The sequence below is a fragment of the Pelmatolapia mariae genome, linkage group LG22 (assembly GCF_036321145.2).
Source record: "Pelmatolapia mariae isolate MD_Pm_ZW linkage group LG22, Pm_UMD_F_2, whole genome shotgun sequence".
Taxonomy (NCBI): Eukaryota; Metazoa; Chordata; class Actinopteri; order Cichliformes; family Cichlidae; genus Pelmatolapia; species Pelmatolapia mariae.
The window spans coordinates 34147273-34266777 of NC_086245.2; the positions used below are offsets into that span (position 1 = coordinate 34147273).

Below are 119505 nucleotides of genomic sequence, written 5' to 3' on the forward strand. Positions count from 1 at the left end.
AATGGGACCAAAACTGAACTCTTTGGATGCCGTAATGCACACCATGTTTGAAAGGTGCTGCATATCACCCCAAACACACTGTACCAACAGTGAAGCCTGGAGGCGGGAGCATCATGATGTGGGGCTGTTCTTCAGCTCACTGCACTGAAATGCCTGATAGAACTGAAGGAAGGATGAATGGAAAACTTCACAGAGACAAAATAAAAATTGCTGCCATCTATCAGGATGATGAAGATAAAACTGACGTCTCAAAACGCTCAGCTGGTTTCACAGAAAGAAAATAAAGCATGGCCCAGCCAATCAGCTGACCCGAAAGAACAAACCCAACAGTCATCACCAACAAAGGCTTTTGTATAATGTATTAAATACATTTCAGTGACCATGTTCAATACGTTTTCCCTGTGTCATTTCTCATTATTACACATAATTTATGGACATCTATGGTTTGATTGGATGGGTTGTTACTGACATCTGGTGTGAATTTTATGTCATAGCACCTTTAGAAACATACTGGTGATGTGTTCAGTACTTATTTTACCCACCGTGTGTGTGTGTACACACACATACATATGTTTTGCATAGATTTCACTTCCTACAAGTTTAATTGTAATGAGTGAGACGTGTGACCAGACCTGCATGTTAATTCTTCCCAGTTCACCTTCATCTTTGCAAAGGACACAGAAGACTCGGTAAAACTAGAAATAAGTTTATGTCAACTGTTACAAAAAGGAAGTACAAACAAAACCAACATTACTATTTATAAAAAAAAGAAAAAGAAATCAGGGACACACGAGGGGACCAGTGACTGTCGTACGAACTCCTCTGCTGCTGGTCTTTCAGAGTATACGGTGGTCGGGCTGAAGGGACGATAAATTACCCACGTTCACTGTGGAAGAAAACAGAGCGAGGTCGTGTTTGTCAAAATGAACACACAGCGATGAACATTTTAGCCATATGATGAGGGAGACTCAGCTATTTAAGATAAATGCAACTGAGCATTCATCCTTTGCAATGCAGTGGATGTTGGTGATGCTCGAACCTCTTCGTTACTCCTGTGTCTCCATGCTCTCATCTTCTCCGTCCCCTCCTTCCTCCAAAGCTTCATCTTCCTCCTCCTTCCTCTCCGGAGGTTTCTCGTAGGCTTTCTCTGAGGGAGTCACGATCACGCCATCCCATGTTGACATCTCTGTTGCTAGGTCTGCAGAAACACAATATTATTTTATGTTATTTTACAGCAGGTACAATTTATCAATCGCACCTCAACATGAGATGCTGCTGTTCAGCCCGAGTAGATCCTGAGTGATTTTCTGAAAACTTGACCTCTGACCCTGACCTTACGGTTGAGGTCACTGAAATTCAAACATACCAAGAGTTTTAGTGGATGTTCCTACGGTGGAAATTTTAAAGTCCTAGGCTGCCTTGTCCTCGAGTCATCATATTGTTGTCCACAGCGCCCAGCCTTCCCAATACCTGATCAGCCTTTTAAGTGTGGATGTGTAAGAAAAACAAACTTTACACTCTTTGAGTCCCGTGTCAGTGTGTGTCAGTGTGTGTCAGTGTGTGTCAGTGTGTGTCAGTGTGTGTCAGTGACTGCACCCAATCACGAGGGTAAAAATGCTCATTCTAAACTGGGATTGTCCCAGAAGACTTCTTTTTGCCTGGCTCCTTCACCTTTCATGCTGAAATTGAGACAAGTCTGTTCCTGCTCATTCACAACTGACTGCACACTTATTACAATAAACCTGCGCTCGTTTTAAATTAGATTCAATAAACTACCAGGCCAGGCACAGCGGTCACTGTTTCATTGTGTGTTTCTGGGCTTTCGATGGTCTGTGTTACATTCTGTCAGGCTCTGTAGCAAACACGTGTTTCATCGCAGGACCTGCAAAGCTCAACAGTGGCTTTGTAGGAAAGATGCACAGTTATGGTTAGATTACATACATTTATCATGGACGTGGATATTGTTGTTCTTCTTTCAGACAAGAGCCATTTATGAGCAACTGCAAAGTCCAAGATCAATTCAAACAATTGTATATAAGATGAGGTTATTCAGACTCAGTGTCAAACTGTTACCTGACAGGAAATAATCCAGAAACCACCGAGGCTCAGATTTTGAGAACTAACATTACAGTTTAGCATCTTTTTCAAGTGAAAATTATTGGCTCAAAGTTCAGCTTTGTCAATATCTGTTTAATCCAATAAGATATTCTAGTTTGTATAAAGTACACAGTCACTAAAACCTGCCATAAATGTTACCATAACACAGAGTCAGGTATCAGACTATGATTAAAAAGGGGCAAGCTGACAATTACATGCAGTCTTTTTCTGATAAGATAAATTAACTGTGATAATCCTTCATGATGTATTGTCTACATCACCAGAACCAACACGTTTAAATCAGCCCTGCCAGTTACCCCAACTATCCAGACAGAATGATGCTAGCAGCTTGGTGACGGCTACCAAAAGGATCTGGTCATGTTTGACCAAATATTAGTGGAGGCATGTGTACATCTGTGAGCCTGTGTTTATAATTTTGACCCTTTATGGGCTTTCCAAAATAATCCAAACGGAAAATCCCAAATAAATTCAAAGTTGTGTAACTAAAGATGAATGCTGTGTCCAGCCTAGAAAAAGGGTTAGGGTCTTTAAAAGCCCAAAATTACAGTGACGTTCATTATGAGTACATTTCTGTCCATAACTGAATATTACATAAACATGCAGTTATAAATATGGACACTGACAAACGTTATTTAGAATGTTTATCAAATATGAATATGGTTTATTTACACTTGTACTGGAGGAGGTGTTCACAGATCTTAGATGATGTTAAAAAAGAACCAAAGGTGTTTTCAGTGGACAGGTGTGGGTCACTCCTTCATTACCTGACACGCGATGTGTGCATTTGCAGTGTGTTCTAGAGATAGTTCAGCTGTAACGTGTGCAATTTAAACTGAGAAATCAGGTGTTTGTTCATTTAGCCCATACACTATAGACTCCATGTTAAGGTACAGAGAACAGAGAATAATGATGTTATCTTACAGCTGGCATCTCCCTCCAGACCGAGGATCTTCCTGTAGCCTCCATGAGACAGCACCCTCACCAGAGTCTGAGCGGTGAAACACACCATGTCCTGCACAAACACACTTCCAGTTAATCACATCATCGCTCAGAGCTTCAGTGCTGAATATTCTGTATTGTGTTAAGTGCGACATAAACATGTTTCCAGTTCCACACAGACAGGATTAAGCTTGGCACAAATAAGAAACGGTGACCTGCAGGAATAAAAAGCATTGAGCAGATCTACCTGCTGTTCTAGAGTCATGACTGTGTGCACTCTGAAGTTTCCACTTTCACAGGGGTCAGTGATGCCCACAGAGCCAGGCAGAAAGAGACCAGCAGCCAGCATCTGCAGGCAGCGCCTTCAAGAACAACAACAATAGAAACATTTCTTCCACAGCGACTAGAAAAAAAGAGTGCAATCTGAGCAGAGTGACAACTGACCTGTAGGCCACGTTCAGAGACAGAGGCTGCCTGGAGGGGTTGTTCATCACTGCAGAGTGGCCCTAGAGAGGGAATACACTCACTGCTTTATGAAACAAACCAACGTTTAATGTCCTTCCAATAAATAAGGACTTCAGCGTTGTGGACATGGATTATTTATTCACTGAGGACATCATTTATGGAACTTACCAGCAGATCTAGGATCCAGGGCGTCAGGGGTTCAAATCCAGGGAAACGCAGCCTCAAGTCTTTCAGCAGGCGGATCAATACTTTGACTCTAAAGATTAGACATGTGAAACAAACCAAGCTCAAGTGAGCTTATTTGTATTTTTACTGTGAAAGCAGACCAGGTAAAATACGACTTTTCCTCACGTTGACTGAGAGGCGTTCTCCTCAAACCAGCGAGCGTGACGGATGGCGGCGAGGGCACTCTGCAGCACCTTGATGTCCACTGAGGAGACAAGAAACAAAAGACATTCATTTTTTTTAAACGACCACAGTGCTACACGCGGTGCATTTGTACCAAGACTGGCCAACTGTGCAAATTTGTGTCTCCAGACCCAGTAAAAAGTCTCACAGTGCAGCTCGGGGTCCAGTTTGCGCAGGTTAGGAGGGACAGTGGTGATGAGGATCTTCACTGTAGCATCAGCTGAACTGATCTCGAAGCCAGTCTCATTGGTCAACATGGACAGCACTGAGAGGAGTTAAGCACTGTGTTAGGCACGTTTTACAGCTGCAAGCCTGATAAGCACTTGGTTATAAGCTTTGGTTAGTGTGACAGCCAACAAGTCAAATGACTGTATTAAACCAAATATTTTTATCCTGAAAAAGAAACAACATTTACTAAATCAATCAAATTTGAATGAAAACTCTGAATATTTAGTACATGAAATGGTCGGAGTAGGACTCGCCCACACAAAAGCAGCTATTCAGACACCACAAGTCTGTTTACCTTCAGTAGGATCTTGTGTGCGAAGGGTCTCCACTACTTTGTTACCGAGGGCAGCCACAGCCTCCACTGTAAAGAACAATGACCCTCAGAGCGCAACACAAAGGGGACAAGAACAACCCACACAACAACAAACAGTGCTAATAGGGTTTTATATGAAATAGCAATCGATACAAAGGACAATCAAAGGTTTTAGAAGCACCTCCTTTCAGGTTGTCTCTATAAGCAACATCACACTGATGGTTGAAACTCAGAAAATAACACCTGCTCAAACTGAGAACTGTCACATACAAGCAGAACCCATCTGGTTACAGCCCAAACTACATGTGGCTCGAAAACCAAGATTGAAGCCCTGATGTCATTGGTGCATTTGTTTTTATGGATTTAAAATAAACAGATTCTACTTTGAGACTTTATCACCATAGATTCTTTAATAACTGCAAACAAGTTGCCAAATTATCCAAGTGACAAGAAGCAGCGCAACGTGCAGCATTAAAAAGGCTTAGGAATGATGTCTGTGAAGGTTCTCAGTCATCCAGCTCATCGTAGTTTAAGGAGCTTGGAAAGAAAAGCGTCTGGACTTCTTTAGGTTCTGAAGCTTCTTCAGTTCTAAGAGAAATTGGTGGAGAGTCCCAGATTTGAAACCTTACTGGGAGCGTCATGAAAAATCTGGGACTTTCCACCAATTTCTCTTAGAACTGAAGAAGCTTCTCAGATGAAATGTCTTCAAGAAACCCAAAGAATTCCAGATGCTCTTCTTTCCGAGCTCCCAGGCTGATGTGTGCCTGAGCAGCAACTTCTCTTTGGACAGTGTAATTGTGCCATAAATTACTCACATGTAGGGAGAATCTTGAGGATTACAACCAGGTCAGCAACATTATGTCCTGTTGTCATGGTGCCCTTCTTGTAGGAACCCACCTGACGCACCTCTTCAATTTGCTACAAGTCGACATGTACAAGATCACTGACATGAAAGCCATTATTATTAATTAGCTTATAATATAAATATGAAATCTGTCCAATGAAAATGAAGCTGTATAGTCCACAGATTACTGTTACTGGATACTCCTAACTGCATTCAAGTGATTCAGTGTTGTTTCTAAACAGTCTTGATGTTTCAGTTCAGCTCTGAGAGAACAGCTGACACACACACCAGTGACACAAGCAGCGAGTGGACTTCACTGAAGCCATTACGACTCATTCACTCATGTTGGACTCACCACTTCAAAATTGCCAGGTGCAACAATCAGGTTGTCGATCACATTGTTGATCTTTGTGACCAGGGACAGGATGGAAGACTGACGGACAACGAACAAGGTTTGTGTAAGTGAACTTAAACAGCACACTACATTAGCAAAACAGCAGGTGAGTTGCACGGCTACTGGGTGAGTGCAGGCTCACGGACTGACCTGCTCTGCAGGGGTGGGGCTCAGGTCCTGGTTCCTTTTCAGCAGACACTCACTGAAAGCCGTCTCATCAGGTGCAGGCTTCACTCTGGGGAAGGCCATCTCACACTTGTGACAAACAACAGTCTGCTTGAGTACTTGCATTGCTCCTTTAGAACCACTCTATACTATTATTATACACTGACTGCTGACGTCTTGCTGCTTTGTAATTTGCTGAAAAGTTTCTAATTCCCACCACCACACATACTTACCACATAAAAATCGAATGGAATGTGTGGGACAAATGGCCGGTACCTAAACAAAAATAACGTTTTGTCAGATTTGGTTAAACAACATTGCAGTTCCAGGGTCTGTATTTCAGTGGCTACACAGCAGTGTTAGCGGTTTTCATTCCAGTTACCGGGGTTGGCAGTGTTAAAGCACAACATTCAAGCCAAGATTTCACAGTTGTTCTGTTGTCTGAGAACAGGAACAGAAAAATGAAGCGTAGTGATGTTAGCATTTACATTCTGACACATTGAGGGGTGCTTCTGTGTAGTGGAATAAGCAGAGGGGCAGGAGCACAGTACAGCGTGTGTGTGACTGGTGCTGTTGGAGCAACAGTATGCGGGACTGCAGAGAACTCACCCCTGGACCAGTCCTCCGCGGGCCCCGAAGCGGCCGCCTCGGCCTCTGCCGCGGTCTCCTCTGGACACAAACACAACACAGCTGACGTTAGCGCGTGCACAAACCACGTTTGGCGACTGAGCCAACATGTAACGATGTTGTGATGTAACGACTCAATGTAGAGAAACTAATGCACCACATCAGCGCTGCTTCACTGAGCCACAGCACATTTGTTTCATTGAGCGTCCCAGCAGGGTAGCTATTAGCCAACGGGATGGATGCTAACATATGTGTACTACTGTAGCCTTCACTACACCGAGGAAGCTCCTGCTACACACTCCTCGGACTTTTGGATTCATTGAAGGAAAAAAAGGAAAGCAGCGAGCTTTCAGACAATACACGCCACTGGCTTTAAATTACGAAGGCACTAACTGGCTCTATCAGGCACTCAGAGCTAGCTTGTAGCACAGGTACGAGGTAAGAATTCAAAGACTTGATAGTACTCGACTTAAAACACATTGGCCAACGAGCTACACTCGGATACCTCATTGCGTACGACGTTTTGATTATTGTACGTGGAAAATCTCAGAGAATTGTTGAACGTCCCTCTGTGGACCGGCTCCTCGGTGCTGCCTGTTAGTCGTCGGCTTCTTCTGTTACAATGGGCGGCACACTAAGCTCAATACTGCCCTCCACAGGACATTTTTAGAATCACACTGCGGCTGGGGTTCTAACAATGTAGACTTAATATTATGTAAATCCAAGCATAACTGCCAAATTAAGTTTAAACTTCATGACCTCACTTTGGCCCTAAAACGGTCAAAAAGGACTCATAAAAAAGTGATTGGTGTTTAGGAGAGGTTTGACTCCTTATAAAGGAGCGTCAGATATGCCCCCACCAGCTTTTTCCTGTCTGTGCTTACAGCCTCTACACCCTGAGGTTCGCTTTGCTTGCTTTGTGATCTGTTGTCTTGCTGTTCTGTGTAATGTCATGTACTGTTTTGCTGTTCATATGACTCTGTTTAATAAACTGTTTCCAGAATTCTAATCTTTTCTAGAGGATATTTTTGATTTTAATGGGATATACAAAGCAGGATCTGCACATCATTGGCTGGATAAGGCTTTCATGTTGGCTTCAAAATTTGCAACCCGACAAGTGCAACATCACTGCCGGGGAATCTTATGCTTTCCTCCAGCGCACAACAGAACAAAGCCACCAGTTCATTGACTGGATGAGGTCCCTAGCCCAACAGTATGTGGAAGGCAAGAAAGTCTGGGTCCTCTAAGGACAGTCCTCTCAAATGCATGTCAAAGAAACTGGACCCACATTACTTGGGACCGCTTTTTATTGAAGAAATCATTAACTCTGTGGCTGTGTGCCTCAAATTGCCGACCTCCATGATAGTACATTCAATGTAGATCAGTTGAAGCCAGTATCTTCCAGCCAGTTGTGACTCCAGTCTACATGTCAAATATCCTTGGGCAAAATACTAACCCCAAGTTCATCTCTGACACATCCACTGGAGTATGAATGTGTGTGAATGTTATATAAACAGCACTTACGTATCCATATAGAAAAATGTACATGTATGAATGTGTGTGAATGAGGCAAATTAAAAGCACTTTGAGAGCTCAGAGTTGAAAGTGCAATAATAACCAGTCCATTTACCATTTAATGTTCCTTAGTGAGCTGTGCAGTTGTCATGGAACTGAAGATGTTCAAATATTCATTCATTTAGCCTTTGAAAATCTCTGTTGCGACTTAGTCATATGATTTTTTATTAATAATTTATGTCTTTCTGTAATTTATGCAGAAATTGCTCATGTTTGCAGCTTTGTAAAGTGACATATCAAATATTACTTTCATATGTAAAGTTATTACAAGAAAAGGTGAGATGGAGTATGAATTACAAACTGTGTGTAAGCAGTAATCTAATCATCAGAGGTGCAAATATTACAGTGGATGCTATCGTGCCAAAGTAACTCAACACAGAAAAATGCCTAAATGTGTTTTGTATTTTATAGCATCTCACCCCTTTGAAAATATGCTGCAGTAGACAACAAACACCAAAAAACCATGAATGGATATTACCTGTGCAAAGACTGGTGCTGCTCAAGTGAAACGTCTCTGCTCTGAGGCATTGTGGGAAATGGAGTTATTCAGTTAATGAGATTTAATTGCGCTGGATTTAAGTTTTGGAAGCGAGACAGCAAAGGTAAGACAGAATTCATGCTAATGTTTTCTAAGCATGAACAGTGGCGGAGCCAGGAAGGTGTCAGTGAGGGGGCCAGGATGGATCTGTAATCATTTCGGGTTGGCAGACATGTTTCAAATAAAATACACGGCTATTTAAGCACCTAAACTACAGACCTGTACAATATTTGGAATGCAGGTAGTGGTGGAGAAGACAAAATAATATTTGGTATAGCAAACTTTCTTTTCCATATTTGTGTGGATAAAGTAACAAAGAAGCTTACGCTGTACTAATGTGGCCCAGTTTACAGATTATTCTGTGTAATACTGCTAAATTATTACTGAATGCACCTTGAATCTTTACTGAAGCGCTGAGTTAAATGTCACTTTTTAATTAATTTTCTAATTTTTAATTATATTCCACATATTAATGCAATAAATTTAATGTTGGCCATATTATTGTTACATTATGTCACAAGAGTATGATGGACACTAGTCTCATAAACTACATTAGCTAATTTGAACTTTATTCACTGTCTAGCTTGTTTTTTACCATAAGCGACATTCAGCTCTCCACACAAACATGAATTTAATTACACATAATCACACAAAGATAAAACAAAGCTTGACTTTATTTAGCAGAATTGTGGCCTTATGTGTGCATGCTAAGGAAGATTTACAATGATCTCAAAATTATATAGAAAAAAAAGACAAGGCTGTGGTTAATATTCCATTAATATACAATCTGTAGACTCGACAGAACAACCCCGCTTTGGATTCAGCAGATTTGTGCTAAAAAAAAAAATATTAGTAACAATTCAACATTTCAAGCTAATCTTTAGTGACTGGTGAGAGCGATTTATCTGTGCAGCAGTAATTTTATTTTCAGTGAGATTAAAATTTTCATACATTCATTTACAGTTAATTCTATATTATAGTGGTTTGAACAAAGAGTGACAACAGGACTAAGAAGCCATACATGAAAGCAGTGTCAGATAGATTTGATCTGCTAAGCTAACTGTGGAGATACACATATCTGTTCTGTGGATTTAACGAGTTCCAACTGCTCGGATTTTATGAAAACCTCATCTTATTCCCTAATTTGCCAAAAACAATAAACAATGATGAGACCGTTATATTTTTAGAGATATTTCTCTCTTTGAGTTCTCATTGGAGAACATTTCAGTGCACAAGTAAGTAAGAGGCTTACACGTCAGCAGCTGATGAGAGAAACCCTGAGTTACAAGCAGGATGAGAGTGCTGGGGCAGTCTAACACAGTGTTACAGACAGTGGGCTAAAATCGCTGCTTTTATAATATCGACCAATTCTGTTCTTTATATTTCACAACTTTACTGATTTACTAAGTTGTGTAAAGTTTTGATATTGATAGAAGTATAAATGGCATACTACGGAGCAGTAATGCTGTGTAAATGATGAATTAATCACTTGTTAATACCTTAATAAGGCTTAATAGTGTGATATTATTATAAAGTGCTACCATGTCAACATTCGTAATAAAACTGTTCCATTTCACAACTACATCATAGTATACTGTAGGGACAGCAGCACTAACACTGATGCTGTGATCACAACATGCCAGAAACTTGTTAAACATTCACATTTATTTTCCAAATGCATAACATACGGAATATGGCTTCCCTGTTGACACTCAGATGTAAGCCGTCTCTTGTGACTGACATGACACCACTGTGAGCTCTGTGCGCTGAGCTCAGGGTTCTGTGGTTTCTATTGGCTCCACCTGGGGTTCAGTGGGTGGGGTGGAGATGTCCTCTACCTGCTCTGAATCAGGTTCTGTCACAACTACAGCCACCTGCTGACACAAAGAGAGCAGTCCGATGTCAGTGTATGTATCAGCATACTGTAGGTAATAAATAAGAAGGTTAAAGGGCACGAGGTGAAAACCCTTGGGGTTCAAATCTGATGTGACGATCATAAATCAGATTCTTATTCCAGATCAGTAAAGGCACCAACAGCAGGCTGAGCACTCAAAGTGTGTTTCGCTACAAGCCTCATTCACATCTGTAAGTATATATATGCACATGCAAGTTCATACAGCACCTTTAACCTATGCACAGATTACATTCATGCATACAATCACACAGCGATTATGCATCGAAATCTGGAAGTCATTCTTAATGCTGTCACCAAAAGCAGGCTCATTCAGTTATAGGTGCCACCTTGTATTACACGCAGGTGTTATGTTACCTGAGTTGGCTCAGCAGCAGCTCGAGCAGACTGAACGGCCTGAACAGTCTCCGTAGCTGGGACAGGTGGGGGGCGAGTTTGTGGATAGACGGGTCTCTCACTGGGAGCCTGTACGACACATTCACACATTTACATAGATATGACATGTTGCTCTTTGAAAAGGCCAACTTTAAACAGCTCCGTGGAATCTGATGTTTCATCTTGTATCTTAAGTCAACCAGATATTACCACAAAGATTTCTCTGTTGTTTCACCTGCTGCAGCACAGGCATACATTTCTGTTGTGATGTTGTGGCATTTACGATTCTTCATTTCATCAGAGTCAAACCACAACAATGACATGATGCTAAATTGATTCACAGATTTAAGGAGAAAACCAGGTAAGTTTTTGAACTAAGGGCAAATGCTCTAACATGAATGCATATTTATCAGCTCTTAAAAACTAGTGGGTGCATTCTTGTTCAGTTAGGTTTTAATGCAGGGGTGGCGACCTCCAGGCCTCGGGGGCCGGTGTCCTGCAGGTTTAGATCTCACCCTGGGTCAAAACACCTGAATTAAATGATTAGTTCATTACCAGGCCTCTGGAGAACTTCAGGACATGTTGAGGAGGTCATTTAGCCGTTTAAATCAGCTGTGATGGATTGAGGACACATCTAAAACCTTGAAGCCTGGAGGTCCCCACTCCTGCTTTAAGGTATCAAGGCTTACCTGGCTGCCACCAGCAGCTAGGACGCTGAGTCCAAACAGCATGGCAGTGATGCAGATTAGCAGCTCAAGCACCAGGAATATAACCAGTGTTCCCAGAATACCATCAATCAATAGCTAGAGATATATGAGAGAAACGTGTGTGAACATATATGATCAGAAAACCATGTTTATTTCAGTGACAGTGATTGTTCAAAACAACAAAAACAACAAATGACATCTTTTGTCTGACCCAAATATATGTCTATCTTCTACATGCACACTTCAAAGACACGACTTTTAACCAGTCCAAAATATTAGTTATAACAACAGTCTGTCACTTACTTTACACTTTTGCTCGATCAGCCCGGTGCATTTCCTGAAACAATGTTGCTGCAGTGGACAGTAAAGACAAAGAAACATAGTCTCCTTTTTAAAAATCTGCAGGGTCAACTATCAATTTATGTGATTCTATTAAAGGAAAACTACATTTATACCCTGCCGACAGCTCTGCGTATGCTACATTACATGCATCATCCATGTACGTGGCCATGTGACAGTTTTATGTGGTCAAAAATCTTCCGTGTAAAAAAGTTGCGATCCCTATTTTCTACAACACATTCAAAACATTGGAACCACATTCACAGACTATATCTTTTAACTTAGAGACCCTCTTTGCCATTCGCAACTCAGCAACATCGTGGTGCAACTGATTTTGTGACGTGACTCTGCAAATGTGTGATGTTTTTGTACTGTCTTGTAGTTGAAGACAGTCTGTTTCTCAGAAAGAGACCCAGTAATGCTGTTTACAAGACGTGAGAGTCCAGTTCTTGTTAATCAACAACTTAACATGAGCCGCATTTCCCTGTTGTTTTGTATTTTCGATACCACCAGCACCACCCCAACATCCTGTTTTCATCAAAAAGCCACTGTTGATATTTAACAACGAGGTGCAGTATCAGCTTTAAGATCCACAGCACAGAAACAGGCAGGGAAGATCAGATGTAGAGGCTGTGATCACCTGATAGTCACTACTTTTTGTGCATTTACTCCACTGAATTCAACAAGATATAAGCAGATGTTTCATGAGCTGTGTGGCTGATTTTCCGGACACTATAAAGTTAGTAGAAAAGGTCGAATTCAGTGAGTGAATCTAATTAGTATCAACCTTAAATATAAATTGATGTCTGCTACGGTCGTGTACCGGCCCATTAGTGTAAACTTCACCACAATACTTTAAACTAAGCAGTTTATCCTGCAGTAAACTTGACCAAACTGCCCAGTGGTGCTGCCATGTTTCCATGCAAAGTTAGTGGCATGTTGCATAGTACGCTTTGAGTAAAGTGCTGTATAAGAAGCAGTTCCTTTACTGTGAACACGTGACAGGGAGGTGAAGAACAAAAGGATGTGTTGGAAGCGAGCCGTGCAATTTCTTTATTTTATTATTACTGAGCTGTCACCAAATACTAAGTCCTTTGACAGTGATATATATTATTCATATTCACATGCATTTATTGAGGTTTTGCACTAACCACGTGACATTAACTCGTGCCATTTTGGATGGCAATTATGGTGACGATGTAGGATCAAATGTGGCAAGTGGTTGCTAGAGGTCGATGGCAGTCGCTGGGAAAATAGTTGCTAATAGTATGATGAAAAAATTCCCCTTACCATAGGTACACCAAGCAAAAAATGCTTTTAATATTGTCTAAGGTCTCTAACACATGTACTGAAAGAGTACATGTAGCACTTTAAACACAAAATACAATGGGCAGAAATTTCACGTACAGGAATGTGTGATGAGCTGCTGCTGTAGTTTAACATAGGACATATTAAACTTAACAACATAAGAAAATCAGTCACTGTCATGATTCACTTTTTTGAACATTAACATCCACCAGCACCCACCTCCTGCTTCATTATTTTTACAGGAATGTACATTGAATTTGGTGACTGTGGATAAAGAATTCAAAATTGTTTTAACCCTTTCACGCACAGTGGTCACTACAGTTACAGCTGTATTTGTGTCAGTGTTGATGGTATACTTGCACATAAACCACTACATTGGACACTGATGTGTCACTCCACACCCTGCCACCCGCTGCTCGTTTAATGTTACTATAGATGTGTGACGTGTTTCATTGTAATTATTGTTATTTAACCCTGTCATGCATGAATTATGACAACCTCAGTCAGGATTTTTCTGAAGTATTCTTATTCATCTTTTCATGCCTAAAGATGAATAAGAATACTTAAAAGAAGGGAAGGGATTAAAGTTAATCAAATTAATCAAATTACCATCAGCCAATCAAGCTCTGTCACTAGCTTAAATCTACTACAGCCTACTTGACAGCTGAATCTAATTCAAGTGAAGTTTGAATTTTTGACCATTTCTACTGAAGCAGATTTGTGAGGTCTGGCCTGGCTTGCAGTCTCCGCTCTTACATCACTGCATCGCATGCTTTGCGTTGCTCTTTGGGTTTTAAGGTGGGATGCGGCTGCTTGGTCATGGAAACCTATTCCATGAAGCTCTCTACGCTCTCTTCGTGAGCTAATCTGAAACTACATGAAGTTTGGAGGTCTGCAGCAGTTGACTCTCCAAAAAGTCGCTGTCATTCCCAATCACTTCCACTTTGTTATAATACAATAAATAGTTGACAATGAGGAAATTTCATGAGTGGACGTCTTACACAGGTGGCATCCTATCACAAATGTCTGTAGAAGCTGTCTGCATGCATAGGTGTTTAATTTTCTACACCTGTGGAACATCTGAATTCAGTTCATTACTGGTCAGTACTGGTCAGTAATACTGGTCAGTTCAGACTGGTCAGTGACCCCCTGGCAACCACCGGATATCCCAACAAAAGCAGTTGCTCTAGCAGGCCGTTCTCGATCAATGCTCAAAGACATCACATGAAAAACCTCAACACTTAAAATGCCAAAAAGAGGAACTGCCATGATAATGGCTGCTGAGATGACTGTAAACGTACTTACTGTATCTTTTTTTCTAGTTGGACTTTCTTTGATAAATATCTTTACAGCATGTCCTGCAAACATTGTTTCAGTCTTGCACCAGGCAAGACAAATTTATCCCAAAGACAGCAAAAACGTCAAATCCCAGCATCTTAGCCCCAAGCCTTTGCTGGCAGCAACACTGTGATGTTTTTGCAAGACAGTTTGTATTTGAGAAACTGCAAGTACATCTTAATGATATTATGTTATGATGTCCTGCAGATGCTGGTCCTAACCAAAGTGTAACATTGTGTGCTGCAGAGCCAGAGAGTGTCACACATTTTTACAGCAGACAAGTGTCATCAAAGACATAGTTAATATTCAGCCTTAAAATAGGAACACTCATTAAATAAATGTTTATGTGTTACTAGCTTCTCTCTGTTGTTATTTAAAGACAATACCACAGCATGTAGCTCCAGTTTACGGCAGTGTTCACAGTGGTAAGAGTCCTGGCGGTAGGGGAGGTGCTTGGACATTAGACCCAGGGCAGCGGTGGCAAACGCAGCACTGATGAGATGAAGCACCAGGACACATTTCACCTGCAAGCAACAATCGTATTATTCATACACAAACCAAGCACAACCTGTAAGGCTAATGTTTTACTATGCTACGTCAAGTTGAATCACTTCTGAATGTGACTGTCCAAATGGGAAGTACACTCCACCTTTAAAGTATCCTCCTTAACAACACTGATAACATGTTCATGCACGTTTTCATGTATTAGAGCCCTGATTTCAGTTTGACGTGAGGAGTTTTATCCAGATGCCGGTCGCTTTGTTCTCCTTCATTCGTCATTCCGTTGTTTTCATTCAAATTCCATTGTTTGTATTCAAAATCCAATGTTTTCATTCAAATTCTGTTGTTTTCATTCAAATTCCGCTGTTTTCATTCAAATTCTGTTGTTTTCATTCAAATTCCGTTGTTTGCTTTCAAATTCTGTTGTTTTCATTCAAATTCCACTGTTTTCATTCAAATTCTGTTGTTTTCATTCAAATTCTGTTGTTTTCATTCAAATTCAGTTGTTTTCATTCAAATTCTGTTGTTTTCATTCAAATTCCGTTGTTTTCATTCAAATTCCGTTGTTTGCTTTCAAATTCTGTTGTTTTCTTTCAAATTCTGTTGTTTTCATTCAAATTCCACTGTTTTCATTCAAATTCTGTTGTTTTCATTCAAATTCTGTTGTTTTCATTCAAATTCTGTTGTTTTCTTTTAAATTCAGTTGTTTTCTTTCAAATTCAGTTGTTGTTATTTTTGGCAAACCTGATGTTTTTCAAGGTGCTGAATCCAAAAATGACCTCCATTTCCCTCCACCACGTACAGTTTTTTTTGCAAAACGTGAGGAGTTTACATTAAAAAAGCACAACAGTGATGAAAAAAATCAATATTTTATTACAATTAACTATAAATAATTTTTCTTACAATTGAACAAAGAAAAAAAACCTATTCCTTCATGATATATTTAACACTACATATTTACTCTTTTTGTCTGTGAAACCTTCTTCTTCTCTTTGATGCTCTGAACACACTTTTGCTTTCCATCCTCTGGTTCCCTCCTCGCATTTTCCATTTGCATTTCTCTTGAGTCTCGCTCTTAGAAATATGAAATTAATATAAGAAATAATTTTTGGATATGTGTTTTTTAATCAGTTTAAAAAGGGAAATTGTTAATTAAACTAAAAACATGAGTTTTGCAAGAAAACCTGATGAGATGGAATTTTTAAATTATTTTTCCCGGTTTCAATCTACATGAAACAGTCAGAAAATCCTGTGCAGTTTTTTGGTTGTAGACCTGTGTTATTGTAATTCTTAAACACCCGACATAAAACTCCCTGAATTAAAGCTGAAAGTCTACACTGCTGTGAGCTGGTAATTGGTTAAAATGATTATTTTCATTATGGATGCATCTTGTCCTCATCCATAGAAAACCTCTGTCCTAAATACAAACAGAACCACTCCCTTTTTTTCTGCTGGTTCACAAACAAACCCAAGAGAAGTGGTTTGTTTGTAAAGTACTACATATCTAAAGTTCCCCCAAAACTAACTAAGAGATCCTAAATCAGCATGTAAATAAATGGCAAAAATACACCGATTAGAAATGGATTTTAGGATAATAAATCAAGTAGAAATTTAAAAAGCAGATCATTTTTAGGACAACTAAATTATTACAAAACAAGATCAGACTGCACAGGGTACAAGAGACTGAAGAAAAGAATTTATGCAATGCAAATATAGTTACATACTGCTACAGAAATGCTAAAAATATAACTTGCCAAGGAACCCTGAACAGCTGTTTTTGCTGACTTTGAATGCAGAAAGGCATTTTCATGCATGGCACAGACTGCGAGACACAGACTCACCCAGAAAAGAGTAGGTCTCCTCCCACTGTGGACCAGCACTGACCCAGACACAGTCACCTGGTGCATTACAGTGAAGTCAGACGCAGCTGATGAGTATAACATGAAAAGATGACGTGACCTGACCAAATCTAAAAGTAGCTGCTGGAGCTTTCGCCACACTGACCTGTATGACAACGATGAGGAAGAGAGCCACATCTCCGGTAAAGTGGACTTCGTGAACCTGGAGCACAGACGCGCTCAGACAAAGGATCAAAATCCCGATAACAATCTGGATTGCCTGAGAAGAGTGGCCAGAAAAAGTCATCAGCACATCATGCAATACATTTGAAACTTCTTCATGAGGAAAAATGCACTGAATATGTCCCCAAATATTGCTTTAAAAATACCCATGTGTTCTGTATAAACAGACATCTGTTCCTATGTACACGTCACAGACTTTGAATGGTTTTCTTTACCCCTAGAGTCTTGGGCTCCATCTTAAAGAGGGACTGTTGCTGTCCCTCAGAGAGCGTCCCTGCTGGAGGCAGCGGATTCTTTTCTTCATGAGCCATCCTGCTGCTGACGGGGAACAACAGCTTTCAATATACAGCACAGAACAGCAGGTAGAAAAGACTGAGTCAAAGTAAAAAGACTCAAAAGAAAAAATGATCACATTTAAACAGCAGGTCTGTGTCCATTAAGCACGTGGTGTTACTTTTTAAACTGCTGCTACAGCTGCAGGTGCGTGCTGTCCCGTGTTACGATCAGTGCACTTGGACGGGCTGCTGCACTGAGATGTTCTGGCCTCTGTCAGTGTGGACTCCATGTTCTTTTTGTTTGCCTTCTATCCTGACCTCATGTCTGCTAGTTGGAGGTGTTGTGCAGCCACCTACTGGCTGCTCAGGGACTGTAGACACAATCAGGTCCTGCAAAGTACTGCAAAGCTGAAACTCTCCGATTACTGTATTAGTAAATTTAGGGTACATCAAGAAATCATCAAGTCTTTACTGTTTCCACTAAAAGATCAGTGAACCTGTCCCCTGTATAAAACTAAAAATGTCTCCAGACTGTCTCTGTCAAGGTCACAGGGTCGACTTTGAGCAGTAATAACACTGATGGATCAGCAAAGGAGCGAAGCAGCTACCGGCAGACTGCAAATCTGCGATTATCGCTGCGTAAAGATTCATGCGCTGACTCATTTTCCAGATCGAGCCTTTAAATTATTGACTGCGCAGCGAAAAGCACAAGGATGTATGAATGTATGTGTAGCCTACAGAGACACTGATGATGATGTTTCGGTGTTTCTGCAGTTAAAAATAAACCCAGAGCTGGGCTGCGCTGGACCGCAGTCAGATCTGGCACCGCTCCAGAAGAGGCTGCACCACAACATGAGAATAACATCACACTGCCTAGTTTTTTGGACATTCCCACACATCACAGTATTTAACTTACACTGATATGCATATATCTATATATTTATAAAGACGAAGAAAAAAAGAAAAGGGAAGCACAAACAAACAAAATGAGAAAAATAAAAAACCCGCAGTGTCCATAACCAAACACCTCCGATGACTGCAGTGAACGTTCTTACCTGAGCTGTGTCGCCTTTTTTCCAGAATATACTGAGTAGCTTTAGGAGACCACCAAGCCTGCCGTGAGTGCGGATGCTCTGCAGACTGCAGCGGGGTGTATTCGGGTGTATTCTGCCCCTGCAGGAGACTGATGCTGCGACTTTTTCAAAGCCAGGAGTGCTGTGTCATGCGTTTCACATGCACGAATGCAGGCAGAAGAACCGTTAGCAGGCTGTCCCGTTACCACACCTTTAATCTGAACACCAGCGAACCTTCAAGAACCGTCTTTCCGTCGTTCTTGACGTCTGCGCTCGGTCGTAAAAACACTTCCAAATTTGAAGTTGTGCTGAAGTGTTAAAGACTTAATGTCGCCATCTATGAGATCGCCAGAGTAACGTCAGTGGCAGATGTAAGATATTAAAGTTAGTAATAAAAGTAACAGTAGATATGAGCGGTTATTATTTTGTTTTGGATGTTATTACTGAAGCAAGAACCGGAAAGAACACAAAGGCTCATCTGAGATTTACCAAAAAACATCCCTAACAATTCTGAGAAAAATATTTTGTGTATTGCAGTGATGGGATTTCCAGCTCTTTTTAGAGAACATACTCTTTTGGTTCGACTCACTAAAAAGAACCGGCTCTTTCGTCTCCCAAGCGGCACTTCAGGTTGTTTTGTTGCTTTAATTAATTTATTATCAACAGCAATATAAAATAGGATTCAGTGCATGAATAAACTTCCTGAAAACTTTATCATCCACAACTGAAAATGGCTGGAAATTAAGTGCAGTCATTTTTGCCAGTTCTTCATCAATTGAGTTCTGTCTTGCTGGGCTGACAGACTTCTGCAAAAACCGTCTCATAGAGCTCTGGGTTGTTTAGGTGCTTGTGGTGGTGTACTGCATGATGCTGTAGATGAAGCAGCAGCAGTTGCAGTAGACACACTGGCACCTTCATTAATATCACACTCAACTGACTGTGTTTTATCTTCCCATTGCACTGACGGGTGGACAGTTCTCAGGTTTCTGTGCAGGCTGTATGTGGAGCCGGCTCTGTATGATATCCTTTTCTTGCAGACTCTACACTCTGCCTTTGTATTGTCAATATAATTGAAACGGTTAAAGATTTTACTTCTTTTCTTGGTGTCACCCATTTTCTTTACTATACCTTTCTAAAGTGTCGATGCGGTCTCTTGTTGTTGCCCCTGGCTCGTTCCCTCCCTCCTGCTCTGTTCCTGTGCTGCTGTGAGTGCCAACAGTGGCTTAACCAGTTATTAAGTTCAAGGGTCAATCACTTTTTTATACCAAGGCACGTGCAGCTTTTCCCATTAATAAATGAAATAAATGAAATTTTAAAACGGCCTTTTGTACTTACCTGGGTTATCTGTCTGATAGTAAAATTTGTTTGCTGATTTAAAACTTGACAAAAAAAATCTACCTAGTGATTTCTTTGTTTCTTGTTTTTTTCCAGGGTGGAGAGATTGTACAGCATACATTATTAATGACATTAAAAACAAGAATTGGGTGCACAAGTTTGAATTCATTTTAGACTTTCTTTAATTCGAACAGGGTCCAAATTATACATAAAAACTCAAACATATATATACACTCACTTTTTTTAAAGGGTCGTGCTGAAGGGTCTACAGTGTCTTTTAACTTTACAAGGCCATTAAGTTCTCGTTAATGATCAGAATTGATTATAAGTGGTACTTTCTCTTTGCCAACATAAGAATTACTCGTGTGACAGCACTCTGTCTGACTCTCCAGTACTCAGAACAATGGGGAAGTTCAAGGAACTGGAGAAGTGGAGGTCAGCCAATCAGAAGGCAGAAGACCAAGAGGTCCACCATGCTGGACTGACAACCACAGGGAGCCATGGTAAGTTTCCTTCAAAGAGTCTTCCTCAGTACTTTCATATTTTTTTCTGTAACTGTAAATTTAAAACACAAGTGTGTAAAAACGACACATTCTCAAGTTTTATTCTACAAGTTCTCACATTTTACAACAAAGTCCAGCAACTGGGCTCTTCAGTTTCCAGATGTTTATAAGCTGCTGAAGAAGAGAAGGTGACACACGTTACAATGCAATACAACTTTATTTATATAGCACATTTCCAACCGAAGGTACACCAAAGTGCTTACATTGGTAAACATGGCTCTGTCTGGCATATTCCTGCCATTAAATTCAAAATAACTTTTCCACTCCTTAAGACATTTTAATCAAATCTCAGTACGTACTGAAATTCCCTGATCACATTATCTCAGTGGACAAACACATCAAGTTCACCAGGGAGGATAGCCTGTGAAATTCCCATCAGTAATGGGGGACATTTAAAGTCGACGTGTACCGTAAACCAATGCATACGGATCAGGCCATCCCCACAGACACAGCAGCCAGGGAGGCAGAAGAACATCACATCAAGAAGGCCCTGAGTAAATGTGGTTATCCCAGCTGGACTTTTATCAAAGCTGGGAAGGCGCGTAAGAAAGCTCCAGCTGATCCAGGAGAGAAGGACAACCACTGCCTAAGAGAAAACCTGTAGTGATCCCATATGTGTCAGGAGTATCGGAGCAGCTGAGACGCATTTTCTCTGTGGCTTTCAAACCCCAAAATTGGTCCACCCCAAGCACGGGGTCCCCGGCACACTCAGAGAAATATAGTATACACTGTTTAGTGCCAGGACTATCGCCATGTTTTATGCAGCAAGGGGAACACAAGAGAAAGATTAACAGCCTTAGTGACCTCGTCCCTACAGATGAGCAAGTTGTTCTCCTCATTCTCAGACTGTTTCTCCTCTACAGAAGACGTGTTAGTGGTGTTGAAGAGGTCCTCAAAATACTTCTTCCTCTGCCCAACAATGTCCCCAGTTGATGTCAGCAGTACCCCACCCCCACTATACCCCATGTGAGTAAAACGCCAGTTTTTCCTTCGGGAATTGCTAACTTATTTAGGTAGAAGGGTTTGTGTGCCCCGTGATCTCAGAGGCTATGTTGACGAGGGTATCCCAAGGCAAATTGGTCCTGGGTGAGGGGGCAGACAATGAGTGATTCAATGGACTCCCATGAGTAACAAAACTTCATGAGCTTTTCTGTCTTCAGGTCGGTGTATGTAAATACACTTTACTTACTTACCTGTGTCCCTGCTTGGGAAAGGGTTACCGGGGTCCTCCCTGGAGCCAGGCCTGGGGAGGGAGTGCAACGGAGAGTGCCTGGCCCTCTGGCTTTAGCCCATGGGGCCTGGCCAGGTGCAGCCTGCAGAAGCTGCATGGGCACTGTAGGTCCACCACCAGCAGGAGGCGGTGTTAGGGTTGGGTGCATCGTGTGTCTGATTGCGGTTAAAGGAAGAGCACTGATGGACCAATCCCTGCTATTGAGGCTGGCTATTGGGGCATACAACATCACCTCTTTGGTAAGGAAGGTGTTCCCAGCACACCTAAACATAGGGTGTGCTGGGAACCCCCTGGCAGAGGGGTAGCCTCTCAGAAGCAGCTGACACGTATCAGCAGGCCAAGCGAAATGCGGCCCAGGTGGTGGTTGAAACAAGAATTCCGGCATGTGAGTTTGGAGAGGCCGTCGAAAAGACTTCCTATCTGCTTCAGAGCAATTCTGACAAACCATTGGGCATCGAGAGAAAAGCGGTGCTACAAAACTAATCTTAAATTGGTAATAAAGTGTTAATAAAAATAAACCAATTCCTTCTGCTGTGAGGTTCAATAGCAGCTTTATGAACGTGGAAATGAAACATGTCAGTCAGTTGGCTCAGACACAGCAGGATGGAAACAGTCGGGAGAGAAACTCAAAGTTTGTTGAAGAAAACGTGACAGGCAAAACCAAGAATATGCCAGCACAGCTTAGGTTTGAAAAGTTGGATCTAAACAAACCATTTTACTTCCTGTTTGTCCAAAGAACTAAGTGGAGATGTTTATCCTTAATGTACAGCATCACGTGTGGTGAGAACCAAACAGCATTTCAGCACAAACATCTCTTATCAAGTGTCACGCATGATGGTGGAGGGGTGCCAAAGGACCTGGGCACCTTCTCTATATACTAAAGCATTCTAAAACCAAATGTGAGTCCATCTTTCTGACAGCGAAAGCTTTGCCTAAATTGGATCATGCAGCAGGACAATGATCCCAAGCACAACAGTAAATATACAAGCAAACCAGTCTGAATGACATGCTGTGGCAGGACCTTAAAGACACTATGGATGCAGTGGGACAAAATTCCTCCACAACAACGTGAAAGACTGATAAAGTCAAACAGAAAACAATTTATTCAAGTTAATGCTGCGAAAGGTGGTTTTATTAGTGAATTGTGTAGTTTACTTAGGTTTTAACAGAAGTTCATTGAGTGCTGTAAAAAAGCGTCCTAGGATGACTGAGATGACTTGAATGATGGCAGAGCAGGTGGATTTCCAAGTCATTAAAAAACTGAGAAGACATAAAAAGAAATGTGATGGTTTTTTATATATTTTGTAACATTTCAGAAACCCGTTTATTGAAGTGAATATCAATATGTTGAGTCTTTATTGCAGTTGTGGATGATTTTTTATTGACGTGTCCAAATGGTGAGAAGTACAAACAGCTCCACAGGATTGTCACATAACATGTAGCAAAGGCACATTCACGTTTGTTTTGTCACACAAGAAAAGAAACTTGGCTGACTCACCCTGACCATATGCTACAAAGTTATGTGAACGCACACGCGCGCACGCACGCACGCACACGCGCGCACACACACACACACACACACACACACACACACACACACACACACACACACACACACGCACACACGTCTTTGCATACATTTTCTGATCATTACACATTTTGATCATATGGAAATGAATGATTTTTTGTTCTAAAAAGGTGCAAACAACTGGCCAACTGTGGCAGTTACTGGTGTTGCATTTGACTAATCTATAAAAATATTGAAAGAAGCAGCTGCATTGGACAGAACTGTACCTTTTACCAAATGAAACTATCAAGAGAGAACACAGAATAGTCAGAACATAACCAGCTATAACATGACGACCAACCAGAACATAAAAAACAACCAGAATATTCAGGACCAATACGTTAAAGCTAATCAACAGTTATGCTTTTCACTGGATCAGTGTTCAGTTCAGAGAGATTTTAACCAGGTTTTTGTCATCACTACTTACAAATACCTAAATGTTACAGTTTGGAAACGAAGACATTTAGGAGAATACAATTACTGACCACCAAAACTAAGGCTACCAGAAACAGCTGCTAAATCAGTCTTTTTAGAATCGTGTGCAAACTTTATTCCAGTTATTTCCACACAAAAGCGTGTCAGCTTCAGGCAATCAGTAGTGAAAGTGTTACAGACAAGTCAGTTATCAGAACTGGGACCTCAGCGGGTCCAGTACCAAGTGTGACAAATGTTTGATCTCCATCAATACACCAGTTCAAGCTGTGAAAAAGACTGGGCAGTTACAACACACACGGTTATACAGCAATTGTGCCTGTTCCAAATGTAGCTATGCAGAACAGGCACATCTGTGTAATTTTACAATCATGCTGTTTCTTGTTCCGTCTTGTTGTCCGGCTGTTTGAGATCACAGCACTGACACTGTGGAAGACATTTTTCACAACCCTTCAAAGGCCTGTTTGAGGGTTCGAGTAAGGGTCTGGCACTTAGGTGTAACAGTTGAAGCTTTATATTTGTGAGACATTCATTTTCCCACGCCCCTTATTCCACCACAACAATACTCATAAATGCTGCCAGTAAATGGCTGTTGAGAAAAGTGATCCCACGCACAGTTCTTTGATTTATTAGTAAGATCACATCCAGATCTTACCGATTAGGATGGCCATCCTCAGTATTTAAACCTCGTCATTAACTGTTACCACGGTAATATCGCCGATCTCATAACAGCCCTTCAAGAAGAACTCAGCAGCCACTTTCAGTTGCATATGGGCACTTATTTGTGACCTAAACTGAGCTGTAATTTCAATGTACACCAGGACATTAAAACTGCATGTATAGAATAATAAGTCAAATCCCATGAAAACCACTTTAAAATGGTTTGGGTTACTTCTTCGCCCTTCAAATAAAGTTTTAAAAAACTTTTTCCTCCTGTTGCCAAAGACTTCCCATAGATCAGGAGTCTTTGAGTGCCATGTGTCTTTTTTCATCTGTAACACTGTAACTGTTTAGATGGGGGTGTTAGGCAAATGTCCATTAGAACCTGAAAGTGCAGCGTTACAAACTAACTCGCTGCCATGTCCACTTTGCTGTCCTTGTTCATTCCTTTTGCTCAGAAACGCATTTGCCCTTCGGGCCTCCTGCTCTACAGGGGTCCTTCTGTCAGAGTCAGTGGTTACGGTTGCTGCTTGTGGGGCTGTTCTGTTGTTGCAGCGCTGTGTGATGACAAACAGAAATATGGTGATTAACAAACTGAGGGACAGCACTAGCAAAAGTGACACAATTACCAGCTCCTTTAAATAGCATGGGGCTTGGGCGGCCAGCAGCGCTTCCCCATCCCGGAGCTCTAATTCTCTCTGTCGAGGCTCCTTTGTCCATAAGGTCAGGTTTTTGCCCAGCTGTCTGGTGGTGACTTGAGTGTTCCTGTTGGATGGCGTTGTCTTAGACTCTCCTTGGTGCGTTTCTGTTCTTTCAGGCCAAGTTCCTACAGATATGTGGAGTCCAGATCCCGGCTTGACCATAGATTGTGTTGTGGGTATCGCATTTGTCCGAGGCTGGGTGTAGCTGGTTGGAGTTTGAGACAGAGGGCTGGTCTTCTGCTTGACATGATAGATGGCCATAGTCTGTTGGTAGCCATTTTCAGTGGACAGGCAGAGGTAGTGGCCCAGAGTGGCAGGGGTGGCCACAAAGCTCAGACTCCCATCCTCCAAGTTCAGATACAAGTCTGAGGACAGCCGACTGTTGGGACGCTCCCAGAGCTGCTGAGACAGTCTTGATGCTGCAGGACACTGCAGCCGCACTACTTCGTTCAGAGACACAGACACCAGCTCGCCTGGAGGACATGAGGCTGACATACACATTATAGTTTGCATCATAAACAGGTGTTTGGATATCACAGAAGCTAAGAACAATACTCTGACCATGCTTCTAAACAAGAATCTACTGGAAAAATGCAAAAATCTGAATTTCACACAATCATGTCTAAATTAGAAAAGTAAAAGTTAAATAAAGCAAATTCATGTTTTATATGCTTGACTCACAGCCCACACAAAACCTCAGACATGGGACTTTTCATGATTTATTTAATTCCTTTTAGACTTTTCTCCTCCATTTAATCTTCAGACTAAAATAGATATTAAAAAGATATTATACTCACCTGCAGGCAGTTTGTTTGGACCAAATCTGCTCTTATGATTTAATGAAACACTGCTGCATGCTTCTTCAGCGTTTCCTCTTTCTATGTCCTGGCCTCTGAGGAGGGAAACCATTAACAGAGAAGGTGGGTACTAAGTTTCACAGATTCACCACTGATGACCAATCCTCAAACCAGAAGTAAAAACATGAAATTCACAAAGCAGTCATCTATTAATTGGAAGGTTGGTGGTTTGATCCCTGGCTTCTTCAATCTGCCAAATATCCTTGAGCAAGGTACAAACCCAAGTATAATGTGTGCGAATCTTACAACGCACTTTCACAGAGGAAAAAGTGAGGCGAGTTGTATGGAGCGCTTTGAGTGCTCAGGTAGAATAGAAAGGTGCCAAGTAGATAAGAACAAGTCCATTTAACACTGACCGAGAGGGAGGAAATTCCTAAATGGATGTTCTATAATCCCACTAAGAGTACTCCAGATGTGTGGTCGGGCCTGTAAATTATTAATTTGAACAAAGCTGTGATACCTGCTCAAAAGCTACAATGTCAAGAATAAAAGCTGACTAGCTTTGCACAGCTGGGTATTAACGACTCCTTCCTCAGCTGATTTAGTTTCATTGTGCAACCTTGTGTTTCATAATAAAAATATGTGAGCAGACTGGTAAATCGTTTGTGCTGAACGTATTAATCATAATAAAAATTTAGTGTTACTCACAGGTTAGTGTTTGTTGTAGAGACCATCACACAGACCCTACTGGCAGTATCCCAACCACAGAAGGGATCTCGGGCCAGAACACACTGAGCACAGGTCCAGTAAAAAGAACAGTTAGCTGTCGGGACCTTCACGACGCCCTCCGATGTGCCGATATAAATCATTCCCTGCAGTGGGACAGAAGAAGCGTTCAGACATTTCTGTATAGTACTCTGTCGTAATGACATCATTCTGCTTCACTGTGATGGAGAAACTTTATCTAGTTAGCAAAACTGAGTTCAAACTGTTTACCTGCAGAACATCTGGAACAACACAGATACAGATCAATTCTACTTTGTACCCAGACTTGCAAATTGATCAGTTAAGAACTCCAGCCTGTTCATAAAAAATAATAGATAACTGAACCTGAACCGAGTGCAAGGTAAACCTCTGGGACATTATGTCACGTCCCATTCGATGCTGCCAGTTTGCACCTCAGACTGTCCCTGAGCTCAGAGAGGTGATTCCCCACGACACTATCTGCTGGCTCACTGGGAGATTCCCCTGACGCTGTCAGACATGCATAGAAGGCACATGGGGAACATACAAAGGACTGAGCACTACTTTGAGTTGCTGCAATGGAATCTGGGCAAAATGGACTAGTCTGCCATATCATTAGTTTCATTTTGATTTTTCAGTGTGTCTTTGAATTCATTTGCATCCAACAATGTGGCATCCTTTTGTTCCTGACGTGTCGTTCGGTCCATATCAGTATGAATGTCCAGCATGACTTTGAGATCTGATGTGTTTCCTACGTGTTCCTTTATTTTATTTAGCAGTGTAGCTTGGAGCTAAATAATAATACATAAATAATTAACACTCAAAGCAGCACACAGGAACTCTCTATGGTTATTGCCACTTCTTTGTCTCCATTGCCTCCAATAGTAAATCTGGCCTCTAGTCTAAAAACCTAAATGGAACTGAACCACCAATTAAAGGTCAGCGGCAGTGTGCACCTTGGGTATGGAGAGCTTCAGGCTCTTGACAGGCTGAGGCTGCTCAAAGACCTGAATCTCCTCAATGATATGGGCCCCTCTGAGTAGCAGCACTGCTTTATGCAAGTAACCAGACTCTGAAACATCAGAAAAGAAATCGTTAATAACATAAAACTATTCAAGAAGAAATGCTGAGAGGATATAAACCTGTTACTGCTCTGCCTCCAGTCCTACCTGTAAGGAGAAACAGGACAGTGTAGTGTTTGCCGTTGGCTGCCTGGACCCTCTGGACAGTCAGGTGGCTGTAGGTGTTTTCAGCAGACACCATGGTAAGGTTTCTTCCAACTGGTCGCACACTGTCATCTGCCAGGAAGTTCTCTTTGACAAAGCGCAGGGCATTGTCTGAAGCGTTGTGCAGGCCACACTAACACAAAAGTTGACACAAACGAATTCTTTTTGTATTCATTTCCATTTGTGCGGCACTTTTTTCTTGCACATTATCAACAGCAGAGAGCGTGCCATCACCAATACAAAACTGCTCAAAAACTCACTCAACGCTCGAACGTATTTACTATCAGGTTATACGTCAGCCTGTTGTTTTCTTCATTAGCAGCTGCAAAGTGTCCACTTCACCCTGCCGACTGTTATGTTACATGTTTCAAATCTGAAGAGCATTTTGAAATGTGAACTACAGCATTTAAATAATTTTTAAGAATACATTTATAATAAAGACTACAGTGTCGATGTTAATAGGTTTACAATATTTTGAACACATTAGTGGGTGTGTTGAAATATGAAAGTATGGAAAAGAAAACATGTTAAAATCTGGGTCTTGATATCTTTGCATTTAGAAAAAATATCATTTACTTTGGTAAACTGAATTTCCCAGGTGTTACTAAACAGAGAAAGGAGTTTTTGACACAACTTTCCAAATAACTTCATCCAAACTTTTTTTTTTTTTCCAAAAAACCCAATAAATACTGAGGTTAACATTATTAGCTCCACGATGCTATTCTTCACTTTTTGCTGTATATCAGGCTGCAGTTGTTTGTTTTAGCTCCTCCAGGTTTGATGGCATGGACTCTTCTCTTCAGTTCACCCACAGATTTTCAGTGGGATCCAAGTCGGAGCTTTGTGCAGGTCAGTCGATAACGTTCACCAGGAGAGACGTATGTTTCGGGTTGTTGTCATGTTGGAAGACAAACAATGACCCAGTTTCTGCTGCTGAGTGCTTGAGGTTTAAAATGGTCACATATCCTTCTTCTTCATACGTTCCATCTTGTGAGATTCTGAACCGCATTTCACTGTGGAGACGTTGAATCGTTTTTCTTTCTCCAAACATAAGAAGCATCTCCATCTCAAAGAGCTCTAGTTTAATGTCATCTGACCAAAGCACGCACTTCCCCTAATCCTTCTCCAGGCTGAGTCTGGTTTGAGGTCGTAAGTGGAGTTCCTGCGCAGGAGTCAAGTGATCATCTTCTTTGAGACTCCAATTCCCAACTTGGCCAAGTCATTCACTCATGTTGTGGCAGTTTAGCATTTTCTTAAAATCTTTCACTTCCCACCTCTGCAACAGTTGTTCTGTCCTGTTTGGCTCTCATTACATTTCTCAGTGATACATCTCAGTAGAACAACTCGGAAACGCTGTGATAACTTTGTGTATCCAATGACGTGGAAAAAGACAACGACAAATAATCGTGAAACTTTTACATCTGAGAATTAAACTTTCTCACAGCTGTGAATATGGAATTATTTTTTGCACATGAAGGCAGCGTGTGTGCATGTACACCCCGCTGATTCATGGAGACTTTAAATAAGTTTTCATAAGTAACTATTTACCTCGCCTGGATTTGCGACCTTCTCTTGAACCCGTGCACTCCACTGTAATGTGTCCCGGTTCAGGACTTTGTAGTTACCAGAAAAGACCGATTTGATGTCAGTGAGGCGGAAGGAACACACTGCTGACCGCCCAGAGTTGACAGACCTGGTTAATCAGAAACAAACATTAAGAATACAGTCACGAAGAATTAGAAACATGAAACTACGGAAAGCAACTTGTTTCATTCTTAAATGTGCATCCTTTAAATAGTATTCCTTCTCTGTTTTATTCTATAAACAGGGGTGCACATAAGTGGTCCGCAGGTGCGCATGCGCTGTCAAAATAAAAGACGCGCACCAGATAAGAAGTTGCAACGTGCGTTCGCGTACATATAAATGGCACTGTTTTTGTCCACTAGAGTGGGATTTTCACGGCATATTCTGCACCACATCTCTGTGTGTTCATCATTTGTTTGAAGCCAGCTCACCTCCTGCAACCACTTTTCCTAGAATACGCGCTTCTTTTGCGGTTCAGACTCCTTCTGACATTTCTTTGGAGGTGGAGGAACACCAAAGTAATTGCTTAAAGGAGCTTGCTTCTTCGACAGCTTTAAGAGTTCTAAACAAATGTCTGTCCTCCTCCACAAAATCTTACGCGCGTTGCAACTTCTTATCTGGTGCGTGTCTTTTATTTTGACAGCGCATGCGCACCACTTATGTGCAGCCCTGTCTATATCAACCCTCAATTCGCCCCTGAAGGCCACAGAAAGACTGCCTGGAGGACTCGTGAGCATCACGAGAGCCTTCCTTGACTGGTACAGTCAAGCACATCCCTCAGATTTGAATGCTTCCTCGGTCAGATGGCATGGATACATCGCTGCAGTTTTCTAAATGACCAAAAGATCAAATCTACACATGCTTCACCTACACAGTAGGTCAAAGATCTGAAAACTGTGCTTCTCAATCTCTACAGCAAGTTTGTATTAATGGAAACATGGTGATTTTTTTCAGGAGACATCATCACTAACCACTGAGAGGTGAATATGCCATAAAAGAGTATGTCATCCACAGGAGCGCCCTCTGCAGGCAGGAGGGTGTCTATGTCCTGGAGCACATTATAGGGCAGCTCATGGTCAGCTTGGCAAAGCAGCTGAGCTTTTGCAAACGTGGTCCAGCGTCGCTGCAGGGTCCGCTGACCTCCCACATCACTCTGACAAATGAGAGAACACTGTGATGTTATCATGTACATAATATTACAGAAAGGTCAGTGTTACAGCCCTTTGACAGAATTATGACATAAGAGGAATAACAATCCTGACAGGTAGAAATCTTGGAGATGTCATCCAGTCATGTGGGTGAAGTCACAAATTCAGCTTCATCTTGCTGACTAAGTTCCCCTGTACTGTCAGACGCACTAAGAAGTTACCTTACAGGAGGATTTCTTAAATTATGACATCACTCCAGTTCATGTTGAGAAGATCAAAAGAGACAAAGTTGTTATTACAGCCTGTAATGGTTACATTTAGCCTTACTGACCACTAAAAGGGCTTTGCAGGGCACATTCACCCATTGTATTTCATAAACACATAACATTCAGTGCATTTTAAGGTTTGTTATGCTATAACTGCATCTGTAGCCTTGGAGACACATATGACTGGCTGTCTGTTTCCTGTCTAAATGAGGATATTAGTGTTTGTGTGATGGGTTTGGTCTGCTTGTGAAGTTTGTTTTTTCCTGGGAGAAAATTCCAAATATCAGAGCACTGCTGAATCTTTGCAGAATCTTTTTGGACGGTTTGTAGACGAGCACCGTCGTTCCCACTTACCATGCAGATCTGAGAGACGCGGGAAACGATAAACTTGTCGATGAAGTCATACTCTCTGCCCACTTCAGTGAAGAAGAAATAAATTTTCTCTTCATCTGGAATAAATGTGGAACTGATGAAAGTTGGATCTATGGCAAACAGAAGGTAACATAAGCAGAAATGTAAGTTACTGGAAACAATGTGTAAAATGGTAAAGCTGGAAATCCAAGTACATTTTTAAGAATAAAACAGAAATAAGAAACACTTATTACAATGTTTGTGATTCACACCACATAACAGGTAACAGACAAGACACTCGTTTTCTTTAGATGTGCCAGCAAACAAATGGATTGATACTGATCTAAGACGCCATAAACTTCAACTACTTCAAATATCTGAGGTTGGGGATGAACTCGCTGCACTCACCCTCCAACCATCCCAATGTATCATCCAGCTTCAGGTCGACACGCTTGCCCTCGCTGAGGTGCCTTGAGATGACTGGCCGATTCCCCCTGTAGTCTGCCACAGTGCCAGTATAAAGCTCTCCATCTGAGACACATGACAACATTTAACATCATACTGACGGGCAACACCGACACAACAAAAATATATTAGACCATCTTTGTGGCTGTTGGCAGCATGTTTGCGTGCATACACACTGTCTGTAAACATGATGAAAGTTCTCAATGGACTCAACGTGATTCCACTTTACACAGTAGAAAGTGGAATTTCAACGGAAATTTTCTTTCAATTTCAGTTCTTTTCATTCAAATTCCATTGTTTTCATTCAAAATCAGTTGTTTTCATTCAAATTCAGTTGTTTTCATTCAAATTCAGTTGTTGTCATTCAAATTCAGTTGTTTTCATTCAAATTCAGTTGTTTTCATTCAAATTCAGTTGTTTTCATTCAAATTCAGTTGTTTTCATTCAAATTCAGTTGTTTTCATTCAAATTCTGTGGTTTTCATTCAAATTCAGTTGTTTTCATTCAAATTCTGTGGTTTTCATTCAAATTCTGTGGTTGTCTCACAAATTCCATTGTTTTCATTCAAATTCCATTGTTTTCATTCAAATTCCGTTGTTTTCATTCAAATTCTGTTGTTTTCATTCAAATTCTGTTGTTTTCATTCAAATTCTGTTGTTTTCATTCAAATTCAGTTGTTTTCATTCAAATTCAGTTGTTGTCATTCAAATTCAGTTGTTTTCATTCAAAATCTGTTGTTTTCATTCAAATTCAGTTGTTTTCATTCAAATTCAGTTGTTTTCATTCAAATTCAGTTGTTTTCATTCAAATTCAGTGGTTTTCATTCAAATTCAGTGGTTTTCATTCAAATTCCGTTGTTTTCATTCAAATTCCGTTGTTTTCATTCAAATTCCGTTGTTTTCATTCAAATTCCGTTGTTTTCATTCAAATTCTGTGGTTTTCATTCAAATTCCGTTGTTTTCATTCAAATTCAGTTGTTTTCATTCAAATTCCATTGTTTTCATTCAAATTCTGTGGTTTTCATTCAAATTCCGTTGTTTTCATTCAAATTCCATTGTTTTCATTCAAATTCTGTGGTTTTCATTCAAATTCAGTTGTTTTCATTCAAATTCAGTTGTTTTCATTCAAATTCTGTGGTTTTCATTCAAATTCCATTGTTTTCATTCAAATTCAGTTGTTGTCATTCAAATTCCATTGTTTTCATTCAAATTCCATTGTTTTCATTCAAATTCCATTGTTTTCATTCAAATTCCATTGTTTTCATTCAAATTCTGTTGTTTTCATTCAAATTCTGTTGTTTTCATTCAAATTCTGTGGTTTTCATTCAAATTCCATTGTTTTCATTCAAATTCAGTTGTTGTCATTCAAATTCCATTGTTTTCATTCAAATTCCATTGTTTTCATTCAAATTCCATTGTTTTCATTCAAATTCCATTGTTTTCATTCAAATTCTGTTGTTTTCATTCAAATTCCGTTGTTTTCATTCAAATTCCGTTGTTTTCATTCAAATTCTGTGGTTTTCATTCAAATTCCGTTGTTTTCATTCAAATTCAGTTGTTGTCATTCAAATTCCATTGTTTTCATTCAAATTCTGTGGTTTTCATTCAAATTCCGTTGTTTTCATTCAAATTCCATTGTTTTCATTCAAATTCTGTGGTTTTCATTCAAATTCAGTTGTTTTCATTCAAATTCAGTTGTTTTCATTCAAATTCTGTGGTTTTCATTAAAATTCCATTGTTTTCATTCAAATTCTGTGGTTTTCATTCAAATTCCATTGTTTTCATTCAAATTCAGTTGTTGTCATTCAAATTCCATTGTTTTCATTCAAATTCCGTTGTTTGTATTCAAATTCCATTGTTTTCATTCAAATTCCGTTGTTTTCATTCAAATTCCGTTGTTTTCATTCAAATTCAGTTGTTGTCATTCAAATTCCATTGTTTTCATTCAAATTCTGTTGTTTGTATTCAAATTCCATTGTTTTCATTCAAATTCCATTGTTTTCATTCAAATTCCATTGTTTTCATTCAAATTCTGTTGTTTGTATTCAAATTCCATTGTTTTCATTCAAATTCCGTTGTTTTCATTCAAATTCCATTGTTTTCATTCAAATTCAGTTGTTTTCATTCAAATTCAGTTGTCGTCATTCAAATTCCATTGTTTTCATTCAAATTCAGTTGTTTTCATTCAAATTCCATTGTTTTCATTCAAATTCAGTTGTTGTCATTCAAATTCCATTGTTTTCATTCAAATTCAGTTGTTGTCATTCAAATTCCATTGTTTTCATTCAAATTCAGTTGTTTGTTGTCAAATTCACCAAGCTGATTTATTGGTCGCGCTGTAACTTGCATGTGTGGTGTGCGCGATCAACATGCAGAAAGTATTTGATAAAGATTTAAAATGTCATGTCACATTTGACCCCTGACCTCTTCAAGGTCAATAGACTGATATGCAGGTTAAAGTGATAATGATGATATATGAAGCCATTTAAAGCCATGTTTCTCACTGCCATTGTTTGTATTGACAAAAAAGAGGCATGCAGATTCTAAATATCACCTTACTTTGGACCTCCGACCTTCTTCAAGGCAAAAGATAAAATAAGGCCTTTTAACTTTAAAACAATGATCAAAAATCTACTAACGGAAAGATTCTGATTGGCAATGGCTTCATGTTCAGCAACACAAACATCCCAAACCGGCTGATAATGCAGTAAAACCACACCCATCATCATGGATTAGCCTTTACTAATCGAAAAAAAAAAAGAAGGCATTTAAAGGTTGTGGTAACATTCAAATAAGAGGTTTGAAATGTCCTTCAAGAACATGGACAACTATTCCTGAGAGCGATTAAAGAAATAACAAGAAAAGTTGTAACAAAGTTCATACTGTGTTGAACCGAGTTCAGACTCTGATGAAGGATAAAGGTGGTCACAGCAAACACTGCACAGCTGTAGCCTGAAGGTAATAAGCTCTGCAAGAACCATTACTACCCAGGTTAACTTCAAAACAGCTCGTGTTTGAATTCATCACAAGTGCTTCATGCTGTGAATTCCCCAATAAATCCTGCAGCTGTGCAATCCTGCATTTTCCACCAGCCAGAGACAGGACAGGGATGATTGGGACAGGGATGATTGGGACAGGGATAACTGGGACAGGGATCACTGGGAGACACCAAAATAGAGAGAGTTGTAATAATCCAGTCATGCTGTGACATCATTTCCTCACCTACAACAATAGCCGTATTGCGTTGATAAGGGTCATAGGGGCATCGACCTCTCCCTTCATCAGGCTTGAGGCTCATTGTTAATGTGTCAGTGTTCTGGGAAGACAAGGAGAAAAAGTCAAGCTGCTACTGAAGTGAATGCTAAATGGAAGAACCATTTCTACTCCAACCCACACTTTTCAAAAAACAAACATACAAAAAGGGAAATTCAGGCTTTTTTGTATCAAGTTTATGCTACAATCACTAAACAGTGAGTAATACTGTAACACTGTCACAGTGTTAAACTAACAACTTAAATGCCTTACGATGTAGGTGCAGCGTGGACTGAAGGCGAACGTTCCACAGGCATAGATGTGGGTGGTGTTCAGGAACTGCAGTACACGTATGAAATTGGGACAGTCAGCCTGGAAACACAAAGAAGAAAGAAAAAAGTTTAACATTTCAACAAAACCAGCTCATGTAAAACTGTTAACTGTTTGTCTAAATTAGGACCTGTTGGTTCAACTTCAAACATTCTCATGGTTCACCAACAAATACATCAAAAGGGTCTGTAACTGCCAGCTGGTAAATTATTGGCACCTTTGTCTCGTTTGGTTTGTATATTTGTAATTTAACAGGTTCAAAGTATTTGTTCATAGATTCAAACAGAACACTTACCATTTTCTTTCCCTTCATGGAGCACTGCTCAAGGTCTTCATGTGAAGGACTCCAGTCCAGCTGAGAGAAGAGGAGAGGGTCAAGTTCATCAAGTTCTTCACATTAACCACAGCCGAAGGTTTGTGTACAGGGAGGCCGTGATGTAAAAGATCACAGCATGGGCCAGAACACATTTGTTTTTGAGACTGCATGTTTTTAAATACACCAAAAGCAGGCACTACTGCTACAAGTTTTACAGTCACAAAGGATTTAACCCAATTTGTGTTTGTCTGAATGTTTAGAAGGACCTTTAGAAATTCATTTAGCAATTTTAAAAAGCTACCTGCTTCTACATAAAATACTGTTTTCTGCATCATGGTCTCCTGACTTAAATAGTACATCAAACAGGAACAGTTAAAAATGCTTGCACTTTTCTACTGTGTGATTATTGCAAACTGTGACACTGAATGTGTGAGGTACATACGAGTACACAAATGTCAAACTAGTCATACTGGACATACTCCCCAGTCCACAGACTGGTTTATTGGATTGTGCCAAGATGTGGCAAGCATAGCTAACATAGAAGTACATGAGAAAGGAGACATGGAAAAAGTCCTGATCTAATTCTCAAACTACTGTCTGAACGTCAAGTGTGAAAAAAAATTGAATGAAAATAGAAGCAGTCTGTGGTGTGCAGGCTACAAGGATGAAGCGCCAGATTACTCGGCTATCTTTGAGCTTTTTTGCTCTTCAGCCAGTATTTCATGTTTTAAACACAATAAATATTTCAATATATTTTAACTTGGCAACAGAGATTCTGCCTGCAATGTTTTGCAAAAATACTTTAGAATAGTTTAATAAAAAATTTGCTGTTTTTCTTTTGAGTTCTTTAAATTTAAGTTTAAAAAAAGTACAGGTGATGGTGAAGCAGTAATTGTACTGTGTCGCAGACACAGAAAGCTGAAGACTTGACAGCCAAGTAGTCCTTCCTGTTAAGCTTCTTTGAAGTCCAACACCAGGGCACAGACATTGTTGTTTCACTGTCTCTGCAGTCAGGCCGTCATAAAACATTGGTAGTCACATGGACATCTGTTTAGAGCCTCACAGTCTAATTCCTAACAGACACAATCTGATCTGCATTTGCATAATCTCAAGTGACTTTATTTCAATATGCATAAGTGTGCATCTGTCAACAGTCGGCCCCTACCTTGTTCCTCAGTATGATGCTGTCCTTGTGGCTAACGTTCAGTGCTAACACAGAGTCCCGGGCTCCAACATATAATATGTCCCCATCTTCACTGAGCAGCAGCGTGGTGGTATTGCTGACATAGTGGCTGTTGAAGCGGATGAGACGTCTCCCAGGACTATCTGTTATCAAACAGCAGTTTGTATCAGGACAAAGCATTTTAGGATTAAATATTCACAGATAACTAAAAGGATCCAGATATAACTGGCTACAGAGTGTTAACTGTTTAGATGTCGAAGAACTGGGTGTCTGGGAAATGTCTCTTCCAAGTTTATTATGTCACAGAAGATATTGTGACCACGCTATCTAGTCAGTTATTCAACACTAAACACACAACTCACAGTGCACACAGAAAGAATCCACATTTCATTATAACCAGATTCATTTTTACCTCAAAGCTTAAACACAATAGTCCATAATGACAAAGTGAAACAAGTTTGAAATGTAAAAAAATATAACGTGCACGTAAGTGTTCACAGCCTTTGCTACGACACTCAAACTTGAGGTCAGCTGAATTCTGTTTCCACTGATAATCTGTGAAGTGTCACATGACTGGTGATAAATCCAGCTGATTGGATGCCACACCTGTCTAAGGCCCCATAACTGACAGTGCATGTCAGAGCACAAACCAAGCCATGAAGTCCAACCAACTGTGTGCCGACCTCTGAGACAGGATTAAACCAAGGCACAGATCTGGGGGGAGGAAACATTTCTGCAGCATTGAAGGTCCCAATAAGCACAGTGGCCTCAGGAAGAAGTTTGGAACCAGTGCTTGGAGTCAAAGGGCTGTTGTAAGGCAGATGATCAAGAAGCTCAAAGTCGCACACAGAACTCCACTGTTGGTTTGTGGAGAAAAGAGAAACTTCCAGAATGACCATCTCTGCACCACTCCACCAATCAGGCCTGTACGGCCAGGTGGAAAAGTCACCTGAAGGACTTTCAGACCATGAAAAACAAAATTCTCTGATCTGATGAGACAAAGATCTAACTCTATGGCCTGGATACCAAGCACCATATCTGGAGGATACTCTGGAGGTACTGCTTAGCACCTGGCCACTACCATCCCTACAGTGAAGCACGATGGGGGATGCATCATGCACCATCAGGAACTAGAGGACTAGTCAGGGTCAGCGGAAAGTTGAATGCAGCGATCTACAGAGACATCCTTGATGATAAGCTGCTCCAGAGGTAATGATCTGAAACACACAGCCAAGATAACAAAGGAGCGGCTTCACTGTGTCGATGTTCTTGGGTAGCCCAACCAGAACCTCACCGAACATCTCTGAAGAGATCTGAAAGTGGCTGTGCACGGATACTATTGTTGTTATTTTTTATACATCTTCCAGAATTTCAACCTCTTTTTTACTTACATGTGAAACAAGCAAAGAGCTGTGAACACTTTCGCAGTGCACTGTACACGCATTATAATCAGACATTGAAGTGTACAATTTCACAGTACTCCATCTAACATGATAACTGTCAACTACATGTGTGTTTGGAATCCCAGTTAATTTGATTAACATGATTTTGCCCTTTTTTTAAATTCATGAGGTTTCAGCACAATATTTGTACACAAGAATCCATTTCGTATATGAAAGCCGTGAGAGAACAAAAACATCGCTGTGCTTTGTTCTACCACTAATATATTTAAATGAACCAACATGATAAAGAGGGTAAAAATACACGTGATGTTTCAAAGGCTTCACTCACCCATGGGGAAGGAGACTCTGGGAGTCAGTCTTGTCACACATGGGCACAGAAAACCCAGCAAGGCCAGGGCGAGCGGCAGCAGGATGGGGTTCTCCATCACAGCAGGAATAATGGAGTCTGGCCTCGTTTACATTGAAGTTCACATACTCTGCTGTCTACCATCACTCCATCTGAGACACATGCACACACGTTACCGTACAGTCCTCTAATCAAATGCATTGGCTCGTGTTGTTTCAACGGTGAGTTTGTGTAACTCCGTTAATGTTTATATGACTAAGCATCAAAGCTACAGGTTTAAGTGTTCCATTCACAGCTGGAACAGAGAAATCAGAGATATCACCTACACGGAGGAACATGAGGAGGAACATGAGGAGGAACATGAGGAGGAACATGGGTCCGTCGCTGCGTTTTGTTTGTTCAGCTGTGTCTTTGTTTCTTGCTGTGATGAAGAGTCACAGCTCAGGCAGCGGCTTGATTGAGCCTCGACTTATCCACAGTGTGGAGACGTCGCTGATTTAAAAAACATGAACCTGAAGATGAGCTCAACCCTGTAACACGACACATACACTCCAACGGCTCCGCCAGCACAGCCCGCAGAGTTTCACAGATTACTGCTGGGGCGTTTTACGTTGAGTAACGATGCAATGACGATAGTTTCTTGTGTGCTAAATAACTCTATTTTGGAAAAACTTACAGAGCGACAACACAAAAGACAGAAAAGTCAGCTTACGTTTCCTTTCCTCTCCGTTTTCCTTACATCGCTCCAAAAACACCAATATTCTGTCTAACACTCACGGATCACTCACCAATAAACGACAAACGCGAGGAGAAAACGCTGACCGTGGTTCAGCCTTTACTATAACAACAATGCCCCACAGCCTCCTCCCATTCGGAGATCCAGGAAGCCCCGGCCTCCACCTGCAGGGCAGCCGTACACATTACAACGTACGAGCAACAGGCCCTCCTCAGGCCTCAGGTTCAAGCTGTGTGTACCAGGGGTCTCAAACTAAATGAGCTGTGGGCCACTGCTGTCATCTCATTGGAGGGCCACGTTAGTGTTCAAGTAGTACAAACAAACCAACCAACAAACAAACAAACATTTCTGAAAATGTAGTTTTGTTTTGTTTTTTCTAATATCAAATATTGCATAATAAGATAAAACTGCATTTTTCCTCCCTCTTAACTAACTGAAGCCTTTCATTGAACTACCAAATAAACACATTGGTCCTCTCTGCCTGTGCACACACGTGGCAGCACTTCTGCTGTCATTGTGTTCATATTTAACAAAACCAAAGTGCAGACATAAGTGTGCACATTAGTTTGTGAGTCTGTCAGTGAACTAACACAGACAATCCCTCTCATGTTTGTGTCTCTGCTCATGTTGCCTTCATATTCAATCATTTGAAGAACTTATTTTAACAACTCAACAACAAACAAAAAAGTCACTTTAAGGGCCAAACTGCATTATATCTCTTCACATCAATGTGAGTAGGGGTGACGTGGCCGCAGGTGGCCCTGGGCTGTGACTTTAAGACCCCTGGTGTATACAGTATGGCCTCCTATTTAACAAGGCCTTTAGGAATAATAGGTGGACAACTTGGTGTGGGTTTGACTACTTGACTAATGACCAACAGGTTACCATCTCATATCGTTTAGATGAGTGATATTTTTTATCTTTCCAGAAAGAAATAAGTAAACACACAAAACAAACAAAAAAGCAAAAATCCTGACAGAAAACTGGTATGTAGGACAGGTGTGATGTTTAGTCCAGCTGCAGGATGGTCAGAGTCAACTTTTTTTACACAAGTAAAAGTGAAAAAGTACATGCTCTGAAAAGTACTCAAAGTAAGAAGGCAAAAATATTATTCTATTAATAAAATAATGTCAGTACACGGGGAATACCAACATTATTATTGCATAAGTCTAATAAGTGGACTTAGCTTGTAGAACATGAGCAGAGAAAAAGAAGGAAAATAAAATAAATAATGGCTGTTTCCTGTTGTAGAGAGCGACTTTGCCTCTAAACAGGGAAATGAGTCAGATGAGCCGGACTCACAATAATTTCTATCGAGATTTTTTTAGTGTGCAGGCTGTGATCAGCTGATGTGTGCTGCTCTGAGTGGATTTACACCACTGCATTCATCAGCCATTTGTCCTGGCTGATTTCTATGCTCTACAGTAGAAAGTTGGTGGAATTCAGTGACTGAATCTAGATGTAACTCTGACCATGAGCACCAGTCACATGCTGTTCTGTACTTTAACTTCACAGTACCGTAAGCTAATATAGTTAACCTGCACTAATCTGATGACTGTTTTTAAATAACACAAAGTTACCTTTGTTCTGCAGCATGTTTCACAACATGAAAAGACACTGTCACATGTACAGACACAGTATCTGATTTAAAAACACGAGGACTTACATGTAAACTTTAAATTTCCAGTTTATCAAACAGCACTGAGCATCCTTACCTTTGAATATAACTGCTCTTCTTCCTCTCCTGGTCTGTTGTTCTTATCTTTCTCCATCTCTGAGTGAAGTTCACATGCAGGATATCTCAGGCTATGGTACACGGAGAAGTGAAGAGAAAGCAATTCCTGCCCTTGCTTTGTACATGTCAGCAGTATATACATGACATCCAACAAAATAAGCCTTTATTGTGAGTTCGATTAAGTCTTCAACCAACTGATGTTCCTTTTTTGTTACTTGTTGCAGTATGTTAGCTGAACAACATGTCTCTAGTTGAATTTTTTACATTAGCTCATATGAACTGATATCACACAACATGTAAAGTGTTTTTATAAACACATATCTGGCATGAGGTCAGCATGTGTCATGTGTGGACATACCTTTTGTTAGGAATCTTGCTGTTTTTCTTGATTTCTATCTTGATGCTTTGCTGGGGAATCTTGATCTGACGTCCAGCTCAAAAATCTCCCTTCGGGTTATTTCACCTGCAGACTCCGTTATACACAAACCAGGTGTAGCTGCAGAATTAGTCAAACCATACTGATGTGACCATCAAAATGCAGTTGTTTGCTCTTTGAGACGATGCATTTATTAGCTTCATTTCAAAGTTCTTTGCTGATCTAAATATCCATTTAGCTGTCATGTCCCAGTATTACATACAGTGGAAGCATATATTACTATTTACCAGTATTCCCAGCACTAACATGAGGTCCAAGCCACAGCATGTGAAATTAGTGTTCTTCAGAATAAGTCACAGGCTTCACTGTGAGCGCAGCAGCGGGTAAGATGGCTAATGAGGAGAAAAGAAGATTGGGGAGGATTATCAGTGACCTGGAAACAGCCATGTGGTAACAGACTGAATGCCTCTCAGTATCAAACATGAAGGTGTTAAGACAAGTATAGCAAAAGTTTGTGAATCCTTTGAGATTTTCCATATTTTTGCAGAAAAATAACATACAAAATAATGAATTTATAAGTCAGAAGGAGAACCTAATCAATGAATGATATGTGGTACAAAAAGAAGATTTCTTGTTGCTTTGCACACTGGAAAAGGTTACAAAGCCACCTCTGAAGAGTTCAGATACAAAGTCCACGTTCAAAATTGTCAAGAGCAACAGTTACTCTTATAGGAGTGATCGACCACCAAAGGTCATTACAAGAGTAAAACATTTAATATTCACAAAAGAATCCATGTTAACCTTTAAACAGCATCAGGTTCTCTCTCTGCCAAGCATGGTGGTAACATTCTGGCAGCTGGGGTGCCAGAAAAAAATGCATAAAATAAGAGAAATTTACCATCAAGTTTTTCATAATTAAAATAAAGAAAATGTCCATATTTTTACAGGATAATAAAAAAAGTTGTTTTATGTGAAAAATCTGGTACATTTGTTCCATAATTAATACCATCATTTACCAGCTATTTTAAAAAAGTGCAAAAAAAAGTTATTGTAATTACAGTATACTGTTAATTACAGTTCTTACCAACTACACACTGATGGATGTGAATACTGAAAGACCTGAGCTTAATAAAACACTGGCTTTACTTCATGTAATAACATGATAATGCTGCCATAAAAACATTAGTACTGTTCACTTTGCTATATTTGTTCTTAAAAACATTTTAAAGTAATAAAAATCTTCTGCTGCTGTATGTCATTATGTAAATTTTCACTTAAAACTACAAAAAAGAAAAAAAAAAGATGAGATTTTGTCGTACAATGATAACTCACTTCCTGTGCCTGAACATTTAATTCTGCTAACAAACAGACCAAAACAGAAAACTTCAACAATTTGTTTTGAAAAACAAATAACTGTGTTCAAATGGTTTTTATTGAGCTATAAAAAACAAGCAGAATTAAAATGAAAAACATCTGGCAACTAAACCAAGAGTCACGCTGAACGTTTCCCTGGTGCTGCAGAAACTCTGTGCAGACGGCAGAGTTATGTTTCAGTCTAGGTGCAGCTGACGTTCGCTGTGAAAGGCTGTGGTAGAGATACCAGGGGAAGCAGGACAGGACTGTAGAAAGGTAACCACTGTGCCTCAGGACCGCTGTCTTTGTGCAATGAGGAACAGAACAAACGCTGCCAGTCCTTTAGTAGTGGGACGCGCTCACATTCCAGCACCAGCCAAATCGTCTGATGTTCCCCAAAGAATACTGGAACTGGCTGGTCTGCCACTGGCATCCCATTCTCTTCACAAATGAGAGCACATAATTTCAGGGAAGATGACGGTCAGCCACCTGCTCAGTTTTCTTCTTCCCTTTATCATCTTTTGCTAAGATATCTGGAAAAGGCATCTGTGAGGTAAATTGAAAAAAAGGGCAAACAATTAGTAATCAGTGACTAAACACTTCACATTGGGCTGATACTAAGGATTTGCTTCACAGGGAAACTACACACAAACTGAACACACAGTGTGAGGGAAGATAAGATGATGATGACGGAGAAAGAGACGATATATACAAAAGAGGGAATCAGGCAGACAGGGGAAGCAAAACTGAAGACACACACGAGATGAGGGACTGTCAGAATAAAACAGCAAGTATCACATATGCACACAGACTCAGATAAAGACACGTTAGTTTGACACAGAGACAGAACACATAGATATTAGACAGACACACAACACAACTGGGAAGAGCACAACAGGAAACTAACAACCAAGGCAGAGAACTAGAAACATGACGGGGTATAGATACTTCAGAAGGAAAACTATAAAAATGGAACAAAAGTGCTAACCACTGAACCACAATGCTGCCCAGTGCTTCAGACATTTTCAGGTTTGAACAGGCTCCAGTGTTTGCTTTTTAACTGTCTCTGTTCATTGGAGCAAAAACCAGGGCTGGACTGGTAATCTGGCATACCTTTGAACAGTACCAGCAACAACTAGTTACAACTAGTAACAGCTTGTAACAGCTACAAGCAGCTAGTAACCAGACCTGCTGCTAGCATCAGCTGTGGAGAAGTAAGGAAGAGATGGAGGAAGGTGAAATTAAATGGTAAGAAAACAGATGGAGGGACGTAATCAGGAAGGGAGAAATTCAAGGATTCGGGTAAAATGAATGGTTGCTTTGATCACGAGTCACTGCCAATAGCTCAAGTGTGACTTTTAATTATTGTCACATGTTGCAGGCAACTAAGAACTAACCCAACAACAACTGTGCCTGATTAAAACCTTTTTCAATAATAATAATCATACAAAATGAAATATATACACATATACATTTTTGTCCCAGTCCAGCCCTGGCAAAAACTGTCAATAACTGAAAACGTGCAGCAGGGGGAACTTGTGCACATCCAGTACTAATCCAGTTAGGGGTAAACTGCTGAAAACAGCTCCCCAAATTGTCTCAGACTGAACAAGATACTCTACGGTTCCATTCATCCATTTGTTTAAGCAGCTAAAGTCATATTTTAAGCAAGAGTGGGCACGCCTGTTGTTGGGGCAGTCACCAGCAGTCAACAAGGAGTTTGGCAGGTGGATTTTCTTATGTCTTTATCCTGTCTTCCTTCTCTCACCCCAACCAATCACAGCAGATGGCCCCGCCCCTCCCTGAGCCTGGTTCTGTCGGAGGTTTCTTCCTGTTAAAAGGGAGTTTTTCCTTCCCACTGTTGCCAAAGTGCTTGCTCATAGGGGGTCATATGATTGTTGGGTTTTTCTCTGTATGTATTATTGTAGGGTCTACCTTACAATATAAAGAACCTTGAGGCGACTGTTGTTGTGACTTGGCGCTATATAAATCTTACAATAGATTCTCTCTTGAAATATAAAGATTCTAATATTTAATCTTGACTAATTTTAATGAGGTGGGAGTCTTTTTTTCATCTCTCACATGATTTTCTTAACAGCAGTGCACCTTGTAAATAATTTACTTGCCGTTTTAAAAGTGACTGCTGGGACATCTCAGTGGGATCTACGCTTACAACATTTGCATGTGTCAATTAGGAAATTGAGTCAGTTATGAATGGTAGTAATTCACTGTCAGAGCAGAAAGAATATGTTGGTGCACACACTTTAAACAGTGAAGTAACTGTTTGACTGCATGGGCATAGATGCAGGTTTGTCATTTACATTTCTATCTAACCAAATGTGGGCAGAGATATAACCTGATGCTCGTCTATCTGCTGAATCCACAGTGAACTTCATTTCAGTTGCACTTCACAGAGCGTCACAGCTATGTTGAAACTCAGTGGATTTTGGCTTATTGTTCAGCTGTCTTTGGCAGCAGGAATAAACTCTGGTAAGATCATTATATGTTTTTTTTAATGTAAACATATCTGGATGTCTTTTTTTGAAATAGCACTTCTTTTATCATAGAATTGTTAAAGAGGGAATATATATCAGTAACATGATATCTTAAAGTCTACAGCACCATTTTCTTTGTCCATCATTCACTAAATGAGAGCAAAGTTAGTGGTATTTACAGTGATAATGTATTTCTGTACATATGTAAAACAAAGCTACATAATTTTGATCTGCAATAATAAAAAAAATGCATCAGTGGAAAAAAATGTCCGAAATAACTTAAATTCAGCCACCAAATGAATACCATTCCTCAGTAAGAGGATAGTTTGAGCACGTTGGGAGAAGCATGTGTCAAACTCGGGCCAGGCTAGCTTGTTCCTGTTTTTTGGTCCTTTGTTTATTTAGTGGGTGACTAATATTAGGACTCAGTAGGCAGATGGCCCTCCAAGTCCCTCATCTGCATACTCTAAACTACCCTTCGCAGTGGGGATAGTGGGTGCTGACCAGTGAGTGTAGAAAACACTACAGTCAATTGGTGCTCACCTTGGTCATACTCCAGAATGTTGTTGTGGCAGCCCCAGATCTGTTTTCCCTGCCCTGTGGTGGGGTGTGGGGAACTGGGGAGCTGGCCCTCTCCTTCCATGGGTAGTCCTTATTGTACGTTTCTTAGGCTGGAGTGAGGAGGGAAATTTGTGCGGGTTTGTTGACTGTGCCTTGTGGCCTTGTGGCCATCTGCCCCTTACACTGTCATTATGGCTTATGACATATCACTGTGCACATAGGACCTTCCCTGATAATAATAATAATAATAATAATAATAATAATAAATAAAACATATGTAAAAAATAATATTAAAAAACAAACAAATAAATCAATAAAGTAAACAAGAGGAGCCCATAGAGAGTTTATAGTGTTCCTCTTGACAAAGCAAATGTTTTTAGTGTAACGGTACATTTACATCTGAAAGAAAGAAAAAAATGAAGGAGGAGTATGATCAGCAGTTACCTTAAAAGCAATACAACAGTACATTCAGACAGATTTATTGTTTGATTCTCTGTCATTGCAGACTGGAATGTTCAAAGGAATCAATCCACCTTCATTCCAGGACACTGGTAAGCCACCACATGATGTAACAGACCGATGTTTTTAACACTAGCCTGGCAGGGAACAAACACTGCATATCTGTAGGTTCAATGTTACATAGAAAAACAATGTCCCTTGACACTGACAGGGAATGCTCCTAATGAGACAACAGATCGTGTCCTGGGGCATCTCCTTCCAGATCTGGACCAGGGTATCACTGAGCTCCTGGACAGTCTGAACCTGGCAGTTATGGATGGACTTTCATATACAGTAATGTCCTGGAGGTGTTTTGTTGGATTTACGTCTGTGTAAGGGCAAGTCAGTCATATCAATTTCTTGATCCTTCAATGCTCTGATCAGAGGATGAAGGAATACTCGGGCACTGTTGTGCACCAGGAGGAACCAAGACCGTCTACACTAGTGTCTGATGATGGGAAGATGGATTTCATCCCAATACCTAATGGTAGTCATGGTGTTGTTGCCTAGCCTGTAGAGGTCTGCTTCCCCAGACCATCACTGACCCACCACCAAACCAGTCGTGCTGAATGATAATATAAGCACCAAAACATTCTTCGTGGCTTCACCAGGTGAACCTGCTGTCTGTGCTGTGCTGTGGAAATCAGTGGTTTCCAGTCGTAGACCTACCAATTCTGGTATTTTATGGCATATGCCAGTGAGGCTCCACAGTGTGGGACAGTGAGCACAGGGCCCAGTGTTGATGTCAATTCTTCAGGCCACCCAGACCACACAATCCATTTCTGATTGTTTGGTCAGAGACATTCGCACCAGTGGCCTGGTGGAGGTAATTTGGTTGGGCTCTGGCAGTGCTTATCCCGTTTCTCCTTTAACAAATGAGCAGATACCCATCCTGTTGATGTTTAAGGACTTCTCTGGCCCCGTTTAGCTCTCCTACAGGAACCGCCTCTGTCCTGGAATCTCCTCCATGATTATGAGACTCTGCTGGAAGACACAGCAAATCTTCTGACTATCTGTGCAACCTCTCTAGGGCCAAGGTATCGCCTCATTCAACCGTTAGGAAAATGACCCTAGTAATATGCAAAACTATTGAAAAATTGGTCAGAAATGGTCTAGCTGTTTTGGGGGTTGTGTTGCCTCACTAGTGCACCTGGTGATAGTTTCACTAACACCAAAGCAAATGAAAGTGATCAACAACCCCCCTCTCCCAATTAACTGCCCAGATCAATATTCCAGACGTTTAACTGAGTTGATGATATACTCTGATTAAAAAGAGTTCCTCTAATATTTGAGCGGTGTATTTGAGCTTAAAATCATAAAGATAAATTTGTATTTCTAAGACCTAGAGAAGGCTTCAGAGTATCACTAACATGGCTGTAGACTGACGTAAGCAATACTTAAAAATAGTAATGTTAATAATTCAAATGCTTGTTGGGCGGGGGCAAAGGGTGTAGGCCCTGGCAGACTATTCCCCGCCTATTGAGATGACTGGGAAACAAAATGTGACCTCTCTGGTGGTGAAGGAGCATGAGGTAGTGCGCGAGGTTGGAGACATCGACTAGATGACTCAGGTGTGACTCACGCCGATGCACGCCTTGGGCTCTGGAGCCAGTCTGGAGAGGAGCTGGACTTTGTTCTAGTCCAGTGTTGCTCTCAGTGAGAAGCAGCACATTGGGGGTGGGTATTTTTGTAACCCCTTGGCTTGCTGCCTGTATGTTGGAGTTTTTGCTAGTGGACGAGAGTTTTTTTCTTGTGCTTTTGGGCCAGGAAATGGGTCCTGACTGTCGTTTGCGCTCATGCGCTGAACGATAGCTCAGGGTACCCAGCCTGTCGCTGGGAGGGGCTCTTGAGGGTGCTCCATTGAGTGACTCCATTGTCCTACTGGGAGACTTCACCAGTCACATGGTCACATGTTAGTGTTTTGAAATTGCATAATCAGATCTGTGACTGTATGTTCTGAACACTCTGAGGAAGAGAGGAGCTGAGCTGTCAATATATCACCTGATCACCACCTGGTGGTTAGCTGGATCAGTTGGTGAGGGAGAATGCTGGACAGACCTCATGAATCTAAACATAATGAGGGTGCACTGGGAAGGCCTGGTAGAGGCCTCTGCCCATAAGTCTTCAACTCCCACCTCTGGCAGAACTTTGAGATCATTTCGAGGAAGGCTGAGGACATTGAGTCCATATTGACCATGTTCCGCACCTCCATTGCTGAGGCTGCTGTATGATGCTTTGGCTTCAAGGTGGCTTGTGTCTTTTGTGGTGGTAATCCCCTAACTGGACAGTCAACATCTGAGGTGAACAAGCTGAAGAAGGAATTTTATTAGCCTTGGTTAGTGTATGGGACTTTGGAGGCAGATGATGGACACCGGCAGCCCAACTGGAATGCAACTTGGGCAGTGGCTAAAGCAAAAACTTGAATGTGGGAGGAGTTGAGTGAGAGCATGGAAAAAGACCAGAATCGCTTTGAGGCAGTCCCAAAGTCTTTTTCCAAGGTAAGGCAACTTACCTTACCACCGGATCCAGTTGACAGAGGATCTGGGGCAGCTCGGATGGGGTCCTGGCCCGCACTGGCGACCCTTGACCGCATGGTTCGTCATAGGTCGGCGTGCTTCGTGGTGTGGCTGCGGGGGAGGTTGTTGCGTTGTTGTTGTGAATGTATGGCTGGCAGCTGAAAAGCTGCGGCCGAGTGTAAAAGAAACGACAACCAAAATAAAAGAAAGTGTGGAAAGATGTGACAATGTGGTCGGGTCACCATGCATCTTCTGCAAGGGGTCTCACACTCCTCAGCCTCCCGAGCAAGGTCTATGTCAGCATACTGGAAAGGAACTCAGATCTCATCTCTGCTTTTTGGGGATAATGAGGCCATGGTCGTCAGCCGAAAAAGGCTGGAGTTCCCACTTCGGATCAGAGACATAGAGATAGAGTGCGGAATTTAGTCATTCAGAGAGACTGAGTAGAACCGCTACGCCTCTATATCGAAAAGACCCAGTTGAGGTGGTTCTGGCATCTGACTAGGATGCCCCCTGGAAACCCACTGGGTGACGTGTACTGGGTATGTCCTACTGAGAGGAGGCACCAGGGTAAACCCAGGACATGCCAAAGAAATTATATTTCTTGGCTGGCCTGGGAACCCATCTGTGTTTTGTTGGATGAGTTGGAAGAGATGGCTGACTGCTGGCCCTGCCATATGGCACCAGATCATGGACAGATGCATTTCTAATAATTCTAATAGTAAAAACAGTAAGACAAATTGGAAAGCCCAAAATGGGACTTCAAATCAAAATTGGCATGTTGGTTGTGATTTTCAGACATTTCACAATATCACTTTACCAACAAACTAATTGCCAAAATCATGCAGTGCTTTCTTTAACTGGGTGTTGCCTACTTGGTTTTTCTTATGTGATAGATGAAATCATTCCAGTTTATTTAAATTAGTCAGAAAGTTATACATTCACATACAATGAACAATTTGAGGCATAATTAATGTCTAACAAAACTGATGTAATCCTCAGGGAAAATGACACAAAATACAGCCATCAAACGATAGTAATCATGGAAGAGGAACCTGCAGTGATTGAGTCAGCCACTTACCTGTTCCAGAAGCATCCCAGTTCATCAAATCTGCTAATGTACCATAAGAGGGCACTGTACGTTCTGCAAGGAAGCAATTTGTTTTCGACTAGAAATCATGACATTGTACTGGTTGGCCATGGTAGTCAAAGCCCTACTGGAGCAGCCCAGTTGGCTGGTTATGACCCAAAGGAACTTGCCAGATTTGTTTTCATCTTAAAAACTAAAACAAACATTGGTCATCTTGGTACCATCAGCCTCATAAGCTGCAATATTGGAAATGACCAACACTTCATGTTGCAGTTCCTACAAAGTCTCCGGTCTTTTAGTGTGGAAACAAAGCTCAACCTATACAACACACTCCTGTCAGTTAATTCTGATGGTGATATACTGACGACAACTAACGGTGTCTGGAGGTCCCATGAGCACTACAGCACAGTCATAGCTGAACTAAACCAAAGAGGTGATCTGGTGATAAAAAAGGAACTTGGCTGTCCAGGACCAGTATTTCACAATTATAAAGGAAATATTTTGTATCTGCAGATACTGGACTGGCCAAGCCACCCTCAAATGTTTGTCCCAATGGAATTGCGCAAAAAGTATCACTTTATCGACTGCCTGGAGGGGCTGACTTGGAGCTTGTTTTTTGAGGAAAACGAAAGAAGGCGTGCTCCTGATTATACCACAGATGATTCAAGACACCTAAAAGCAATTTGGCTAGAAAAGCCAGCGGCAGGAGAAGACAACATTATCCTGAAGCATATCATAAGCATTCAACATCTGCTAGTGGAGATACGGTACAATGCCAGAGAAGAAATTGCATCGGACTTTTACTACGTTCTCAATGAATGCATTTACAAAGTAAATGGGAAAACTCTGAATGTAACTCTGGCGGGAAAATTCATGAATCCTGACAATCAAGTGGAAATTCAAAATTTTCTTCAGAGCTTTAAGGACCAGCAGGACGAGTCCTCCCTGGAGAAGCTGAGAGAGGGTCTCAAACCATCAAAATTCAATGACTTCTGTCGCCAAACCTTCCAGTTTCAGCAGTGTAATTACAACTGTGAGCGATGGGGCCATTATTTTATGGCAGCTGTGTTTTCAGCATCGGTGCGTAACTTCAGAACCTTCTCACTTTTCCTCATGACTGTCATTGGTTGTGAAGTAGGCCATTCACGAGGAAGTGACAGTCCCTTGTGCACAGCATTTGTGAGGGATGACCACCCCATGATAACCGATCAACCCTGGCCTGAACATTTGAAACGAGGATTCTATGGCTGTGCTGTTGACAACTTTGAAATGGCACCACAGAACATGCAGATTTGGTTAGATCAAGTTGTTGCAAAGGAAAATGCACTGTACATTAAATCAAAGCAGATTATGAGTGCTATTAACCATGATGAGCAAACAGAGCTAGATATCTTTGGGAGGGTTAAAGTCATGAATAAGTACGCATTTTCATCTTATCTTGAATTCTTCCGAGGTACGCCCGAGGGGAAAAAACTCAAAAGAGGATGTGCACCTTCTTTGCATGGGAATATGAATCCATAATGCTGGTGTAACAGTTCATATTGTCCACTTCATTGTTTTCATTGTACAGTTACAATATTTTTCTGTGCTGAAAATACTGTACTCTGGATGAATTACAACATAAAACTAAAAAAATGCTTCACAGTCATCTACCGCTTCACTTTTGTAGCTAGAAGAATAAAAGAAAAATCTTGATGCATTAAAATGAAAGCATTAAAACAGAACTTTAGAGGTTTTTGTGATGTCTTCTTATGTCAAAAAGTCGACACTATTCTAAAATTAAACATTTAACTGCATCATATAATACCAGCTTTCATATAAACCAGTTAAATTATGTTTCTTTAAAATCAACAAAGCAACGCCGTAACAACAGGTGATATTGGGAAACTCGTTACATGTTTATTTAAATGTTCATTAAATCACTTTTCTTTTGGTGTCAAAGGTCAGACTACAGAGAATTACAAAATATAAATACACAGAAATCAGAATCAGAGGCAAAGCATTCTAGAATAAGGGAATATTACAAAGGCACAATTTGAGATTTCAAATATAATTCTAATATATTATTAGAAATAATACAAAACAACATGTTTTGTTACTGAGAAACAATTTACTCGCGAGTCAACTTTCTACAAGCCAGGAAATAAATTCTACACTTCAGATGTCTGAAAGTGATGAATATTTCCAATGACTTGATGTTAAATCTCTCTTCAAGTTGACTGCATAACTGGAATGTCACCTGGCCGTGACTATTATTAGGCAAGGGAAGGCGGAGCTTGTTTTTTGTTCCCTTTTCTAAAATAGTAAATCATGTTTTACCTTCTTTTTTGTATTTCATTGACCTAACCATTTTAAAATGTTGACCTCTGACCTATTAAGAAATACATATCAAGTTGAAAATACCACACCAGCAGACCATTAATATAGTGATTTGGACCAGTTTTAAAGCACCCAACACTTTTGCAAATCAAAAACATGACAAACTGGAGCGACATGAACGAGACAGAAGTTATTCACTCTAGTTTTGACGATAGCTAACAGCTTTCTTTTTCAGACAACCAACTTAGTTCCATGTATATGTTTTTATTCAAAGCACAGGTGTTTGTAAGATTTATAGTTTTAAAATTTGTAGAACAGTTTTTGGACCAAACACCCAAAGAACTAAACATGATGAGCATCTTAAAGCAACACAAAGAGAGAAGAACATTCAGGCACCAGTGACACTGTGGTGTCTAATGACATAAGGTTTAGGCTTTTGTAACATGTGCAGCATGATAAATGAAAAAAAAAATACAAAGGAGGACAAATTGAGTATTTTATTCAAAATCAGTTTACATTTTACTTTGAACTTAAACAAAGTAATCTGAATTCAAAGGTAAACTAGTTAAAACTGTAATGTTTAGTCATGAATGCTTAGAATGGATTTTGTACCCTTGTATTCTGTTTGACAATTCTTTATGAACGTGATGTGTATGTGTTACTCTGCTGAGTTAAATTTCCAAATGCGTGTTGGGCTGAGAAGCTGCTCTTTACAGGAGAATACAGCTGCATGACGAGCCCTTCTGACCACTAAGGAGGCCAAACTGCGAGGTGGCTACTGACTGGATTAAATTCCAGAAGTGCTTGAAAGAGATGCCCTCGCCATCACCTACACCCATCTTCCGCAGGATATCACCAAATCCCTGGTCGGTGCCGACCCCCTGTCAGAACACGACAAAACAACTCACGTTAAAGTGAAAATGTTAACACCTAAACCAGACTTACAAGAAAATATCCTTCCAGTTAATTACAAAGTGTTAGGTTACTGATCACAGTTCAGAATATCTTTATCACCTAAGACAAATCTGATCAGACAAAAACAAACAAAAACAGGGAGCACTGAAATGACAGAATTTTACCCAGAATAAAACTAGTGCAACTGAAGACACTCTGACAAGACTTGCTCAAGATACTGAACACCAAAATGGTCCTAACGCATCCACCGGTGTATTTGTGCACTCAGAGTGCATGCATTGTAAGAATGTGGCTATGTGAATGTGTCTTATAGTGTGAAGAGCTCTGAGTGGTAGATACGCCAGTTCATTTACCATGGGTTAATGTATTTAACTTTGTAAATTCAAACTGGAAGTCCAGGTGCTGGCCCTCATCCTGCCCACGCGGCAAGGTGGTGCTTTGAGGACATCCGACAGATGGTTGTGGATTGGCTGGGCCTCGTGCCCGAAGACCACCATTGATGCTTCCTGAGGATTGGCCTTTTGCCTATGCCAGATGGCCCTTGCACCTGGTACCGTTAATGGAGGTCCCATTTGACCCATCTGACCATTTCACAGGAGTGCACTGGGATATCGCTTTGAGTTCTTGTGGATTATAAAACACGATAGTGCCACAGTAAAATTACTTGCTAAGTGACGAGGGCCCTTTAGAGTCACCCAGTGAGTGGGGGATGTTGATTTTGAAGTGATGCGGTCGGACCAGGAAGGAGCCACACAGGTATATCACCTCAAAGCACGGAGAGTGGCTGAAACCACTTCTCTGGTGATTCCCGCCTCCCTCCAGTGTGACGACCGTCTCACACAGACCCAGACAATGAATGTTGCTGCACTGCAGCAGTAGTTTTCAGATGTGTTCTCCCTTGTCCGGTCACACCACGCTCATGGAGCACCACTTTGACGTGCCCTGGTGTGATGGTGCATCACGGCTCTACAGACTACCTGAACACAAAAGGCAAATAGTTCAGGCAGAACTGGCTGTGATGCTGAAGATGAGGGTAAAAGTCCCACAGTGCCTGGTGTAGCCCCATGATTCTTGCAGTGATGAAAGATGGGTCTATACGGCTCTGTTTGGACTACTGCAAGGTGAATGAGGTGTCACAGTTTGATGTTTCGAATGCTCTGGAGTGCTGACCCAGCCAGAAGGAGTTGAAAACCTACACTACTGTTGCTCGTACATAAAAACACTGTAAATAAACCCTAATCACCATGGAACGCTGCGTGAATCAGGTTGCATCTTCACATGTTTTTAGTCCAGACTCACTCTGTATGTTTAATTAAATGGATTAATTTTTTACTATATGCAATAATATTAGGTACACATTGGTCACACAGGGTTGGATCCACCTTGTGCTCTCAGCGCTGCCGTAGTACTTTGTCTTGAGATGCGGTGACTGTGGAGTCCATTCAGTAGATGGATATAAAGGGGTTTACATGGTCAGTGATAATCTTCAAATAGGCGGTGGTATATAAACTATGGTCAACTGATGCTAAGGGACCACAAAGGGCCCCAAACCATTACATGCATTGAAAGCAGGATGGAGCAGCAGAAATCAAGACTCAAAAGGTCAGACAACATTTTCAAACGTTGTCCAATTTGTTGGGGTGGCTGCAGCTCAGGAGGCAGAGCAGATCATCTACTGATTGGAAGCTTGGTGGTTTGATCTTGTCTGCATGCCAAAGTATTCTTGGGCAAGATGTGCGTGACTGTTAAATAGAAAAGGACTTGGGCCTAGAAAAAGTGCTTGTGTGAATGAGGTAAGTTGTGCTTTGAGTAGGAAAGTGCTATATAAGAATCAGTCTATTTACCAATTTTGATGAGGCTGTGCGAACTGTGGCCTCATTTCCTGTTCTTAGCTGACAGGACTGGCATCTGGTGTGGTTTCGCATTTATAGATGCTCCACTGCATTCTTTATTTAATCAAAGTTCCTGTTACCTTCCTATCAGATCGAAGCAATCTGGCCTGTAATTTAAGTCACTTAAATGACCTTTGTTCCTCATTCTAATACTTGGTTTGAACTTCAGCAGACACCCTTGACAACAGCCTAAATGCATTGTTACTACCACGTGTGACGGCTGGTTAGATTGCCTTAATGAGCAGATGAAAAGGTGTACCTAACAAAGTGGCTGGGGAGAATATATAGTGCTTTTCAAGTCTTACTGACACTCAGAGCTCTTTAGATTAGTATTAATGATTAAATACTAGAAGTGTGCATGTTGGCATTTTGTCTGATAGCACAGCTGAACCGTAAGTTTGTACAAAATAACACCAAAACAAAACTGCCAAAAACTCTCACAGACTTCTTACTACCATACAGAATTATTACCATGAATAGAAATGATTGATATTATTGAGGAGATTAATGAAAAAACATTGAAAAACATGTTTCAGTCACAGTAAATTACAGCAATCTTCAAATGAATCTGTAGAAAGTTGATGATGCAGGAGAGACTGATGTGCAGTTTTAATCTTAATCTGTCTGTTAACCTGACCAAGTCAGAATTTACTTGTAAATCTAATCTAAGGTCTAACCAAGTAAGACTGCCTTAGAAACTTTTACAGAACAGCAGTTATGTTTGTATTCAGAGGTTAAGCTGAGATGCTGTTAGATTAATGGAAAGGAGTGCATGTCTTCAGGGGATTAACATTTTTTAGTGTGTGTTTGCCTGTGTGTGGATTAGGCTTGTATAACTCTGTTGTAAGCATGTTCCCCTTAGTCTTTGTGCAAGCTGAATATGGTTAGGTGTGCTGCCACACCCATTTGCTGCAGATAACTGCGAGCCCCAGTCAAATAGAAGCACAAGGAGGCTTACTGTGGACTTACCTTCATCAGATTGGGCATCTGGGAGGACAAAAGATTTTTGAATTCATCACTTTTCAGCGTCGGAGACTTGTCGGCTGAAGCAGAGTGGAACTGGCTGACCAGTGTATCAATGGCACTCTCGAGGTCAGAATACTGGGAGAAATTAAAGGCGAAAAGAAAAGAACAACAAAAGAGAAAGCCAGGTAATTTTAAAAGAAAACCGTTTTTCTTACAAAGTTTATCATGTCATTTACCCTAAAACAGAACAAACAAAAAACACTTTCAGATCTTGCTTTATGCACCACAATTTAAGTCAAATTTTACCTGTACATTAATTTAGCACTCTGTACCCTTCAATCGTTTTACCTCCCTCAGTTATGGCCAATTTAGAGTCACCAGTGAACCTAACTGGGAAGGACGCTGGAGGACCCAGAGGAAAGTTTCCACTCAGGGTTTAGACCAGGTGCCTTCTCGCTGTGAGGAAACCGCATTACCTACCGACGCTGTCCAACATGCATTTTAGATCTTGTTGCTGCTGCATTTTAAGCAAACACCAACCTATAAACGCGACACATCATTGCCCTATAAAGTCATTACAATGAGCCTGTTGAGAAACTCATCCAATTATTATTCCTTGGCCATCAGAACAGGTTCCAGTGCTCCTGCTGTTTCTCAACGCATGTGTGGCAGCAGCTTTGTCAGAACCACACCCTTTCTGACTAACGTACCACAAGCTGCAGCAAGCCTTCTTCACCGTTGTTAAAAAGTATTCCAAAGAAAGTAGCAATGGTCAGGAGATCTATTTATTTCACTGAATTTGTTGTTTTTATATTTCTTGAAAGTCTATTAGTGATTTATCTTAAATAGTTAACGGTAGTGCTCATTAACATATCGAATCCAGCTTGTTGTAAAGCTTGACGTAAACTCCACACAGTGGAGATTCAAAAATGAGGTGCGACAAAGTCTGTCCGTGTGTTCCTTGATCGTGGGTTATAGAGCACTAGCTATCCTTTAGGAAATTCCTTGCCTTGACTGTTTTGTCTCATTGCTAAACGGTTCAAGATGTAACCATGGAATAATGCGAGATACTCGTTGTTCCTGTGAGCAACAGGGATATGAGAAGGAGCATACAGAAACAGGAAAATGAGCTCATGCAGATAAAACTGCTGTTTCAATAAGGCAAGAGCTACAAACGTGTGTGCAGACTGGTGCCAAATGAAAGGAGTTAGTAAGCCCTTCAGCCATCACGTGGAACATAATTCTTCCCAGCAGCATTCACCCATTTGGTGTCTCGATAGTGGCGAAGAGTCAAAACTCTTCAGCAGATATGAAACTGGTTTGATTTCTGTCACATGCTGTGGCTGTACAGGCCATAGCATTAAGCCCTTCCACTATACCCAAGGCTCATCCTGCAAGAGACAACACCCATCATGATAAACAACATTTCATCAAAGGATAAAGGTGATTACTCAACTTTGCACTCATTCACAGACACTCTTGTGTAAGCGGACCCGAACCACGCTACAAAATGCGACCCACAGTATAACAGACACACATCGGATCGCTTTTACGGGTCAAGGTACCCCCCCCCCCCCCCCCCCCCCCACGTTAACCGTTTCTTACAAATTAGCACAAAACTGTGATGAATTACACGCGTGTACTGTTACGACTTTGAATTCGTCGTGGAGGAGTGGCAGGACCCTGCGCTTAAAACTTCTTTTCGGGGAGGGGCCGCTGGCCGCATATCTCCTCTGAAAGTTTCTCCCCCAAAAAAAGTTCGAGAATAATCCATTGCTGATGTTTGCTTTAGTCACTTCTAAATGATAAGTATTTACATCCTGCGTGTCCAAACCCAGTCCCCCCGTGGATAATCTGACGCCTTGTGTGACACGTCGCTTCTCCGTGAAGCGCACAGAGGCCATTTTTTAAAAATTCCACATATTGATTTCGCACCAAACCACCTTTTTCCCGGTTAAAGAGCCGATGGTGTAAACGTCTGCTGCCAAGAGGTCCAATTTTACATGTCGGCACTAAAAAAAAGGTTGTCTTTACCTACCTGAGGCATGTTGACTGCGGTAACTCGTCTTCCTGTGTTTCTCGCTGCTGGAGAGGTTCAGTGAAGCCCTGCATCTGTCACCAGCTGGCAGCATTCCTAGATCCTCCCTCCGCCACAAAGAAAAGCCAGGAAGGAGCTGTGCTCTTAGATAATGCCGACGCAATGCCATGAATTTACCACAGTTATACAAGACAGTCACATATGTACATCTCAGGCTGTGTTTTCAACGAGTGACTCGTGAGTGTGTCATTACACAGCGCAAAGGATGTGCCATACTTCGGACAGCATTCAACAGCTTGTTCCACATCTGGAAACTTTTAGCAAAGCTGGAAACTGCTGTTCTCTGCTTTACACGGACTGTACACGGTACTGTCAGATTATAGGAAAAGTCCCTAAAAGGATGTTCTCTGATTAAAAAGAAACAAAACTAAAAGAGTAAAGACAGAGACAGCAGGTATGAGCACATTCCTGTTATCCGGTTTGTGTGGTGGCGCAGAGGGGATGGGGGAATATTGGAATTTAAAAAACATAGGCAGACTTTTTTAAAGTACTGTATTCAAGCTGGGAAAGATAAGAGTAGGCTGTATTTTTCCCTCACTAATAAAGACCCGCTCCCCCTCCCTCTCATGTATGCGCTGGTGTTCGTAAGGGAAAGGGTTAATGCCACACCCAATCCCAGAAGCTGCAACGCACAGTTTCAGCAGGATACCGTCAATCATTCTCAGGATTGTAGCTCCTCCCACAGGTTCTACAGTAACAGACACATGCCACACGGTCTCCGCTCTTCAGAGTACTCTAAACGCAACTTTATTTCTTTGAAATACAAACATTCAGTGAAATTTACCAGCAAAAACTGGCACCAAGCGTTAGCTCTCGGGGCCTTGACAACTGTGCTAAGCTTCAGATGGGTTTTTATTAGTTACCCGGGCAAAAGACTTGTTTCTGAGTTAGTCTTTGATATAAGTATATTAGCATATTACTCGAGAACCGGCTACATTCCTGAAAGCCAGAGACAACCATTCATGTGTTCATTTACTTTCCCCCCACATCGTGACTGTGTGCAGGTGTAAAAAACTTGGGCCATATTCAGTTTGGTGCCCTTACCACAATGTGTAGGAATACATTTCCCAGCATGCCCCTCCACTATCAAAACCTTTCAGAAATGGTCCCTGTTTTAGGCAATGGAGTGAAAAAAATGAGTAAATATTTGTAGATCTAAAATTCAATTCATAGGTAAAATGCATACTGTTTAAAAAAGTTTACATGATTTTTATCATGTAAACATGAACAGCTCTTGTATTTTGTACACGTTACCTCAATGTTGGGAATATCAGCATCCAGAATAATGTAGAGAAAGGATACTTTGAGTGGTCTCCTTCTACTTTCAGGACCCCGGGGGATATGTTGGACGTATATCTCTCACCCTGTGCAGTACTGTAGTACTTTGTGCAAAGCTTTTTCCAAAGTTCATGTTATTAGTTATATTATTATTATTCCACAGACCTCCATGCTGTGCTGAGTCACCTAGAGCACCAGCAGAGCTACGTCCGAATGCTCTTCGTGGACTACAGCTCAGCCTTTAATACAATCATCCCGGACATCCTCATCACCAAACTGGTCACTCTTGGCCTCCCTCCTCTCACATGTGCCTGGATAAAGGACTTTCTTACAAACCGTCCCCAGACTGTAAGACTCGGCCCTCATCTCTCCTCCACTCGCACACTGAACTCCCCACAGGGCTGTGTGCTGAGCCCCCTCCTGTATTCTCTCTACACCCACGACTGCAGTTTGACCCACAACAACAATCTCATCATCAAGTTTGCTGATGACACCACGGTAGTCGGACTCATCTCAAAGGGAGACGAGGCAGACTACAGAGAAGAAGTCCTGAAGTTGGCAGCCTGGTGTTCAGAGAACAACCTGACACTGAATACTAAGAAAACCAAAGAGCTCATTGTCGACTTCAGGAGGCACAGCACTGACTTAGCCCCCCTTTACATCAACGGGGAACGTGTGGAGAGGGTCCACACCTTCCGGTTCCTTGGTGTCCTCATCTCTGCTGACATCTCCTGGACAGACAACATCTCAGCGGTCATCAAGAAGGCCCAACAGCGGCTGCACTTCCTGAGGGTCCTGAGGAAGTACAAGCTGAACTCCAACCTGCTGCTGACCTTCTACTGCTCGTCCATTGAGAGCCTGCTGACATACTGCATCACGGTATGGTACGGCAGCTGCACTAAGGCAGACAGAGCGACAGCACAAAAGATCATCGGCTGCCCTCTCCCCTCCCTGATGGACATTTATTCCTCCCGCTGCCTCAGCAGAGCAGCAAACATCATCAAGGACAGCTCCCACCCTGGCTTCAACATGTTCAGCCTGCTTCCCTCAGGGAAGCGCTACAGGTGCATCAGCACAAAAACCCAGACTCAAAAACAGTTTCTTCCCTAAATCCACAACCACCCTGAACTCACACATGCACCGATAACACAAATCTGGATTATCGGTATTTAAACGGGGACCTAAGGGGCGCCAAGATTTACACAATGTAAAAAAATCTTAATTAATTATATTAATATTTCATTAGCAATAAAATCGTTATTTTATCCAAAACTATGTTTACTTCATACACTGTACTGCATGAAATAACTGTCCTACAGCAAAAGCCACAAAGACAGAGAAGTTGGGGACAGCTGGTGATGTTACAGGAGCGAGCAAAGCAGGTTGGACTGAAAAATGCAAGGTTCAAAACATGAAAGTTTCTTTGTTTTTCTGCACTGTTTGCGGCCTTTACTCCACTGGGCACAGCAGGTGGCAGCAAGTATCAAGAACATGTGTATGTATTCAAGGTAACTCATCATACTGATGACTAATTACATCAATAGTGGGTCAGCGACTCTCGGGGCCAGTTGGTCTTAGAACTGAAGACGGTTCTCAGATGAAATGTCTTCAAGAAACGTAAAGAAGTCCAGACGCTTTCCTTTCCAAGCTCCTTAGACTACGATGAGCTGTTGACCGAGAACCTTCACAGATATAAAAGCAAAATGTGACATTTATGTAAAAAAGTTCTGCGACGCTGTACATTTTTTAACGTGATGATTTAGTGAAAAGAGGTTAAATAAACATTTTAATTAAAGTTAATTATTTACCGCAGAGTGTGCTCTCAGTGCTACAACTTATTTGTAAGGTGACGGCTGCACATTAGACCAGTGAGCAGTGAACCAGGTTCATAACCAGGATTCACTCCAGGAAAATCCTGTTTCGTTGCACAGGCTGCTGTTTTTCCTTTGAACAGCCAGATTTCAGGATTTCAGTCTATCATGTTAGATTAATCCTCCTGGATTACATTTGAATAACAGGGCCCACTTTCCATCACCTATCTTTCAGTTTAATTTGATCTATACAGGCCCAAGTCACAACAACAAGGTGCTTCATACTGTAAGGTAAAGACCCGACAATAACGGAGAAAAAAAATAGCAATAAGTTGACCCCCTATGAGCAAGCACTTGGTGACAGTGGGAAGGAAAAACTCCCTTGTAAGAGGAAGAAACCTCGGGCAGAACCAGGCTCAGGGAAGGCCAGCTCTCTGGTGTCACTGATCGGGCACAAAGGGAGAGAGAAGAGATTAGAGGGACACGAGACCAAATGCATAGTGAAAGAGAGCCAGCATCTAATACAGGTGTAATGTCAGGTAGGGCAGCCCTAAAGGAAGGAGATTCCCTTCTCTACTATACCCTGGATGCTTGTATTCTTAAAAGAGCTCCGCTGTATGTTTGAGTCTTTTAAACAAACGCCTGCAGTATACATTATCCTTATGAACTATGAACTTTTAGCTCTAAATGTACAGTCAGTTACACCAATTAAAGTAGTTACCATCTCTGAAAGCTTTTAATGGTGAGTGGGAGCTGGGAAATGTACTGCTTGTACTTCCTGACCTTGTTCCCTGTCATTTGTGCAAAATATCTGCAAACCTTTGGACCTCAGCTAAGCAAAGCAAAAGAGCAGAGCTTAGAAGAGGAAGTAGAGACGAGAGCAGGGTGAGCATAATGCCAGGAACTTGGATTTAAGCTGTGTTTTCAATGATTTGGCTGATAGCATAGATGGGTGAGCATTTTTAAGGCGTAATAGAGAGAGAGAGAATAGGAGAGGCTGTTTACGCTGCTACAACACGGTAGTAAGGGTATACTAGTAATTCATTTAAAAATCAAATGTAACATTAGGATTAGGAGACGACTGAAGAAAAAAGAAAAAATGTTTAGTGTTTTAACCAATCGTATGTGTAATACTATGTTGACTAAAAACTGAAGGTTGATTCTGGTATTATTCTATAAGTTTGAACTGTTTCATTATCATAAAAACAATAATAAAAGAGAGGTGTGCACAGTTCGTTTGTTGGGAGTCACTTGGACCAGCAGGTAAGCAGTGTAGTGTTGTCTTTCTCTGCTGTGAGGCACAGCATACTCATGTGTGCGCGACAGATATCGAGTGTCATCGTGTGGCTCTCTCAATCACTGTCATGGGTATAGCTAAATAAAGGTGTGAGGAACAATGACTGAGCCCAAATTTATGGGCTGTGTAACATACAACACATTCAACCTGCTGTCAGACTGAAATGTGCAGTCACATTAAAATTATATAGATATATATAATTCTTGTTAGTTTCTAAACTCGGTGCTCAGTTGAAGGTGGAAACCCTCCAGGTGCTCTTTAAGTTTCATCCTTACATCGTCCCGTATTTCCACTAACGCACCATTTGAAACTGAATTCTGCTCACTGTATTGATCAGGTGACGACTCAACTCTGGACATACCTCCGCTGCTCTCTGTTAAGTATTCCACACCTTTTAGATCCAGTTCTGACAAAAGAACGTTTTTTTCTTCACCGGCCACGTTCTCCATCGTGACAAAACGTTGCGGCTCATCGTCAGTCGGGACAGTCAACAAAATCACCTGCCCGTCTGCGCTGTCCTGTAACCATAACAGCTGGTGCTGCAGGTCACGGTGATGATCCTGACTCGTCACGTCAGACTCTCCGTGGCGTTTGTCAGAGAGCAGCAGCTTCTGCTGAGAGCCTAGATAATGCAAACTCTGCTCGTTAGTTTTAAGAAAGCACACTCCAGCTGAGACTACATGCTGAACACCTGGATTTTGCAACAAAACTTGGGAACTTGTTACACTGGTATCACTGGTTTCCACATCTTTCCAGGTTGTTTCTTGCTGCCTATCTATCTGCATGTGATCCACATTTTCAGCTGTGTCACAGGAGCTTGTTGCAACATTTCTCTGGGTGTTCGGTGAGTCCTCGTGCTCCAAATGCCCACCACTCTGCCCCTGCCCTTTTCCACAGTACAAACAGTTTCCCTTGTCCGTCTCAGAACAGCTACTGGACTCTGGTAGAAAATTACATCCTGTCTCCATTTGGCCAACACATTTGTCCTCAATCAACTTTATATCTTTGGATTTAGCCTCATTCTCCTCTAGGTCAGGATCTCCTTTGTGCTGTCTTTCTTCACCCCCCTCTGTGCAGCTTCCCCTGTTTTTGCAACCATTCTGTGACAGAAGCAGAATGTGCTTTAGTCGCTTATCACGGAGCCTCAGCACGGTGCTCCGCAGACGGCTTTCCCTCCGCCTGGCTGCATGCAGTTGTCGTAGGGCTTTTTCCAAGCAGTCTACAACTTGGTCATAACGTCTCCTCCACAACAGGGGACAGAGCTGAGCGTAGCTGTGCTCCTTTGACAAGTAGAAGCCTGGAGGGGGGGGCAGACGTCTCATGTAACGTGACGGGGAAACGGGTCGAGACTCTGGAGGTGGAGGATCGAGTTCTTGCTGCAACAGCTGCTCCAACCCTGATGTTTCTTGAGAAAATCCAGGCATGTCTTGAGTAGTCTCCTCAGTGGATCCCACTGACTTTTCAACTGTGGGTTCTTCTGCAGTGTGACGCTGGTTGATCTCCTGATGTGTGCCATCCTGTGCTCCTGAGTGGGAACTCTTCCTGCAGAAAAAACTGTGACAAATTAGTTTTTCCTGGACAATAAAATAGCCACTAACACTACAGCTGATGCTGTCTAGCAGATTATGGATGAGTGTATTATTTTTCATTTCTATTCAAACTGCAAATGCAGTAAAAGCATAAACTGAACACTGTCATAGACCGGCCTGTGGACCGCAACATAACTGATACAGTGTGGAATCATCTTGACAGAGAACAAAACAAAAGTTGTCTTTAAACACTAATAATAATGTGTGTTTGCACATCTTTCAATAAATGTTTGAAGCTTTTCCTGTTTTTCTAGAAATACCTGAAGAAATGAGTGAAAGCTCAAACCTTTATAGCACTGCAGGCTGTTACATTAACATCTCACATCTGTCACTACTGAGTGCTTTAGATTCATTCACTATTTCACATCTATCTTTACTTAAACATTTATTTTTCCTATTTTCTATTCTATTCACTATATCATTTCTATTTTTATGATTTATTTTTCTTTGTTCATTTTAATCATCGTGGCAAACCTTTATGCAGCATCACAGTTGTCACAGGATGCTAACATGGTTGATTTCTTCCCCCTGTTTTAACCCTGACTGCTATGCTGACAGATGTAATGCTAACTGTAGGCCACACCCAGCTGGGCAGCCCTCTAAAACAAGCTCTCCTTCCACTGGGGTTCAAAACTTTAGGCATTCTCATTCATCAACACCTGCTCATTATGGTTTTTCAGTATGGATATATTTACCCTATTCAGTGACCACTTATAGTCATCTCAGGTGATTACTTCAATCTTAATTCAAGTAAATCCCTCATCTCATCACCTCAAAGAGCTGGCCCTAGATCAGCCAGCTGGTCTCAGATCTTTTGCATGTAGAGCTGGCCCCAGCATGCGCTCGGTGCTCGAACCAAGAATCAGAGAGCTGCTGGAATTCTCATGTTTTCCTGATACTTGGCAACTAAAGTAACAATTTCTTAGTTTATTGTAACTTATTATGTAATAATTATTATGCTAAATTACACAAAAAATCATTGCACTTTGACTTGCAGGTATAACTGATGCTCCAGTAACAGAATCAGAAGAATAAAAGCGAACGTTAGAGTTGGTCTGTTCTTTCACAGAGCATCCTTACAGAGTGGGAACTGAAGCAAAGACTATGTCTAAATAACTATAAAATAATGAATCAATTCAGGAGCTCAGAATCTGCTCACAGATGATGACAAACTATCAGCCTATGTGAGGTTTGATTACCTGACAGGGATGTTGTCTTCTTTCTGCTGCCTTCCTGCTCTTTTGTGTTTGGCTGCTGGAGAGAAATCAAATAAAGTAGGAACTGCATCTTCCTTTAGTCGTCTGATTCCACTGTGTGAAAGTGAAAGGGTCAAAAAAAATACTTAGGCTGCTATCTTAACACTACCATAACTAAAAACTACACCAGCAGTTAGTAATAGAAAATTCTGGTTTTAGTTGAAGTGGTATCTGTAATCTGTGAAAGTCCAGCTGGTCGATACACACCTGCTTCCACTCAGCTCAAAACTCTCGGGTGGGAAGTGCTTTGAACAAAAATAGACAAAGTCTGTCTGAGGATCCCAGGAGTCTGCACGGTGAGAGTTACTGATCCAAAGGTTTCTCCGAGCCGCTCCTTTGGGTAACCTAGACATCCACAACATCAGTCTGTGTTACATTAAGCTTCCATTTCAGGTCAAGTTCAATAAAGATATTTCAAAGAACATAACGTCACAACATCATCAGTACATCTCCATTTGATTGTGAATAACACTAGAGTCACACTGGGGACCTGGACACCATGACACAGCCAAATTTACTGCGACCACGTGCCATGAACTTCCTGTTGAAAACGTTGCTTTGACGATAGGGACCAGGTGTGTGACCACTCGCAGCGAGATACTGGTGCATCAAAACTCAACAGCAATGTGATGGAGCATGTCTGCTGAAGGTCTGAATGGAGTCAAGGTGGCAGTCACAGCAGGTAAAATAAGTACTGAATTACTGTGTAATTTTAAAACTGTGTATATAATGTATATTCTGTGTATTTATTATCTCACTCTTACTGCCTGTTTATGCTCTGTCCTTATCTTCAAAGTCATGCTGCTCTGTTGTACGTTAATTGCCCCTTGGGGACTGTCCATGCCTTCTGCACCTCTCTTTCTTCTTCATGCGTTACTTTTTCCTGAGTCATTTCTCATTACCTAATTTATGGACATCTATGGTTTGATTTCTTTGCATGTGTGGATTGGATGGGTTGTTACCAACATCTGGTGTGAATTTCACGTCAACAGCACCTTTACAAATATACTTAGTTAGAAATTTGGTTATGTATTCCACACTTATTGTACCTGCTGTACATGCAATCTGTTTGTGATAACATGGGAATTAACTTTGTTGCTGCCTGTTGTGTTTCTGTTTTGTCTGTATACACACAAGTTCACATTAACTACTTAGATTTATATTTCAGTCAGAACCTCATAGATTAGACACACATTCAGACAGGTTCCCTCCCACCAGGCAACCCGCGTACTCGCCTCGCGATTCAGAGTTTGAGGGTGTTGTACATGTGGCTCAACAACTTGCAACCTCTTTCCAAATGTGAAAAATTAAATCAACCATTGATTGTTCTAGTTACAAGGAGGTTGGGTATTATTATGATTAACTGCTGTAACTTTCCACATATTGCTCAAATAAATTATTCTAATCATATTATAAAACCTACAAAGTACTACAGCTAAACTCAGTTGATGTTTTCTGGTTCCAGTTTTACAGAGCTTAATATTAACTTTATTTTGACCTGAACGTCAGCCTTGTGTATTACTGAGTGAATATGAGAACAGGAGAAACGTATATGTGCAGATGAATTGTGGGCTTTTGAGTTCCTCTGTTTCATTCATGTCTCTAAATGTGTGAAAGAGAGAATGTGAATAAAAACAATAATTGGTAACTGACTTTGCATTTCAGTACTACACCCTGACCCAAACATTTACATAATGTGTAAAGTGCTCACTTATGAAAGGTGACGCCAGCATTTCGAGTCTCATGGTTGTCCCTCGATTTGCAACCCCCTGCTGAACAATGTCTTGGCATCTGAAAGTAAAACAAAGAGTAGAAAAAGTAGAGAAATGGAGAGTTTATCATGGAAGGGGGTGTTATTTAGCAGAAAACACATTTTACTGCTTAGAGATGGAGATTTTATTTTGCTTTTTTAGTCTTATTGACCGTCAGTGTCAATTCCTTTCTCTGCCTACCAGCTTTAAAATGGTAAACATTTACTCTGTATCATATCAACTGATAGGCAAGTAAAAAAAGAAAAAAGAAATTGAATTGAAATTGAATTTTTGTATTTTTATTTTTTTCATCCCAGTTCCTTAGTGTCCAACAACATTATGTTTTCAGGCTAACAAATAGATTAATACCCATACCCATTCTCCTGAATTGAAAGCTTGCAGATTTTCATTTAAACGTTTCTCTAAATTGGAGTTAAAAAAAATTTAAGGGGGGGGGGGGGGGGGGGGGGGGTCAAGCCTGTGTTGGTGTGTTGCCAACATTAGCATTAAGAATATGATTGATATCGAAAAGGATAGAAATGTTTTTGTTTCCATCCGCACTATTATGGTACCCTACAGTTGTTCCAAACTTCATGCACTGCCCCCTCCTCATTCGTCCAATCACAGAGTTGCTGATCGCGGTGTGCAGTATCGATACGTTTGCCCTAATCTGCGACCATCTCGGATGTCTGAATCATACTTGACTAATCCAATTCCCCATGTAGCTTCAAACAATCGAATAAACGGGACTAGCTGATCCTCGATCACCTGACGGTGCAGGTTCAGGTACACATGACCGAGCCGCCTGGAGGCGCATTCACTGGACATTTAACAGGGTTTTCTGCTGTTTCTGTAACGAGCAAGCGAAGGTACTAAAATGCTAAGCCGCCATTACGGAAGGTCTTGCTTTCGGTTGCAATGCATTTCAGTTCACGGAAGCGCATATTATTTAAATAATAATATTAATAATAAAAAAAATATCAACCCTGGCTGTTGACCTCAGAATGATGGCTGAATTTTTTTCTTCTTTCTTCATCTTCCGCTTTCTTCTTCTTCTTCCTCCCCTGCTCTGCCACTTTTACCGCCTTATGCCTAATGGTGGTCGCATTACTGCCACCTACTGGACTGGAGTGTAAGCAGGAAAGCGTCCTTTCTGTGGTTCTGCACCCCCAGAGTAAAATTTGAACTGCTGTCCTTATATAAAGCCACCTCTCTCTCTCATACTTATCAGAGATGAGGCAGACATAAACTGTGATACATAAATTCTTCATGTAGTCACTCTGAATTATAATTTCCTTAATTTCTACACTGGGTGCTTTCCTATTACTCTTAGTGTTCATTTTAAATTTAAACAATATATTTATTGTGTTGCAAATAATGAAATATCTTGTCATTCTTTACAATATAAAGCGCCATGAGGCGACTGTTATCATGATTTGGTGCTATATGAATAGAATAGAATAGAACAGAATAATTATTACTACTATAAGTACTACTGTAATGTCAGCTGTGATAAGTATTTCAGTGAAGGTGGACGGTTGACAGCCTGCCAGCTGCCTTGCTGTCCACAGAGTCATCGCATCACAGATTATTTCCTAACAAAAATAACTTCAGTTTAAAACAAACAAACACAAAACAAGCTGCCTAAGGTATGTTCAGCAGACCTGCACTGTGCTACTATGGTCAGTGGTCATAGTAGCATAGTAAAATAAGTCCACTGAAGGAATAGGAAAAAAGTATACTAACAGCGCAGTCAATACTTGGATAAATAACTGTTGTTATTTATTTTTTTCCATTATTACATGTTGCGCCATATGTTAATACGGGATGTGCTCACATACATATATGTCCATGTCTGAAGTGTGAAACTTACCAGCCAGCACATGGTACCATCACTGCATACCCGATGGACTAAAATGCACCTTGTGTAAATGCATACACTGCCAAGCATCATATGGACACGCTACACCTAACACAGGCGTGGGTAGGAATGTGAATATGTTGGAGATGTAAATGCAGTGTGTTTTATAACTGTCCTACAGGAAACACCTACATCCTTGTCTGGGCATTTAATTGTGCGATCAAAAAAAATCCTTTTTTGTTAAACAACAAACAAAAAACTCCCAAACATGTGTCATGATGCGTGTACAACACCAGTAATCCAAACTTTGTTACCCTCAATATCAGTGACTGTGTGATCATCTGTAAGGACCAATGACAGGTGAGTGGATCACACAGTCACTGGTCATTGTTCAAACAAACAGGTTCATGTATGAAACTGCTTGTTTGACTCCCATTATTTTTTTATTTACAGGCCAAACACATTTATAAATTTAATAGTTAATAGTTTTACATATTTTTCATCATCTTGGTGGCTATTGTAAAATTTCAAGTTTTTAAAATGGTTTCATATTGCTGCTTAGCAAACAGCAAATGTAGTCTATACTAAAAATTCACAGACGGACGAACACTGTGTGTGTGTGTGTGTGTGTGGATGTGTATGTGTGTGAGTGTGAGGGGGCGGTGATGATTCAGAAGTCAGATTTCTCACAGGAACAGTCACTTCACTAAAAGCAGAAACACACTGCAGTTGGCTAGTGAGGACAGACTATTCTTTTTTCTCTTTGATGGAGAATTGAATGATTTACAGAAAACTATACAAACTTTCAAATTGAATATTTTATTTTGACTTGCTCACTGCTTTTTCAGTCGGTCTTGAGAAAGTGCGTTATGTCCAGAGTTACCAATCTGTCAAAACTGCGTCAGGAGAGGATGCGGGAGATCAACCTGCGGGTAAGTTGGCATGTTCTCGACTGAGTTCTGCATTAATAATAAAGACTATAGCATCGGTGGCAAGTGTCGGACATATTTTGACGACAGGCAAGAAAGCACTTTTACAAAATCTTGTGATTGTTAGAATGAGTGTTCATTAATACAGTATTGTAGGTCATAGACCGTACCAGTTCATGGTTTTGTCTCCACCCCCACTCACACTTCCTTACTCCTTCACCCGCTTTTGCACTCTGAACCATAAATTTGGTAATTTCCGTGTTGTGACAGAGAGCCAGCTCTTGAAAGACATGAGCACAGGCCTGGCAGATCACTGGGCCTTATGTAGCTGCATGGGTTGCAGCTAAGTCTACATGCAGCATGTAGGTGGTTGTGAGTATGTTTGCTTGTACACTGTGTGCGAGCTCCTAGGACTATATTCGACTATAGCAACTGTTGCCATAGAAATGGCTGTGACTGTGTGCTGTTACCAGTTTCTGTTGAGCTTTCTTGGGGCAACAAAGACATTTCTTTGTTTTGTTTTTTTTGTCTGTCCCATTTGGTTCTTTAGCCGTCAGAATTGTTGTCTGAAGACCAACAAGGATACCAAATGGATTTATTTTGCCAAATGGATCATCACGGCCTTGCCGTATTGGTCCATTTGATTGACCTTTGTTGTTATTATTTATTTTATTTTATTTTCAGTTGTTACCGACGGGACAGACATGACTGGGGGATAGGAAAGGAAGAAAGAAAGATGAAGGAAAAGAAAAACAGAAGAGAAAAGGGACAGTGAGACACTTAAAAAGAGAAAGAAAGAAAAAATCTCCTGGATCACCTGTTGAGAGAAAAAGAAGAGAAAACAAGCAAAAAAAACAAAGCAACATACTAAACACAACACCGTCGCATTAATCTAGCTAAGTGTAAACAGCAGTAAATACTAAATATTGAATGTTATTGTGTAGCACGCAGGACCGACAGCGCACAATGTGCTTTGAAATAGCAGCCAAGAAAGGTGTAGTTTATGTCTATGAACAGTGAACACCTGTGTGCACACCTGTGTGGATCAGCGCGCTTGTATTCAGAAGGTTTCCCCATGTAACGGTCTGCTAGAGGATGTAGAGGGCCATAGCCCCGTCCCCCAGGGCATGAAGCAGGCATGGAGGAGATCCAGGCTCCAGACATCCAGAGGCCCCAGAGTGCGAGAGCCCAAGGAGGACCACTGGAGGGGCATCCGTGCCACCCTCCTGGGAAGGGCTGAGGAGAGCCCCAGACGAGGGGTCACCCAGTAGCCACAGAGCAGAAGCCAGAGGGGGCTGCACTGGCGCGCCCGCCGTCTCTGCCGGAAGCCAGCTGTGCCAGAGTGAACCGAGCCGCAGGCCCAGAGGCCCAAGACCCGAGGGCCCCCCGCGCCCCGGAAGAGGCCTGACCGAGCAACAGGCGCCAGGCCCCGCCAAGTAGTCGCCACGAGTGAGCTGGTACATACCTGAGCGCCCAGCCCTGGACACCAAGAACCACCAACGCACCGAACCCTGAGGGCATCAGTCACCAGCAGGGAGTGTGGTGAGGGGAGATAGGCCTCCATACTTTGGAGGGCCTGGGAGTTCCCAGAGAGGTGGAGTCTAAGACCCGACCTGACATATAGACACAGACAAACAGGCACACACAGACACAAACATGCATTCCCACCCTCATGCACACATATACAAATACTCAGCACTCACCCAACGTAGGGATAGACATATATGCACATGTACACACAATCACACTCCCCAAACAAACTCTATACCCCGGGTCCAGGTACCCTCGCCCCCAGAGGGGGAAACGGCACCTAGACCCAGGAGATGTTACCCTTTCCCCCGGGGTGGAGGCAAGCAGACCGAGAACCGATCTTTCCAAGCTGTTGCATCCAGACTGTGGAATGCACTTCCTTTATTTCTACGGTGTTTGGACTCAGTGGAGACCTTCAAAAAGCAGCTAAAGACATTTTTATTTCAAAAAGCTTTTAATCCTTTTAAAACAAATAGCTTTTAAAGCATTTTGTGACACACGTCTGTGAAAGGTGCTATATAAATAAACTTTACTTACTTACTTATTACAAGGCTTGATGCAGAATTTTCTTTATGTTTTTGTCTTTGACAGGTTAAACCACAATAAATAGCGATAGCATACACATGGTGTGTGTAGTTGTCTGCCTCTTATAACCCGTGATCTTGTGAATTTCATGAGTCCAGCAACTAACCACTCTTACTAGATTGTATCATGTCATCTCAACAAGAACAAAATAAGTTGTTGAATTTCATACAGATCCTTCATGCATCTAGGATGCAGCAGTCTGTCACTGAAGGAGCTCTGCAGTTCAGCAACACTTACATGCATGGGGTGGGAGACTCTGTCCATCAGAGATGTTATTTTGGCCAGAGTCCTTCTGTCTCCCACTGGGTCCAGGGTGCATCCCAGAACAGAGCTGGCCTTCCTGATGAGTTTATCCAACCTCTTCCTCTCAGCTGCCGATAAACTACTGCTCCAACATACAACAGTGTAAAAAATGACGGATGCCACCACAGACTCATAGAAGGTCTTTAAAAGCGGTCCCTGGACTCCAAATGACCTCAGCCGCCTCAGCAGGTAGAGTCTGCTCTGACCCTTCAAGTAAAGAGCATCAGTGTTGTGGCTCCAGTCCAGTTTATTATTCAGGTGAACACCCAGGTACCTATAAGAGTCCACTGTCTCAATGTCCACTCCCTGGATGTTCACCAGTGTCAGTGTGGTGGGTCTGCGTCTCCGGAAATCCACCACCACCTCCTTGGTTTTCCCGGTGTTGATCAGCAGGTGGTTCTGCTGACGTCGTCAGAGAACTTCTGTAGGTGGCAGCGTGGGGAGTTGATGGAGAAGTCTGCAGTGTAGAGGGTGAAGAGGAATGGTGCCAGCACAGTACCCTGTGGGGCCCCCGTACTGCAGACCAGCGACACAGCCTTGTGTCCTCACATACTGTGGGTGGCCTGTGAGGTAGTCCAGTATCCACTGGGACATGTGGTGGTCCACTCCTGATAGCTCCAGCTTGTCCCACAGAACTCGTGGCTGGATGGTGTTGAAAGCACTGGAGGAATCAAAGAACATGATCCTCACAGTGCTTCCAAGCTTCTCCAGGTGAGTCAGAGCTCGGTGCAGGAGGTAGATGATAGCGTCCTCCACCCTGATGCCAGGCTGGTAAGCAAACTGCAGCGGATCCAATGAAGACCTCACCAGGGGGCGCAGATGGTTTAGAACCAACCTCTCGGGGGTCTTCATCAGATGTGATGTCAGGGCTACCGGCCTGTAGCTGCTGAGGTCCTTGGGATGGGAGGTCTTTGGTACCGGTACCACGCAGGAGGTCTTCCACAGCTGTGGTACTTTCCCCAGCGACAGGCTCAGGTTGAACAGATATCCTAAGATGGCACACAGTTCATCTGCGCAGCATCTCAGGAGCCTGGAGCTGATGCCATCTGGACCCTTCCGCACCTTGATCTTGCGAAGCTCGTTCCTCACTTGAAGTGCTGAGATGGAGAGAGGGGATTCTGGGGGAGGGGGGTGTATGTTGGAGTCCACAGAAGCCGGGGGTGGGTGTGATGGCTGGGAGCTGAGAGGTGTGAAGTCCTGAGATGAAGGACAGGCAGTCCCTGAAGATGAGGGAGATTGCAGCAGGGGGGACAATGCTGGGGGAGGGGTGGGTGGTTGATCAAACCTATTAAAATATTTATTTAGGTCATTCACCCACCCCAAGTCTCCTGCAGCCTGGGGGGTTGGTTTTTGTCCTGAGATTGTCTCCAGGCTGTTCCAAACCCCTCTGATGTTGTCCTGTTGCAGCTGCTCTTCCATCTTCCTCCTGTAGTTTTCCTTCCCTTGCCTTATCTTCCATTTCAGCTTCTTCTGAACAACTCTCAGCTCCTGTTTGTCTCCAGATCTAAAGACTCTCTTCTTCTCCTTGAGGAGAGCCTTAATTTCAGGATTTATCCATGGCTTGCTGTTAGAAAAACACCGTACCTTTATGATGGGTAGGGTGTTGTCCACACAGAAGTTCATGTAATCTGTAATGCAGTCTGTGATGCTGTTGAGGTCATCCTCCAAAGGGCTGCAGAGGTTGTCCCACACAGTAGAACGGAAACAGTCCCTCAGGGCCTCTTCAGTCTCTGCCGACCATTTCCTAACTGTGCGTTTCACAACTGGTTCTCTGTGTACTAGAGGTTTATACACAGGCTGGAGATGAACCAGGTTGTGATCTGAGCCCCCCAGGGGAGGGAGAGGTGATGAGCTGTATGCCTCCTTGGTGTTGGTATACTTGGTGTTGACGGTGACTTGTGACTAAACCTTAACCTACCCCTAACCATAACCTTAAGAAGTATTCCGGATGGGTGAGAGAATCCATCCGACCTGACAAACCATCCTACCCGTTGTTTCTGCGCATGCGCACAACACGAAATTAAGTGCCAAACCATCCTACCTTTGTGAATGTTACCTACAAGCATACTTTAACGGGTAAAATGAAGTGGCAAACCATCCTGGCTTTATAACTATGAGCTACAAGCATACTCTGATGGGCAAAGTTAAGTGACAAACCGTCATACCTACTTAAATTTGTGCTGGAATTACTCTGCGACAGCAGAAATGTGCATAAACTACTTACGGTAGGACGTTTTGCCAAAGTAGGATGGTTTGTCAGAACACTGGAAGTATATCATATACATGGTGATGGTTGTGATTATTACTAGTTAACGTTAAAGGGATGGTTGGCTCAACAGAGCTCTGACTGTTTGTCAGCCTGGCTACAGTGCTGCAGAGAAACCTAGGGCTGTTCTTATTTACTTCAATCAGTGATGAATAATAAGATGTTCTAGCTTTATGGAAGATATTACAACATTGCATTTGTTTATGGCCAAGTTAGCTGAAAGTGTAGTTTAGTAATAATTCTGCTTCCCTGATAAATTGCTCCTCTTTCATCTCAATCTGTCTTTAGACTCATGCTATGATGTAAATAAGCAGAACTAATTTTACAGATGTTAAGTAGCAGATTCAGTGCATAAGCTCTACTTTCTCTCAGTAAATGTATGTGAACAAGTATTTTGTATCCAGGGAGTATTTTTACATTCTGTTTCATTTTCAGAATAAAGAGCGAGAGCGCATGAGGGAGCGAGAGAAAGCTGCAAGGGAGAGTGTGGTGCTCAAGCCCAATGGTCACCTTTTTACATCTCTGACAGTGTCAGGAACCACACTCTGCTCAGCATGCAACAAGAGTATTACTGCAAAGGAGGCTCTCTGCTGCCCTAGTAAGTAACACTCTAGTTATTCCACCACTGTCTCATCATTATGCTTTATATAGTGAGAGGCAGCTAGACGAGCGTAGTTCAGAAAGTTGTTATTTTATTGTGAGTATGACGATAAAGCTAGAGACACAAACCTCAGAACAAAGTTCTCTCTATGTCTAAAAACACAGGATGTGCAGTGAGTTATGCGTCACCTCTATCTTGCTTTTTTAGTATCTGGTCCCTTTTTATCAACTGAATTAGACTTTAAAAGGAGGGAGACAGGCGGGGTATTTTAAGGCCATTACATTAATATTTAATTCTTAAATTAAACTGATGAAGAGACCTGGTTCCACTCTTATTTTGAATCAGTCTTCACTTCAGTCACAGGAAACAGAGAAGTAACAGAGAAAACCCAACAATCACATATCCTTTTATGAGCAAGCACTTTGACAACAGCGCGGAGGAAAACTCCCTTTAAAACAGGAAGAAACGCCCAGCACACCCAGGCTCAGGGAGGGGCGGCCGCCGACCGTGACCGCATCATGACTACATCAGCAGTCACAGTAGTGCTGATATTTTCAGAATCTTTATTATAATTTGATGACTGAAGAAATAAAGAGCAGTCAGTGAACACAGTTTCAATCACCAAATTAAATAGCCTGTCAAAATACAACAATAGGAGTTTTTGCTATTTGTTTTTGTCACAGTGTGATGATGACAGCTCAGTCCACTCTTATTCTCAAGTGTCAGTGCTTGGATCAAAGCTACTGGTTGGCTGCAGGCTGTGTGTGCCCTCATGCACAGTATATGCCATAATAAACTATCGCTCACAGCTTATCATGTGTGAAAAAACATGGTTACTGTTGTTAAGTGAAGTATGTTTTAATCTAAACTGTGAGCCATGGCCCCAAACAAGTTGTCATCAGTGCATACGAGTTTCTGTAACCTGTTTCTTACTTTAACATTTCATTCCCGTCCATATCCGTACATTTATACAGCATCACTTTTTTGCCCACTGAGGACTGATGTGTTTTCACATCACAGTTGTTGGTTTAACCAGTGGGTTCCTTTGCCCTCTTGATGTTTTAAAAATGTAGGTAAAATAAGCACTGAATAGGCTCTGGATAAATAAAGAAGCGGAGCCTCCCAGATTACGTTTTAAAACCGCTGACAGTGAAAATGGTGACTAAAGAGATTATTTTGGTTGTGGATGTGATTATAGTGAAAGATCTGTGTCTGATGAATTTGTTGATTTAACTGCATGTTTTATGTTCCTCACTGTTTATTTTGCCTCTTGTGTCTTCATTTACTCCAGCATGCAGTGCCACTATCCACAACCGATGTCGAGATACTTTGCCAAACTGTGCCAAAATGAAACAGAGGGTAAGACAGACATCACTACTAATCACAGTTTCTACAAAAACCTAAGAGTCTCTGTATATCAGTTTGAACACGTGTTCTTCATCCGTCTGGTCTGGGTGAGGCTGAGCTTGTTCAGATGCATGGTCATCTAATTTTGGGGGTGTTCTTCTTGTTTCCTAAGCACTGGCAGTGTCCAGAGTGTCCTGTTGTATCCATCACTGAGTGGCTGTGTGTGTGAATAGGTCAGTGTGGCTGAGAGCTCTTGTGCAAAAGAGCTTCAAGCAGTGACTAAGATTAGCTAAATGCTGTTTAATTTACTGATCTCACAGACATGTCACAGATTTAGAGTTACAGTTACCAAGTAAAACAGTGATGTTATAGTCAAACCAACAGACACTGCACTAGTGAATCCAAGCAACGGAAGAGTTTTGTACTTCTTTTGTATTTAAAGGTATCAGATCACTTTTTAGAACGATGGTCTTTGGTTACTCAGAAATTATGAATCACAGCCTGTAACAGTTCATCAAGAATACTAATCGTTTTTGTCAAATTGTGGACGTAGTGCTGCTGAAGTTTACATGTAACACTGAAAGTCTGCACTTCAGTATCTGTGCTGTCCAGATACTTACTGATCTAAACGTATTTCTATTCTGAATAGTTCCCAATAGTTCCAGCTGTGCTCCCTGCTGTTTCCTGTCTCCCTGTTTGTGTCATAGTCTTTGTCTCTAGTTCTGTGGATTCTGTTCTTGTACTGTTAGTGTTTCTGCGGTTCCTGTAGTGCTGTAGTTCCAAGCTCAGAGACATTTCCTAGCGTTACAGTGTTCCCTCATGAACAGCCTCTTGGATTACAATGTCACCAGGGTTTTAATAGTTTTGCAATTTTCATTAGTTTTTATTTTTATTTAGTTTTGACTTCAGATTTTCAATTTTATATCAGTTTTAATTAGTTTTTACCATTTGTTTGCTAGTTTAGTTTAGTTTAAATTTTTTTGAAAATCCTTAGTTTCAGTTTAGTTTTGATTAGTTTCAGTTATAGTTTTAGTCGTGTTTGCAATAATTAAGTGTAACAAAATCCCAGTTTCATCATATCAGTCATGCTCTTCTGCTTATCCTTGGGTATGTTGCTATTCCAGCTACCATACCCTGCACCCTGGACAGGTCGCCAGTCTGTCGCAGGGCTAACACGCAGAGACAGACAACTCACAGTCCCACCTATGGGGAACCTATGGGTTCTTTAAAAAAATAAAAAGAGGGCAGATGAAGAACCATTGATAGCAGGCAACTATAAAAAATATATCTTGGCCCCAATGAGACTATTAACTCTTGCAGCACCGGGTGCATTGCTAAACTTTTTGAAGACTCACACAGTTGTGTAGATATCCCAGTCTCAATAAACATATTCACCAACGCTTCCTCTCGCTTGTGATGTTCCTGCGAATTGACCAACCAGCAGCCATCGGCTCGCTGTTGGAAGCACTGCATTAATGTTTTTTGTGGAGTTGTCTCGGGATGCATCACGCTGCCTTGCGCGGGGTTGGCTTCTGTTTCTGGGGATGAGGGTTGGGCGTGCTCCCTTACCTTCTCAAGGTAAGCTAGGTTAGCCTTCTTGTGCGAGCTTTTCAAGCGCACTTTAAGGTTTGTGGGATTATTTTCCCTTTAGAAATGTCCCGCATAATTTGTCTCTTTCCACTACAAGACACTTGCTTTATCTAAAACACAATCATATTCAAAGTAATCCGAAATTGGACTCTGGCGATTTCTCCCGACTTTTGCTGACGTGATTCTGCGCGTGGACGGAGCAGCGACACAGACGACTCGACTAACGTACTGCCACCTGCTGGCATAATGAGACACAGCAGGAAAAAACCTGGAAACTACACTTCATTTTCACCCTCGACTATTGTATGACACACACACATCAATGAAAACTAAACACATTTTTGCTATAAATTCAGTTAATTTTAGTTAGTTTTGTGAACACTCATTACAGTTTTAGTTAGTTTTCTTTTTGTTGCAAAGTCTTGTTTTTATTTTTATTTCCGTTAACGAAAATGTTTTTTCACTTCTAGTTTTCGTTATTTCGTTAGTTTTCGTTAACGATAATAACCTTGAAAGTCACTGTCAATAAAAGGTTGTTTTAGTTCCTTTTATTTATTCCTAACAGTTTGCTTTTGGGTTCTCAATCAACATTAAATATAATGAATAGTGAATTTATTCTGGTAGCTAAACTGACCTAAAAAGCTCTCTTTGTTTCATTTTTTGCGCTCCTGTAATTGTAGTTTTTGTCCTTTCAGCAACAGAAGACGGCCCTGATGAAGAACAATGTTCCACTGCGTGCAAAAAGTAAGAACAATGGAACAAATCTAAGAAATGAACTGCATACTCTGCCTCACTCTTGTCCTGTCTTCTTTCCTTCCTCCCTCCTATCCATCTCTTTCTAGAACATACTAATCTTTCTGATTAGTATGTTCCTCCGTCATCATTAAAATCCTCTTTAGCTTGCTAACATGTTGGAATATTTTTCCCGTTCTTCTGCTAATTCTCTTTACAATACAACTATTTTTTCTTCTCAGCTCAAGGAATGCGGGAACGTCCAACCTCAGCTATTTACCCCTCTGAAAGCTTCCGACAATCTCTGCTCAGATCACGCCGTGGCCGCTCTCACCTATCCCTGTCCAAGAGTGTCTCCACCAACAACATCGTAGGGTGGGTCATAAACATAGAGCGAATATTAGTGTTGCTCTGTTGTTTGGTTAAAGTTACCTGAGGTCATCAGTGCACGCTGGTTTGCTGGATGAAGGACAGAAACCAGTCACATCCACTAGTTTGGATTTGGATTGGCTTTGTCGAATGTTCAGTGAACACCAAGAATGCATAAAAAGCAGGACAGGAAATGATCTTTTAAAAACACAGTATGTGTCCTTAACTGTGGTCACTCACTGTCACCTGGTGGGACAGGAAAGGTCATGAAGCTAATTTAAGATGATTTTGAACTGCAACCATGAGTATTCATAACGCTTGCTTTCCCCGAACAGGTGAATGTTTTTGATGAGTGAGGCACAGAACAGACTGTGACTGACAGACAGATGATGATGAGGCAAAGATTATCCATCTTCATGCTACAGTCACTGACAATGATAAAAATGTATTAATATAGGTTTTGTAAATGCTCACAGGGACAGTGTGATAATATCTCAGATTGCAAAACATTTACTCTGCTCCACCTGATTTGAATTCAGCTCAGTTCAGTTTAATTATACGATACAAAATCACAACAGCAGCTGCCTCAAGGCACTTTATATTGTAAGACCCCACAATACTGAGAAAACCCCAACAAGCACTTAGCGACAGTAGGAAGCAAAAACTGTGAAGGCCTGAGACCCAGACTAAGACATGCAAACTGGACACAGAGACCGGTGGGGGTTACAGGAGGCACACATGGCCCCCTGTGAAGTCGTGCGAACAGTGCAGCCTTGTTGCTCTTTTTCTGTGACACATACACCCAAAAAGAACAACAAACCTTCAAAAAAGATAATCTATCTATTACAAACCCTCCATTCCATGTTTGTTCGAAACTAAAGAGCTCATCCACGGTGTCTGGGATTGACAATAATTTGTTGAGTTTGTGCTGGCAATTTATACGGCTCCATGTTAAGATATATACACGAGGAAATTTTCAGTTAACCCTCACAAACTTAGTTGGAAACTGTCAGTTTCAGTATGTCTGTCAATCAAAACACTAACATTCCCAACTCCAAAATGTGTGAGTTGGTGTACAGCCAGTGAAATCTCTATGCATTAAACACCACTGTTCAAGGTACCTCTTATTATTTTAGCATTTTGGCTCTGTTTGGTTCTCCAGTTTGTTCGCCACTACATTTATTTCATGCACAATAGTTAGGCACCAATAATACCTGCATGCATGTGTGTGCTGCAGGTCGCTGAATGATGATGCTCCCCTGGGACTACGCAGAATTCTCTCCCAGTCTACAGACTCCCTCAGCTTCAGAAACAGAACGATGTCGATGGAGTCGCTCAATGATGACGGTATCGCAAACATCCAAGCAACACAAAATCTTAGGCAGCTCCATATGTTCACAGTCAGTTAGTGAGTTATTAATTATACATGTATGTTATATACTCACAAGTCTGCAGGCCAAAGACTGGTCATTCTTCCAGCAACATCATAATGCACTGGACTGTAGTAGAAAACAAACCAGAACAGTTCATGAAGTCCATTTTCACCCAGAGAACTAATGCTGCTGATTAGATATGTGCATAAATGAGCAGTTGAACAGGTGTACCTGGAGAATGTAGGTATTTAAAAAAGAAATTCCTTGTGACTATTTTCCACATAGAAAGTAAGGGCTGAATGGGAGACTGCAAAGAGTACAAGTTCCAATAATGTGTCTGATAGTTTATGGATTAATAAGGTGGAGAGAACGCCAGTTCCAAAACTGCAGTTTGGAACTGGCGTTCTCTCCACGCCTGCACACCTTCTTATTGTAATATTGTGACAAATGAATGCATGTTACCAGAATTTAAGCAAGCTTATCAACATCAATGCATTTTTGGTGCTTAACTTTAATAGATAAATGCTTAACTACTAGTAGTTGGGGGTGGCTGCAGCTCAGGAGGTGGAGCAGGTGTCCACTAACTGGAAGGTTGGTGGTTTGATCGGCCAAATATCCTTGGGCAGGATACGGACCCCAAGTTGCATCCATCAGAGTATGAATGTGTGTGAATGCTAGATAGGAAGCACTGTCATATAAAAAAATAAGTGCTTGTATAAATGGCTGAATGACCCCGGTTGTATAAAGCGCTTTGAGTGCTCGGGTAGAGTAGAAAAGTGCCATATCTGATTAGTAATAAGATCCTCATAAACAGCATTTTCTTCCTGAATGTAGTGGAATACAACTGTACAGCAGTATAAGTGAAACGTGACACATTTCTAAGCAGTGTTGGGTAAGTTACTTTAAATTAGTAACTTAGTTACATTACTAGTTACTTCTCTAAAAAAGTAACTCAGTTACTTCAAGTTACTCGTTACTTTCAAAGTAACTAGTTACTAGGGAAAGTAACTTTGGTTTTACTCAGAATTCTCTTGTTAAGGTGTTGCTTCCGTAACTGGATACCCAGCAAGATTGCCAGTCTTCTAGCTTGCTTACTTGCCACAAGTGCACTGTGCCACCTACCAATAGAAAGGAAAAAATAATGTGCATATTTCCACGAGAGAAATCCCACGCCTGGACCGTCGTTGACCGCCGCCATGATTCTAGCCTGCTTTTTACATCCAACACAAAAACTGCAGTCGTGGTGCTTTTGATTGTACTCAGAACTTGGAAATTCTGCCTTCTGAATAGGAAGATGTAGGTAACACCAGACTGCAGATGAGCTGCATACAGAGCTGGACTGGGACAAAAAAATCGTCCCGGGCATTTTGACTAGAGACCGGCCCACCATTATAGGAAAAATCATAAAGCCTTTGAATGAAAACAAACACTGTTGTGACAGTGATGTACACTGTTCTGATGGTATATATGTATCAATCTATCAATTGTTTGTTGTAAGACTCAGATAATTCTTTTTTTAAAAGCGAGACATTTTAAATGAGAATAAGAAAGAAAAGTATTTCCTTGTCCCCCCCTCTCCCTGTTAATGTCCTACCTGGCCCCCTGGCGACACTTTGCTAGACCCGCCCCTGCACAGTTACCAGCTGTCAGCTACGTAGAAAAGGATGCTGGTGTTGTTTGTCTCTCAGAAACAGTTCATAACTTCCCTTCAACTCATTCATGTCACCTAAAAGGTAAACCTGTTTCTCCATCACCTGTTCAGCTCTGATGATTCAGTAAGGACATCTCCTGGTTTCATCTGCATGTTTCCCTCTCACCAGATAACCAAACTGATATCATGACCAGCAGCTTTACAGCTGTGGCTCCAGCAAACATCAGCTGATACTAGAAATTAATATTAAATAAATTCTAACAACAGCTGATCAAGCAAGCAAGCAAGCAAGCAATTTATTTATATAGCACTTTCGGATCAGCCCCCAGCTGAACACAAAGTGCTGTACACTTGACATGCCAGAGTGATACATTGAACATGTTAAAAAATAAGAAAAATAATAATATTACCAAAAAAAAAAAAAAAAAAAATAATAATATATATAATAATTATATATATATATATATATATATATATATATATATATATATATATATATATATATATATATATATATATATATAAAAAATGATTATTAAAATGACATTAAAATAAATAAAATTAGCACAAATAGCAAAGACAATAATAAAATAGTATAAAAAATGATGATGAGAATTACATTTAAAACAATAAAATCAGCACATTAGATCAAAACAATAAAATCAATAAAATTGGGTCAGACTGTGTCATATGCCAAGGAATAAAAATGGGTTTTAAGATGTGTTTTAAAAGTGGACAGTGAAGGGGCCTCTCTAATGTGCTGGGGCAGACTGTTCCACAGATTAGGAGCAGCAATAGAGAAGGCCCTGTCCCCTCTGAGCTTCCTCTTGGACCTGGGTACCTCCAGGAGCAGCTTGTCAGCTGACCTGAGAGACCTGGGGGGTGAGTAAGGATGGAGAAGCTCAGAGAGGTAAGTTGGGGCAAGACCGTTTAAACATTTAAACACAAACATGAGAATTTTAAAATGAACTCTAAGATATACAGGCAGCCAATGGAGTGAAGCCAGGATGGGAGTTATGTGTGGATCAAGCTTAAACGTGCTGCTGTTGTTTAGCACAACATCCGCTGGTTTCCTCTTTCTGGCGCAAAGTGGGCGATAAATAAACAAAAGAGAAAAGCCGATCAGCTGATCATTGATCAGTTTCGTGATTGAAGTAGAAACGGGAGAGGATGAGAGAAGAAGAGGCAGCTGTGCAGCTCCAGCTTTGTGTCTTTTTCATTGTAGCTGAAGTCCGGGACAAACTGTGTTCCTTTTCACCTCAGTACGAAACGCGTAATATTTTCTCTGAATACCAGACGATTCTGTTTTTTAGGGGACGGTTGGAAACTCTAATAATTAACCGTATGAACAAAATAAAGTTCAACATCAGTAACATAGCACCCACCCAGCTGTATAGAAACTCCGTCATGCTAGCTAGCACGCAGTACGAAAATGTCAGCATACCGAAAATAAACTCCACCTAAACTTGGTTTATATCTGACCCAGATAGACTGCAGGTCATAACTTCTTACCTGAAGTTCAGTTCACCTGACACGCGGACCGGCGGCCGCTTCGGGTCTCTCCTCTTGCCTCCCTTTTCCTTCATCCACCTGCTGGCTTCCACCACTTGCTAATGTTACTGAATCTGTGGAAGCTCCGCGATATCCACCACACGAAGTAACGAATAACGAGCCTATCTAAATCCCAGTAACGAGTAACGCGTTCCTGGTTGTGGCATAATAACTAGTTACCGTGCTCATTACCACAATAATAACGTAGTTACTGTAACGCGTTACTTAATAACGCGTTAGTCCCAACACTGTTTCTAAGACATGAAGAGGTCGTTAAGTCTTCAAACCTTCAGAATACAGGAGAAAGCTCAAGTCGTCTGTTCAAACTTTTGTCTTCAGTCTACAATAATCTCTCATATAATAATAGTAAAATAAAACAATAATCTGTGAGTCTGCAGTCTTTCATACTGATCTTCTTTTCCTCTTTAGGAGAACTGTACTACGCTTCTGTCCTGGAGGAGATCGAGCTTGAGGGCCAGGACTTTAAGGCGGACTCGTGGAGCATGGCTGTGGATAGCAGCTACTTACAGACACATCGCAAAAATGTTATCAAGAGGCAGGATGTCATCTATGGTGACAAAAACATGATCTATTTTTCATCATTTCTGCCTTATATGCAGACGTTCAGTCTATTTCTAAACTTTATACATGTGTTTGCATATGGACACACATAGAAAGCAAATCAGTATGTCACCGTTTAGAAATATGTAATGGTTGTCATTTAAAAATGTCGTATGCATCTCATCTCACCTTTGTTATACATGTGTGTGTATCTCTTAGAGCTGATCCATACAGAGCTGCACCACATGCAGACACTGCAGATCATGGAGAGGGTGTTTCGACAAGGCATGCTGGAGGAGCTTCAGTTAGAGCCCAGCACCGTGCATGCCATGTTTCCCTGCCTGGACCAGCTCATCAAGATACATTCCCAGTTTCTGGCACAACTTCTCCTGCGGCGCAAGAACAGCCTGCAACCTGGATCCAACCACAATTACACCATTCATCAGCTGGGGGATATTCTAGTAGAGCAGGTTTGTGATTCTGCTGACTTTCCCTTACTGACTCACATTCACAATAACGTGACTTGTTTGTGTGTTCTTCTGCCAGTTCTCAGGCCAGTCTGCAGATGACATGCAGAAGACTTATGCTGAGTTCTGTAGCCGACACTTAAAGGCTGTCAAATTATACAAGGAGCTGCTCGCTAAAGACAAGAAGTTCCAGTTCTTTATACGGGTAGGAGACACATGCATGGACATATGTATATGTTAACGACTGTACCGACCTACCAAGACTTGTTCCAATTATACTTCCTAATTATTATTTCACCTTCCTCCGTCTCTTCCTCATTTTGTTATTGGGACTGCTGGCCTTCCTGCTGCACTTCTCCATAGCAACAATAAGCATAAGTAAATAATTGGTTTACTTGGCACCTACAATGTTTCATACTGAAGGCATTTTAATTTTACTAAGAGATCTTCAATAAGAAGATATGTATGAAAGAACAAAACTCTACAGTGAAAAGTCACTCAGGAGTGCATAGACCAAAGATGTAGATCATGTCAGAGGAGAGCTAAAGGGTTTGAATGAGCATGTCTGAAAGACATAATTAAGGAACCAGATGTGGCTGCTATAATTGGCTAACAAAGGGCAAAAATGCTGTTTAAGAACAAGAGGAGACGTTCAAGAAAAAGAAAACACAGCTTCAATTGAAGAGTGGAGGAAATGCTTCATCGGTACCTAAGATAAATTCACTGCCCCCTAAAATTAAGAGAACACTTGGAAAACACATCAGATCTCAATGGGGAAAACATTCATGCTGGATACTGATACTGGTATAGACTGGTAATGAGTTAGGAATGAAAGGATGCCTCACTGTTTGATGGAATGAAATGAAATTATGAACCTACAGACGGCTGAATTTAAAGAATGGCGCAGCAGGCTATTCCATTTTACTAACGGTACTCAGGAGTTTGCATGACTGACAATGTTGGGACATGCTCCTAATGAGACTACAGATGGTGACCTGGGGGATCTGCTTTTACATCTTGCCTGCATATTTGCGCCAGATAAAGCGCACCAGGAGCAACCCAGTTACCCACTGCACCGGTGCAGGGTACAGTGGGGCAGAGGAATTCCCACTGATACTTAACGACGGTCAGGATCGCGTTGCTCAGCCTGTAGAGGTCTGTGTGTGAATTCTTTTCCTCCCATTGATATCTGATGTTTTTTCCAAGTGTTCTGTTTATCAGGCAGTGAATTTATCTTAGGTACTGATGAAGCACAGACATGCCACCCCAGACCATCACTGGCCCACCACTAAACTTGTCCAGGCAGCAGAGTGTTCCCCACGGCTTCTCCGGGTCCTCTTACGTATGTTACGTGTGTTCAGTGTGAACCTGCACTTATCTGTGGACAGCACAGGATACCAGGGTGGACCTGCCAATTCTGCTATTCTATGACAAATGCCAATCATGCACTCACACATACAGTGTTGATACAGTTAGCACAGGGCCAACTAGGCATTGTCGCGCCCTCAGGCCACCCTCATGGAAGCTGGTTGAAACCATGACTTCTTGGAGAAAAGTCATACCTTTGACTTCAGCTCTGCTGAATGTATGATTCCAACTGATCGCTTTTAAATAATATTGAAAAATTCCTTTCTGTCTCTTAGCAGCAGGTGAGTCGAGGACCCTTGCTACGTTGCCATGGTGTTCAAGAGTGCATCTTATTGGTGACTCAGCGGATGTTCAAGTATCCTGCACTTATTCAGCGCATTCTGGACAACACAACTGGTGACTCATCCCAGTCATCTGCCTCCTTCTTTTTTTCAGATCTACCATGTCACTAGAAAATTAAAAAATGCTAGTTTTCACATTTAACTAACATTTATGGTTCCACACAACGAAGCAAAACCAGGCTTCAATGTGAACCTTTTCCTCTTCTCCATTTTTCTGTTATTTACTGTAAACTTAACCCTTTAACACCCAGGGTAATATATTTGGTACATAAAACCTTTGTGAGTTGGATTTAGTGAACTAAAACTCATATATGCAAATTCATATTTCTTTCTTTCTTTTGAAAAAATTGTCAGAAGATGAAATTCAATCTTCACAGTTTTACTGAAATTAGAGATGAATCTGATGATTGTTTCTATTTGAGCAAGTTAACATGCAAAGATGTTTGCTTGTTTTTTATCCAGATGATGAAGAAGAAGCTTCCTCTGTGGCCCAGGCTCTACTGATGATCAGAGAACTTCTTAGTTCAATAGACCAACAGGTACTGAAGTGTTCGCTCCCTGTGCAATAATCTGTGTCATTCATTCTCTTCATATTCAAATTCAAATATCAGCAAACTCACAAGGAATTTGTTCTTTTATAAATCTTACACATTCAGACGTCAAGTACAAGTCAGTGCAAACACTCATTCTTCCTAAATGACACTTAGATGAGGTCTTTAGATCTCTAGCTAGTTTTTAGCTAGTGCTAACAGCCTAGCATTCATGTGTTCTTAGCTCTCCTACCTCAGCCGTAAAGTGGACAACTTTCACTAACCAAAGAGAGGATTTGTATATTTACAGGACAAACAATTCCCTGCTCTGTTTGACAGGCTCTAAACTTCCACACAAGTTTTTTTAGCTCATACTCGAGATCTTTGTTTATTTCTAAGACTGATTTACTTCTGTTTTTTATCTACTGAAAAATCTCATTGTATTTTCTGTCTTATAATGTATTATACTGTAATACAGTCATAATATGTAGTATTTATTAGTTTCAATAGAATAACATTTAGTAATAAGACCTTACTACTACTATTGTTACTATTACTATTCCTCTACTTTTACTAAAAAAACTCAGTAAAACTCAGCTTAATTTTTAAATACTTAGACCATTAATGAGCTCAAAGCATACCACTAAAAACAGACAATGCATGAGAATGAATAATATTACATTAAGTACTAATATGGTTACTCAGGGGTTAACGTGGGCTTTAGCAGGCACTGCCACACATGAGCGTCCTATCTCAGATGTTTCAGTGTGTTGTGAGGAAAAGAATGATTTTAAAATAAGTCCCGTTTGTTTTTTGAACATCTCAGTCTCTCTCTGATGTCCTCATTTCTAACTTTGTCCATCCTGGTAACTCCAAATGAAAACCTGACCATCCAGCACCTCTGGCTCCACCTCCTGTCAAACTATAGATGACAGCAGGTCTTGCTACCATTCTGTAAACCTTCCTGTTCATGTTGACTCCTGTCCTTCTGTCACAAATCACCCACCACACTCATCTCAGCCCACTCCACCCTGCCTGTGCTCTCGTCTTCATTCTAGTACACTGTCTATTCCCTGAGATGGTTGACCCTTGGTACTTAAACCCATCTACCGTCACCATCTTTAATCTTTGTATGTTCATCTTTCCGCCTGACTCCCTCCAATTCACACACATTTATTTTGTCTTGCTTCAAGTGATGTTCATTCCTCTTCTCTTCAGAGCACACCTCCACCTCCATCACCGTTTCAAAATGGATGTTACAAATCTCCTTGTAACATCCATTTGAGCCGACTCAGATTAGCTCGCTGGTTCATTCAGATGTTAATTTAATAATTAATCAAACTGAAAATGTAAGATTGAATTTCCTGTCGACAGATGGACGATCTGGAGAAAACACAGCGGCTTCAGGAAATCCATGCCAAGCTTGACCCAAGGGCTGAGGCCATAGTACGGGATGGAGGAATATTTAAAGCTGGAGAGTTACTCCGAAGGAGACTTATCCGTGAAGGGACCCTTTTCTGGAAAACTCCAGGATCACGACTCAAAGGTACACAACAATTGGGTGATTAATATTTAATAAAATAAACATAATACAACAGGTAGACACTGACTATTGTCCTATTACTAGCTGTCTTAATTCTATATGGCATAGATTCAACAAGGTGGTGAAAAGATTCCTCAGAGATTTTGGTTCATATTGACAAAATACAATCAAGTCAAAACTGAACATTTAAATCAACCTCAGTTGACCTTTACAAAGCTGTACAGCAGTGGTGTCGAACTCCAGGCCTCGAGGGCCGGTGTCCTGCAGGTTTAGATCTCACCCTGGGTCAACACACCTGAATCACATGATGAGTTCATTACCAGGCCTCTGGAGAACTTCAGGACATGTTGAGGAGGTCATTTAAATTAGCTGTGTTGGATCAAGGACACATCTAAAACCTGCAGGACACCGGCCCTCGAGGCCTGGAGTTGGACACCCCCGATGTACAGACTGTATATATAAAACACAAGTTATACGTTGGCTTATATAATCATTCTGTCATTAACAATAAACAACATTAAAATACACCTTAAAAACCGTGAATCTCAATTATGAAACAAATTCTCAATTTAAAAAAATGACAAATGTAATGAAATAAAAATAATATTAAAAGTAAGTACGACTGTGCTTGCACAATGAAAGGTTGGGACACCCTGCACAACTAAAATTAAAGGCAAGCAAGAATAAATGCAGACAGACCGACAAGAGACAGAGGACAGCACATAGCATAAATACACACAAGGTAACGAGGGAAATGCACAACAGGTGGGAGACACAGCTGAACCTAATTAAACATGAGGAGACAGGGAGGAAAACAGAATACACTGACATAGGACATGGAGTTTCAAAGTAAAACAGGAAACGCAAGAGACATACACAACGACGCTGACTTAACACTGAGACATAGAGACATGACCGACTGAGGAGACAGAGGGAACACGGAGCACAGGAACAGAACCCAAGATACTAGAAATGAACTCAAAGACCGACCCAGGACCGTGAAATTAACAAGGTAGTTATGTTAATGTTAGTTCCCTGAGGCATGGATTATGGATCCGGTAAAGAAAAGAAACATATTTAAAATAAATGTGTGACATCAAAGCCGATATGAAAAATGAACAACACACCAAAAGACGAAGAAGAATGTCAGTGGAGGACAAAGTCCACCTGATGTGTTTGCCCAGAATAAGAGACTTATGCTGTTAACTTGTATCTTACTGATTAATTTTCATTTTTAATTAAGAAATCAGCTATGATCAATATAGTGTAAGAGCGACTGAGGTTTTTACCTCTTGTGTTGTTTCATCTTTTCACTGGTAAAGTACAGCAGTGAAAGTGTTCTATATTACAATATGTTATATAAAGAGGTATATGTATTATAGCTTCAGTTTGAACTTTCTCAGGTATTATTCTGCGGTCCCCACATTTAACTGAATTTTTGTTGTTGTTTTGCTCATAAAATATGAGCATTTATCTTTTTTGTTTTTCTTTAACAAACAATGTCAGACACGGTCATATTCAGTTGTTGGCTGTCCGAGTGGTGTGGGTGATTTTAACACCCATGGAGAAAATGACGGCTTTAACACAACATATAAGCGATAACATATTACTCCCATAATGGCTTCTCATGATTGGCTCCCTATTAAATCCAAATGTAAAATCCTTTCAATCACAAACAAGCAAACAAACATCTTAATAACTTTATAATACCATATCACCCCATTAGAGCATAGCCCAAACTTTCCTTTTTGCTAAAGCATACAGTTAGGGCTGGACCAGGTGACCCTGAATCCTCCCTTAGTAATGCTGGAATAGGTGTAGGCTGCTGGGGGATTCCCATGATGCACTGGGTGTTTCTTCTTTACTCACCTTTTTTTGTTTTGTTTTGTTTTTCATTTTACATTTACTCTGGATTAACCATTCTTCGTTTTATTATGAATATTTTACTATTATTAATTATAATTAAAATATTATTATATCAATGATTAATAACTTGTCCTGTCTCTGTCCCCTGACCCCAACTGGTTGGAGCAGATGGCCCCGCCCCTCCCTGAGCCTCGTTCTGCTGGAGGTTTCTTCCTGCTAAAAGGGAGTTTTTCCTTCCCACTGTCACCAAAGGGCTTGCTCATAGGAGATCCAATGATTTCGGTTTTCTCTGTTTTCTCTGTATTATTGTAGGTCCCTACCTTGCAATATTAATCTCTCAGTGCCTTAAGGCAACTGCTGTTGTGATTTGGAGCTGTATAAGTAAAACTAGATTGAAATTCAAGTTTTAGAAAGGGGCTGTGTTGTTGTTACCAAGGTTTGAAAGTCTGGGATTGAACCTGCTGGGTGGTGGAGTCTTTCTCTATGGTTGCCTGCAATGGTTTCCTACAGGTCCTCTGTCTATCTTCCACACTTCAGCATTTAAACCCAGAACCATCCTGCATTGCATTAAGTAAAGATTTTATACAATGACACTCAAGGGTGATTCTATTCTAAAAAAATGTTTATGTGTGTGTTTGTGTAGATATACAGGTCTTACTGATGTCTGACATCCTGGTGTTTCTGCAGGAGAAGGACCAGAGGTACATCTTTCCATCTATGGTAAGAAAATGTTTGCACACATATTAAAAACACACACAAAAAACTAACCAAAAAACCCCCAAAGCATGCTAAAACTAATTACACAAATGCATCATTTTTGGAATAGATGAGTGGAAAGACATTTTTTTTTAAACATTGTAACCCTTTTGTTTTTAAAATGATATTTCAAAACACTAAATAAATATGGATAAATAAGTAAATACTGCTTACACACAGACAGCGATGAAGCAGGTGACAGAGAGCGAATGCAGCAAGAAAGAGAAAGTACAATGATGTGCATTACTGGTAACCAAATAGCTGCGGCATGCTAAGCATGCTAACAGAACCCTAGAAGGCTCCTCAGCCAAAACCCAATGAAATGCACAGAATCTGTATCTTTAGGTGTGTCCTGGCTGTTTTACCTGTTCGAGGTGTGTGTGTGTGTAGGCCTTCATGTAACTGAACTAAGTCGTTTATTTAAAATGGAAAATAAAAAGATAAACGAGGGTAAAAAAAAACACATAGTTACAATAAGTTTTTCTCTTTCTCTTGTTATTTCACTAAAACTATCCATGCTGTACGTTTTAGGACAAGCCTCCAGTACTGTCCCTTCAGAACCTAATAGTAAGGGACATAGCCAATCAGGAACGAGGCATGTATCTGATTAGTGATTCCACCCCTCCTGAGATGTACGAGTTTTATGCTGCCTCCAAGGATGACAAGAACATCTGGATACGCCATGTACAGCACGCTGTCAGCAAGTGGGTAAATGCACATACAACACATGCTAAAGCTTTCCATCGGTTTGTAGTCTACATGTTGGGGGAAACTGAGGTTTATCGCATCTTGGGTCTTATTTCTACATTTTGGAAAATATAAAGAAAAATGTAATTACCCAGAGAAAATTATGGAAAAATTATGGACTCTGTAAATCCCACAGAAAACAAAAACATTTACTTGCATTTGCAGAGCAGAATAAATGTAGCATGTTTCTCATAGAGCCTGTACTTTCCTCCTAAGTTATGAGGTCGGCACAGTGGTTCCTATAATAATAATAATAATAATAATAATACTAATAATATTTTTATTTATAAATCACTTTCAAACAAAGTGCTGAACAGCTATTTGAAGACAAAAAAGATGAACAAATCAAAATTTTAGCTGTTTCTTAGGTGAGTCGTTGTGTCTTTTACATGAGACTGGAAGGAGCGCTCCGGGTCAAATCACGCGCCCAAGTTCTTTACCCCGTCCCTGCAATTTATGACATAGTCATCCATTTTCAAGGTGAAGTTTTGGGAGAACTGATGACATTTTTGTGGTCCAATAACCATCAAATCTGTCTTATCAGCATTAAGATAATAAAACAGTAATAAAATATTCCTACCTCAGTTCAACCTGTCTATTCCTCCACACTGAAGGCATGTTTACAATAAATTTCTCAGTTTATACATCCTTGGCTCCTGTCCCCACGACTTTGGTGGGTTTGCTTAGTACTCGACCAGGGAAACTCCTGAAGCAAGCAGAGCATGAGGAGATTTATGGTAGCTGCTCATCAGGTTTAAGTGTATGTCAGTAGGGGGTTTTGTCCCAATCTGCTTTATAGAAACTTTATAAAAATTATTATCAGGATGTCCTAAAAACTCTTTGAAAAGCCTGCAGTTGATCTAAAACACAGAGAGTAGTGACTGAGATGTGGTTGATTCATATTTCTTCCATTTCTTCTCACCAAGGTTTTTGCTGGTGGTCTTGTAGCTCATGTACAGGTCTGTGTGTTGTCCATGCTGGTGGAGAGTTTGGAGTGACTGATTCTGTGGGGAGGTGTACTTATACACAATAAATTGAGATCAGGAGTATCTCTAATTGATTGATTAATTGTAATCTCTGTGTCTCACAGGCACACAAAATAATGAAATATTTTGTGTTATTATTTTCTAAAAAATAGAAATGATGAGGTCATTCATCCTAACAGTGGGACTGAAGCACATGGTTTGATTCAAGTTTCCTCACATAGATCATTAGAGATCCATGTAATGACCTCTACTGATTTCTAATGATCTAATGATCAAATCTCAAAGTTGATGTTTGCTATTTTGAGGATCTTTTTGTTGTTGTTTTTCTTTCATATTTCTCACACTTATTAATTGCTCTCTGAACCTAATGACTGGTTGTGACACCTTTGGTATCAAGAAGTGCAATCCAGGTTTTGACAATGAGTCTTCCACGTGATTTAGGAGGATTTGGGGCTCACTCCTTTTTGCAGACTTGTTGTCTCTGGCTCTGCGTCTGTGGGACAGTGATGGGGAATCAAACTGTGGGACTATCTGTGACTAGCTTTCATTGGCCTGATTTGACTTTTATTTACAAATATTTCAAACCAATCTACCAAATAAGCATCTAAAGATTGCTGTTGATCATCTTTATCTTAGGTTTCACTGTGAAAAAAATTCAACCCTTCCTTTTTTGTTGTATTAAGGCATCTCTTTGTGTTAGATCAAACAAATTTTATATAACTCAAATGAAACCTGAGTGTAGAAGAATAGGGGTTGTGAGACTTGTGGGTTGGTGGTGCTGTCTGCCACCTGCGTCTCCCTCTTGCACTCGTGCTGTCTCTCTTCTTGTCCTGGCGCTTATGGTTTCTGGCCCTCGGCGGTTCTCGGGGACGAGCGTTCGCCCTTGGCGCCTCCATGGTACCCACCCTCCTATGACGGGGTGGGTACCGTTTTCTTATCTCTCCTGTGTTGTCTGTTGACTCCGAGTGGGGCGAGTGGCGCGGGATATGTGGAGTGGTCGATGCATCTCACTTCCAGGATTGGTGAGGATGCGGGGGATGTGGGGGGCTCGGGTGGGCGCCTTGTGGGACTGGTCTTCATGCGCCACTGGCGGTGAGCCACTCTGTCCGGGTCATGCTGGCTGGTTCATGATGTACGCTTTTTTAAATGCTTGTTAGTTTCATGCCAGATGTAACGGGACACAAACTTTGGGGATCATCAAGATGTGTTTAGCAAATACAAAACAATCCAGTTTCTTTGTTACTGTTGAATCATGACGACTGACCTAATGAGGTAAGTAGGACTGCAGTTCTAGGTCTAGATGTTGCTGTAGGTTCTTCTGTGACCTCCTGGAGTAATTCTGGTGCTTTCCCTGGGGAGTTCATCACTGTTCGATGTTTTCTCCGTCTGTGGTGGAGTCCCAAAGTCTTTGGAAATTTTGTTTCTCAGTTGTTTTGAGTTTGCTTAGATTGTGACATGATGTGTTGCTTTTTGAGATCTTTTAGTATACATCTGAGTGCTGTCTGTTTGAGTCTTTCTAGATTTAGTTGGTCTAACAGTAATCAGGGTTGGGTGTGGCTACTGAAATTTAACTCAGCTTCATGATTCAACAAAGGGGGGATTTACCACACAGGGCCAGTATAGTGAGAAATATTCAGAAATACTTACTGCACTGTATTTAGATCTTTTCATACATCTGATCCACCCAGGACATCGTTTTCATGGGAATAACTTCCATCTTTTTAGCTTCCAGTTTCGGTCTGTATGTTTATTTTTGCATTAACATTTAGGTTCAAATATAATTTGGGGGCAATGGGGCTGTGATTAGTTTGATGTGTAGTTCAACCTCAGCTCAGTATATGCATGTGTTATTCAATATCTTGACACTCATGCTCTCCAGCCTCCTCCCGATGGGACATGCTGGGAACACCTCACCCTGGAGGCGTCCTTATCAGACGCCCAAACCACCTCAAATGGCTCTTTTAGATGTGGAGGAGCTCCCAGATGGCTGAGCTCCTCACCCCAGAGACCAGACACTCTTCAGGGAAAGCTCATTTCTGTTTGTACCCGTTTTTTGGTCACTACCCAGAGCTTGTAACCATAGGTGGGGGTAGGGTAATAAAGTCGAGTTACAAAAATGAGACCCAAGTTGTGATAAACTGCAAATTTCTATCTTTACCATCTGTTTAATTATTGAGGTATAAATGTCTACTACTTAGTTTATGAACAAAAACCGACAAATCTAAAACATTTGTGTCCGTTATGTGACTGATAAGACGATATGTGTGGTCTGGATTTTGTGTGTTCAGGTGTCCATCGAGAGAGGAGTTTCCCCTGATAGAGTCGGAACACAAGGCTCATCTGAGGAGGCTCAAAGGTCAGGAGAATATACAGACTAACTGAATTACATTCACATTTCAAATACCTGGGAACCAGAAAAAGATGACATGGTTTTGTGGTGGCTTACTGGTGGAACTGCCTACGTATTCTCTACCACAAACTTTAACCAGAAAGATGAATACTCAGGTTTTCTTTCACCCTTTTGGTCCTAAATATTTATTTAAAGGTTTCCATACTTTTACCAAATACAGAGGTTCCACTGGACCAAACAACACTGTGATCTCCAAACCATGCCCTGTCAGAGTATCAAACATACCAAACCTGGATATAAAAAATGAAAACTGCTGTAGTATCCACAGCAGTTTTGGCTTATGTGTTTATTCAGGCAGAACATCTGTGCCAGTGTCAGTAATTATTTAGATCTTCTGACATGCCAGTATTATCTTGGATTGCGTTTTTGCCCACAGTAAATGCTTTTGCACAAGAAGACAGCATATCACAAGTTTGGAATAACAGTAAACAGTAAAATCATAAAGAGCAAAGCAGCTATGGTAACAGTAAAACCATCAAATGCCTCACAGAGTTTCTCTGATCAAGCTGCTTTTTTTCTGATGTATTGATTGCAAACAATTTTGGGGCAGCGACATCTAACCAGAAGCAGAGGAAGTGAAGCATGTGACTAAACGAGGAAACAGACATGAATGAACTTATCGGGGAATCGACACAAGTGTGGAACTAAACTCTCAACAACCAAGAACTGAGAACAGGACAAACTAAAACTAGGAAGTTAAATGAAGATATGAAGCAAATAACAAGTCAACCAAAGAATCACCAGGAAAAACAGCAGCTGGAAAGTCTGTAAACTCAACACACGGGACCATTTCTGCTCCACAGTCATAGCTGCACTGGTCTCCTCCTGTTTAGACCATGTCTGAGCTTGTTTCATACAAATAAAATTAAACTGAAAATTGAACTGAATAGTTATTTACATGAACTGTATTTCAAACTAAAGCATCCTGCATCAGCATTTACATTTTGTCTAGTGAAGGCTGGGATCTGCCTGACCTTTCTGTCAGATCAACATAAACAAGCGAGAGCTATGAAGAGGCAGGCTTTGTTTTTCTGTACGTCTGTTTTAGACTGATGACTGATTGATTGTCATCCAATCAGCTGATCTGCAGCACAAGGACCAGGAGATGCTGGAGCTCCTGCAGGAAAGAGTGACTTTATTCTGTGAGCTGGCAGAGGTCACAAGTGGCCAGGAGAGCCTACAGCCTCCCATCACTCGCTACTTGTTTAGGGCCGACACACCACAAGCTCCTCGTGCTGAAAAACTATTACTGGATGCCACATCTGAGGGTAACTATCCATGTTTCATATTAGCATGCTTCACATTTGAAGGTGAATATCTGATCGAACTCAACAAAAAAATAAAAAACATTTTTTGTACGAGTATTTTCTACTCATTTTAAGTATGAGTAGAAAATAAACATTTTGTAGCAAACAAGAATGAAAATATTTACTATCCAAACTCCTATATCCACTTTTCCCCCTGATTTTTTTCTGAATTGACTGTAAGCTGTCAGATAGTTGAGGCTGAGGCTACAGCTTCAAGACTGAAGCAGACTTTAGTGGACATGTAGACCGAGGGAACAGAGGTGATGAGGTAGTGTTGGGTAGGTAGGGCTGATGGTAGTGGATTTCTCAAAAAGCATGCAAGGACAGATAAAGGAGTGTTGAAAAAAGGTGATGGACAAGTGTAAAGAAAGTGCACGTAGGTGTAATGTCAGGAGATAATGCAGCTAGGCAGCATCAGATGGTAGTTTGCAAGGTGCCTCTGGAAATCAAGAAAAGGAATTAAGTGAAGGTAAAATCCAGGATTGAATGGCAGAAGCTGGATGAAGTGGTGAGGAAAACTGTACTACAGTATTTTATGTATCGTCTGGAAACAGACGAGCTGGTGGTGGAATGAGCAAGAGCTAAATGTACATCAAATAAGAGATAGAAAGGCAAAGGCTTACAGTGTGCTGTCTGCTGTGAGTAAAGAAAGTGTGTTGAGATGGAAGGAGTAGTTTGATGAGCTGATCAATAAAGAAAATGAGAGAGAGAGAAGGACAGATATGGCAAGTACAGAGGATCATTGTAAGTAAGGAGGAAGTGACGGCAGCTATGAAGAAGATGAAGAGTGGAAGGCAAATGGTCTAGATGATATACGTGTGGAGGAACTGAGAGGATGTCTGAGGAATGGTGAACTGGTAGCAATTTTCAAAACAAGGGTATGTGCAGAGCTGTAGTAACTACAGGGGATAAAGCTGACGAGAAAGGAAGAAACTTGTTGAGTTGTTGAAGTTAGGTTAAGAAGAGACGTGATGACACTTTGGAAGTTAACAGCTTTTTTGGCCATATCGAGCTCACTTACCATTGACTGACATACTATATTTACATCTGACATGCTGCAGTTTTGACACAGAGAAGGAGATCTGTGGCAAACGCAAGACATCCAGGAGGAATAAACATGGGAATAGAAAAATGGAAAAAGATGTAAAGTTAATAGAAAAAAATGTGTGTGTGTGTGTGTGTGTGGGTGTGTGCGGGTGTGTGGGTGTGTGTGTGCATGTGGGTGTGTGTGTGTGTGCGTGTGCGGGTGTGTGTGTGTGTGTGTGTGTGTGTGCGGGTGTGTGGGTGTGTGTGTGTGCGTGTGTGTGTGTGCGTGTGTGTGTGTGCGTGTGCGGGTGTGTGTGTGTGTGTGTGTGTGTGTGCGGGTGTGTGGGTGTGTGTGTGTGTGGGTGTGTGTGTGCGTGTGTGTGTGTGTGGGTGTGTGTGTGCGGGTGTGTGGGTGTGTGTGTGCATGTGGGTGTGTGTGTGTGTGCGTGTGCGGGTGTGTGGGTGTGTGTGTGTGTGCGGGTGTGTGTGTGTGTGTGTGTGGGTGTGTGTGTGTGTGTGTGGGTGTGTGTGTGTGTGTGTGTGTGTGGGTGTGTGTGTGTGTGTGCGGGTGTGTGGGTGTGTGTGTGTGCGGGTGTGTGGGTGTGTGTGTGTGCGTGTGTGTGTGCGTGTGTGTGTGTGTGTGTGCGTGTGTGTGTGTGTCCTCACAGTGGACAGACTGAGTGAACTCCTTCTGGGCTTCAGCATGGACGCCCGCCTTTTGTGCCATCATAGCCACATGGAGGTGGTAGACTGTAGTAAGTCAGTGTTTCAGTCTCTCATTTATGTTAATCTTAAATTTGACTGAATTAATTATGGATATACATTGAGAAAATAGTAACAACCTATAACGTGGCACTATCAAGCATTAGTTAGGTATTAGTAAGTGCTTAGGTCATCATTTGGAACACAATACTCCTATTTAGTATGTAATTTGTGAATACAGATATAAATGTTCATTTTTGATTAATAAGCTGATAATGTGTTCATGGTAACATTTCTAAATACATAAATAACAAAGTATTTGGATGCCCATTTCTCTATATAATGATTAAGATGATTAAGATATGAGCTCATTGTTTGTGAGGTTAATAGAGGTTTTATAAATGCTTATTTTATAGTGTAATTCATGGTTAATTATGACAATTACTAATTGTTAATTAAGAATTTTCTGTGACCTCTGAAGTGAGGGTAATTTAAGTCTCAGCTATTTTCCCAACAGAGACATGACGCAGACAACACAGAAAGAAGTGCAGAACATACAAATATTTGTTGCCAGATGCAAACATAACACACCTGAGGTTTGCACAATACTGAATGCAGGTTTGTAGGCGGGGTTTAAGAGGAAGCTGCACCAAGGAGCCACAGGACAGCTCAACTTAAACGTACAAAGATTTCTTCATTTAACATAAAACATGAATATTGTTTTTACAAAACAATAATAAATATTTCACAGAGCTTCACAAATAAGTGTATACAATATAAAGAAAGGGTCCATCATATTAAACTGCTAATGCAGGAAAATGTCTCTGGAATGTTTGAGACTTTGGAACTTCTTTAGATCGTTCCCGAGGTTAAGCTTTCGTCTGGTTTGTGGTCTGTTAGCTTTAGTCCAGCTGAATTAGACTAAATAGCGGTTTCACACAGGTGAACAGCTTAAATGAAAGAAGTAATGGATGGACTCCATCTCCTCCTCAGTCAGTGAGAACTCAGAGCAGCTCTATGGGGTGAGGAGGAGATCAGGTTAAGAGGTGGTTCTCCACCATTAAGGAGAATCCCAAATCAATGAGTGTTATCATGGAATCTTGATTTCCCTAGCATGTTACTGCACTCAGCCAGTAAATACTGCTATTTAATGGCCATATAAATCTGAATTTCCAAAAAGGTGCATGAATTCATGGGGAAAGTAGGGGAGGGGCTGGTTGCATTAAGGGATGTGATTGGGTGATTTGGTGTCAGTAATGAAAATGAACTGCTGTCAGTGCGATGTGCAGCGGGTCGTCATGCTGCTTACTGGACAGTATAATTACAACGACAAAGAAAAGAAAACATGTGGACACATCAGCCCACATGTGCACTGGGTCACCATACAAATACTCAGTATGCCTGATCACCAGTCCAGGCCTGCTGGTAACTGCCTGAACTAAGCATGAATTATAATCTGAAGTATTAAGAAAACCTTTAAGACACCATGGACACCTTATGAATGAGCGTTTTAGTCTAGAATAAACACTTATATCCACATTTATAAATTACATACTAATGAAGAGTAATACTTTATAAATGATGAATTAAGCACTTAGTAATACCTTACTAATGCTTAATAGTGTGACATCGTTATAAAGTGATACCAGAAAACTATGTTACAACAACAACTCAGATGTGCAGAGAATTACATAAAAAAGCTTTTTTTTTCAGCTGAACGGTTAAAATAAAGGTTAAATTGCTCCAAGACAAGTACTGAGTGTGTTTTGTCTCTTCTCAGGTGACCAAGAGCTGTTGGTCAATGGAGCCCAGCATTTTATTGCAGCAAAGGTGAGAACAAAGAGTTGATGATGGGAAATGGTTTGGAGGTGCAGTTATGGAACCGAACATGGTCTCTTTGGTTTTGTGCTGCATATAGTAAAGTTAACGGGACCGCTGAGTAATTTTGTCCAGGTTTTACTGAGACAGTCACATGTTTAAGGCATCGACAAAAAGACTTTGGTAATAGAACTTTTATTTTATCAGCAAAACTGGAGTTTTATGCTCACCTTTGACATCAATAATGTCAGTAAGAATTTAGCTTTCAACGTGAAATTCAAACTTTACTTGTGTTTAGTAATTTCATTAACTGCAAGTATATTTCTAATAATCATATTTTAATATCAGCACAGCAGGTCATGTATTATATGACCTTCATTCTTGTATTTTGGAACCACTGTAGATATTTCAGTATAGTTTTTGATGAGTACAATGATTAAGAAAAGAAAGAGAACATTTAAGCTCTCCTGTATAATAAAGACAGTACAGCTACTGGACTCTTGTTTTAGGGGCATCTGTGTGTCTGTCCTGATTTGTGGTGGTGGGGGACGTGAGTGGATGTTGCCTTGCAGTGTTGAATGGTGCCTGGGATACTTGCGTTGGTAGGTGCTGCTCCTGGGTTGGGTGTGGGGTCTGGGGCATTGGTGCCTCGGATCCCCTGTTTCCTTGTGAGTTCTGTCTATGTGGGGGCGTGTCATGAGTGTAACCATCCAGGTTGAGCTGGATCTGTACGGAAAATCTGAAATGTTTCTCTCAGTTGGTGAACTGTAATAACTTTGCTTCATCTGTTTTCATTCTCTAATAAAGGAATGCATGAAGCGACAAGACAAGTCACCGCTAATGGTAAGTAACTTTTAAAGTATGTCTGTTTATTTAAAGTGCATTTAAAACAGAAGTCAGTAATAAGTATGCTGCTCGTGTTTGACAGGAGATCTGCCAAAGGCTGGTGAATCTCAGCGTTTATCTTCACGCACTCCAGGTAAGTCAGACTTAACATGCCACAGCACTCCGTACACCACAGGATATGTTACAGACACTATGTACAGAAGGACGAGGTCACCTTCACCTTAGTTTTGTTAAGTTGATAAACTTTGAAGCTTATCTGAATACCAATGTTCTGATTACATGTACTTTTTGACTATAATAAAACTAACATGATTAATAACTACATTTTATAAAAGCATGTCTCTGAGGGGAATTAGTTGACGTAACTTAACTCAGTATTTCCTGTTCACTTTTGTAATCCTCTTTAATTTAAAATAATTCCTGAAAATCATCTCCAAAAGTTGATTCTGTTCATCTGAACGTAGCGTTTTGTGGGAGAAACGTTTCGTCACTCATCCAGGTGACTTCTTCAGTCTCAGCTGACTGCAGGTTTCCCCAAACCTTATAAACAGTACATTTGCATAATGACTGAAACCAGCCCACTGAAGGAACAATGGGATGTGAGGTCAGTTCCTTAATCATAATTATGCAAATTCTCATGACCATTGATCAACAACCACTGACCAAAACCCACTGATCAAAGACCACTGATCAATGTCCATGAGTCCCATTCACAGAGAGTTGGGGAATGGCTGCAATCACAGCATTGTAAGATGGTGACAGATGTACTCTTAGGCCCCCTCCTCCATTCAGAGATGGTCTTTCCCTTTTCACGTAAATGGCCCCCTTGACTCCGCCCTCAAACCAGCGTTCCTCCCTGTCCAGGATGTGTACATCCTCATCATTGAAAGAGTGTCCACTGGCCTGTAGGTGTAAATAGACTGCAGAGTCCTGGCCTGACGAGGTAGCTCTTCTGTGTTGTGTCATCCGCTTCGCCAGAGGTTTTTTGGTTTCCCCGATGTATAAATCCTGGCAATCCTCCTGGCACTTAACAGCGTACACTATGTTACTCTGTTTGTGTCGGGGGACCCGATCCTTGGGGTGGACCAATTTTTTGGCGCAGCGTGTTTTGGGGTTTAAAAGCCACAGAGACACGGTGTTTAGAAAAAATGCGTCTCAACTGCTCCGATACTCCTGACATATGGGATCACTACAGGTTTTCGCTTGGGCAGCGGTTGTCCTTCTCTCCTGGATCGGCTGGAGCTTTCTTTAGGAGCCTTTCCAGCTTTGACAAAAGTCCAGCTGGGATAACCACATTTACTCAGGGCCTTCTTGATGTTCTTCTGCCTCCCTGGCTGCTGTGTCAGTGGGGATGGTGTTCACTCTGTGTTGTAGCGTCCTGATGACACCCAGTTTGTGCTCCAGTGGATGATGAGAGTCAAACCTTAGATACTGATCCGTATGTGTAGGTTTACGGTACACGTCAGCTTTTAGATGTCCCCCATTACTGATGGAAATCTCACAGTCTAAGAAGGCTAACCTGCCACTTTTCATATCCTCCCTGGTGAATTTGATGTGTCGGTCCACCGAGTTGATGTGATCCGTGAAATGTAGTACATCCTGAGATTTGATTTTCACCCAGGTGTCATCCACATATCTGAACCAATGGCTTGGTGGTGTTCCAGGGTAGGATAGCAAAGCCCTCTTTTCCACTTCTTCCATGTACAAATTGGCCACGATGGGTGAAACTGGGGAGCCCATGGCACACCCATGTTTCTGCCTGTAGAACTGACCCTTGTATGTGAAGTAGGTGGAATGAAGACACATTTCAAACACACTTGGTGGATGCTGAGAGTGGTCCTGTTGCTGAGGTTGGGGTCATCCTGTAATCTCTTACAAACTACCTCCAACGCTTCCGTGACTGGGATGCAAGTGAAGAGAGATGTAACGTCGTACGAGACCATGGTTTCATCTGCCTCCATAGTGACATCTCTCACCTTCTCAACAAAATCCAGGGTGTTCTGGATGTGGTGTTCAGAGCTGCCCACCAGCGGGTTGAGGATCGAAGCCAGAAACTTGGAGATGTTATAGGTGACAGAGTTGATCATGCAGACAATTGGTCTTAAAGGTGCACCCTGCTTATGTATTTTCGGTAAACCATACAGACTTGGTGTAGACTCCCCTGGGTACAGCCTGTGGTATGAGGTCCGGTCAATAGCCTTGTCTTGTTCTAACTGCTTCAGACAGTCTATCACCCTCTTCCTGTAGCCACTTCCTGGGTCTCGTTTCAGGGGCTCATAAGTATTTTCATCACTGAGCAGTGACAAAATCTTCTCATGATAGTCTTTCTGGTTTAGCAATACTGTGCACCTACCCTTGTCTGCCGGAAGGATGATAATGTTGTTGTCATCACTAAGTGATGTGAGTGCCTTCCTCTCCTCCATGGTGATGTTGGCCCATTGTTCCTTCAGTGGGTTGGTTTCAGTCATTATGCAAATGTACTGTTTATAAGATTGAAACCTGCAGTCAGCTGACACTGAAGAAGTCACTTGGATGAGTGACGAAACGTTTCTCCCACAAAACGCTACGTCCAGATGAACAGATTCAACTTTTGGAGATTTACTTTCCTGGATGATTGAGAATGCATCAAGACGTCCTGAAAATCATGTAACAACCTTTTAAAATGAAGGCAGGCAACTGCCACAACTGCGCTGAGTGCTGCTAAATTTAACAGCTTCAAGAAATATTGAAAATAATTCAAATAAACAAACTAAAGACAAGGAGCCAGAGTCCAAAACAAACCAAAACAAAGCCCATGAAATGCTCAGGAACACAGTAAACAGTTCTGAGAGGTTCAGGGGCTGGCCCGGAGGTCGACAGCACAACAGCCCAAAACAGTTCAGTTCAGGAGGCCGACTGTGCGAAAAGCAACGGTGGCGGCGCAGGCGAAAGAGGTCCGGAGGCCGGCTGTGGGGCAGGACCAGACAGCAGCAGGACCAGATGATGGCACTGCAGGCACCGGCATGGAAGCCGCAGGTGGTGGCGCGGCAGGCGATGAAGGCTGGACGGGCCCCTCGGACCCTCCAGCAGGAACAGACGAAGGATGGCACGGTTCTCCAGAAACCCCAGTGGGAACAAGACTTATATTCTCTGAATCAACCGATTCAGGCAGAATAGAATCCTCTGAGTGAAAAACAGTCTTGCTCACAGTGAAAGAAATTGCAGAAGGTCCGGGTTTGGAATGCTCGAGGGGAGAGTGCAATAAACAGTCACTTTCTCCCATGAATGGGGTGTGCTCAGTCGTCCTGGAGTGGCGGCGGCGTGAACGCTGTTTACTCCAGGAAGGGGGAGGAGGTGAGTCGAGCCACGAGCCCTCCAGCTGACCGGGCTGCAAATCCTCCGGCTCGTCATACAGGAGCGGTTCTCCAGAACCTCCAGCAGAAACGTCTGTGCTGCTGTGGCGAACGCAGCTGCTTCACAGCGAGCTCCTGCTGCTGCGTCGGTATGGAGAGAGAGATAGCGAGCTCACTGGCTCTGACGTGCTCCCTCCACGCGGCTATAGTGCTGCCAAGATTAGTGTTCATGTAGAATTGATGAAGCCGGGGGTTGGTCTTAATCATTGCCTCCACCGCGCTCAGTCCCACAGCCATAGCCTGTAAGCTATCGGCCTGAGAGATGCGGTCCAGCAAATTAACCAACCTCTTCATTTCGGCCTCAAACTCCGAGGCAGAACAGTCTGCGGGGTCCATGTTCTTGTCGCGATATTCTGTCATGTGAGGGCTGTGTGCAGGCAGTAGTGATGGCAAGGTGGACCCAAAAGTGCAGACTCAAAATAAAGATTTATTTCTAAATGACAAAACAGAGAACTGGCTACACTGGAAACACAGAAAACCAAACTGGCAGGCAGAAGGACGGCCCACACAGCATGGAATGATGGTAGATCACGACACTGACCCAGAAACACAAGACACAGAGGGAGCAATCAGGGAATGCGAGACAGGAGGGAAACACAGCTGGGGCAAATCAGGGCTAACGAGACAAGGGAAGCAAAACCAGATACATTAACATGAGACACGGACTTTCAAAGTAAAACAGGAAACGTTTCAGACATGAGACGCATGAACTCACACTCCGTGCAACACTGCACTAACTGCCACTTTTAAGCTTGTGCTGCTCAAACTTGTACTGCTCACTCCTGCCACTTTTTTATGTGCAATTAATCACTTTTCTATTTCTCTCTCTTATGTCTTTCTGTAAATTTAGTGCTTAATATTTCTTTATTTATACATGTTTTATTTTTTGTCACAGTAAAAGCTAAACTAAAGCTGATCAGCAGCAATCTTTTGGTGCTTATTTGGTCGACTGGTTTGAAATATTTGTAAATAAAAGTCAAATCTACCAGAAACAAGGAAGGAAATCCATCTTTACAAAATAACACAACTTCATTTCTTAGCTGTGTGGAATCTTTCTACGGTGTTTGAGGTGACTCTCAACATAACAGACACACTTCATATTTGACTCTGTCCCAAACCAAAAATATTTGACACTGGATTCTCCTTGTAACATGGCAGGGTGCTGTTATTAAGCAAGACTCAATCTTGGAGCTGTTACTGCAGCAACAGGGCACTATGTCTCCAAGTGAAGTATGGCGCCCTCTGTTGCGAGATGGAGGACATCGGGAAGCCACTGTATTGTCAACCATAGGAGAACTGGCGCTACTGCAGAGACAACACAGCCTGCTGCAGGAAGAGCTGCTGAGACTGAGGGATGCAGAAAATCGGTTCAAAGACAGCGAGAGGGCCCGGGCTGAGCTAGAGAGGCAGGTCCGACAAATGAAAGCCACCAGTGGGGTTGCACCTGCTTCACAGCGCTGTGGAGAACAGGCCTCTCAGGTAAGTTCAATTAGTTATACTGAAATAGTATAATGGGGGCAACAAGGGGCGCCAAGACACAGATTTTAAACAAATTTTAACTCCACGGAGGCCAGACCCTTCTGTCATGAACAGAATCATGAACCCACACACAGAGGACAAAGGGAAAAGGTCGACACAGGTTTATTTACAGAAAGTTGGAACAACGCTATCAGGAGATGCAGGTCGTCCATGGGAATACAGACCATCACATATGCTCGATGGGGATCAGAACAGAAAAAGAGGATAGCTGTGAAAAACAAACTGACCGGTAACATGAACAGAACAGACACACTACCTCTGGCTGATGCAATGATCTGGTGATGACTGAGCTGGGTTGATAACTGAATGCGGAGCAGATAGGTTGATCTTTGGAAGATAAGCATTTGACAAAGAGGCAGAGAAGGCTGAAGAAACAACCTCTGAGAGGAGTAATATATATATAATGTTATAAATCAGCTGTGTTCTCTTCATTAGAGAAGCGTTGTTTTCTGTACCCATTACTCATGTTTATTTTCTCTTTCCTAGATGTCTAAGCCTTTGTCAATGCAGTCAGAAACAGAGATCTCTGGAGTTTATAACATGCAAGCCAACCAAGATTCTGTTCACCAGTCAAGCCTGCAGCAAGTCATTGACCTAGAGGTATACGTGACGTCAGATGATGATGACGATGGGACTGCATCTGAAAGCTCCAAAGGTTAGGTAACAGACAGACACCATGTGACCGACTTCTGTCTATGTATTTATATCTATAATTTATATATAATTCTTGTCCATTTACCATTTCTTTTGTTTTTGGCACAGCGGTTTCTCAAGTGACAGCCCAAATTATATTGAGTGTTAATTGAAAAATAACCCTCAGTTGTTTTTTCTGAAAATAATTTTGTTATTGTGTAAAAAATAGTAATAACTTTTCCTTACTAAAGAAAACTAGAATGTTTAGAACCCCAAAAGTTTGATTCTGTTCATCTGGATGTTTTCAGTGGGAGAAACGTTTCGTCACTCATCCAGGTGACTCCTTCAGTCTCAGCTGACTGCAGGTTTCCAACCTTATAAACAGTACATTTGCATAATGACTGAAACCAGCCCACTGAAGGAACAATGGGCTGGGAGGTCAGTTCCTTGATCATTAATATCCAAATTGTCATGACCATTGATCAACCACCATGAGTCCCATTCACAGAGAGTTGGGGAATGGCTGCAATCACAGCATTGTAAGATGGTGACAGATGTACTCTTAGGCCCCCTCCTCCATTCAGAGATGGTCTTTCCCTTTTCACGTAAATGGCCTCCTTGACTCCGCCCTCAAACCAGCGTTCCTCCCTGTCCAGGATGTGTACATCCTCATCATTGAAAGAGTGTCCACTGGCCTGTAGGTGTAAATAGACTGCAGAGTCCTGGCCTGATGAGGTAGCTCTTCTGTGATTGCAGCCATTCCCCAGCTCTCTGTGAATGGGACTCAGTGGTGGAGCAGGTTACTGACCTGCAGTCAACTGAGACTGAAGAAGTCACCTGGATGAGTGACGAAATGTTTCGCCCACTGAAAATGTCCAGATGAACAGAGTCAACCTTTTGGGATTTACTTACCTGTATAACTGAGCATGCATCAGGACAGTATGTTTAGAAATGTTAAAAAACACTTTCTGACAAAATAACTTTATCGTCATCTGTAGATGTAACTAAATGTAACTACATGTAACTAAAAAATGTACCAAACTGCTGATTTGGTTTGGTACTCCTAATGTTCCCATTTGATTTCTTCCATTTTAGTCTAAGCCCTTCTCCTCAGCATCCAAATGCAAATACCAAACTTAAGACCTTTTACTGTACTTGGCTGTCTGATTAGGATATAAAGACATAGCCTCCACCGTTTCCCAAAACATTTACTTTTTGATTTCCCAGAAAAAAGATGGAGCACATGTTTACACTTAGCCTTTGTATCCTGATCCCTCATTCCTCAAACAAAACACGAGCTTTAATTTGATTTGTTCCTCCCCACATTATGTTTGGATACTTGCACTGTTAAACTGATGTTAGACGTCTGAATTTATATTTGTTCTCTTTTTTTCAGATCTTCATGATATTCCAGAGGAGATCTGATCCTTGGCATGTTTTCATTCTACTAATGACTGTATGAATATATTTGCTCATCTGAAGTCTTGATATTTTTGATCTGCTTTGTTTTTGAGTAGTTTGTGTTGACGTGGCAGTGAGTTTTACATTTAATCACACATTGCATGATAAATTTACAAGTATTACAACTACTAATGTCTTAATGTCTTAATGAAAACAAGATTTTTATCAACACTTTACCCAAAGGTCTTGGACTTGGAAAAAAACACAAAATATAAAATAAAATTAAAAAAACAACTATAACTTAAACATTTTACAAAATCAATACTAACCATCAAACGGTCTGACAGTGACTGCATCATTTCACCTGCTTTCAGTTTGCCATCAATAAGCTGAAGATATATTAAAGGTTTAAAGTTCGTGCATTAGGCGAATGATGGGCTTCGATTGTAGATACACTGCACTGTTTGTTCGAATGTTGTGTTGAAATTCTTATGACGTGATACATCGGCCTACAGTTTGATCCCTACTGTGACCAACAGCAAGGGGAGGATGCAGCACATACATGTTCTGTTTTTTCATGTTCTGTGCATCAATCTACCTTCTGTTGCTCTGTATTATCTAACCCATGTGCCTAATTGTTGTAATACTTTGATGACGACATACAGTTGTATGCAAAAAGTACTTGTCTTACATATTAACTACTGCAAGTAACTAGATCAATGTTGAACTTTTTCTATCAGGTATCACAACTCTAAATCAGCGCTCCCCAACCCCCGGGCCACGGAGTCGTTCGGTACCGGGCTGCGAGGGTTGAGGCTCGGGTGTGAAATTGATGGTTTTCAGCGTTTTTATCGTTTTTTATCGTTATTTTTTTAAATCGTTTTTATCGTTAACTCGGTTTCCCTGGATCTTTTCCTGTGTCATGAATAAATCTTCTTTTTTGGTACCGGTACTGGTTTTATTTTATTGTACTTATCTGCGACACCTTAAAGGCCAGTCCGTGAAAATATTGTCGGACATAAACTGGCAAGGTTGGAGACCGCTGATCTAAATGTTTTGTGAGCGTTTTCATTTTGGATTTAGGAATTTTCAGCCACTCTTCATGTTCTGAGATGTTTTCGATGATCTTTGCATGCACAGCATGTTTAAAATCTCTCCAAAGATGATGTTCAGGTCATGAGATTATGAGGACAACTTTACGTACCTCAGCTTCTGTTTCTTGAAGACATTTATGATAATTAAGGGCTTTGGGTAGTTCACCCTATGTTGAAGCCAGGCTTTCTTAAATGTTACTGCAGTGACTGATTACATGACATTTGAACTTTGTTTTTGTGGAATCTATTCTTCCCCTCACGGGGGTGCAGACTATATCCTGGTAGGTAAAAGTGTTCAGTTCTCACATCTTCTGTGTCCAACAGGTGTTCCAAAAAAAGCCAGCTTATTCAAATCATGCTTTGCAGACTTAAGACAGGATCAGTGCCATCATCAGCACCACCATCTGAGTAACTGTGGTAGCCAAGACAGTGGAAGCCTTTTCATGATCCAGGTGTCACACTATATGATATGGAGTTAAAGGAACAGCCTAGCTTTTTTCTCAGCATGTGTGCATCTGAGGTGAACATATTTTTTCTTCTTTTCTTTTCACCTACAGATTTCAGTAACAGTTTCTGACCACCTTTACAAGTCTCTATTTGGTCCAGATGCATAATTAAAGTTTAGACATTGTAGAAACAATAGTGACTTTTTAAATGGTAATTTATGTGACTGCTGCATGAGATATACTACTGTCATGTCTTTGCCAGAAAAATCAACTGTATTTGATCTGACTTGCATAAAACTGCAAATTTGCAGTGAATCTGGATGGAAACCGATTTGAATTAGTTATAACTAATTCATTGGGTCAGCTGAGATATAATTTAGCACAGCTATTGATTAAAAAGACAGGATTTGCAACATTTTGACTGTAAATAATGGTCAAAAGCAACTGAAAACAATGATACTGAATGTATGAGAAATGTATAAGATAGTAGCATCAAAGTGTGGATTCATTGCACAGAGTGTTTGCCTGTTACAATATAAGGTTGAATGCAATGTAAGCCAAAAACAAGGACTGTAATTACTTTTGCACACCCTTTTCCAATTGTGCTATTTGTATTACTACATAAATATATAACCTGAAATATATTCTGGTGTCAATTATTTTCTTTATTATATGATTTCTCTTTTCTGAAATTGGTTTCCATGAACTGCAGAAATAGCAGCCACAAAGTAGTGCAGGTGTCCAGATCTGTAGCCACAACCAGGAAACCATTTGTTAATACAACCCCAGGAAAGTACAAATAATGTCAGCTCGGTATGTTCAATGCTTTGTTCTCAGTGCATAAGGATTCCCTCTCAAGATGTTTGCATGTGTGACCTCTGTGCATACGTCTGGTGTGGGAAAGCCACAGGGCCAAGCAGGTTAGACAGACCCAGTTAGACTATCAGAGCAGCACCTCCTATACATACTGTATGTTCATATTTACACTGTAAAGGTAAGTGGGGACATATACAAGTTCCCCTATAATTTGCTATAGGTTCCACCATGTGCTCCTCCTACTTTCAGGGCCCTGGCCATCGGAGGATACACCTTTGTTTTTTTGTTTCAGGTCAATTTTCCCAAATGAGCAACTCTGGTAAGCTCTCTGTAGAGGGGTTGACTTCAATCAAATTTGATCAGACTCCCAATCTGACCACTGATTACATAGCTACATGTCATCCTTCAACCGCTAGCTGTGTATGTGGTGCCCAAAAAACAATGTGGGCATTATAGATAACTGATCTGGTCTTATTAGGAGAGTTTTCGTCATTCCACTTTAGATGGTGCAGCTGTCATTTATAGAAATAAGGATTATTTTATTAAATCAACACTACCCAAAGTAAAGACCAGGAATTAAGAGTTGTAGTCTTACATGGCTCTCTGCAGCTCCCTCCTCCCCCCATAACCCCAAAACACCACCACATAGAGCCTTTGTCTGCTCTTAGACCTCCTGAGATAAAGCAGCACCAAAGAGCAAAACTATGAAATATGAATTATTAAACATTGAGGCTCTCTTTATGATTATCTGTCTTGAAAAGATTTTAGAATTGATCAACATATTGATTTATTTTGTCTCAAAACATGTGGTTAAGTTAGAGAGGCGAGGTTAAGATGGTTTGGACATGAACAGAGGAGGATACTGGAGATGGGGTGAGATGGAAGGAGATGATCTGCTGTGGTGACCCCTGATGGAGGAGGAGGAGTGTTAACAAATGTGGCTGCAGCAGGACCCTTAAGAAGTCCAGCTGTCATTTTCATGCTCTCAAGACCATGACCTGGATGACTGTCAAATTCCAGCTTATGTAACTCAGCTTCTTACAAAATCTCAGCATTTCAATCAGATTCAGGTCAGATTTTGACCTCCCTCTCCCCAGCCACCTCCTCTAGCTTATCCGGGGGAACACCAAGGTGTTCCCAGGCCAGTCGAAAGATATAATCTCTCCAGCGTGTCCTGGGTCTGCCCCAGGGCCTCCTCCCGGTGGGACATGCCCGGAACACTTCACCCAGGAGGCACCCAGGAGGCATCCTTGTCAGATGCCCGAACCACCTCAACTGGCTTCTTTCGATGTGGAGGAGCAGCGGCTCTATTCTGAGCCCCTCTCAGATGGCTGAACTTCCAAGAGTCCAGGAGTTCTGCTTGGCCTGGTTCTGAGGGACTTATTCTCTGTTACTGGCTTCCTCTTTTGTATCGTAGAGAGCTCCATCTCTTGAGCCATCAATGGTCACGATGGGACATGTCTCCTTTCCTGATGTTGAGAGCGTTGCTTTTACACTCAGCTGTCTCTTCACCACAACAGACCGGTACAGTGTCCGCATCACTGCAGCTGCTGCACCAATCCATCTGTCGGATCTCCCGCTCCCTTCTCCCGTCACTTGTGAACAAGATCCCGAGATACTTAAACTCTACTATTTGGGGCAGGAACTCGTCCCTGACTCAGAGTGGGCACTCCACCCTTTTCAGGCTGAGGACCATGGCCTCGGATTTGGAGGTGCTGATTCTCATTCCCACCGTTTCACATTTGGCGGCGAACGTTCCAGTGCGAGCTGAAGTCTGAGTCCCGCAGCCAACAGATGTTCTCCAGGGCTCATTTAAGCTGACTGAAATATCACTTCAGGGTCTTTGGCCATTGTTGTGGTTGTCAGAATGTCAGATGTTTCTGGAAGCCTTGGTTTGTTTGCCTGTTTTTTCATTAGGCTTATGTTTATGGCTAGCTTGATCTTGATTTCTCTTTCTAGTTTTATGTTACTCCCCTCACCCCATAGACTTCTTTGGGATGTAACACATTGCATGGTTTTGGATCATTGTCCTGCTGCAGAACCCAACTTCAGCTTGACTTCATGAACAGATGGCCAGACAGTCTCTACCACAGTGAGTCTTTCAGTTTTTTAGACTTTCAAGCCTGTTGATTGTTGGTGTGTGTAATGTTTACAGTTGCTTCATGTATTTTTAGTGGCTTTGGTCTTATTCTTAGTTCCAAGTTGCTTTAGTGTTGACCTGCTGCTCTTATGTCCTGATGCCCAGCCCATCCGCACACTGTTTCTCTGTTGGTGTCTCCTGGTGTCTCGTCTTCTGTGCAGGGGCAGCAAATTTTGGGGGGTGGCCAGTGCCCTCCTGGACCTGCTTGGTGGTGCCCCTGCTTCTGTGAGTAAAGAGAAATTGATGGCAGAGATTCCAATTTATGAATCTGCAAATAAATTGACTGAGTTTCCTGGTCCTGAAGAAGAGACTAAATATTCCGTGGCTTCTGTGGACTGTGGTCTGGTTACTTGATTGTTTCTCCATTTCTTGAACTTTCATATAATGTTAGTGAAATGAATGTTTCTGTTTCTGATCAGATTGATGAAGGGAATGAGTTTTCTGTGGGAGAAAGTATAAGTGCATATTCTGTTTTTGAGTCCACTGATAACAGGACTAAGTTTAATGAGTCTGTGTGTTCAATATTTGGGAGACAGACTGTGGTTTCTGTTGCTGTGTCAGAGAATGAACTGTGATTAATAAAGTTACGTGTTGTGGTTTAGAACCTATGCAGGTCTGGAACCTGTGCATAACAAGACTGAGTGTCTTTTTGTGCTGGTGAATAACAACAGTATGTCTGTTGAGCCTGACAATATTAACTCGGAGACAATGGGTTGTGTTAATCAGCCAGCTCATTCAGAGACTGCCTAGACTGTTGAATGTAGTCCTCTCTCAGAGACCACTCACTGTGTTACCTTGTTAGAAACTACATATGGTACTCCAGAGACTGCTTACATTTCACAGCCTGCATCTTCAGAGGCTAATGCGCCACCCGAGGCCTCCCCGGAGACTGTGTACTGTGCACCCATCCTTACTCCAGGCTCAGCCTGATTCTCACCTTACCCCTTTCCTAGGGTGATGGTGGCCAGGCTCCAGCCACAGCTTCAACTTCCAAGAAGGTCTGCGTATCATGCGAAGTCGCCAGAGGAGTGGCTGTGAACCCTGCCCAGTTCCACGCAGGACAACACAATCTACTAGACCCTGCTGAGCATCCTTCTGAGAGGCCTATGCACCCTACTCAACAGCCCGACTCATCTAGGGAATCTAGGGAATCTAGGGAATCTCAAGCCTCTAGTATCTTCAAAAAATTTGGAACATCCAACATCTTGAGCCAGTGGCCCCTGCTCCACCTGAGTGTGAGCCAAAGTCCAGGAGTTCTGTGTGTCCTGATTCTGAGTGTCTCAGTCTCTGCTGCTGGCTTCCTCTTTTGTATCGTGGAGAGCCCCATCTCTTCAGCCACTGATGGTCATGATGGGACATGTCTCCTTCCCTGATGTTGATCCTCAGAATTGCTCCGTGTCCACTACTGGCCTTCTGGTTGGGCTCCTGGTTGGTACCCAGAGTCTCTTTGTGTCCGCTGTTGGCCTCCTAGCCACCCTGCAGAATAGAGATTGACAGACCACGTGACTTTTGCGCATTGCATTGTGGGTACAAGTGGCAACAAAATCAAAACACTGCATCAAGCGCTAGCATTTCCAGCACCGTTAATCATTAATTCTGCGGTTTTAATCCCTACTTGCATTTTATTTGCCCCAAAAACAGTTATGTACAAAACGATGGAGAACACGGCAGGTCCATACAAAGACAGACGTGACGAAAAGGCAAAAAAAAGTACGAGGAAAAAATCAAAGGAGTGAAAGGATCAGACCCATACGAGCATACAGTGTGGAGTAAGGACGTTAGCGTGCTGCCCAACTTTCAGCACGCACATATTTATTATTATATGGTCCTAAGTGTGAGTGCATAGACTCACAAAATGTTTAGTAACTTCAGATCCCTGCAACAAGCCCAGGTCCAGTTTACTTTGGTGATTTGGACTATTCCATTTCACAGCTGTTGTTACATTTTTTCCTTTATCTCCTGTACAGGCCAACGCATCTATTTGTCCTTTCAGGTTGTAGTATTACACAACATTTTCAGATCTAATAGGAATAAAATAAGTGTTTCGTAATTCATTCAATGTATTGTCTTTATTTATAACTGGCGTTATTGTTTCATTCTATTATAGAATCTTACAAGAAAGACGCAAAATTGTAAAAATCCATCATGCTTTATTAGCTGCTTCGGTGAAAAACAAATCAACAATCCAACAAAAAAGACCAACAACATTGCAAAACAACATACTGGAAAACTGTTATTCATCACTTGATTGCTTCAATACAACACTTGGGCACATATATGCGGGACTTTTCGTGGCTGTTTTGATATCGCTCTCTCTCTTAACCGATCAACTCTCGTTGTGGTAGCAGCTTTAAACTCGGTATGACCCAGGTTGATAGAGGGTGTTCAGTCTGGATCGCATTCCAGCATTTTGTAGGCTGGTTTTCCTACAAAACACAACAAACATTAGCCCGCAAAGCCACAGTGAACAAAGAAGCATAGCGCAACGAATTCAATTCAAATCAATATAAGACTTATTTGTAACCTACATCAACAATGATGTTATGATAAATTACGTAATAACTACAACAGAAGACTCACCTTTGTGGAAATGCTTGGAGCAGACTAACATGTGAGCTGGAGTGTTCTGAAATGTTATATTTGGACTTCGAATGGCTGCAATCCAGGCCATCCGTCGGCTCTTTGTTACTTCAACTTGAACAATTTCTCTTCCACGACATAATCGGATAAAAAACGATCTCTTTACCCGTCGGCTTCCCGTGGCTGTCATGTGACCGGCTATTGCAGTTAATAATACAACAGCTTCTTGTCATTCTTTGTGTTTCTTTTTATCGCTGTGTGACTGTTTTCATGTGAAAGCCTGCGTGCGCTAGTACCGCTTGCCACTCGTACCCACAATCCTTTGTGGTTTTACCCCAGAAATGACATCACATTTTCAATCTCTATTCCTTCATCTCTGTTATTTAGCCACCCGTCATCCCCCAGAGTGGTTTCACATCTGCTGCTCGACACTCTATCAAGGTCTTGCTCGGTGGCCAGGAAGACCCCAGAACTGCCTTTGTCACGGTTGATGCTGGCCAACTGTGGTGATGTGAGGAAGGAGGACCCAGGCGCAGAGCTCTGAATGCAAACAGTGCATTTATTTACAGTGAAATGGAAAATAACAATAAATCCTCAGTGCGTTCCCGACTCCTGTGACATGTCCTCTTCCCAGTGTCAGTGTTCATTGTCCCCGCTCCTCAGTATCTGAGCACCCTGTGCTCGCTGACCTCTCGTCTCCACGCTCCTCCTGGGGAGATAACAAACAGGCAGCCGTAAGACACACACAATGCGGCAGACTAACCGTACTGACTGGCTGAGAGACTAACGTGAAGTCACGCAATGATCCAGCGTCAGAGAGAGCTCCACCTCACTCTTAAGTAGCTCCTCCGACAGGGCTTGATCAGCTGTGTGATGGTCTTCAGGTGTGGCCAACCACCTGGCAGGGCCACACCCACCTAGCCCGAAGGTGCCTGTAAACAGGTGCTCTCAGAAACACCGGCATCCACACACACACACGTAAACACACATATACCTGCAAGCAGGGAGAACGAGGGACAGCACACCAAAAACACACATGATAAAATACAAGTCCATAACTGCTCAGGGACCCTGGATCAAACAGACCCAGGACCCTGACTGCCTTTTTGTCTTTGGAACTTTTGTTGTTCTTTTGCCCCTTTCCAGTTCCCCTTCTAGGCCCCCTCCTAGACCCCCTTCATCCACCCAGATCAAGTTGGAATATTCTACTCCTTCTTCTTTTTTTCCAAACATTTCAAAATGGTGAGTCATTACAAACAGCTAACTTGAATCTGCTAACTTGTCTTTGAGCCTTTGCGATCATTGGTGAGTTTTCTCTGAAATCAGTTTGACCAGTTTGAAAGCTCCACGATGAGTGTTCCTGGTTTGTTCCTGGTTTGTGCCCGTCATACAAAGATGAACTGCAGTGGACAAAGAAGCAGCCTTAACTGGACATGGAAGTTCAAGATGTGAACACTGTTTGTAAACTCCATATCTGTCTGATTGAGATCAGCAGATTAAATGACCCAATTCCAATATTTTGTTAGGGGCAAACAGGATAAGTCTCCAGAACATCCACCACAGGTTTTGCTGAAACATGGGCTGCAAACAGTTTTTCCAAATGCGTTTGGGAACTGGCAACTGGTCTTCACAGTTCCTAGATGTTGGCCACTGTCATAGGGAGATGGTGTGCTCTGCAGTGATAAATATGCCCCTGCTCTGACTTTTTATCTACATTTTACAAAGTGTCTCAATTTTTTCCTGATTTGGGATTGTATTATTTTGCTTATTAGTTACTCTTTACTTGTTCTGTATTATATCTAGAATTGAATTTCAAACTCTTCTTCTCATATACAGTATGATATTCCAACAGAGAACTTTCCTCTCAGACTGCAGGCTTATCCATCCAGTAGACTGGGAGGCAGACAGCTCTTCTGTGGAACCAGTTTCCAGTTTGGATTCAGGAGACAGACACCCTCTCTACAATACAAAGAGGGCACTATTGTTGTGATTTGGCATGACACAAAATTTTTAACTGAACTGATGTTCCCAGAGTTTATAGATATGACATAATGTGTGAATTGTCTGCCTTGCTGCAGACTCGGTCTCTTACTCTAATCCTTCAGACAATGTCAGCCAAAAGATGTTTATTAATAACTAACTGGGGCTTAGGGGGGAATAAGTGACACATTCAACTCCCTGGCTATCTACCCTACTCATCCCAGGGGAGATCCATTTATAGGCAGCAAAGGCCAGGTCATGAAATACTGTCGCAGGGCAGGCATTCCTTCAACAGAGTCAGTTTGTATTGCATTTGTTCTAGCTAACGACCAACCACCTGATCACAGGGACATTTCATTAAAAAAATAAAAATACTTGAAATACTATTTAAATTTTAAGGGATTTTAAATTTAATTGATACTGGGTTTAGTTATGAAATTACAAATGTAAGTAAAATTTATTTATGTAGTGTTTTAATAGAAATCATCAATTGTTTCTCAATAAAACAATAAAACTATAATAACAATATAAAATAACAGAATACAACATAAACAATTACAAAATGACAGTAAAAGAAATAAAGTTTCAGTAATTTTATGTGGGATTGTTCATTAATTAACAGATATATTCTGTAATTATGGAAGTTTTAACCACAGAAATGGGTAAAAACAGTATATATGATTCTTATGAGTTCATCTTCAGGTATTAAACTTTCAAAAGCTATGATTATGGTAATTTCCCAGATGCTGTATTTTATATGACCATAACTGGTAAAATAGCAGAAAATAATAAAAATAGAATGCACAATGTATCCACAAATGTATTTAATGTGAACAATAAATGTTAAATAGCTGTGAAATTACAGGATTGCACCATTAAAATAAAACTAGCATCACTTTATATTACTTCACATATAACTACTTCAGAGAAAGAAAAGAAAAGTTTGTTAGACTAAACATATGAAAAATATTTTTGTAATTAGTTTTGCAAAATAAAAAATAACAAATATTATTCTGCAACCAACCAGATTTAACATTTAAGTTTTGAAGAGAAACAGAGGTGTAGGTCTGCGGTGCAGCAGGAGCAGCAGTTAACTTTCAAATGAGCACTATAGAGGCCATTGTAGATTATCTGTCATTTAACAAAGGTACAGTGTTGAAAGTATTAAACCAACTCTTTCCTCTTATGATGTTGAGAATGGGCTTGCTAAAAAGCTAAGCAGTTTTAGCTTTTCGGATAGCTGCAGCATTCAGTGCTCACACTTCTTTGGATTTAGACAGATTTATCTATTCAAGTGTTCCACGTTCTCACACAGACGTTTGCTGTTTCTCTAAGCAGATTCATGATATGAATTCTTGGTGTCAAGAAATATTTAAAGTGAAAAGGTGAATTTGCGCAGTTTACATTTTGTATAGCAGGTTCCAAGTCTCACTGCAGAAATCAGAGATCTTTTGAATGTGTTGCTAACTGTCACCATCAGCTTTCATCTTCTGTGTCACAATGTACATGAAAAGTACTGTAGTCAGTATATTCCTGATAGATTCTTCCCTCGGTGTTCGCGTGCTCGCTCAGTGTTAGTTATTATGCCAAATTCTTGTCTCCATGTCTTACATTTAGTTTTGCTTCCTTTGTCGTTCAGTGTGAATATTAGATAAATATGTAGGACTGCATTTGTTCAATATCTCTAAAATCAGAAACGTCCTGTCTCAGAGTGAGGCTGAAAAACTAGTTCATGCATTTATTACTTCTAGGCTGGACTACGGTAATTCAGTTCAGTTATCAAAATGTCCTAAGATCTGCCTGAAAAGCCTTCAGTTGATCCAAAATGTGATTCCTTCCTAAATCCAGAATCAGATTTAAAGTCCTTGTCCTCACATGAGAAGTCTGGAAGAATCAGGGCCTGTCTTCTAGTACCACAGTACAATACCAGAATACTTTATAATGGGACGCACTCTGTATTTGTTTATACACCACTCTGCACTTAGTCGTTAGTTATTATTTATTGATCTCTGCCACAGTATGCTTTTGTCCTAATTTCCTGCTGGTCGTGGCAGACGGCCTCCAAGTGTTACTTCATGTGAAAAAGGAGTTTTTTCTTTCCACTGTCAGTGTTTTTTCATAGGGGGTCGTCTGATCGTTTGAGTTTTCTTCGTATTGTTGCACGCTTGTTCATTAATGTGACTGTTGTTGTGATTTAGTGGTGTGTCATAAAGGTCCAGGACCCAGTTGCAGAGGGAAGGTATCAGCAACAATAGTTTGCTAATAGTATTAAAGGTAGAGTTAAAGTCTAGGAGGAGCAGCCTGACACAGGAGCTGCCCATCTGTGTGAGAGCAGATCATCAGTACTGACCACTCTGCATCCTGTGCACAGTGACTATTTTTATGGCACATCAGTCCATGTTAGTGTATGTAGTGGGTCATAACTAGCCCCTTAATGCATTTCATGACACTGCTGCTGCACTCTTGATGCGCGCTCACTCTTTCAGACACACTGGCACTGTCTGAAAGAGTGAGATGTTAAAAATATCTGTTCAGACTTGTGTGAGTTCATAAGCTCTGAACCCTTTT

At 41.4% G+C, this 119505-nt stretch overlaps 6 protein-coding genes across 13 annotated transcripts; 1 reads left to right on the top strand and 5 right to left on the bottom strand.

The window, feature by feature from the left end:
* Positions 1-690: 690 nt before the first annotated feature.
* Positions 691-7122, bottom strand: ilf2 (interleukin enhancer binding factor 2). Its single transcript, XM_065471444.1, has 15 exons — positions 7007-7122; positions 6484-6543; positions 6108-6150; positions 5860-5964; positions 5671-5748; positions 5287-5389; positions 4454-4519; positions 4079-4195; positions 3874-3952; positions 3691-3778; positions 3502-3563; positions 3305-3419; positions 3040-3130; positions 1040-1198; positions 691-886 (listed from the first exon to the last, which is right to left on the bottom strand). Exons 1-14 carry the CDS (start codon positions 7009-7011, stop codon positions 1047-1049), a joined length of 1164 nt encoding a protein of 387 aa, XP_065327516.1. The 5' UTR covers positions 7012-7122; the 3' UTR covers positions 691-886; positions 1040-1046.
* A 2164-nt stretch (positions 7123-9286) lies between these two features.
* LOC135933324 (uncharacterized) lies at positions 9287-18865 on the bottom strand. Of its 4 annotated transcripts, none has more exons than XM_065471459.1 (9): positions 18506-18865; positions 17391-17490; positions 17099-17212; positions 16936-16992; positions 14980-15117; positions 11912-11959; positions 11591-11704; positions 10884-10991; positions 9287-10491 (listed from the first exon to the last, which is right to left on the bottom strand). In XM_065471459.1, exons 2-9 carry the CDS (start codon positions 17484-17486, stop codon positions 10387-10389), a joined length of 780 nt encoding a protein of 259 aa, XP_065327531.1. In that variant the 5' UTR covers positions 17487-17490; positions 18506-18865; the 3' UTR covers positions 9287-10386. The 4 variants fall into 4 exon arrangements, with proteins under 4 accessions (XP_065327531.1, XP_065327532.1, XP_065327530.1 ...); XM_065471460.1 differs by having other exon boundaries at positions 9287-10488; positions 17391-17493; XM_065471458.1 differs by having other exon boundaries at positions 17391-17493.
* Positions 18866-22766: 3901 nt separating this feature from the next.
* sema4ab (sema domain, immunoglobulin domain (Ig), transmembrane domain (TM) and short cytoplasmic domain, (semaphorin) 4Ab) lies at positions 22767-41651 on the bottom strand. Of its 3 annotated transcripts, none has more exons than XM_065471447.1 (17): positions 41557-41651; positions 41252-41363; positions 40874-40964; positions 38405-38574; positions 36656-36816; positions 35470-35529; positions 35118-35216; positions 34815-34908; positions 31537-31659; positions 31132-31259; positions 30335-30516; positions 29328-29472; positions 27723-27912; positions 27510-27625; positions 26518-26681; positions 25810-25904; positions 22767-25500 (listed from the first exon to the last, which is right to left on the bottom strand). In XM_065471447.1, the coding sequence occupies exons 4-17, from the start codon at positions 38499-38501 to the stop codon at positions 24662-24664; spliced, it is 2493 nt and encodes an 830-aa protein (XP_065327519.1). In that variant the 5' UTR covers positions 38502-38574; positions 40874-40964; positions 41252-41363; positions 41557-41651; the 3' UTR covers positions 22767-24661. The 3 variants fall into 3 exon arrangements, with proteins under 3 accessions (XP_065327519.1, XP_065327520.1, XP_065327518.1); XM_065471448.1 differs by having other exon boundaries at positions 40874-40932; positions 41252-41389; XM_065471446.1 differs by having other exon boundaries at positions 41252-41389.
* Positions 41652-52583: 10932 nt separating this feature from the next.
* Positions 52584-58019, bottom strand: s100v2 (S100 calcium binding protein V2). The gene is made up of 3 exons (XM_065471453.1): positions 57913-58019; positions 55878-56009; positions 52584-52982 (listed from the first exon to the last, which is right to left on the bottom strand). The coding sequence occupies exons 1-3, from the start codon at positions 57919-57921 to the stop codon at positions 52812-52814; spliced, it is 312 nt and encodes a 103-aa protein (XP_065327525.1). The 5' UTR covers positions 57922-58019; the 3' UTR covers positions 52584-52811.
* thap7 (THAP domain containing 7) lies at positions 57919-68012 on the bottom strand. Of its 3 annotated transcripts, XM_065471451.1 has the most exons (6): positions 67940-68012; positions 66915-66994; positions 65411-65548; positions 65147-65257; positions 62720-63900; positions 57919-58019 (listed from the first exon to the last, which is right to left on the bottom strand). In XM_065471451.1, the coding sequence occupies exons 1-6, from the start codon at positions 67988-67990 to the stop codon at positions 58009-58011; spliced, it is 1572 nt and encodes a 523-aa protein (XP_065327523.1). In that variant the 5' UTR covers positions 67991-68012; the 3' UTR covers positions 57919-58008. The 3 variants fall into 3 exon arrangements, with proteins under 3 accessions (XP_065327523.1, XP_065327521.1, XP_065327522.1); XM_065471449.1 differs by lacking the exon at positions 57919-58019 and having other exon boundaries at positions 62564-63900; XM_065471450.1 differs by lacking the exon at positions 57919-58019 and having other exon boundaries at positions 62564-63900; positions 67953-68008.
* A 1618-nt stretch (positions 68013-69630) lies between these two features.
* arhgef1a (Rho guanine nucleotide exchange factor (GEF) 1a) lies at positions 69631-110007 on the top strand. The gene is made up of 23 exons (XM_065469955.1): positions 69631-69747; positions 74864-75026; positions 76321-76388; positions 78662-78710; positions 78941-79073; positions 80305-80414; positions 84072-84215; positions 84423-84673; positions 84750-84875; positions 86314-86434; positions 86842-86918; positions 88284-88455; positions 90962-91038; positions 91606-91778; positions 95096-95163; positions 96297-96485; positions 98219-98305; positions 100033-100082; positions 100878-100913; positions 100999-101049; positions 105467-105787; positions 106334-106502; positions 107877-110007. The coding sequence occupies exons 1-23, from the start codon at positions 69685-69687 to the stop codon at positions 107903-107905; spliced, it is 2727 nt and encodes a 908-aa protein (XP_065326027.1). The 5' UTR covers positions 69631-69684; the 3' UTR covers positions 107906-110007.
* The last annotated feature ends 9498 nt before the right edge of the window (positions 110008-119505 follow it).

What these genes read in the sequence shown, in the direction of transcription:
- ilf2 (XM_065471444.1), bottom strand. An exon ending in CGCGGAGGACTGGTCCAGGG is followed by an intron (nt 6,151 to 6,483) that starts GTGAGTTCTCTG and finishes ATTTTTGTTTAG; the next exon opens with GTACCGGCCATTTGTCCCAC. An exon ending in CCTCAAGATTCTCCCTACAT is followed by an intron (nt 4,520 to 5,286) that starts GTGAGTAATTTA and finishes TGTTCTTTACAG; the next exon opens with TGGAGGCTGTGGCTGCCCTC.
- LOC135933324 (XM_065471459.1), bottom strand. Translation starts at nt 17,486, where the DNA reads ATGGCTCATGAAGAAAAGAATCCGCTGCCTCCAGCAGGGACGCTCTCT. An exon ending in GGAGACCTACTCTTTTCTGG is followed by an intron (nt 15,118 to 16,935) that starts GTGAGTCTGTGT and finishes TGTTGCTTGCAG; the next exon opens with GTGAAATGTGTCCTGGTGCT. An exon ending in CTGCTGCTGAGCCAACTCAG is followed by an intron (nt 10,492 to 10,883) that starts GTAACATAACAC and finishes TCTTTGTGTCAG; the next exon opens with CAGGTGGCTGTAGTTGTGAC.
- sema4ab (XM_065471447.1), bottom strand. Translation starts at nt 38,501, where the DNA reads ATGGAGAACCCCATCCTGCTGCCGCTCGCCCTGGCCTTGCTGGGTTTT. An exon ending in CCATGAAGGGAAAGAAAATG is followed by an intron (nt 35,217 to 35,469) that starts GTAAGTGTTCTG and finishes TTGTGTTTCCAG; the next exon opens with GCTGACTGTCCCAATTTCAT. An exon ending in CAATACGGCTATTGTTGTAG is followed by an intron (nt 31,660 to 34,814) that starts GTGAGGAAATGA and finishes CATGTGTCTCAG; the next exon opens with ATGGAGAGCTTTATACTGGC.
- s100v2 (XM_065471453.1), bottom strand. An exon ending in AGATGCCCAATCTGATGAAG is followed by an intron (nt 52,983 to 55,877) that starts GTAAGTCCACAG and finishes GTGTTCTGACAG; the next exon opens with GGGGTCGGCACCGACCAGGG.
- thap7 (XM_065471449.1), bottom strand. Translation starts at nt 67,990, where the DNA reads ATGAAGAAAGAAGAAAAAAATTCAGCCATCATTCTGAGGTCAACAGCC. An exon ending in GCTGGCGTCACCTTTCATAA is followed by an intron (nt 65,549 to 66,914) that starts GTGAGCACTTTA and finishes GTGGATGTCTAG; the next exon opens with GTTACCCAAAGGAGCGGCTC. An exon ending in GAAGACAACATCCCTGTCAG is followed by an intron (nt 63,901 to 65,146) that starts GTAATCAAACCT and finishes TTTTTTCTGCAG; the next exon opens with GAAGAGTTCCCACTCAGGAG.
- arhgef1a (XM_065469955.1), top strand. Translation starts at nt 69,685, where the DNA reads ATGTCCAGAGTTACCAATCTGTCAAAACTGCGTCAGGAGAGGATGCGG. An exon ending in GTACAGCACGCTGTCAGCAA is followed by an intron (nt 91,779 to 95,095) that starts GTGGGTAAATGC and finishes TTGTGTGTTCAG; the next exon opens with GTGTCCATCGAGAGAGGAGT. An exon ending in AAGACAAGTCACCGCTAATG is followed by an intron (nt 100,914 to 100,998) that starts GTAAGTAACTTT and finishes CGTGTTTGACAG; the next exon opens with GAGATCTGCCAAAGGCTGGT.